Source organism: Perognathus longimembris, chromosome 10 (genome assembly GCF_023159225.1).
Source record: "Perognathus longimembris pacificus isolate PPM17 chromosome 10, ASM2315922v1, whole genome shotgun sequence".
NCBI classification, from domain to species: Eukaryota; Metazoa; Chordata; class Mammalia; order Rodentia; family Heteromyidae; genus Perognathus; species Perognathus longimembris.
In genome coordinates, this window is record NC_063170.1 from 8,336,630 (window position 1) to 8,479,571 (window position 142,942).

The window sequence follows — 142,942 nt, forward strand, 5'->3', positions numbered from 1 at the left end:
GCTAGTGCCCTACCACTTTAAGCCACAGCACCACTTCCAAGTTTTTGAGTGGTTAATTGGAGATAAGAATCTCCTGGGAATTTTTCTGCCTAAGCTGGCTTTGAACCACTATCCTCAGATCTCAGCCCTCCTGAGTAGCTAGGATTATAGGCATGAGCCACTGGCACTTGGCCTACTTTATTGTTATTGTAGAGGTGATACACTGAGAGGTTAACATTTACATGTGTGAGGTAATGAATACATTTCCTTTTGTACAGTGTCACCTGTTCCCTCACTTTTTTTTTTTTTTTTTTTTTTTTGGGCCAGTCCTGGGCCTTGGACTCAGGGCCTGAGCACTGTCCCTGGCTTCTTCCCGCTCAAGGCTAGCACTCTGCCACTTGAGCCACAGCGCCGCTTCTGGCCGTTTTCTGTATATGTGGTGCTGGGGAATCGAACCTAGGGCCTCGTGTATCCGAGGCAGGCACTCTTGCCACTAGGCTATATCCCCAGCCCTGTTCCCTCACTTTTCCCATTCCCTCCCTCCCATCTCCACCCGCAAGTTTTGTATAGTTCACTTTTATCAGTGTCCAATGTGCTTCACTGCTGCACTTTTTCACTTTTTTCTCAGATTCTGTGTCCTCCCCCTGCCCTCCCACAGATATGCACATGAATATACTACATATAAAGAATACAAAATCGACCAAACAATTACTCAACATATAAAGGTCAAAAATTGACCTCTCAGGGGAATACAATAGCTCAAAAGCTATGTATGTACGTTCATATAAGACTACTGTCGACATATTGTCTAATATCGACATTACATTTAAAGCCCTAGGCGAACTTTCTTGGGCGTGGCCACATGGCTACTGTATATGTTCTTGATACATTGTATATTGTACATATGTCTACCTGACCTAGAGAAGGGATAGAAAAACAGGGCGTAAGATATCACAAGAAATGTACACACTGCCCTACTATGTAACTGTACCCTTTTTGCACAACACCTTGTCAAAAAATTTGTGTTCAATTAATAAATTAAATTTAAAAAAATACAAAATCGGGGCTGGGAATATGGCCTAGTGGTAAAGTGCTTGCCTCGTATACATGAAGCCCTGGGTTCGATTCCTCAGCACCACATATATAGAAAAAAACCGGAAGAAGCGCTGTGGCTCAAGAGGTAAAATGCTAGCTAGCATTTAGCAAAAAGAAGCCAGGGACTGTGCTCAGGCTCTGAGTCCAAGCCCCGGCCGGACTGGCAACAAAAACAAAACAAATAAACAAGGAATACAAAATCATCAGAAAAAGAAAAAAACATTTTAAAGTCTTTTGTTTCCATACCTTTGGAGTTTGTTTCAGTGTGTATATTACTTTATATAAACATGAAGAGAGCTTAGACATTGCACCTTTGTGATTCTCTCCTAAGACTATCATCTTTTGGTCACTATAAGAGTATGTAGAGGGCTGGGAATATGGCCTAGTGGCAAAGTGTTTGCCTCATATACATGAAGCCCTGGGTTTGATTCCTCAGCACCACATATATAGAAAAAGCCAGAAGTGGCACTGTGGCTCAAGTGGTAGAGTGCTAGCCTTGAGCAAAAAGAAGCCAGGGACAGTGCTCAGGCCCTGAGTTTAAGCCCCAGGACTGGCAAAAATAAATAAATAAATAAATAAATTCTGTGTAATTTATCATATCCCAGTGTGTTTTAGATCTAACTTCCACATATCAGGGAGAACATGTGCCTTTTGTCTCTCTGATCTTGGCTTTCCTCACTTAACATGACTTGTTCTAGTTCCATCCATTTCCCTGCAAATAACATTATTTTATTTTTTCTAATGGCTGCGTAAAATTCCATTGTATATAGCTACCACAGTTTCTGGATGGGTTGTTTCTGTATCTTGGCTATTATGAATAGTGCACTTAGCCCTTTTCACTATACATATATAAAACTACATGATTTACTTCTTATTGGGATTAACTCAAGGCTCTGTACACACTAGGTAAGTGTTTTACCACTAGGTCTCCAGTGCCTATTTTATTTAGAGGCAGGTTCTCATTCGCCTAAGGTGATCCCTGAGTTTTTTTTCTTTCTTTTGGTGCCAGTCCTGGGGCTTGAGCTCAGGACTTGAGCACTGTCCCTGAGATTTTTTTTTTTTTTTTTTTTTTGCTCAAAACTAGCACTCTACCACTTTGAACCACAACTCCACTTCTGGTTTTTTTTGTTGGTTAATTGGAGATAGGAATCTCATGGACTTTCCTGCTCTGGCTGGCTCGGAACCGTGGTCCTTAGATCTCAGCCTTCCCAGTAGCCAGAGTGGCTTACAGGGGTGAGCCACCAGTGCCCAGAGGCAGCCCCTAACTTGACGGAGCTCCTGCTTTGGCCTCCCCACCACAGCAGACCAAGAGGCCCTCGGATTCCCGAACACACCTGACTGGAATGCATGTGTTCGCACGCACAAAGCTTTTTTCCTCCTGCCCAAGTCACTGAACTGGCTACATATTCCACCGGCCATCTTGGTTGTGGCAACTCCAGTTCCTTTGATTCTTCCGGAACTCTTTCTGTAACAACTCAGGCAATGAGACCACGCTCCTACCCAGGCTTTCAAAGCATTGCCAACTCCATGCGGTGGAACGCCACCTTCCTGCCCGCCAGCCAGCACGGGTCTAAGGGTCCTTTCCAGCGCGGCCTCGGCTCTCGCCCACCCTGCTCTAGGTTCGCGGGTCCACGCCGGCTGGGGAGGGGCTCTCCCGGACCACGCAGGCCACGCCCTCGACCCCGCCCCCTTATTTAAATACGCGGCGCCGGCGGGTGCGTCGAGCTCGCCGCGGATCCAAGATGGCGGCGTGTGGACGTGTACGGAGAATGTTCCGCTTGTCGGCAGCCTGGCATCTACTGCTGCTAGCGGCGGCGGCCGGGGCCCAGAAACTCCCTGGCCAGGGGGGCCACAACCAGGGCCAGGGCCTCGGGGGCAACTTTGCGTCCATCGTCGGGCAGGCTGGAGGTGGCGGCCTGGCAGTTCAGCAGCTGCCCCAGCTACCTCAGTCATCGCAGCTCCAGCTCCAGCAGCAACAGCAGCAACAGCAGCAGCAGCAGCCGCCGCCGCAGCAGCAGCAGCCGCCTCAGCCTCCGCAGCCGCCCTTCCAGGCGGGTGGGCCTCCGGCTCGGCGGGGCGGAGCGGGGCCCGGAGGGGCCGGCGGGGGTTGGAAGCTGGCGGAGGAAGAGTCCTGCAGGGAGGACGTGACCCGCGTGTGCCCCAAGCACACCTGGAGCAACAACCTGGCGGTGCTGGAGTGCTTGCAGGACGTGAGGGAGGTGAGGAGGCGGGACAGGCCCGGGAAGGCCGGGCCTGGTGCGGGGCCCGGGGTGTCGCGGGTCCCGGGGGCCGCGGATGCCGGTCGGCTGCCTGCCTCGCTGCCTCTGTGCGGCGCTCGCTCTCGCCCTCCTTGCTCCTCACACCCCGGTGCATTCGGGGAAGTGAGCCCCATCTCTACCCCTTCCCTGGCCCTGCTTTCCTCTTCCCGGTTGTAGGGGTCTGGGCCGAGATCTCGGCCCCTGGCTGCGGTCCGCCGAGGCCCCGAGAGTCTTTTCCGTTTGCTCCTGTCTTTTGTGTGATGCTCTATATGCAGAGTGTGGCTCCTTCCGGAAAACCAGTGGAGGATTTTTGCCGGCAGTTTCGACCAGAATAATTTGGAGCAAGTCGTCTTAAGCATGAAAATTGGGAGGTGTTTCTCTTTTCCTTTTTTTTTTTTTAATGTTAAAGATCTGTGTGGGTATTAGCAGAAGGTTTTGTTTGGGTCGGAAAGCTGGATTGTGTTGTGATGTAGATTGTAGCCACAGCAGAATTTACTCTTTACCCAGATTCTTTGTATCTAGTAAAATATAATCCTGTTATTTACCTAGCGTTGAAACGAATGCGTCTGTTTTGTTTGTTTTCCTCTCTACTTCCTTTGGTCAGTTGGTACCGACCCTCATTTTTAGGCTATTATTTCAACTGGAGTCCTAAATTTTGAAAGTTAAGGCAGCATTTGAAGCTGTGGTACATAGGCAGTGTTTGTGACTGGATTGAGGGGCACTTCTGAGGTCTGAATATAATTTTAACGATCCCTCTCCCCCATCTTTCTGGGGATGGAAATGTGAGCCTCCCACTTAAGAAGTGCTACAAGCCAGAACTACATCCAGTTTCTTAATGGTATCTTTGTGTGTGTGTGCTGGGCCTGGGTGCTGGGTGCTGTCTCTGAGCTTTTTGCACAAGCCTAGAGCTTTACCACTGGAGCCACAGCTCTACTTCTCTCTTTTTGGTGGTTAATTGTAGTTAAGAGTCTCATTGACTTACTTTGTCTTGGCTGGCTTCAAACCGATCTTAAGGTTTTGGCTGCCTGAGTAGTTAGGATTGATTACAGGAGTGACTCACAAGCGCCTGGTTTATTTAACAATACCTCTTAATGAGGTCTTAGATCTTAGGCTATAATTCCGTTGAGTTGTCCTTCCTTCCTTCCTTCCTTCCTTCCTTCCTTCCTTCCTTCCTTCCTTCCTTCCTTCCTTCCCTCCTTCCCTCCCTCCCTCCCTCCTTCCCTCCCTCCCTCCCTCCCTTCCTTCCTTCTTGCTTTTGGTCAGTTGTGGGCTTGAACTCTGGTGGCCTGGGCATTGTCCCTAAGCTCTTTTGCTCAAGGCTCTACCATTTTGAGCCAAAGTGCCACTTCCAGTTTTTGAGTGGTTAAGTGAAGATAAGAGTCACCAGCTTTACTGTGGAGGCTGGCTTTAATTGCCATCCTCAGATCTCAGCTTCCTGAGTTAGCTAGGATTACAGGCCCGAGCAATCAGTGCCAAGCTTGAGATGTTGATAATTTCTTACCTAATGCTGCAAGCCTAAGTGCACATTTGACAATTTTCAAAGTCTGAAGGTAAATCTAGTATGAATAATTTCTTCAAAAGTCTAGGTAATGGGCGGGGAATGTGGCTTAGCGGTAGAGTGCTCACCTAACATGCCTGAAGCCCTGGATTTGATTCCTCAGCACCACATACACAGAAAAGCCAGAAGTGGCTGCTGTGGCTCAAGTGGTAGAGCAAAAAGAACAAAAAGAAGCCAGGGACTGTGTCCAGGCCCCGAGTCCAAGCTCTAGGACTGACCAAAAAAAAAAAAAAAAAAGGTCTAGGTAAATATAATTAGACCCAAAGGTTAACAAGTACAAAGAATATGATATTTCATTTGAGATATTTTATCTTCCAAATTGTTTATGCTGGAAGCATGGCTAAAGTGGTAGAGCGCCAACCTCATAAATGGCCAGTCTTGAATACAAACCCAAATACTACACAAAAGAAAATGAAGACTTGTTCAAGGCCACAAGTTCACTGGTTTGTAGAAATTTACCACTCTTGGCAATTCCCTTTTCACTCAGTGTAATATTTGCTCTAATATTTTACAAGGTGAGCACTTTACCACTAGGCCATATTCCCAGCCACTGCTCTAATATTTTGTTGTTTGTTTGTTTTTTTTGCCAGTTCTGGGGCTTGTACTCAGGGCCTGAGCACTGTCCCTGGCTTCTTTTTTGCTCAAGGCTAGCACTCTGCTACTTGAGCCACAGCGCCACTTCTGGCCGTTTTCTGTATATGTGGTGCTGGGGAATTGAACCCAGGGCCTCATGTACACGAGGCAAGCACTCTTGCCACTAAGGCCATATCCCCAGCCCACTGCTCTAATATTTTATACAAAAGTAATTCAGAAAAAGAAAAGCCATTCATAATCAGGAGACTGTAAGTTTTCAGAGCCATCAGAAATTTGGGATTTTAGGGGGTGGAGAAAGGATTGAGATTTGAGCTTTGGGCCTGATGCCCTTGGCTTACTTGCCTGGCTGGTGGGCTACCACTTGAGCCACACCGCCAGCCCTGCTTTGTGTCAGTTATATTGGAAATGGAGTCTGTGTGTGTGTGTGTGTGTGTGTGTGTGTGTGTGTGTGTGTGTGTGTATGCTGGTCCTGGGGCTTGAACTCAGGGTCTGGGCGCTGTCCCTGAGCTCTTCAGCTCAAGGATAGCACTCTAGTACTTGGGCCACAGCGCCACTTCCGGTTTCCTAGTGATTAATTGGAGATAAGAGTCTCAAAGACTTTCCTACTTGGGTTGGCTTCAAACTAATCCTCAGATCTCAGCTTTCTGAGTCACTTGCATTACAGGCATGAGCCACTAGCACCCAGCTACTTCTAGCTTTGTGGTGCTTCATTGAAGATCAGATTCGGATGGACTTTCTTGTCTGGACCGGCCTTTAACTGTGGTGTGCATATTCTGGGTAGCTAGGTTTACAGATGAGAACCACAAGCACCCAGAGCTATTATAGGCAGATATAGATAAGATCTTAACTCTGTCAAACATTTTTGATTTTTGTATTTGCATTTTGAGGATCCTTAATAGATGTTTCAAACTAAGATCCTAATAATAGTAACCACACACATTCTTAGTGGATCATGGCAGAAGTAGGACTTTGTTACAGAAAGTTTCAAAATGTGGACAATCTAAGGAGTGAATGTTTCTGTGCTTTACATGACGCTTGGAAACCTTTATTTCCAGGAGCCAGTGGTTCTTTGTGGAGTGCGTAATGGCCATAAATAACATAGATTTGTCTAGTTTGAAGTCTGTTTAATTTAATGGGTACTATTTTTCTTACATTTAGTTAATATAAAGAAAATAATACTGGCTTGAAATTTTAATCTCCAATTCTACTATTGACTCATGATTTCTAAGAATATTTCAGAAACTACATTTTTTTCTTCCTTTGAGGGGATAATAATATGTAAACGCTGAAGATGTTGGGTCTTAGGTTTCTTTTGTAAGGTTCAGATTTAATTTGGGGACTCAGAAAAATAATTGTCATCTAAATGAATTAATGGATGTGGCTTTATGTTCCAGCAGAGGAAAGGGGTCATGTAAATCGGTGGTGGGACTGCCTTGGTTGTGGGAGGAACCAAATTTCCAATTCGATGGATTTTCCTCCAAATTTCTTTACTATATGGTACTGGGATTTGAACTCAAGGCCTTTTGCTTGCTAGGCAGGCATTTTGTCACTTGAACCACACTCCCTATTCCTTTTCACTTTAGTTTCTTCTTACATAGGGTCTCACACAGTTGCCTAGGTGGCCTTAAAGTTTATCCTCTTCCTATGGTCTTCCCCACTTACTGGGATCTTAACTGTGAACTACCATGCCAGCTTCTTTTATAAGACAGGATCTTGCTATTTTTTTTTTTTAACATGGGCTGGCCTTGAACCACAATCCTTCCATTTTTGCCTGGCTTTTCCTTCAATTTTATACATAGAAATATTGAAAGAAGAGTAGGTACCACGTGTACTTGTATATATTCTTTAAGAATTATAGTTACCAAAGAAAGCAAAAATATATTTCATTCCACTTTGAGAATTGATTACATCTGACTTACATGTTTTTTTTTTTAATTATTTTTTTTGCCAGTCCTGGGCCTTGGACTCAGGGCCTGAGCACTGTCCCTGGCTTCTCTGCTCAAGGCTAGCACTCTGCCACTTGAGCCACAGCGCCACTTCTGGCCATTTTCTGTATATGTGGTGCTGGGGAATTGAACCCAGGGCTTCATGTATTCAAGGCAAGCACTCTTGCCACTAGGCCATATCCCCAGCCCTGACTTATGTGTTTTGAAGAACAAATTAAGTAACATTAATTGATACTTTCAGTTGTGTAATGCATTATGTTGCCAGCAAATTCAAAATTTGTGTATAAGGTAGTAAAAATGCATATGAACTACAGATTATTTCACATCTTTTCTTCAGGCATTTTGACCATATTTTGAAGGTAGGTGTTTTATGGGGTAATTCCTTTTTTAACACCATTGGATGAATCATGCTTTTAAAAAGGCCTGTGCCTAAAATGCCCACTCTTGAATAGTAGATGATATAGTGGTGATGGTGGGGGGAGTAGGACTGGTTTCGTGTGTGTGTGTGTGTGTGTGTGTGAGAGAGAGTGTGTGTGTGTGTGTGTGTGTGTATCACTTCAGTTATCCCACCCTTTTATTTTAGGAACATAGTGTTGGAGACTGACATTTAAAAGCCAGTCTCAGACACAGAATTATTCCACTTATAAATACTTCAGTGTATGTCTGTGATAAAAGATGTAAACAAAATAACCAAAACTGAAGTGTAATTTTTGTTTATGTCTGTACCATGAAATATTTCTTCTGAATTTCTAAGTGCCATCATCTCTAGATATATCAGTCTTAAGATTTTAAATTTATGGGCTAAAACAATACAGAGTGAATGCTTTCTAAGATGAACCATTTTATGTATTGAACAGTAACCAATATTTTAACATTACAAACCATAAACCCACTTTCAAACTCATAAGTGAAGGTTTTTATTACTCTGTTCTTAACCTTTGACCAGACTGCATACCTGAGACAGTGGACCATGTCGTCTATTGTCCCTTGTTTTTTTTGCCAGTCCTGTGGCTGGAACTCAGGGCCTAGGCACTGTCCCTGAGCTTCTTTTGCTCAAGGCTGGTACTCTATCACTTGAGCCACTGCATTACTTCTAGCTTTTTCTGCTTATGTGGTATTGAGGAATCAAACCCCAGGCTTCATGCATGCTAGGCAAGCACTCTACCACTAAGCCACCTTCTGAGCCCTGTTATCTCATTTAATACTTTTACTAGTCCCTGTGAGGTAGACAGTGTTATTTTATTATCTTAGTTGATAAATAGGCTCACATATAAAATAACTTATTCTGCATTACAGTGTTAGTGGTAAAGCTTTGTTTAGCACGTCCTTTTTGATGTAGAGACCATATCTTTCCAGTTTCCTCTGGGTAGTTGCAGCCAGGAAAATAAGTATGTGGCTGTTGAGGATGTCACCAGTTGATAAATGGACACAAAATGGGACTAGAATCCTCTTCATTATTAAAAAAAAAAACCAAAAACAAACAAACAAAACAATTGATACTGGGTGCTGATAGCCCATGCCTGTAAACCGAGCTACTCACAAGCTGAGATCTAAGGATTGTTGTTTGAAGTCAGCCTGGACAGACAAAACCACATGTCTCTTAGCTCCAATTAACCAGAAAAACACCTGGAAGTGGAGGTGTGGCACAGCTGGTAGAGTGGCAGCTGTAAGCGAGGAGAGGGGAATAGGGGGAAGCCAAGCAAGCTCAAGGCCTTGAGTTCAAGCCTGAGTGCCAGCACACATGCAGCCATGCCAAAAACAATTGAGTAGTAACAAATAGTAACAGGTTTTTTTTATTATTTTATTTTTTGCCAGTTCTGGGCCTTGGACTCAGGGCCTGAGCACTGTCCCTGGCTTCTTTTTGCTCAAGGCTAGCACTCTGCCACTTGAGCCACAGAGCCACTTCTGGCTTTTTCTGTATATTTGGTGCTGGCGAATTGAACCCAGGACTTCATGTATAGGAGGCAAGCACTCTTGCCACTAGGCCATATTCCCAGCCCCCAGTAACAGTTCTTACGGAACGAACTACGTAGATTTTTCAGGAAGATGCTTGTTTGACAATGCTTAATTGCTAGTCTGGGTCTATCACTCACAGAATTTTTGCCTAATGAAAAGACTTTCAAATCCCAATTCACCTGAAATAAGCTTTATACTAGTGCAGTAAGGAATTATTTTTTCCCCTGAATTGAATCCATGGAACAGACAAAAAATGAACTGGGACTAGAGTTATCACTGCCATTAAGTACTCGTGCGACTGCAAGCAAGCTAACTACTACCCTAACAAGGTTCCTTAGGTGGCAAATGAGAATTCTGGGTAATAGTGCAATTTCTAAGGTCTTCGTTATTTAACCTATGTGAATTGTTTTCTGTAGGAATGGATTTTATGGTTTCTAGATTTATGTGTACTGTCTCTTAATTCCCTATTTTTTCAGAGGGAAATAGTACTTTGAAACAACAGTTAATTCAAATACTATTTGGCTGTAGGACATGATTGTTTTATTTGAGCTGATAAGAAATTTCCTTTTATGCTAACTCAGTGGTTGGAAGCAATCTTAACCACATAATCAAGACATTATTGATCTCCTATTATACACCTATCATTTGTGGAAGAACACTAGTATTTTAAGGTATCATTATTTACAGTTGGTTTGACAAATGAGTGATCAAGAAGTAATTATGTAAGTGTTAATCACTTGTCTGTCATGCAGACAAATTCTTTTAGGGCAGTGAAATAAGCACACGTCAGGGTTTAGATCTGGTGGAATCCAGCACTACTATTCTTATAGTTTTGCTCTAAGTGAAGATGTACACAAATTCAAATTGAACTCAGGGCTTGGATGGTGTCCCTGAGCTTTAGTGCTCAAGGCTAACACTCTACCACTGGAGCCACAATTGTATTTCCAGCTCCCCCCCCCCCCCCGTGGTTAATTGGAGATAACAGTTTCCCAGATGTTCCTGTCTATGAACCTTGATCCTCAAATCTCAGCCACCTGAGAAGCTAGGATTACAGGTGTGAGCCACCTGCACCCAACTAGAATTCAAATTTGATGTGCTAATTTGGGTCAGAGAGAGCTCATGTGGAAGATTGGTTGCCTATCATGTGCAAGGCCCCTGGGTTCAATCCCTAGCACTTCTAAAAAATTTTAAAAAGAGGTCATTATACTTTTGAGTGCATGTTAAATGAAATAAATGTAATATTAAAATATACATCACCAGTGGTTACTGCCTGAAATCTTGCATACCACACATGCACATGTTTTGGTAGACCCCAAAACTTGGACTATCTCTTTAAGATTCTCGCAGCTTTGGTGTTTCATAATTTTGTGATATAAAGAAGACATGTGCAAGAATCATAAGCACAGATGAAACGGGAGATGCTTTGGGGAATTAAAGAACCAGTCTGACTGAAATAGTATTGAGGTGTGTTTTTTTCATTTTCTAGAATGTTAAAGGTTCTATATCCACTAGTTGGTTCTCCAGGTAAAATTTAAAAATAAGAGGGAGTGGGAGAGAGAGTGTGTTTATGTTTGTGTGCTAATACTAAGGCTTGAACTCATGACCTGCGAGCTTTCCCTTAACTTTTACACTTAATGCCTCCATGCTAGTATATTGCCACTTGAGCTACACCTCTATTCCTGGCTTTTTTGGTAGTTAATTTGAGATAAGAATCACATGGATTTTCTACTCTGAGCTGGCAGCCTCTTGAGTAGCTAGGAATAGCTACCATGTCCTGCTTGATTTTTTTTTTTTTTAAAGACAGGATCTGGCTTTGGACTAGAGATTAGAGATCCTCCAGAGTGCTGGAATTTTAGGCATTCACTACTACGCCCTACTGGGATAAGTTTTTTATCCATCTGAGAGTAAAATATTCATAGAGATAATTGAGAGTTACCTATAAAACAGTATTGTCATTTATGGCAAATGCTTTTTTAAAAAGTCTCTTGATGAGAGTGCTGCTTTATAACATATAATTGCTTAATAATTCATTCTTCGGTAGAAATACAGTATTTGAACAGTTCAAAAGAGGAAATGCTGTGTTAATTCTAATGAGTTCAAAATAAATTTAGTCAGCAATAATCCAAAAAATAACCTCCTGTTTATGTGATAGGTTATTTATTGTGTATGTATGTGTGTTCGTGTTCTGGGCCTTAAACTCAGGGCCTTGATGCTGCCCCTGAGCTTTTTTTTGCTCAAGGCTAGCTCTGTACCATTGGAGAAAAGAATCTTAATGATTCAGGGGCCATCCCTAGGCCCTGAGTTCAAGCCTCAGGACTGGCACATGCACAGAATAAGTGATGCTGGAGTTCTGTGATGTAGGGTTGTCAATCCACAGCACTGAAAAAAAGTAGTACGTATTTCAAAGTCATAAGCAACATAAAGAGTAAAATAAAATGTAAGAAAAATAAAATATAATGTAAGAAAATTTTATCGTGAGAATGAATATAGTTTCTTATTTTCTCCCCTTTTCCTTTTTTGGGGTGGAGGTGGTGGTGGTGCTGGGGCTAGGATTTGAACTCAGGGCTGGACACTGCCCTTCTGCATTTTCACTGTCACTGTACCACTTGAGCTGTACCTCCACAACTTTCATAGTTAGTTCGAGATAATTGTCTCATGAACTTTTCTGCCTGGGCTGGTTCTGAACTGGGATCCTCAGATCTGAGTCTCCTAAGTAGCTAGGATTTCAGGAATGAGCCACTGGCACTTGTGTACTGGGATTATTAGCACACACTCCCATGCTTGACTCCCAGACCTTTCATAGATGTTTCTTTCTTTTTTTTTTTTTTTTTTTTTTTTGCCAGTCCTGGGGCTTGGACTCAGGGCCTGAGCACTGTCCCTGGCTTCTTTTTGCTCAAGGCTAGCATTCTGCCACTTGAGCCACAGCACCACTTCGGGCCATTTTCTGTATACGTGGTGCTGGGGAATTGAACCTAGGGCTTCATGTATGGGAGGCAAGCTCTCTTGCCACTAGGCCATATCCCCAGCCCCCATAGATGTTTCTTGTATAAACTTTGGAGTCATCTATAGAACATTCCCAGAAGGGTGATGGTGGAGGCTGAGACAGGAGGATCTAGAGTTCTAGGCTTAAGTTGTATGATACTGTCTCAACTTCCTCCTCCTACCACATGCCCCGAAAAAGAACATTTTAGGGTCTTTACCAGATATTTAAATATACATACTTTGAGATTATGGGATACAAAAGATGATACTCCATCCTGCCAAACGTTCTTTAGTTCTTTTGGTCTAATATACTGCATTGCAAAGGAAAATTAGAGGGAAAAATAGTTCTTATCTTCTGAAGATGGTATTACCTATAGCGAATCACGCTAGACTAAAATCATAGTTTTATCATCCGGAAGTGGAAAGTATTGATTATATCTTTTTACCTGTATAAAACCAGAAAAATATAATAATCACTGAAGACTTTCTGAAAGTTGACAACATTTCAGAAGGAAAGTAATCCATAAGAACTGTTGCTTTGGTCTGGGAATGTGGCTTAGGGAAGCTCTGGGTTTGATTCCTCAGTACCACATAAACAAAAGAATCTGGAAGTGGCGCAGTGGCTTAAGTGGTACTAGCCACCAAAGCAAGCTCAGGGACGGTGCCCAGGCCTTGAGTTCAGGCCCAAGGCCTGGCCAAAAATAAATAAATAAATAAATAAATTTCCATTTGATAAGTTTAGTAGGACTTGCTCATTTAGTGTATAGATAAAATCTTTTAGTATATTGGTAGGATTTTTTTCTTTTCTTTTTTTTTTTTTGCCAGTCCTGGGGCTTGAACTCAGGGCCTGAGCACTGTTCCTGGCTTCTTTATGCTCAAGGCTAGCATGGCACTCTACCTCTTGAATCACAGTGCCACTTCCAGCTTTTTCTGTTTATGTGGTGCTGAGGAATGGAACCTAGGGCTTCCTGCATGCTTGGCAAGCACTCTACCACTAAGCCACATTCCCAGCCCTGTTTTACTTTTTAATGGAGGAAAGGGGAAGAATCTTACTGTGTCCCAGGCTGCCCTTAATTCCTGGGCTCAAGAAATCCTTCTGCCTCAGCCTTCATTGCTTACTCATTGCTTAGTAGCTTGGTGTTTTGTTGTGTGTTTTTTTTTTTTTTGTCAGTTTTGGGACTTGAACTTGGGTGTCTTGAACTCTTGCTCAGCTATTGTACTCACATCAGCCACTCCACTACTTGAGCCATGTTTCCAGTCCAACATTTTTCCTGGTTAATTGATGGAGTCTTGCAGACTTTTTCCCCCAGGTTCCAAACTGCAGTCCTCCAGATCTCAGCCTCCTAGTAGCTCGGACTTACAGGGACGAGCCACTGGTGCCTGGCCTAGGTGTAGTATTTCTTTGCATTAATCACTGTTAATGATAAATAATAAATAATTAGGAATAATCTATCACCAAAGGGATGATTAAATTATGGTATGTCTACACAATAAATTTGTATTGTTGTGAAAAAGAAAGTCTTTGTGTCTGGCATGGAAAAAATCTCCAAGATTATGAAATGAAAAGTTGTAACTCAGTATAATGTCTCACTTTTATTTGTAATCAGGGAGTAAGAATAAGAAAATAAAACAGGGACTGGGGATGTAGCTTAGTATTAGAATAATTGCCAGCATGTGTGAAGTCATAGGTTTAATCCCTAGGATGATAACAGAAATTAAGTATTTGCTTGAATATGTCTCATAATGCTGTTAGTGCTCTGGAATGAGAAAAAACCAGGGGGGTGAATGTGAAACTTTTCACACTGTGTGTGTGTTTGTGTGTGTGTGTGTGTGTACACTATATTTATTTATTTTGGGGCAATACTGGGGTTTAAACTTAGACAGGCCAGGTGCTCTACTGCTTGAATCATTCCACCCAGCTGCTGTTTACTTTTTTTTTTTCTCACAATAGTGTTTCGTATTTTTTGCAAGCCTGGACTGAAATCCTCTTAATACCTTTCTAATAGATGGGATTATGAGTATACACTAAAACACCAAAGGTCAACTTGTTCTTGGAACTTTTAGCTAATAATAAGTCATTTATTTAACAGCATACAAGTTAAAGATTTCCACTCAGTTTATGAGTTATTTAGGGTAAAACTTAACTGCTGTATCAGACCACATAGCATCAGTGGTTTAACACAGGAGACATTGTGGGAGATTGTCTGCCACCTGATAGTCCCAGTCCCTGGTTCCTCCCATCTTGTGGTTTGTTCATTTCCTTGGACTTTGGAGCTTCTCCCGTCTCCTCTCCCTTGGTTTCAATTCAACATGTTAGGTTTATGAGTGTGATACATTCGTCCCCATCTCTCCCAACGCCACCCATCCCCTCAGTTTTCCTAGTTGCATTTTCATGTGTGTACATTACTACATTCTCCTACCTTTTACTGTCTTCATTTGCCCACTTCTGTCCCTTTGACCTTACCCCTCAGAACTTTTATGTTTGGAAATTAAGCATTATTTTATAAAGACTAGTTGTTTTCTGGAGCATGTGTGTGTGTCAGTGTGTGTCAGCCAGTCCTTGGACTTGAACTCAGGGCCTGGGCACTGTCCCTGAGTTTTTGTATTCAAAGCTACTGTTCTACCCACTTCAGTGTCATTTCTAGCTTTTTTTTTTTTTTTTTTTTAATTTTTTTTTTGGCCAGTCCTGGGCCTTGAACTCAGGGCCTGAGCACTGTCCCTGGCTTCTTCCCGCTCAAGGCTAGCACTCTGCCACTTGAGCCACAGCGCCGCTTCTGGCCGTTTTCTGTATATGTGGTGCTGGGGAATCGAACCTAGGGCCTCGTGTATCCGAGGCAGGCACTCTTGCCACTAGGCTATATCCCCAGCCCACATTTCTAGCTTTTTGATAGTTAATTGGAGATAAGAGTTTCATGGACTTTCCTGTTCAGGCTGGCTTTGAACCTGGATCTTCAAATCTCAGCCTCCTAAGTAAACTAGGACCAAGACCAGGTTTTAAAATGAAATTATTTGAAATTCTAATTGAAAAGAGTGTTACAAATAATACTAAACATGCCTTGTTAAACAACACACCTTGAGAGAGTTTAAAAATACATTTCTAACAAAACTTGGTTGGTTATTGTGGCATTGGTGAGGCAACTTATAGTAACATTTCCAAGGTGATGCTATTGTAAACAGAAGACCCAAGGAGATTAATCAGTATTTTTCAGAGGGAAGAGCATTGGAAAGGCTTACCCTGCACTGACATTGTTCTTCAAAAAAAAAAAAAAAAGCCATTTAGTGAAAAGTCAGTATTAGCTCAGATTTGTTTTGGGGAAAGTAGGAAGCCCCTAAAAAGTTTTGAATAGGAGGCTGTTATGACAGATAGTTAAGGAAAGTGTTCTTTTTTTTTTTTTTGCCAGTCCTGGGCCTTGGACTCAGGGCCTGAGCACTGTCCCTGGCTTCTTTTTGCTCAAGGCTAGCACTCTGCCACTTGAGCCACAGTGTTACTTCTGGCCATTTTCTATATATGTGGTGCTGGGGAATCGAACCCAGGGCCTCATGTATATGAGGCAAGCACTCTTGCCACTAGGCCATATTCCCAGCCCAAGGAAAATGTTCTTGATAATATGGATTAATGGCAGAGACCAGTGGCTCACACATGTGATCTTAGCTGCTCAGGAGGCTGTGACCGGATGGTCCCAGTTCAAAGACAGCCTAGCCTAGGTAGAAAAAGCTGACAGATTCTTATCTCCAGTAAATTAGCAAAATGCCAGAAATGGACGTGTGACTCTGTGATAGAGTTCCAATGCATGTGTGCGTATGCACACACGTGCGCACACACAGACTATGAATTCAAATGAAGAAACCATGGAGCAGATAATTTGGTGAATTGTTGTTGAAATGAAACCTTGCACGATGAAAGACAGGTGGCAGTGGACTCCTAGCAATGAAGATGGAGACAAAACTGACTGACTGTTTATCCAGGAATGGCTTAGAATGCTTTGGCGTATTTCCTTGACAATATGGATAAATATTGTTTACTTATGTCAGAAACTTTATGGTAGGTGCTCAGGATGTGGTTATCATGCCCCTAACCTCCTGTTCCCAAAGGACTTGGTCCCTGCTCTCTTAGAGCTTACCATCCAGGGGAGGAGGTGGCCATTAAGAAATCACAAAGTAAACAGGTCATAGCTATGGTTAGTACTGTGAAATAGAGGTGCTTGGACATCTGACTAATCAGAACCAGGAAGTTCTTTCCTGAGAAAATGCCGATGGAGTTGAAGGAGCAGGGTAGAATTTAACCAGGCAAAGAAAGAAGCTTAACTGTTAGACAGCTTCTCCCAAGAATATGTCATTCTTAGCTTCTCTTGAGTTTGAAATGACAACCAGGCACTTCAAGCAATTTCCAGAAAGAGGATGTAAATTTGGAACCAAGTCTTGAACTGAATCTAAATTTTACAGTGTTACAGCCTAACAGGCTGTGGTTGGAGCTATGAAAATAGTCAAGCCCTCTTAAAGAATGTGTAAGTAGAGAGTATGATTGCAAGATCTGAGCCCTGGGGAGCGCTCCTAATTAAGGGTTGGAAAGAAACTTGTTGAGGGAATTGCAGGGAAGAGGAGGAGTGGTTGGGAGTAAAAGAAGATTTACTAGATTTCAGTTGTGGAAGCCAAGGGGAAATCTAAAAGGAGGTAGTAATCACTAGAGTAAATAGAATCAACACAGTTAAGGCTAATGGTAAGTAAAGGGCATACTTTTTAGACAAATCGGACAGTTCCTATTGAATTTGACTTTTAGTTACTTGAAATTAGAAATGTCCTTGGGAAATTTGATAATTAAAAGGAAGGGATTTATCTCAGGTAGCTGAAGATTTTTTCAGGATTAAGAAAATTGGGATTAGAGCTATACCTCAGTTTATCTTAACATCAGCACCATTTGAGTGTAAAGATAAGAAAGAATCAGTCAGAGGGTGAGAGAAAGAAAGTAAACTGGGAGGGCTGGGAATATGGCTAGTGGTAGAGTGCTTGCCTTGCATGCATGAAGCCCTGGGTTTGATTCCTCAGCACCACATAAACAGAAAAGGGTGGAGTGGCTCTGTAGCTCAAGTGGTAAAAGAAGCTCAAGGACAGTGCCCAGGTCCTGAGTTCAAGCCTCAGCATTGGCAAAAAGAAAAAAGACTGGGAACATCTCTCTGTCTGTCTATACCTTTTTTGGTGTGTATGCTGGTATTGGGGCCTGGGTACTGTCCCTGAGCTATTTTGCTCAAGTCTAGTGTTCTACCACTTGAGCCACAGCTCCACTTCCAGCTATTTGGTGATTAATTGGAGCTAAGAGTTGCTTCACAGACTTTTTCTACTTGGGCCGGCTTTGAACCACAGTCCTCAGATCTCAGCCTTCAAGTAGCTGGGATTACAGGCACCCAACTCCCATTTTTTTCTTCATTGTAAAATATATACATAAAATTTACTCTTAAATCTTTAGGTATGTAGTTCAGGGGCATTTAAGCACATTCACATTGGCGTGAAACTTACCACTACCATCTACAGAATGTTTAGCGTTCCCAAATTCAAATATCACCCCCATTAAATAGTAATCCCCACTCCCTCTTCTCCCGCCAGGAATCACTGTTTTGCTTTTAGTCTCTGGCTTATTTTATTCAGCATAAAAGCTCCTAAGGACCGGTGTCTTGCAACTCGTGGCAGAGTTTGGTTTTTGTTGTTATTTTTGTTTTGTTGCCAGTCCTGGGGCTTGAAATTCTAGAGCTGAGGCACTGTTCCCTGAGCTTTTTTTGTTCAAAGCTAGTGCTCTACCACTTGAGCCACAGCTCTACCTCTAGCTTTTCTTTTAGTCCTTAGTTGGAGATAAGAGTCTTATTATGCCTTTGAACTGTGATCCTCAGAGCTCAGATTCCTGAGTAGCTAGGATCACAAGTGTAAGGCTCTAGGGCCCACATGCAGCTCTTTTTAAATGAGCTACAATTCCTCCAAATTGTTGTGATCTTCAGTTAGGAAAACATTTTTCTGAATTCATTATTTCTTATTGTTGAACCTTTATTCACTAGGGCCAAACCTGTATATATGACACCACAGACTTTAAGGTAGCTTGGACTTTGAAGAGTGTATGCCTATAAATGTGTGCATTTGGTTGAATACATTTTCATGGTGCTGTCTTAGTAGGGTATTGATGGGTTTGAATATTATTAATTCTCTCTAGAATCAGCATAGAGAAAAATTACATCTTTGGGACTGTATTTTGGTGTCAAATGGATTATGTGGTTGGTTGGTTGAGAATAATTTTTTTTTTTTTGTGTGTGCCAGTCCTGGGCCTTGGACTCAGGGCCTGAGCACTGTCCCTGCCTTCTTTTTGCTCAAGGCTAGCACTCTGCCACTTGAGCCACAGCGCCACTTCTGGCTGTTTTCTATATATGTGGTGCTGAGGAATTGAACCCAGGGCTTCATGAATACGAGTCAAGTACTCTTGCCACTAGGCCATGTTCCCAGCCCCTAGTTGAGGATTTTAAAAATTTCTTTATTGAGAGGAAGTTTGATGGAACTACCAGGGTGAGCTGCTGATTCGGCGTGTTTGAGAGTTTTAATAGTGGTAGGTTGCTTCTACAAAAACCTGGCTGCCAGTTATAATGCCTTGTCACTTATCACATTTTATTGATTCTAAAACAAACTTTTTATATTTCACTTTACCAATTTTAAAAACAAAATGCATCGAAAACTTTATAACATAATTGGCAGGGTTTTTTTCCTAACAGTACTACCTCATATAATGGTGCATCTTAAATTCAATAAAGTATGTTTTAAATATTCTCTTCATTTGTATTGCAATGTTCATTGTCACATTAGTTATATTGATTCTATTCCTTACCTTTTTTTTTTGCCCTTGAACTCAACCTGGGCATTGTCCTAGAGCTCTTTTTGCTAAAGCCACAACTCCACTTCCCATTTTCTGGTAGTTAATTGGAGATAAGAGGTTCACCCTGGTAGTGGTTCACTGCTGTAATCCTAGCTACTCTGGAGGCTGAGATCTGAAGATCGTGGTTCAGTCAACCCAGGCAGGAAAGTCCCTGTGACTCTTATCTCCAGTTAACCACTAGAAAACCGGAAGTGACACTATGACTCTGGTAGTAGAGTGCTAGCCTTGCGCTATAGAGCTCTGGGACAATGCCGAAGCCCAGAGTTCAAAGTTCAAGCCCCTTTGCTGACCAAAAAAAAAAAGAAAAAGTTTCACAGACTTTCCTGCCCAGGATGGCTTCAAACTACAATCCTCAGCTCTCAGCTTCCTGAATAGGATTATCTTGATGGTGATTATTATCAATATTAATTGGTAGTATTGGAGCTTGAACTCAGGGTTTTTCCTTGCTAGGCTTTAACACGAGCCACACCTCCATTCCTTTTAGTTTTGCTGTTTGTTTTTTTCTTGTTTGTTTGTTTTGAGATAGGTCTAACTTTTGCCTATGCTGGCCTGGACCTCGATCTTCCTGTTTGTACTTCCTGCCATAGGTCATATGACAGATGTACACCATCATGTCCAGCTTCGCTGAGATGAGATTTCTTGAACTTTTTGTCAAGGATGTCCTTCCTCAACCTACAGTCTTCCCAGTATCTACCTCCCAAGTAGCTACGGGTGGTGGCTCTTATTTTTATTTTTGTGACCCAAAGTTATCATTTTGGAAATCTTTAACCATTTAAAGGTGTTTGAGGGGTTATTTTAGTTTGAGGTTTGTGCTTCAAGTTTAATTTTAAGAACTGTTCTCCATATCTAGCCCGCAGGGCATTTTAGGAAAATGAACAGTTGACATAGAGTGTTCTGTTTAGCACAGACCTTGATGTCACTATTAGTTAACAGATGGTCCACAGCCTGGTCTTTAAAATTAGTTACTATTTTGGTGAGTATAATGTAGAAGAGCATTAACTAGGAAATATGATTTGTTTTCATCACAGCTAAGATTTTCCTGGGTGTCTACAACTGAGAATACCCTGTGGATTTAAATAGTAATAGCTAGTTGATAAATAACTAGAAACTACATAGTAGTAGTTTGTTGTTGTTGTTTTTTTAAGACTTTTCACATCTGCACTGAAGCACTTAATGTTAGACAGTAAAGTAAGCCTTTTTGTTCCTCTAAGTTTATTTCAGTGGAGAATCATGATTCGAAACTTAAAAAGAGGCCTGCTACTACTTGGGAGGCTCAGGACGATAGCCTGTCTAGAAAAAAGGTCACAAAACCATTTCCTAACCTGTACCTGTACATGGTGACGAGTGGCTGTCATCTTACCTATGTAGGAAGCTGATTGGGAGGATCACATTCCAGGCTGGTTCAGGCTGGAAGTCTGACTCTATCTCACCAGAAAAATAATGGGCGTCTTGGCTTGAGCCTGTTATCCTAGCTACAGCAGGAAGTCTAAAGTAGGCAGATTGTGAGCAAGAGCCTATCTCAAATACAGTCTGTGCAAAAGAGTGCTGCAGGAATGGTTCAGAGGTGGAATGCCTTCCTAGTGAGTGTAAAGCCCTGAGTTCAAACCCCAGTACCAAGCCAGGCACCAGTGGCTCACGCCTGTCATCCTAAGCTACTCACGAGGCTGCCATCTGAGGATTGCTGTTCGAAGCCAGCCTCGGCAGGAAAGCTGGTGAGACTCTTATCTCTAATAAACTACTCAGAAAAAGCCATTATTGGCATTGTGGCTCAAGTGGTAGGGTGCTAGCTTTGAGCAAAAAGAGGCTCAGGGACAGTACTGAGGCCCTGAGTTTAAGCACTAGGGACAGAAAAAAAAAACAAAAACAAAACAACCCAAAAACCCTAGTACCAAAAAAGAAAAGAAAAGAAATAAAATGAGACAAACCAGTGAAGAGGGAATGAAGATGGTTACTAATGTCTGAAGTGTTTGGTTAAGTCAGTGCTTCTAAACCTTAGTTGTACCTAGGCTGTTTGTTTTGTTTTGTTTTGCCAGTCCTAGGGCTTGGGCTCTAGGGCTTGAGCACTGTCCATGGCTTCTTTTTGCTCAAGGCTAGCACTCTACCACTTGAGCCACAGCGCCCACTTCTGGCTTTTTCTTTTTATGTGGTACGGAGAACTCGAACCCAGGGCTTCATGCATGCTAGGCAAGCACTGTACCACTAGGCCAAATTCCCAGCCCTAGGCTGATTTTTAAAACACCCACATTTCTGGCAAATTAACTCAGAACATCTGGGAAAATAACCATAGGTGTTGATATTTTTTTTAAATCCTTTAAGACACTTGCTTTTTTCCTTTTTTAAAATTATCTTTAGGTAGTTGCCATTTAACAAAGCAGTTTATAAGTACAATATGTATTGATCAGTATCACCCCTTTCAACATTCTCTCTCACCCTTCCTCTACTCTTCTTCTTCTTATATTTATTACTCCCATCACTTCTTACATCTCATCTATTTACATTCATTAGAATACTTTTTTTCTTTGTTGAAAATTGAACCTAAGGCTTCACAGGTGCCAGTCAAACACTGTACCAAGGAGTCACACTCCCAGCCCTGGGATTTGTTTTATTGAATGTCTTGGGGGGAACTTGCAGGGGAAGTGTGTAGAAAGGTCTTTATTCTACCTAATTTTTTTTTGTGACATCACACTTTGCTCACTCTGCCATTCGTGTGTGTGTGTGTGTGTGTGTGTGTGTGTGTGTGTGTGTGTGTGTGTGTGTTGGTCTTGGGGCTTGAACTCAGGGCCTGGCTTTTGTGTTCAAGGCTAGCACCCTACCATTTTGAGCCACACCTATCCTGATTTTCTGGTAAGTTGGAGATAAGAGTCTCATGGGCTTGCCTGCCCAGGCTGGCTTTGAACCTCAATCTTTAGATCTCAGCCTCCTGAGGAGCTAGGATTACAAGCATGAGCCACTGGTACCCAGCTTATTTGTATTGGTTATTTTTAAGATAATAACTCAATTTATGCCACTGCAAGCCTGGACTACAATCTCCACATTTGTGCTTCCCCTTTGTAGCTGGTACAACAGATGTGAACCACTGTGCCCAGCTTTTTTACTTTTTGGTTGAGATGAGGTCTCACTAACTTTCTGCTCAGTTTGGCCTGATTTATCCTCCTGATCTTCACCTTCTGTGTAGCTAGAATGACAAGTAAGGAGTCAGTGCTTTTGTTTTCTTGGTACTGTTTCTTAGTGTTACATATCATCCATTATTTAACCTTACTCATGAATAAGTAATACATTTTGGTAACCAGTTCAAAGAATAGTAATATTTTGCTAAATGAAATCATTTTGCAAAGCAAAATATAAACATGAGTTTATATACTAAATCAAGTTCCTTAGTTAGCATAAATAAGGCTAGCACTGTACCACTTAAGCCACAGCACTATGTTTGGCTTTTTCTGTGTATGTGGTACTGAGAAATTGAACCCAGGGCTTCATGCGTGCTAGACAAGCACTCTACCACTAAGCCACATTCCCAGCCTATTTCAGATTTTGAAGACAAGATCTTACTGTGTTGTCCAGCCTGGTCTTGAACTTTTTTTTTTCCCCCCAGTCCTGGGGCTTGAACTCAGGGCCTGAGCATTGTCCATGAGCTTCTTTTGTTCAAGGCTGGCACCATAGTACCTGACCCACAGCACCATTTCCGGCTTTTTCTGTTTATGTGGTACTGAGGAGTCGAACCCAGGGCTTCATGCATGCTACCACTGAGCCACATTCCCAGCCCCCCAAAAGACTCTTATTTTCAGTTAACTACCAAAAAAGCCAGAACTTGAAGCTGTGGCTCAAAGTGGTAAAGCACTTGAGCAAAAAGCTCACAATGCCCAGGCCCTTAGTTTAAGCCACAGGATGGGCACCAAAAAAACAAAGAATTCCAAGAGTGCAATCATGGCTTAATGATAAAGCACCAGCTTACAAATTGTGAGGAAATTGAATTTAATTAATATTGAGGTTTTGGGCTTTGGATTTTTTTTTTCTGGTCATGGGGCTTGAACTCGGGACCTGGTCACTGTCCCTGAGCTCTTTTTTGCTCAAAGCTAGCACTCTACCACTTTGAGCCATGGCTCCATTTCCGGTTTTCTGGTAGTTAATTGGAGATAAGAGTCTCATGGGCTCTTCTGCCCTGGCTGGCTTGGAACTTTTTTTTTGCCAGTCCTGGGGCTTGGACTCAGGGCCTGAGCACTGTCCCTGGCTTCTTTTTGCTCAAGGCTAGCACTCTGCCACTTGAGCCACAGTGCCACTTCTGGCCATTTTCTGTATATGTGGTGCTGGGGAATTGAACCCAGGGCCTCATGTATACGAGGCAAGCACTCTTGCCACTAGGCCATATCCCCAGCCCCTGGCTTGGAACTTTGATCCTCAGATCTCAGCCTCCTGAGTAGCTAGGATTACAGGCATGAGCCACCAGCAAGCACCCTGCTTTAAATAATACTCTTAAGCATAAATTTGTCTTTGAAGAAAGAAGGCAAGCAAGATCCCAGGACTCACCTTTGGATTTAAAATGTTTCCAAAACTGGTGGAGAATATCTGAGTGAAAGCACAGGTTAAACACTGACTTCAGTAAAAACAAACTATATGTAATTTATCATAGTTCCTATTTCCTAAGTCTGACACGTAAAGGAAAAGATGACAATCCATTCCATAAAACGAATGCTGTATCTCAACTAGATGTAAGATGCTGTTGAGTGCTCAGGAGAAAAAAAGTTTTTTTTTTTGCCAGTCATGGAGTTTGAACTTAGGCCTGAGTGCTGTCTGAGCTTTTTCACTCAAGGCTAGTGCTCTGCCACTTTGAGCCACAGCGCCACTTAATTGGAGATCCTCAGATCTTAGCCTCCCCAGTAGCCAGGATTACAGGCATGAGTCACCAGCTTGAGGTTTCAAGGAAGATTTTTTTGTTTTGTTTCCATTATCAAGTTTATTCGTAAGTGAATTTGATATTAATAAATACAAAAAAGCATCATTCACAACAAACAAACAAAAAATACCACAAAACCCCTGCAATGAAACCTTCTTTTTCAACAAGTATCATGAAAAACCAGGAAGATGATTTGGTAGAGGTTTCTGAAGGGATCACAGAAGGACATGGTTTTAAATAATGATAGCAAGATCAATAACCAACAAACAATAGCACTTTTACAGAACTGGCTGGTCCTGTAACATTTCTCTTCAAAGAAGATTTTTTTTTTCTTGGCCAGTCCTGGGCTTGAACTCAGGGCCTGAGCACTGTCTCTGGCTTCTTTCTGCTCAAGGCTAGCACTCTGCCACCTGAGCCACAGCGCCACTTCTGGCCGTTTTCCATATATGTGGTGCTGGGGAGTCGAACCCAGGGCTTCATGTATAAGAAGCAAGCACTCTTGCCACTAGGCCATATTCCCAGCCCCAGAGAAGAAGATTTTTTTAAGTAACCTGTTTTCCATATTCCTCAATCTAGGTCATAGCAGTAGCTTAAACTGTGTAAACTTTAAACTTCTTTGGGTAAAATTTAACAGTAGGGAAGATGGACTGGTAGGAAAAACAAGCCTAAAAGATGTTTGCCAGTTTCTTCTAATTATAATTCACTTCCTCTTCTAGACTACTTTTTGTTGTATTTACTTGGTTTAATTGGTAAGATTCTTATGAACCTGCAGGTGAAAATTTTTTTTTTTTTTTTTTTTTTTTTTTGGCCAGTCGTGGGCCTTGGACTCAGGGCCTGAGCACTGTCCCTGGCTTCTTCCCGCTCAAGGCTAGCACTCTGCCACTTGAGCCACAGCGCCGCTTCTGGCCGTTTTCTGTATATGTGGTGCTGGGGAATTGAACCTAGGGCCTCGTGTATTCGAGGCAGGCACTCTTGCCACTAGGCTATATCCCCAGCCCAAATTTTTTGTTTTTGAAAAAAGTATTTTTAAAAACAATAGCATCCCCATTTCTCTTTTTCCTCCCCCATTTATTTCCTGCTACATTGAGATGGGCTGCACAGCATCATTAGCCTTTGGCCATGACACCTTAAAGCTCTCCACACATAGCCACACCTGTACACAAGTCAGCCACCCACCCTTACCCACCTTTCTATATGTGTGGTATTGGGGAAAGAGCTTTATGCATGCTATACAAAGCACAAATCAGTGAGCTATACCCCTACCCCAACTGATACTTTAAAGCTGTAATTTCTTTTATTTAAAACAAAAATAGAAGCCAGGCACTGATGGCTCATGCCTGTAATTCTAGTTACTTAGGAGCCTGAGATATGGTGATCATGATTCAAGGCCAGCCAGACTGGACAGTCCACAAGACTCTTATTTCCAGTTAAATACCAAAGAGTCAGAAGTGGAGCTATGGCTCAAGTGGTAGAGCACTAGCCTTGAGAAAAAAAACTCAAGAGACAGCCCCCAGGCCCTGAGTTCAAGCCCCAGGTCCGGCACCCCCCCCCAAAAAAAAAAACCACTTGAAAGGATGGCATAATTAGTTTCTATAAAACAACAACAACAAAAAAGCATTTTTCATTTCCTCCTGTCATGACATGTTTAATTTATAACTGCTAGCTAGCTATCAGTATTTCAGAAAATGACAACAGAATGTATGACAGAAGTTGAATACTTTTCTGCAATATCACACCCTCAACACACACACTTCCTTACATCAGAAATCTTAAGTACTCTTACCTCAGTAGTTCCTAAACTTGAGCATGTTTTCATTCACCTTGAAATACCTATTTCTGGACCTTACCTCCAGATTTTATTCATTGGATGAGTGGTTGGGGAGGGGACCAAAAATTTATATTTCTGACATGTGATGCTGTTATTGATGCTTTCTGAGAACCACTGCGGCCTGTATGAATATTTTACATACTTGGTTTGCCCAGTCCAAAAGTTTCTTCATATGGATGTTAAATACTGTTTTACAGGTCACCTTGCTTTGGGTGATCTGTGTCTTGTGGGGCATTGGAGAGAAGAAAAACAGGAATTTTCACTTGGAATTTTAGGTTCAAACTGGTCTTGTCTTAAAAACATATTGCTTTATATAAAACCCATTTTGCCAGCCCAGGGAGAATGAAAAGCTATTTTAATTTCCCTTAAGCTAATTCTGGAAAAAGGATCAGGAAAAGCTAGTGTTGAAGCAAGTGAGGAAGTTCAGAAATTGCTTTCCTCAAACTAATATTGTTATGGCAGCACAGACCAGTGGTGATCAAGACTCAGGACTGCTTTTTTTTTTTTTTTTTTTTTGCCAGTCCTGGGGCTTGGACTCAGGGCCTAAGCACTGTCCCTGGCTTCTTTTTGCTCAAGGCTAGCACTATGCCACTTGAGCCATAGCTCTACTTCTGGCCATTTTCTGTATATGTGGTGCTGGGGATTGAACCCAGGGCTTCATGTGTAAGACACAAGCACTCTTGCCACTAGGCCATATCCCCAGCCCCTCAGGGCTGCTTTTTAAAGAGGATAAATAGAAGTTTATTGTCAGTGACCTGAACCAGGCTACTGCCAGAAAAAAGCTTGGATCTGAGGAAGGTGAAACCCTGTTGTTTTTTTATGCATGAGGTTTGTTTTGTTTTGTTTTTTGGCCAGTCCTGGGCCTAGGACTCAGGGCCTGAGCATTGTCCCTGGCTTCTTTTTTTTTTTTGGCCAGTCCTGGGGCTTGGACTCAGGGCCTGAGCACTGTCCCTGGCTTCTTTTTGCTCAAGGCTAGCACTCTGCCACTTGAGCCACAGTGCCACTTCTGGCCGTTTTCTGTATATGTGGTGCTGGGGAATCGAACCCAGGGCCTCATGTATATGAGGCAGGCACTCTTGCCACTAGGCCATATCCCCAGCCCCCCTGGCTTCTTTTTGCTCAAGATTAGCACTCTGCCACTTGAGCCACAGCGCCATGTCTGGCCATTTTCGAGCACTCTTACCCCTAGGCCATATTCCCAGCCCCTTTTGTTTTGTTTTGATTGGTTATCGGGCTTGAACTCTGGGCCTGGGCATGGGCACTGTCCCTGAGCTAGGTAGGCTGGCGCTCTACCTCTTGAATCACAGCGCCTCTTCCAGTTTTCTGGTGGTTTATTGGAGATAAGTGTCTCATGGACTTTCCTGTCCAGGCTGGCTTTGAACCACGATCCTCCGATCTTGGCCTCCTGAATAGCTAGGATTACAGGTGTGAGCCACCAGCACCTGGCTGAAACACTGGGTTTTATACAAGCTGGTTACACACAAAATACGCATTAATTAGACATACAAAAGGTAAGGTGGGCTGATGTCAACTTCTGGCTGTTACGCCAAGTCACGAAACGACCACCAAGAAGGCCACCGAGACTCAGACATTCCGAAATGCAAAAGCAAGGCTTTATTCAGGCGGGCTACAATTCGGGCCTCGTCCTACCCACCGACACAGCGGAGGTTAGGAGGAAGCCCCGAGCTGCGATTGCACAGAGCTTATAAAGGCAAAAAACAAAGTTACAGCAATCAGGTGTTCAAGCAAGCAAGATTAGGACGAGGGTACAAATCTGATAGGCTCAGGGCTCGAGGCATTCTGGGAACGATTAGAGTTAAGCATTCCCAGGCGGTTAGAGTTTTTGACCGGCTGGGCCCTAATAAGCTTGCCCTGGGTTTGCTCATAGTTTAAACAGACAACAAAACGGGGGCTGCCTGAAAATGGGGTTTACTTCAATTCTTTATTCCCCCCTTCACTGGCCAGGTGGGCAATTCCTTTCTAGTTGTGCAGAAAATATGGCATCCTGTTACTACCCCTCCTATATTGTTGTTTCAGAAATGCTTTATGACTTTTCCTATATCCATTCAGAATATTCCTACCCAGTCTGCCCCCACCCCACATTCGGGCAACTACCTCACTGTGTCACTTTCCACAACTGTGAGTGAATGTCACATTCTGGCATCTGGATGAAGGTTCCCTCACCAGGAGGGCTAACTTTGTCTACTTCAGTATCACCAACCCCAACTTGAAGCTGTTTTTAGAATTATGAACCTGGTTGCTCAAATCTAGGCTGTTTGTAGGGATTAAATAATTTGCCTGCTATATCAGCATGAGTCTCTTCAAAGTTAATCTAACTTCCGGGGCTGGGGATATAGCCTAGTGGCAAGAGTGCCTGCCTCGGATACACGAGGCCCTAGGTTCAATTCCCCAGCACCACATATACAGAAAACGGCCAGAAGCGGCGCTTTGGCTCAAGTGGCAGAGTGCTAGCCTTGAGCTGGAAGAAGCCAGGGACAGTGCTCAGGCCCTGAGTCCAAGGCCCAAGACTGGCCAAAAAAAAAAAAAAAAAAAAAAAGTTAATCTAACTTCCAACATTGGAATGGTTTGAGTGACTGGGAGACATTATTGAGCAAAACTGGAGAAGTGCATGCCCACACATGCAGGTACTAGGGTTTGGGTAGCTTTTTTCTTTTTGCTGGTCCTGAGCACTGGCCCTGAGCTCATTTGCTCAAGGCTAGCACTCTACTACTTGAGCCACAGACTCTACTTCCAGGTTTTTCCGAGTAGTTTATTGGAGATAAGAGTCCACGGACTTTGGGCTTGGGCGCTTTTGAACTTCGATCCTCAGATCTTAACCTCCTAAGTAGCTAGGATTATAGGCATAAACCACCTGGTGTCTGACTTAGGTTAGCGCCCCCCCCCCCCAAGTCTTGGGGCTTGAACTCAGGACCTAAGCACTGTCCCTGGCTTCTTTTTGCTCAAGGCTAGCACTTATATGTGGTGCTGAGGAATTGAACCCAGGGCTTCATGTATACGAGGCAATCACTCTACCACTAGGCCATACTCTCAGCCCAGTTTAGCTTTTTTGATCATAGTTAATACTCCACTATTTGGACAACATCTTCACCTTTATGTTTTTGCTGCTTAATTGGCGATAAGAGTCTCTTGGATTAGTCTGCCTGCGTTGGCTTTAAACCACAGAAGAGGCAACTTAAAGATGCTTTTGCTGGACTCTGTGAATTAACAAAAAATCCCTCAGTTTTGTATTAGTGCTCTTTCAACTGAGCTATTCTCTGCTGCTGTCAGCTTTGCAATCTCAGGAAATACCAGATTCACAGATAAGCATCTTGGGTGGAAGGCCAACTACTCCCCTAACTGGCTATGCCTTCTTGTAAAAAGAAAGCCCAAAACCCAGACCACCTTGTTCCCGTCGGGTCCAGTAACAGTGATAACAACCCCTCCCTCAACTCCTCTAAGGAAACAGTCTGAGCTACTTGTCAGCCAGGCCACTCACCTGTGACTTAAGTCTGTACACCTTTCTCATCTCACTCTACCTTCCCTCCCCTATTTAACATGCATCCAATGTTTGTTTATTTTTTTTTGTTGCCAATCCTGGGGCATGGACTCGGCGTGGACTCGGCCTGAGCACTATGCCTGGCTTCTTTTTGCTCAAGGCTAGCACTCTACCACTTGAGTCACAGTGCCACTTCTGGCTTTTATCTATATATGTGGTGCTGAGGAATCAAACCCAGGGCTTCATGTATACGAGGCGAGCACTCTACCACTAGGCCATATTCCCAGTCCTGTATCCAATGTTTGTTGTACCTTTAAGGCAGCTGAAGATGTACTGAATTTCTGTCTTCCCAGAGTTGCCATGTAATAAATCTCCTTTTTCTGCCCTTCAGCATGTCAGTTTAGCATTTGGGGGCAGGTAGCCAGACCTAACTTGGGACTCCTGGACTTTGAGTCTGGGCTCCAAAAACTCAGGTTTACCATGCTCCTCAAATCTTAGCCTCCTGATTAGGATTACAAGTGTTGAGCCACTGATTCCCGACACATTTACTGTCTTTTGGTATTATTAAACCATAGTGTTCCAGTGTTTGTTTGTTTTTTTTTTTTTTTTTGGCCAGTCCTGGGGCTTGGACTCAGGGCCTGAGCACTGTCCCTGGCTTCTTTTTGCTCAAGGATAGCACCCTGCCGCTTGAGCCACAGCGCCACTTCTGGCCGTTTTTTGTATATGTGTGGTGCTGGGGAATCGAACCCAGGGCCTCATGTATATGAGGCAGGCACTCTTGCCACTAGGCCATATCCCCAGCCCATCCAAAAACTTTTTTATACATCGTACCTTTACAGATAAACAGAGGCTTTGTTTTCATTCTTAGATTTTCTTCTCAGTAATTGTTATACGCTTGCTTTTTCCCATCTCTCGATTTTTGTTTGAGTCTTTGTCTTGTCAAAGACTGAGAGTTACTACCTAGTTGAGTTTTAAATGACAAAAAGTCGAATTATTTTTTTATTTTAAGATTAAAAAGGGTCTGGGGCTGGGAATATGGCCTAATGGCAAGAGTGCTCGCCTCGTATACATGAAGCCCTGGGTTCATTTCCTCAGCACCACATATGTAGAAAATGGCCAGAAGTGGCTCTGTGGCTCAAGGGCAGAGTGCTAGCCTTGAGCAAAAAGAAGCCAGGGACAGTGCTCAAGCCCTGAGTTCAAGGCCCAGGACTGCCCCCCCCCAAAAAAAAAGATTAAAAAGGGTCTTATAAATTATTCTAAATCATGTTTTAAATTTTGAAGTTATTATATTTCATGGGCCAAAATAACACATTGAGTTTTTGGCATTTTCTATCAACTGTCTATGCCAACAGAAACCTCACCATATGGTAGGACTGCTGCTGTATGAGGAAACCCACACAGTGTGGAGACATTGCCTGGCATGAAGCAGAGTACTGGTCCCATATGCTTATCTTGCTAAAACTGACATATTGACCAGGTTGCATTAGGATTCCAGTACATCACGGTATCCTATCAGTTCAATTCCGTTTTCTCCTACCAGCTTCATTATAAAAACTCCGAATTTCATAAAATCTCTTACCCAACTGCAGAGAGAAACTTTTGAATGACTACTATAGGGCAGAGTATGTCAGTAGACATTCTGGCACCCTGTTAAGCGCTCTTCTACCACTGTGCACTTTCTTTTCTTTTTTTTTTGGCCAGTCCTGGGCCTTGGACTCAGGGCCTGAGCACTGTCCCTGGCTTCTTCCCGCTCAAGGCTAGCACTCTGCCACTTGAGCCACAGCGCCGCTTCTGGCCGTTTTCTGTATATGTGGTGCTGGGGAATCGAACCTAGGGCCTCGTGTATCCGAGGCAGGCACTCTTGCCACTAGGCTATATCCCCAGCCCCTACTGTGCACTTTCTTGATAATCTCTTTCATGCTTGCCCTTCAAACCTAGCCAAATATCTACAAGGTAAAGAGATTGTAAAACATTAATCTTGAATAGTGGTATAAGTTGTGATTTAGTTTGCTTATTTTATTAGGATTTTGATAGTTTCAGGAAGAATTTCAAGATGAGTATAGTTTAGAACCAGGTTTATTACAGCAAGTTAGTTTGTACAGTTGTCAGAAAAACATAAATGACAATCTCTCTATCTCTCTCTCTCTCTCTCTCTCTCTCTCTCTCTCTCTCTCTCTCTTTCTTTGCCAGTCCTGGGCCTTGGACTCAGGGCCTGAGCACTGTCCCTGGCTTCTTTTTGCTCAAGGCTAGCACTCTACCATTTGAGCCACAGTGCCACTTCTGGCTTTTTTCTATATATGTGGTTCCAAGGAATTGAACCCAGGGCTTCATGTATACAAGGCGAGCACTCTACCACTAGGCCATTTTCCCACTCTCGACAATCTCTTTCTTACTGTTTTGATGTGATGTAAGTGGCTCATGTTTTGTTTTGTGTTTTTTTTTGTCGGTTGTGGGACTTGAACTCAGGGCTTGGGTACTGTCTCTAAGCTCTTCAGCTCAAGGCTAGTGTTCTACCACTTTGAGCCACAGTGCCACTTCTGGTTTTCTGATGGTTAATTGGAGCTAAGAATCTCACAAACTTTCCTGCTCAGGCTGGCTTGGAACCATGATCCTCAGATCTCAGCCTCCTGAGTAGCTAGGATTATAGGTGTGAGCCACTGTTGCCCTGTGGTGGCTCGTGTTTTTTTAGAGATGAAACAGCTAAAAGATTTACCAGGTTTTCATTCAGAAACTGGTTATGAATGGTGATTTTTAAATTTCAGATTTTTCTTTCTAAATTATTCTTCTGTTCTGAAAATTTAGGTTTAAGCCATTACCAGTGGGTTAAATGGATGTGTGATATAACAGAATATAGCTTTTGGTTAGAGACAATTGAAGTAATTTCTGTATTAGAAGTGGAGACTTTTCTTTTCATGAACTGTCATTAGTTTGCTTTTTTTCCCATCCATTTGAAACTATGAAAAACAATCATTAGCTCAAAGACGATCTAAAACCAGGTTGTAAGTGGTTCAGAGGCCATACTTTGCCAACACTATATTAACTCACTTAATTCTTTATATCACTCATAGAGTTAGGGCTCTGATTTCTCCAGGTTAACAAGTACAGCTTTACAGTCTGATCACTGAGAAAAGTTCAGGAAATGAGGGCTGAAGTGCTGCTGTGTGGAGCTTGATCAAGGAGCTGGGTACACCCATGGGAAGCACCCACTGGGTTCCTAATTATCTTCACTGTAGAGTGGATCACTAGTAAATAAATGAAGAAGTGTTCACACCCAGTCTACAAATTGTCTCTGCAAGGCCACATCACCTGAGGAAATCAGGAGCCTACAGGGTTATGTTTTAGAAGTCCTCTGTGGACAGCTGCCTTTGTGGTTTCTGCTGACCCTATCCAGCCTCACATGCTCCCAGTCAGCTCAGCCACCTTCAACCGTGTTCCATATCTCTCTCACATGTAGTCATCATTAAAGTAAAATTTGAAAGCATAGGAGGCCATGGGGTCACATGTAGCTCATGATTGTGAACATGCCCAGGGAGTTGTTCAACACCACGTGGCCACTGCCACCCACCTAGATAAACTGGGCAGTCCTCTAGAGAAAGTTCCCATCCTTTCCCTCTAAGCTTCCTGGACAGCAAGCTGGTCAAGCAAGCTCACTGCCTGCCTGAGCTTGCAATCTGGACCTAGAGGTATAGAATTTTTTTTAACTCTCATATGTATTTAAAGTCGCTGATTATTCAAGTTGCTAGTGATTCTGTCAGTGTTTCAGAAAGATACTGCTGTAATTTTTATAGGAGAAAGGTTTGAAAAGATATGTTTTTCTCTTTTTACCATAGCCCAGATTCAAGGAATTTTTTATGGTAGAGGATAGTATCAATGATTGATTTCTCCTAAATTTTAGCATAAGTTAACTAGTAAAGTAGTATTTTAAGTTAGCAATTTCATAGTCCTACCCAGTAAGTTGCTTTCCTCACTATCCAAAAAAATGAAAAGTTGAATATAAAAAAATGAATTTGTTTTAAGTGTAAACTATAGCTGTAAGCCAACACACAGATGTAAGACACTGTTGTGTCTGATCTATTTTGGTGGCAATTACTTATGCAAGCTAAATATGCATAATCTTATATTCTAGAGCAAGTGGATTAGTCATCTTTGGAAAACAGTCTGCACTTTTTCTTTTTTTGTCAGTAGTAGGGTTTGAACTCAGGCTCATTGTCTCACTTTGCTTTTTTGCTCAAAGCGGATGCTTTACCACTTGACCCATTCCTCCACTTTGAGCATTGTGCTGGTTAATTGGACTTAAAAGCTCATGAGCTTTCTTGCCCAGTCTGTCTTTGAACCAAGATTCTCTTATCTTAGCTTCCTGAATGCTAGGATTACAAGCATGAGCCACCAGTGCCCAGCTAAGAAAAAAAAAAAATCTGATTGAGCCAGAATAAAGCCCTACAAAGTAGTTATGAGTTTGATTTTCCTTACTCTGGGAAAAATTTCCAAGTCTAAAAAATTGGATTTATCTGATTAGATAGCAATTGCATTATCTTAATTTTTTCTTTGGAAGCAGGCTTTTTGGACCAGGTTAGTAAATGAATTGTTCACATGACTAGTTTATCAGGTTCTTGAATTCCCAGAAGAATTTACTCAGTTCAGGAGGTCTGCAGCTCAAGACTAGCTCAAGACTGCAGCCCAATTTATTCCTTTTCAGAATATTCCTAATCAGGAGGAAGGTTCAAGTTGTTGCTACCTTCAAAGTTTTATGAGGACATAACAACATACACAATGTTGGCTTTTTTTTTTTTTAATCTTGAGCTCAGAGCCTCCTGCTTTGCTAGGCTGATGCCCTCTACCACTTGAGACAAGCTTCTATCCCCGATTTTTGCTTTTGTTTTTGAGATGGTCTCACTTCCTGCCCGAGCATGTGCCTGAGCCCCAGTTTGCTTACCGGAGTTAAGTTCCCATCATTGCTGGGAGCACAGACCTATGCCTTAACGTCTGCTTCCCCCTCAGCATTTCTGCCTGGACTGGCCTGAATCCATCATCTTACCCTACCTTTGTATTTAAGGCAGTGTTAGCATTTTTTTTTCTCCCAGGAGATTCATAAACATATCTGTTGTCATTTAATTTAGTATTGGGCGCTTAGAGGAAGAACTTGCTCCTTTGTGTACTTCTCTATTGAGTTTTTCAGCTTCAGTTGATGGTCCATGCTTTCATTTTTTTTTTTTAAGTTTTTTTTTTTTGGGCCAGTCCTGGGCCTTGGACTCAGGGCCTGAGCACTGTCCCTGGCTTCTTCCCGCTCAAGGCTAGCACTCTGCCACTTGAGCCACAGCGCCGCTTCTGGCCGTTTTTTTCTGTATATGTGGTGCTGGGGAATCGAACCTAGGGCCTCGTGTATCCGAGGCAGGCACTCTTGCCACTAGGCTATATCCCCAGCCCCCATACTTTCATTTTTGATTAGCATACATTACCTGTATAAGAAAAGTTTCATTGTATTTCCAGACATGTAAACAAAATATCCCAATCAAGCGTTCTCCAACCCCCCCCCCCCACACTTATCATTCTCTCCCCATTATCATCATCCTTAAAACTTTTTTTGCTGGTCCTAGGGCTTGAATTCAGGGGCTGGGCTATGTCCCTGAGCTCTTTTGCTCAAGGCTACTAGCACTCTACCACTTTGAGCCTCACCAACTTTCCTGCCCAGGCTGGCTTTGAACCATGATTCTCAGATCTCAGCCTCCTGAGTAGTTGGGATTACAGGCGTGAGCCACCAGTTCCTGGCTTCTCAAAACAATGTTAATAGGTTCCATTGTTCTACTTTCATACATACAAAGAAACTACAGTTGAATGTGATCTTCATCATTCACCCTCTTTGTTAGCCCTCGTTCCTCTCGCTGTTCGCATTTATTTATTTATTTATTTATTTATTTATTTATTTATTTATTTATTTATTTATTTATTTATTTATTGCCAGTCCTGAGGCTTGGATTCAGGCCTGAGCACTGTCCCTGGCTTCTTTTTGCTCAAGGCTAGCACTCTGCCACTTGAGCCACAGAGCCACTTGTGGCCGTTTTCCATATATGTGGTGCTGGGGAATCGAACCCAGGGCTTCATGTATACGAGGTAAGCACTCTTGCCACTAGGCCATATTCCCAGTCCCCATTTCTCAGATTTTATAAACTCATGGAAAGAACCTCAATCAGTATTCAGCCATTGGGATTGTGGGAGCAGAAAAAATACACTGAGATACAGAAGTTTGCATCAATTTCAAGTCAGTCTTAGGCTCTTTAAGCCTATTCATAAATCCTGTGTGAAGAAATCTGTTCTAGTCCACAGCCTGTTTTAGGAGTATGGAGAGGTTGCATGATGAATGTAAAGTTCTATAACTTCTATAGCTGAGTAGTTGTCTCTTAGTCAAGTATATTTGGGGATGGGATGGGGGGATAGGGTCTCCTCTCCCTATGTTACCCAGGCTATCCTGGGACTTATGATTCTCCTGTTTCAGCCTCCTAAGTGCTGCTAGGCCATATTCATTTTTATGAAAATCTGTCTCCTTACAATCAACTCTGAATTTATAAAACTTAGAAGAAGGATTTAAAGCTTAAAATCAGTGATTCCAGTTTGGGTAGTACCAGAGTAGAAAAGTAGTAACGTACAAAAATATCCACAACATTTGAGTCCTTAATTTAAAAAAGCCAAGTGAAGTAAACAAAGTCACTTATTATTTAAGGAAGTGTCTGCCCAAATTTATCTAATTATCGTTATCTTATCTGGACTGCCTCCGTTTATCTTGTAACTGCCAGACAACATACCAAGTTTCTCTGTAGTTGAATGCCTCCATCTGTAAAATTGGAGAGTCCCATTTATCTTATTGTCTTGTAAGAAATAAATTTACTGTCTAGCTCAGTAAGTGGCAGTTTATCCATTACATCCATCACACCCTTCATTGGGCTCAGGCAAGTACTACTTTTGCTACTTCATTCAGCATTAACTGAGTTTCTTCTCTGTGTAGTCACTAATGCATTGGAGGACAGTCATTTTCTTTTCAGTGAGTAAACACTTGATGTAACTCCAGAGTGATAAAGAGCTAGGGGTTACTTGGTGGGGCTCAGCTTAGAATAGCCATGAGCCTGCATTGTGCTCTGATTTGAAGGGTAGAGCTGTTGAGTTAGGATTCAGAAACTGATTTTACTTTTAATCCTCTGTCTTTATGTGTTGTTATTTGAAAAATATGCATATCCCCAGCAGATATATATATATATATGCTAATATTACATCTATTTAAAAGTACATTAAGGGAGACTTGGAATGTGGCTTAGTGGTAGAGTGCTTGCCTAGCTTGCATGAAGCCGTAAACAGAAGAAGGCGGAAGTGGTGCTGTGGCTCAAGTGGTAGAGCGCAAGCCTTGAGCACAGAGAGGTTCAGGGACAGTGCCCAGACCCTGAGTTCAAGCCCCAGCACCGGCATAAACAAAACAAAACATAAATACATTAAGGGCTGGGCATGTGGCTTAGTGGTAGAGTACTTGCCTAGCATGCATGAAGTCCTGGGTTTGATTCCCTCAGTGCCACATAAAGAGAAAAAGCCAGGAGTGGCACTGTGGCTCAATTAGTAGAGCAAAAGCATTGAGTAAAAGAAGCTCAGTAACAGTGCCCAGGCCCTGAGTTCAAGCCCCACAACTGGCCAAAAACAAACATTAAAATATAAAATTAAAGGCTCAGCTTTTTTTTTTTAAATTAGAAAAAAGGTTAGAAGCTTCCTATGAATAGCCCAGGCTGGCCTCATCTAAGAGTGCACATCTGTTTGTCCTTAGAGCTCACTCTTCGAAGTGAATCTTTAAGCCTACTACAAGCTCCTACACTGGATTAGTTGACTTCACTATTGTATCTATGCTACTTAGATTGTAAAGTAGCTGAGATTAAACACTAGATAAAAAGTCTTTGGTTTCTACCCTGAGTCTGTAGCTCGTGCCTGTAATCCTAGCTTCTCTGGTGGCTGAGATCTGAGTATTGTGGTTTGAGAATCTTACTTCCAGCTAACCAGAAAAAAGCTAGAAGTAGAGCCATGGCTCAAGTAGTAGAGCGCGAGCCTTGAGCACAAAAGCTTAGGGACAGCACCCAGGCACTGAGTTCAAGCCCCAGAACCAACCCAACACACACACACACACACACACGTATCTTGTGAAGCCACACAATAACAGGTAAAACCTAGTCCCTTTTCTTTCACCATTGAATTGAAAGTTCATTTGTGTGTGTGTGTGTGTGTGTGTGTGTGTGTGTGTGTGTGTGTGTGTGTTTTCAGGTGATGGTGATGGTAATACTACTGAAAATCGAACTTAAGTATCTGGGACTACAGACATGCAACACCATGCCCAGCTGGGTTTTTTGTTTGCCTTTTGTTTGTTTGTGTATTTGTATAGTATTTTTGCTAGTACTGGGGCTTGAACTTAGGGTCTCACACTCTTGCTCAGCTTGTTTGTTAATGGCTTATACTCTACTCCTTGAGCTATGCCTCCAGTCTCTCATTTTGTTTACTAATTGGAGCTAAAGTCTTTTTTTAATTAAATTTTATTGACAAGGTGATGTACAGAGGGGGTACAGTTACATAATAAGGTAGTGAGTACATTTCTTGTCTTACTTGTTACACCTTCCCTCATTTTTCTTTCCCTTCCCTTGTTCAGCTAAGCATATACAATATCCAGTGTATCAAAATCATATACAGTGACCACAGTGGGTCTGCCAAAGGAAAGAGCTAAAGTCTTTTGAAGACTTTACTGCCAAGGCTGGTTTTTGAACCATGATTCCCCCAGGTGTTTGCCTTCTGAGTAGCATTACAGTTGTGAGACACCAGTGAATGGCCTAGCTTGTTTTTTAGATGGTCTCACTGAGTTTTGCCTGGGTTGTACTTGAACCATGACTTTCCTATATGTGCCTACCAGAGTTGCTGAAATTATAGGTTTTTACCATCGTGCTCAGCTTCCATAAATCTGTTTAGTTTTTTTAAGGTGTTTCATTCTCTTTCAAAAAGGATACTTGTGTTGTGCCTGAGCATCTTAACTTTCATGTCCGAATTACACTATCCATTGGAGAGGAAACTCTCTAACTTGTACTTTTCTGGTACATTTCTTTGCAGCAGTCTAACAGATCTATAGTTCCATCTTCCTCTTCTCCTTGGAGAAACATATTTGGTTGAATATTCAGATCTAGTTTTGAGTTTATTTTGGTAGTGTTTGAAAACTTGAGAAGTTGGTTTTTTTGCTTTTTGTTTTGGTTTAAACATCATCTCTTCTTTTTTTTCCCCCTTCTAGCCTGAAAATGAAATTTCTTCAGACTGTAATCATGTAAGTAAGGATTTTCTGCAACTCACCATATGTGCTTCATAAATATGATGACAGATTTTAGTATGCTTTTCCTGTTGTTCCAGGAAGCTTTATGATTTTTTGCATTCTCTTTAATCTTAAAATGATTAACCTTGTTTAAAGACCATGGTAAACTCCACAAATACCCCTTTGTTGGAGAAACTATTGGGTCTGCCAAATATTTATGAATTTAAGTTTTTGTTCAATAGTACTACCATATGAAAATAATTGCTTATCAAGTTAACAGTTTTAAAATGCACTTTAGATGCCAATCATGAGCCATAAGTTGTTTTGTTCTTTTTCATTCAGTGTTTTATTTTGGGGGTATATATGCTTATACCGGGGCTTGAACTCTAGGCCTCACATTCTCACTTTGCTTTTTCCCTGAAGTCCGGCACACTACCACTTGAGGCATGGCTCCACCTCTGGCTTTTTGCTTCTTAATTGGAGATAGGAATCTCATGGATTTCTGTGCCTGTGCTGGTTTTGAATCCTGATCCGCAGATCTCAGCTTCCTGAGTAGTTAGGATTTTAGGCATGAGCCACACTGCACTCAGTTCTCAAATAATTTTTAACCTGAGCAACGGACTAACTATGAATTGGAGATCATCCAATAGTTCTTTCTTTGGGTTTAATTTGCCTAGGCAGCTCACAGAACTTGGAAACACATTTGTCAGTTTAGTATAAAAGGACATTACAAAAAATACAGATAAAGAGTTGCAAGGTATGGAAGAAAGGATTTTGTGTCCTCTCTGCCTGTGCTTTCAGGACCTTCCTCATATTTAGCTCTCTAGAATCTGTCTGTTTGTTCTTTTTAATGAGGACCTTATTGTACATGCGTGACTGATGATAGATAATGGGATGGCTAGAGAAATTCAGCAAGGCCTGACTGTTCAGATTCTTTGTGCAGCATCTGGTCCTCAAGATGTCTCTGAAAGGTCAGAGAATTCCTTTATGTCTAGGTCCAAAACAGAAAGGTGATGGAAGGTTAGTATCTATGACCTGCCTTGGGGAAGAGAAATTTTAGTTTCTATGGCCTAATTTCAGCAGGAAGTTATGAGTTCCAAAGATTATAGTTTTAAACCAAATATGTGTAATAATATCACAGTATTGTGAATGTTGAAAGCATGCTCATATAAAAATGTATACACATTTTATTGATAATAGCTTTAAAGTGGAAACAACTCACAGGTGTGCCAACCAAGAATGAGTAAGTAATGATGTATCCATACAATGGATTTCACAAGAAAAAAAGTGTGCTACAACATGGAAGACCTCAAGGACTAGACATTGTTACATGATTTATATGAAATGTCTAGGATAGGCAAATCCATGAAGAAAGATTAGTGGTTGCAGGCGCTGAATTAGGGAATCGGAAATGACTAACAGGTGAATTTCTTTAGGGGATGATGAAAATGTTCTATAATTAATGGTGAGAAGTGCACAAGTCCTATAAATATACTAATAGTCACCAAGTTATACTTTAGAAAGATAATCTCTGTTTTTGAAGTACTGAGATTTGAACTCAGAACTACAGTGCTTGCAAGGCAGACACTTTGTCACTTGAGCCATGCTCCCAAACCTGGAAGAATGACTGTTACGATATGAATTATCTCAATGGAGTATAGTCAGCCCCCTTGATATAGTCACTAGTTTCACTTACTAATTCAGAGGGACCTTGTGTCTTCTACCTATTTTCCTTCCTTTTTTATTTTGAAAAGAAACCTAAACATTTCATGACAGGTGCTCTACTGCTGGAGCCAGACGTCAGCCCTTCTTTCTTTGGTTATTTTTCTAGATGGGGGTCTCACTTTTTATGCAGGCCATGATGAATAAAGAAAGGAAACTAGAGCTCAAGTAACTGTCCTTCATAATAAAACTGATGTTCATAAAACATAAAAGCACTGCTGTTTATGAGAGCTAAAACAAAACATATCTGAGCTTCTAGGTTAGACTTTTACTTTGGCAGAATTTAGCTTATTCAACCTATTTTTATTTTCTTGGGAAAATTTTGTCAGGGATCTTTATGCATTTTTTGACACTAAATTATTTTTTGTTGTTGTTGTTTTTTTTTTTTTTGGCCAGTCCTGGGCCTTGGACTCAGGGCCTGAGCACTGTCCCTGGCTTCTTTTTGCTCAAGGCTAGCACTCTGCCACTTGAGCCACAGCGCCGCTTCTGGCCATTTTCTGTATATGTGGTGCTGGGGAATCGAACCTAGGGCCTCGTGTATCCGAGGCAGGCACTCTTGCCACTAGGCTATATCCCCAGCCCCTAAATTATTTTTAATTCAGTTAAAAAAATTGTTCTTTATGGGCTGGGGATATGGCCTAGTGGCAAGAGTGCTTGCCTTGTATACATGAGGCCCTGGGTTCAATTCCCCAGCACCACATATACAGAAAACGGCCAGAAGTGCTGCTGTGGCTCAAGTGGCAGAGTGCTAGCCTTGAGCAAAAAAAAAGAAGCCGGGACAGTGCTCAGGCCCTGAGTCCAAGCCCCAGGACTGACCCAAAAAAAAAAAAAAAATTGTCCTTTAGTGAAAAGTATGTATGACTCTGCTTTAATTTTTGCCTGTATTTTTTTCTTTTATCTATGAATATGATAGCATTTAGTCTTCTGTTATTGGGCATGTTAATGTATTTTATGCAACTTTAATAATTGGCTTTTGTCATTTATAGTAACCACTGATAATAAATTTCTTTTTCTAACTGGAAAGTTTTTATTTCTGCTTTTCAATTTTTTTTCCTGCCTGAATCTAGCTGTTGTGGAATTACAAACTGAATCTGACTACTGATCCCAAATTTGAATCTGTGGCCAGAGAAGTTTGCAAGTCAACCATATCAGAGGTAAGTTATAAACAGATATTTAGTTATTTAGAAGAGAAAATTATATCTGTTGGCCATCCCCCTTATTAAGATACATTTGTCTCTGAGTCATTTAACTCAGTTACTTTTCTTGGAATTTGCATCTTTCTTGGTTGAGAGATAGGAAGTGGGTGTAATTAGACTTCTTTTTGTTAGCACCCACCTACACTTGTTTGTAAGAGGATATTGTTGACTGATACAGTTGGAAATCGGGTCCTGTTTGGTTATTTATCTTGTCTTAGGGTAAATAACATGATTTTATTGAAAATTGTGGTATTTGCCATTGCTTTTTTGTTTTGAAGACTTTTTAAAGTAGTAATAGAAAACCCAGAAAGAACATATACTTTTACTTGGTGAATATGAGAAACAGAAAAAATAGTTACTGTTTTTCCAACCTTAAGTTATAGTCATAGGTCTTGTAATATAGTTATCTTTCTGCAGTTGATGCTTGTTAATTATGTAAGTCAGGGCCAGTTTCTCTACTTTTTTTTTTTTTGGCCAGTCCTGGGGCTTGAACTCAGGGCCTGAGCACTGTCCCTGGCTTCTTTTTGCTCAAGACTAGCACTCCACCACATGAGCCACAGTGCCACCTCTGGCTTTTTCTCTATATGTGGTGCTGAGGCGAACCCAGGGCTTCATGCATGTGAGGCAAGCACTTTACCACTAGGCCATATTCCCAGCCCCTCTACATTTCTTTTTTTTTTAAATTTATTTATTAATTGAACACAAATTTTTTTGACAAGGTGTTGTGCAAAAAGGGTACAGTTACATAGTAGGGCAGTGTGTACATTTCTTGTGATATCTTACGCCCTGTTTTTCTATCCCTTCTCTAGGTCAGGTAGACATATATACAATATACAATTTATCAAGAACATATACAGTAGCCACGTGGCCAAGCCCAAGAAAAGTCACCTAGGGCTTTAAATGTAATGTCGGTATTAGACAATATGTCGCCTCTACATTTCTTTTTTTTTTTTTTTTTTTTTTGGCCAGTCCTGGGCCTTGGACTCATGGCCTGAGCACTGTCCCTGGCTTCTTCCCACTCAAGGCTAGCACTCTGCCACTTGAGCCACAGCGCCACTTCTGGCCGTTTTCTGTATATGTGGTGCTGGGGAATCGAACCTAGGGCCTCGTGTATCCGAGGCAGGCACTCTTGCCACTAGGCTATATCCCCAGCCCCGCCTCTACATTTCTTAAGGAAGATCCTGACCTGTGTATATCCTTGGTCCCTTCTCCAAGCACCTCATCCTTTGATAACTTCTATGTGTTTAGCTATATACTAGCTTCTCAACCCTGTAGGTTGTAGGCTTTTATGAAGACTTCATTCTATATCTAATGTTAGGACTGAGAATGTGGCTGAAGTGATAGAGTGCTTGCCTAGCATGCATGAAGCCCCTGGGTTCAATTCCTCAGTACCACATAAACAGAAAAGGCAGGAAGTTGCTCTGTGGCTCAAGTGGAAGAGTTCTAGCCTTGAGCAAAAGAAGATCAGGGACAGTGCCCAGACCCTGAGTGGAAGCCCCAGGATTGACAAAAAACAACAACACACATATCCAGTGCTAAACTGGATAGGGAAACACTGCAAGGTCTGTCTGCATCAGTTTTCTTCCCATCAGGTATGGGTTAGGACCACTGTGGAAATAGAAGGGCCTACGACCTTGTATTAGAGAAGGGTAGGTCAGAGAATTTAATGGCCAGCTCCAGTATACAAAAACAGTATTCATTCAAGACTCTTTGGCCCGCCCTAGGGAAGAGAAATGCTGGTTTCTATAGACTTCCTTGTGGAGAAAGTTAGAAGTCAGGAACCATGAATAAAATCTAGAATATAATATGTTTTCATCCTATCACCAGATAGCCCCCTTTTTTTAAGCCACCACTGGTGTTTGAACTCAGGCTCTTGTGCTCCTTCAGCTTGCTTGTTCTGTTGATGCTCTATCACTTGAGCCACACTTTCAGCCCAGCTCTTGCTGGTTATTTTGGGAGATGTAATATCATGGACTTTTCTGCCTGAGCTGACTCTGAACTATGATCCTCTAGATCTCCATCTCCTGAGCAATTAGGTTATAGGTGTGAGCCACAAGCACCTGTCTTCTTTTTTTTTTTTAAATGAATGCAGTTCTAAATATTTTCCGTTTTGTCCCCCAAGAAAATACATAGGTAATCAACAGAAAAACATAAAACTTTTGTTTCTTAACAGTGGTTTAGGGGCTGGGAATATGGCCTAGTAGTAAAGTGCTCACCTCGTATACATGAAGCCCTCCCTGGGTTTGATTCCCTAGCACCACATATATAGAAAAAAAGCCGGAAGTGGTGCTGTGGCTCAAGAGGTAGAGTGCTAGCCTTGAGCAAAAAGAAGCCACGGACAGTGCTCAGGCCGAGTCCACGCCCCAGGATTGGCAACAAAAACAAAACAAATAAACAGTGGTTTAGTATGAACACAGAATATTTGTGTATAAAGTAGTCACTTTCTTTTGGACAGATTAAAGAATGTGCTGATGAGCCAGTTGGAAAAGGTTACATGGTTTCCTGCTTGGTAGATCACCGGGGCAACATCACTGAGTATCAGTGCCATCAATACATTACCAAGATGACAGCCATCATTTTCAGTGATTACCGTTTAATCTGTGGCTTCATGGATGACTGCAAAAATGACATCAACATTCTGAAATGTGGCAGTATTCGGCTTGGGGAAAAGGTATCTACTACATTGCCTTCACCAAAGAGGTTCTATGAACTTGGTAAATGAAAACCATTGTCTAATTAACATGGAATAATTTGGTACTAGAGGTGAAATTACATGAAACTTGCCAAAACATCCCTAAGACTAGTTGATCTATGAGTACATTTCAAGCACTTGTAACAATTTTTCTCTAATGTAGGGGAAAGTAGAGCAACTCATATCAGCTAAGAGAAGTGTTATCCTGAACATATTACCTGTCATTATATTATATATATATATTATTATTGCCAAAGAAGAGATCTGAGTTCTCTAATCTTCATATATCTTAATTATAACTGTAAAAAATGACTTAGCAAGCACACTTTATTTGAAGGAACATGATAAAAGTGACTTAACATCAAACGTGTAAAAATGATGTGTAACATCAAATGTGTAAAAATGGTAGTATATGACCGGGCAATGGTGATTCATGTCTGTTATCCTAGCTACTCAACAGAAAAATAGTAGTATACTCTTCAGTTTCTTAGCAAATGAAAAAGTTCAAGGCTAGACAGGGCAGAAAGCTAACAAGACCCCCCTTCTCAACAGTAATTGTGGCATGATAGCTTTTGCCTGAGATCCCAGTTATGAAGGAGACATGGGTAGGTGGCTCATGGTCTACACCTTGCCTGAGCAAAAACTCTACCTGAAAAATAACTAAAACTGAAATGGTGGAGCATCTGCCTAGCAAGTATGAGGCCTTGAGTCCCAGTCCTGCAGAGGAGTGGGGGGAGGGGGGAAGAAGCTGCCTAAGATAATTTACTGATATAGAGGGCTTCTTATCAATTTGGAGTCTTCAAAACTTTAAGGGGGAAAAAAAACTTTAGGAAAACAGAATTCTCCTTAAAAAAAATATATATATATACAGGGCTGGGGATATGGCCTAGTGGCAAGAGTGCCTGCCTCGGATACACGAGGCCCTAGGTTCGATTCCCCAGCACCACATATACGGAAAACGGCCAGAAGCGGCGCTGTGGCTCAGGTGGCAGAGTGCTAGCCTTGAGCGGGAAGAAGCCAGGGACAGAGCTCAGGCCCTGAGTCCAAGGCCCAGGACTGGCGCAAAAAAAAAAAAAAAAAAAAAAATACAAAACCCACATGCAGTTTCATAGACCGCCCACCCATTCATACTTTATGTAGGTCTAGAAAAAATAAATGATGCATCTGAGTGCAGGTGACTTAGGCTTGTATCCTCATTACTCAGAAGGCTGAGATCCGAGGATTGAGGTTAGAAGCCAGCCTGGACAGATGAATCCAAAAAACTCTTACCTCCAATTAGCCAGCAGTGTTAGAAGTGGGGTGTGTGGCTCAAGTGGTAGAACACACCTTGAGCAAGCCCCCAGTACCAATGAATGAATGAATCATTGTCCATTAGCTAACTACCTTATATCTTGCAACCCAGATGAATTATGTAACTCACCCTCTGTCAGTATGGTAGATATCACAGTTCTTCCCTTCCTATAGGGTTGTTAGGAGAGATTATAAGCATTTTCATGAAGGAAATTAATTGGAAATTAATGTTTAATAGAATAAATTGTATTTTAGTAAAATAGAAAAAATGTATATGTCTTCTGTCATTGAAATTTTGCCTACCTAACTTGAGGGATCTTTTTCATTATATACTAATGATTTCAGAGATTTGTATTATACTGTGACAGTATTTATGTCTATATAAGTAAATATATATACCATCATATATTTTCAGCTTTACTTTATCTAATGGTTATACCTGTCATGGTATTTTGTTTTAAATATAACACTTTTGTATGTATGTGTGTGTGAATGAATGTATGTATGAATGATTGAACTGCCAGTCCTGGGACTTGAACTCAGTGCCTGGGCACTGTCCCTGAGCTTCTTTTGCTGAAGGCTAGCACTCTACCACTTGAACCACAGTGCTACTTCCAGCTTTTTTGAGCAGGTTATTGTAGATAAGAGTCTCACAGGGATTTTTCTGTCCAGGCCTGGCTTCAAACCATGTTACTCAGATCTCAGCCTCCTGAGTAGCTATGATTATAATAGGTGTGAGCCTCTCTGTTGCCCAGGCACTTGTCTTTCTTCGTAGAGTGTTAACAAGGATTATCTCAGTGGCTTGCTAAGTTTTGGAGTTTGTTGTTTGTTTAACCAAATAGTATTTATTTGAAACTCAAGAGGTGAATGTTTAAAAATACTAATATCCTTGTTGTTTTAGGATGCACACTCACAAGGTGAGGTGGTATCGTGCTTGGAGAAAGGCCTGGTGAAGGAAGCAGAAGAAAAAGAACCCAAGATTCAAGTGTCTGAACTCTGCAAGAAAGCCATTCTTCGGGTTGCTGAGCTATCCTCGGATGACTTTCATTTAGATAGGCATTTATATTTTTCTTGCCGAGATGATAGGGAGCGCTTTTGTGAAAATGTGAGTCAGCTAAGAAGCTGTTTCTCTTTTCTTCCTTTTCTTTTGAAATGTCTTTAATATTGTAATCCAAAATTAACCATCACAAACCCCCACATGTAGAAAAGCCAGTCTAATGGAAAGTAAATTTGGTTCCAAGATAATAAAAATAGTGTTTGATGCTCAGATTTAACATCTAGTTAATAGTTGGACTGAACCCTTTTCACATGTTTGGGTTTTTTTTTTCAACTTTATCTCACTTCTCCCTTGGTTTTTGGAACTCTGTTTTATCTATCTTACTTTACCAGGGTGTAATGATCAGTATACAATACCTGAGTATACTCATGTGTTAGGAGAGCATTTCACCACTGAGCTGCGCCCTCAACCACCACAGACAGTTTTAGCTGACATGAGTAAAGTACACTGAGGGTTACTTGTGTGTGCTTCCTGTGTCTGTGTCTGGTGTTTTTAATTTACACTAATATCAGAACCATGGATTATAAGCGCTTTATTGATTCTAACAAAGTTGTTTGTTTTGTTTTGTTTTTGTTGCCACTCCTGGGGCTTGGACTCAGGGCCTGAGCACTGTCCCTGGCTTCTTTTTGCTCAAGACTAGCACTCTACCACTTGAGCCACAGTGCCACTTCTGGCCATTTTCTGTATATGTGGTGCTGAGGAATTGAACTCAGGGCTTCATGTATACGAGGCGAGCACTTTACCACTAGGCCATATTCCCAGCCCTGATTTCTAACAAAGTTGTAAGAAAGGAAGCTCACTAAATATTTCCGTTGGTTCTATAACAATATGAGGTGATGACTTGTGACCAAAGTACACTGTATAAATGTATGGAAATGTCATAATGAAGCTCATTTTTCTATAGTTAACTCACACTAATAAAAATTAAATGCAGGGGCTGGGGATATGGCCTAGTGGCAAGAGTGCCTGCCTCGTATACATGAGGCCCTGGGTTCGATTCCCCAGCACCACATATACAGAAAATGGCCAGAAGTGGCTCTGTGGCTCAAGTGGCAGAGTGCTAGCCTTGAGCAAAAAGAAGCCAGGGACAGTGCTCAGGCTCTGAGTCCAAGCCCCAGGACTGGCCAAAAACAAACAAACAAACAAACAAACAAACAAACAAATAAATAAATAAATGCATAGCATAATTACTTAGCTAATTGTAATAATAATGTGTGTGTGTTCTATATTACAGACACAAGCTGGTGAAGGCCGAGTGTATAAGTGCCTCTTTAACCATAAATTTGAAGAATCGATGAGTGAAAAGGTATTACTTTGAAACAATTGAATATTAGTTTGTTAAAGTTCCACAGCCCATTTCCTGTATAGATATTCTATAATATCTATAGAGGCTAATGGATGCCAAAATCTAAAAATCTTCAAATCCCTTCAGTTAAAAGGCATAATAGGGGCTGGGAATGTGGTCTAGTGATAGAGTGCTTGCCTAGCATACATGAAGCCCTGGGTTCTATTCCTCAGCACCACATATATAGAAAAAGCCAGAAGTGGTGCTGTGGCTCAAGTGGCAGAGTGCTAGCCTTGAGCAAAAAGAAGCCAGGGGCAGAGCTCAGGCCTTGAGTTCAAGCCCCAGGACTGACCAAAAAATAAAAAAAAAAGGCCTAATATTTGCATAAAACCTGTGTACGATCTCCTGTGTACAATCTCCTGTGTGTGTGTGTGTGTGTGTGTGTGTGTGTGTGTGTGTGCATGCGCACGTGTGCTTGCATGATGTATGTGTATAATGTGCTGGTACTGGGGCTTGAACTCAGAGTCTTGTCCTTGCTCAGCTTTCATGCTCACTGTTGGCACCCTACCACTTAAGGCACTGCAGCATTTTGCTGGTTAATTGGAGATGGAGTCTCTTGGACTTTTCTGCCCTGCCTAGCTTCTAAGTGATCCTCAGTTCTCAACCTCCTGAGTTACTTAGTTTACAAGCTTTCCTGAGGAAGTTATCCCTGGATTGCTTCGATTCCCTAAATAAATATAAATAGCTTTATAGATAGTAACTCTACTATTTTGCATAGGCATAATGACAAGAAAAACTTCTATTCATTTTTAGTGTAGACACAATTTTCCTTCCCCCTGATAGTTCCATTTTGAGGATTTATAGAGCTGACTATATGAAAATATGAATTACTTATAAAGCATACCCTTTTAAGTAGATAAAGCAATTTTGGGTGTGGGTTATGGTGATAGACATCTGTAGTCACAGCACTCAGGAATGTGAGGCATAAGTCTCTAAAATTCAAGGCTAGCATGGGCTAGGCTGTATGAATAGCGAAACTACCTCAAAAGAAACAAACAGCCAAAGGCTTATACCAAGAAAATGAGTCAGGCTCTAGTGGCTCACGTCTATAATCCTAGCTACTCAAGAGGCTGAGACCTGGAAAATTACAGTTTAAAGCCAGCTAGGGCAGAAAAATCCATGAGATTCCATTTCCAACTAAGCAGCAAAATGCCAGAATGGCTTAGGTGGGAGAGCACTAGCTATGAGCAATTTTGAAAGCTGAGCACGAATGCAAAGCCCTGTACCAGAAGACAACAAAAAAGAATGAAGCTCTAGTTGTGTTAACTACACAGTGTTGGGGATTAAAATTGGAAGTTTACTTCAGAATTGTACTGAAGCCAGAACTACATTTAATTTCACCTAACCAACCAGTGTGCTTCACAGGTAGCTAACCAGCTGTTTTAACTTTTCAGTAGCTGCCTTACTAAATGTTCTCATTATTGTAGGTTCTATTCCTGAGTGAATACAAGAATCTTATCAGTTTAAAAAGCAATTTAAGATATGAAAGAGTGTGTGTGTGTGTGCACATGCGCATACTTGCATGTTTGCCACTCCTAAGGTTTGAACTCAGAGCCTGGGCTCTGTCCCATACTTTTTTTTTCTTTGCTCAAGGCTGACACTCTACCACTTGAGCCACAGCTCTACTTCTGGTTTTTTGTTTTTTTTGTTTTTTTGTTTTTTTTGTGTGTGTGTGTGTGTTTAGTTGGAGCTAAGAATCTCATGGACTTTGTTGTCCCCAGCTGGCTTTGAAACAGGATCCTTAGATCTCAGCCTCCTGAGTACCTAGGATTACCAGCCTGAGCATCTGGTGTCTAGCAAAAGTAATTAATTTTGTAATCCTGTCATTTTCTTACCTGTGCAACTGAAGGAATGTTTCTCATTTAGTTTCCCTTATATAATTTACTATTTTCTAGTTTCTAATGCAAGGACATTCACATTTTAAATGTCATTTTGATTCTGGGATAGTTTATGCTAGGATTAAGGTTGAAGAGAAGAAGAATACTTAGCTGGGCACCAGTGGTTTTCACCTATAATCCTAGCTACTGAGGAGGCTGAGATCTGAGGATTGCAGTTCAAAACCAGCCTAGGCAGGGAAGTCTCTGTAAGACTCTTATCTCCAGTTAACTGTTCAAAGCCAGCTGGAAGTGGCATTGTGGCTCAAGTGGTAGAGTGCCAACCTTGAGCACAGAGAGGCTCGGGGACAGCACCCAGACCCTGAGTTCAAGCCCCACAACTGACAAAAGGCATTTTTTTAAAAAGAATACTTTGTTGTCAATCTACCAAATGTGTTTAAAACAGCTGCTATTGTGGCAGCAATTTCAGGGAATTTCAGGGTTCTTTCTCTATTCACAACTTTTGCCACACTAGCTTAGCATACCTGTGCTATTTTTTTTCTTGTGGGTGTGTGCTGGTATTGGGGCTTGAGCTCAGGACCTTCACTCTCACTTGGTCTTTTCACTTAAGTCTGGTGTTCTGCCTCTTGAGCCACACCTCCATTTCCAGCTTTTTACTGGTTAATTAGAGATAGGAGTCTCTCAGATTTGTCTGTCTAGGCTGGCTTTGAACCACAATCTCAGATCTCAGCATTTTGAGTAGCTAGGATTACAGGTGTGAGCCACCAGCACCTGATTCTATACTAAATTTTTTTTTAACTAAGTCCTGTTAGTGATGACTGAAGCTATCAGGTGCTTGACTGTGAGCTTCTACTTGTCTCAGAGACCCATGTAAACTGCTGAGCCATCTGAGTATTCTTGTTTTGTTTTGTTTTTGGCCAGTCCTGGGCTGTCAACTCAGGGCCTGAGCACTGTCCCTGGCTTTTTTTTTGCTCAAGGCTAGCACTCTGCCACTTGAGCCACAGCGCCACTTCTGGCCATTTTCTGTATATGTGGTGCTGAGGAATTGAACCCAGGGCCTCATGTATACGAGGCAAGCACTCTTGCCACTAGGCCATATTCCCAGCCCCCATCTGAGTATTCTTATTCTTGCATTTTTATTTTTTTTTTGTCCAGTCTTGGGGCTTGGACTCAGGGCCTGAGCACTGTCCCTGGCTTCTTTTTGCTCAAAGCTAGCACTCTGCCACTTGAGCCACAGCGCCACTTCTGGCCGTTTTCTGTATATGTGATGCTGGGGAATTGAACCCAGGGCCTCATGTATACGAGGCAGGCACTCTTGCCACTAGGCCATATCCCCAGCCCTTCTTGCATTCTGAGTATTCTTATTCTTTTTCCTCAGTGTCGAGAAGCACTAACAACCCGCCAAAAGCTCATTGCACAGGATTATAAAGTCAGTTATTCATTGGCCAAATCCTGTAAGAGTGACTTGAAGAAGTATCGGTGCAATGTGGAAAACCTTCCTCGCTCCCGGGAAGCGAGGCTCTCCTACCTTCTAATGTGCCTTGAGTCAGCGGTACACAGAGGTGAGAGTTGTTTTTGTCTTTCCCTTTTCTTCCCCTTGGCTATTCTGTTTAGATTCACACTCTGAAGCATTTTGTACCACAAATGTCAGTTTCCTCTTGTATTTGCTATTCTGAGCATTTTTAATTTTTAAAATATATATTGTGTAGCATTTTTAGAATAGTGAAGTAAATTATTTAGCATATGAACTTTTGGATGGCTTTATCACTAACTGACTAGATGACCACTTTTTATGTTTTTGTGTGTTTGGTTTTAGTTTTATTATTTTTTTAATTCTTTAAAGTTTTCCCTATTGGTATTTACAGTCGAACATGGGGGTGTTACACTGTCCAGATAAGCCTGAATCTCCAGAGTCTAAACCTGCTTCACGCCACTGAGGCTTTTCCTAATTTCTAAGCTTTTCAGTCTAGATATGAGCATGAATGGCATATTCTACACGAAACAAAAACATTATTTTAATATATAATGATTTCTGATACTCAGGATCACCCTTCATAACATACATGTTACGTCCTAACTTAGGGCGACAAGTGAGCAGTGAGTGCCAGGGGGAGATGTTAGATTACCGGCGCATGCTGATGGAAGACTTCTCTCTGAGCCCCGAGATCATCCTGAGCTGTCGTGGGGAGATTGAGCACCACTGTTCTGGATTACATCGGAAAGGCCGAACCCTGCACTGTCTGATGAAAGTAGTTCGGGGGGAAAAGGGAAACCTTGGAATGAACTGCCAGCAGGCGGTAAGGAAAAATTTCTACTGTCTCTTGACCATCACATGGTTTCAGTTAAGGAGTCTCTTCCCAACACTTCCTTGATTTCTCTGAATTACTTCTGACATTTCAATGAGCATTGGGTACTAAAGATGAGGCAAGAATATTGTTTCTTTGGTCATATCTTAATATAACTGTGGAATTAGCTATAGAACAAAGATTTGCATTCATAAAAAGATCTATATAGAGAAATGTATTCCTTTACTCAACTATATTTGCATTTGCTGGAGAATCTGAAGAATTGTCAACTTGCTAAATTGGTTTTACTAAACTCAGAACCAAGTCAAAACACTATTAAGTCAGTAAAGATCCTTCACCAAAAGAGAATTTGCCTTTCTTAATAGATTGATTTGGTTGAGGCTGAGAGTTAGACTGAACTGAAATTTCTAAGTTTCTTATTACTAATGTGTACTACAGAATAAAGATGAGAATGATAGCCTGTCATTTTCAGTATTGTGTCATCTTTTCTTAGTTCAAGCAGGGTACCTACATGGAAGGGTCTTTTCTTCACACCCAGACTTTGTGGTTAGTGCTATAAAATAGAAGAATTAGCACACTTTGTTTGTGGAAGCAGTTATTCTTGCTCTAGCATTCATAAGCAGTAGAATAATTGCAGGTCAAAATAAGTGACATAGGGGCTGGGAATATGGCCTAGTGGCAAGAGTGCTTGTATACATGAAGCCCTAGGTTCGATTCCCCAACACCACAGATATAGAAAATGGCCAGAAGTGGCGCTGTGGCTCAAGTGACTGAGTGCTAGCCTTGAGCAAAAAGGAAGCCAGGGACAGTGCTCAGACCCTGAGTTCAAGGCCCAGGACTGGCAAAAAAAAAAAAAAAAAAGTGACATGACGTTACAAAATACGCACATCATGCATCTGTTTCATTATCAGTGTCCATGACACTGGATCCTTTGACATTGTAAAATATCAAGTGGAGCTGATCACCCTGTACTAGGGACTTTCTTTGGGAAACATTGTTTAGCTTTATATCCTGAAGTCAAAGGTTGAGGTTTACCTATAAGTACAATTTTAGAAAACCACCCTTAGTCCTTTCTTTTGTCATTGGCATTTTCCTAAAATCTGAGCATTACATGAATTTTATTTTCCTCCCATTATCTAATATCAGAATTTTACAGTCTGAAACCCAGACTTTAGATATGGAGTAAAATTTCATCTGGGCCTCTATTGCTCACCCTGTCGCAGAGTTATTATTATGCATAGTTAATATGTATTTGTCCCTGGATAGGAGAATGTAGCCTCTTCTCCAAGACAGCAAGCCTGACTAGAAAGAAAACTGTGGTCCCTACTGTGATTTGACTTTGTTGCCGTGTACTTCTTAAGGAGCAGTCTGCTTGCCATTGTCCTAACAAACCTCTGTGCCAATGAAAGCCTAAGACTAAGACTCAGGAGCCAGCCTAGGCCAAAGTATGCTTGTTTCTAATTATTTCTGCAAGTTAAATGAAATCTCTCACATCTGATTTTAATAAAGCATCATATAATTATTGTATACCAGTATCATTAGATTTCTCTTAGCTCTCCTCCACTCACCTCTGGCTTGGCCCTGAGTGTCAGGTTTAGGGTTTGTTTTTTGCCAGTCCTGGGGCTTAAACTCAGGGCCTGTCCCTGGCTTCTTTATGCTCAAGGCTAGCACTCTACTAGACACTTGAGCCTCAACGCCACTTCTGGCTTTTTCTATATATGTGGTGCTAAGGAATTGAACCTAGGGCTTCATGTATATGAGGCAAGCATTCTTGCCACTAGGCCATATTCCCAGCCTGAGTGTCAGGTTTAATAATCTGATTTAGGAGTAGGCAGAAAAAAGGCAGTCTTCTTAGTCACACTATTTTGCAACTATCCAGGGATATTTTAGAAGTGTAAATAAGCGCCTTAACTCCACAGTGACAAAAACAGAAAACTTTGAAACTGAGTGGAGAAACCAATTGAAAAGTTCTTGAGTTTGGCCAGTGGCAGTTGTTCTACCTTGTTACAAAGTTCATTATGCTGTGCCAGTCTGAGCAACAGATCTATGTGATGAGATTACATTACTCTTTTCTGGAGTCTAAGTGTCTTCTTTCTTAATTTTATCAACTCTAGCTTCAAACATTGATACAGGAAACTGATCCTGGTGCAGATTACCGCATTGATCGAGCTTTGAATGAAGCTTGTGAATCTGTAATACAGACAGCCTGCAAACATATACGCTCTGGAGACCCAATGTAAGTTCTCTCTATTTGTAGCAGCATTATTTATATTGTACCATTTATTTATTTATTTACTTGTTTGTTTGTTTGTTTAGCCAGTCCTGGGCCTTGGACTCAGGGCCTGGGCACTGTCCCTGGCTTCCTTTTGCTCAAGGCTAGCACTCTGCCACTTGAGCCACAGTGCCACTTCTGGCCGTTTTCTGTATACGTGGTGCTGGGGAATTGAACCCAGGGCCTCATCTATACGAGGCAAGCTCTCTTGCCACTAGGCCATATCCCCAGCCCCTATATTGTACCTTTTAAAAGATTTTTTTTTATCAACATATTAGTTGTACAAGGTGAGGATTTGTGACAACTCCATTCATGTGATATACCAATATCCACTTCATCTCTCCTTTCCTTCCTTCTTCCCTCCCCCTCCATTCTTTCCCTCCCCTCCAATCTTTTTTTTTCTGCCAGTCCTGGGGCTTGAACTCAGGGCCTGAGCACTGTCCCTGGCTTCTTTTTGCTCCAGGCTAGCACTCTGCCAGCTTATGCCACAGCGCCACTTCTGGCTTTTTCTATATATGTGATGCTGAGGAATTGAACAAGGCAAGTACTCTTGCCACTACGCCATATTCCCAGCCCAGCCCCTCCATCTTGTGCTTGCTTTTCTTGCTTGCTTGGCTGGCACTGTACCACTTGAGTGCCGGCCCATCTTCTTGCTGATCATTTTGGAGATGAAGTCTGTGGACTGCTCTATCTGGGGTGATCCTCTGGATCTCAGCCTCCTAAGCGGCTAGGGTTACTCCTCCCTTAAAACAATTTCAGCAGGTTTCATTGCTCTATTTTTCTGCATGCATACCAAAAACTTCCACTTGTTCACCCTCATTCACCTTCCCTTCTTCTGCTTAGCACCCCAACCCATATTGTATTTTAGCTTGCAGCCCAGGGAGCAGTCCATTGAGTGGCTTTGCATGGCTTAACATCTTGGCTATAAAGTATTGTTTGTTTGTCCCTTATGGGGCTTGCACTCAAGTGCGGAGTTCAAGCCCCATGACCGATAAATAAATAAATAAATAAATAAATAAATAACGTTTTCTTGACTAGGAACACTCTACCAATTGGAATTTGGACTTCTGGTCAGCCTCCTCCATGAGCTAGAGGCATCTAGACACAGCTTTGCAGTGACATTTGCTGACAGTGACTACGCATGTATGGGTCTATCAGTAGATCACAGAATAACTTCTGTAACGCAAATGACATAAGACAGACTCAGGATAAAGTGACATATCCTGTGTATTGCATTGTGTACATTGACAAATGTACATTGTACATGATAATCGTTAGAAAATAATTGTAATTGAAATCAAAAACAAATTTTGTAGAGGGTGCTATTATGGACCAATTAAATATTGCAGTTGCATTTATTTAAGATCTAGGAAAGCTGAATAAATGACATGATAACCTATTTGATTCTTCTTTATTAGTTTTATTCCATATGATGTGAAAACAGTTTTCAAACCAAATTGCAAGTAAGAACAGGTTTTCCAGGCTGCAAAAATTTTTGCATCTGGCATTCCCCAACAATAAAATGAACACAGTCCAAGTTTATCACCATCCTGCTATATGAGGTCTACTGCTACTCATGGTGTAAAAGAGAATTAAAAGTAGCATTCTTGATGGGTGGTAGTATAAGTCTCTCATCTCAGCTGCTCAGGAAGTAAAGATCCAGAAGCTCTTGATTGGAGGTTGCCCCCGGTAAAAGTTTATGAGACTCCCTCATTTCAACAAACAAGGATTAGTAATCCCAGCTGTAATCTCAGCTGTGTGTATAAGACCTTTGTCTGAGATGGGTGAAAAGTATAAGACCATATCTAAAACATAGCTAACACAAGGAAAAATTAAAAGCAAAAACATTGGGATATGGCTAAAGTGGGAAATGGCCAAAATACTTCCCTAGTAAGCCCAATGCCCTAACCTCAAAACCTCAGTGCCACCAAAAGGGTTATTCTTCCTTAAATCTTTGTGTTCGTGAAAAGATAAACTCACTTAGACATAATTGCATTAGCTGAAAAGAGGGAAGAAAGGATGTGCCACTATAGATTCTTGACATTTGTGGGCAATATATGCACATTTGCTGGCTCCTGATTCAAATAAACATGTAAAAAGACATGAGCTAATTGAACAAATCTGAAAATGAAAAGGATATTACTTGATAATAAGGACTCTTTTATTTCTTGGTAAGATAATAGTATTATGTTCTTCTAGTTTGGAGAAAAATATGCCAAATTATTCACTAATAGAAAGTTGAGTCTTGAGATTTGCTTCAAAATATCAAGAAGGAGCATAGATTATAAACAAACCCTGACACAGGCCGATAAAGCTATGAAGCAGGAACTTAGCCAGTATATCATTATCTATTTTTGTGTGTTGGAATTTTCTTTTAACTCGTAAGTAGTTTAAGGCAGCTGTACACAAATCTGAACACTAAGTTCTAAGTACAGAGTGGCTCTAAAGTTGATAGCACATATAATCACTGTCAGGTCCAGTTAATTTGAATGAGTCTCAGAAAAATATATCCTGTTGCCTCAGGAAAATAGCTGAAAGGAAATGATACCACTCTGTTTTCTTGTTTTCTTTTATGCCTAGGATTCTCTCGTGTCTGATGGAACATTTATACACAGAGAAGATGGTGGAGGATTGTGAACGTCGTCTCCTAGAGCTGCAGTATTTCATCTCCCGGGATTGGAAGTGAGTATGTGAAGCAAGCATAAGGCATTGCCAAAGCCAATTCTGTTTAATCAGTATTAGTGGGGGGTGGAGGGAGTGTTCTTTGTCTGTTTTATGCTGGAAATTAAACCCAAGGTTTCACACTCTGTTACAGAACTATACCACCATTACCACCATTTGAGCAATTTGTAATAATTATTAGATAATTATTTTCGAATCGTAGCTAACATGACCCAATACCCTGAAAACATCTTTTCTGTGTCCAGAGCAATATCTGAAAGCAGAATCAGTCCACTCCCTGTTTACTACTTGTTTGGGTTGGGGCACAATGATTCTAATACCACAAACATATCTAGAAAGAACCCTTGCACCGGGAGGAGCAACAAAAACATCTTCAGATATGACTAAGAAGATAACAGTGCATTTGTATCTTTGTTGATTTGTACTGGTGATAGAGATTTGCTTTTATTTCTTTAACTATTCAAAGCTATTGAATTTATTCTGTCTTGGGAGTTAGAGGACTCTACAGTTTATTGACTCTTCCTCCCATCCTATCCCCTTTCCCTGTCTTTCTTCTCTTTTGTTCTACCCAGAGCCATCAGTGCTCAGTGTTTCTGCATCCTAAATTCAGCTGCTTCCTAACCCAGTTATTTAAGCCACTATATATGGTTATTAATCTTTTCTGGTGATTATGTTTTATTATTGTGTTTTAGTAGAAATGTTTACTTTTGTTCCTTTTAATTAGCTCTGGAAGTGGGGTATGGTGGCGTATACCTATAAATCTAGCACTTGGGAGACTGAAGCAGGAGGATCAAGAGTTTGAAACCAGCCTGGGCAATATGGAGAGGTTCTTTCTCAAAACCCCAAAACTCTGAAAAGACCACTGAAAGCTGGGCAGCATCTTCTCTGCCTACTTAGGTCACATGAACTGAAATAAGAGTTCATTGTACATGTCACCCTAGTCCAAACCATGGTTATTCCTCTTACTAGTCATAATAAAAATGCTTCATAGAAGCCAGGTGCCAGTGGCTCACACCTGTAATCCTATCTACTCAGAAGGCTAAGATCTGAGGATCACAATTCAGAGCCAGCCTGGGCAGGAAAGCCCATGAGATTTCAGATAACCAGCCAAAAGCTCAAAGTAGAGCTATGGCTCAAGTAGCAAAGCATTAATTAGCCTTGAACAAAAAAGCTCAGGGACACTGCTCAGGCCCTGAGTTCAAGCTCTAGGACTTGCACTCAGAATAGTAAACAACAATAATAATGCTTCATAGTCATAAAAACTATTCATTAAATATTGACCCATCTCTTCCTATCAAATAATCCTCCCTAAATTCTCCCTGGTCTGGTCTGGATAACAGAAGTAGATTCATTGACTAATCTGGGTAGTGTGGACTACTCAGTCACAGTCCTCCTGTCTCTGCCTCCTAAGTGCTGGAGTTACAGAAATTCCTGGTCCATGATGACATCTTTGAGGTAAAAGCCTGCTGTTTTAAAGACTGACTAACTTTTATAGATTGACCATGTTTATCCATTTAAGAATGATATTCAAGCTGGGCATGGTAGCACATGCCCATAATCCTAACTACTCAGGAGGTGTGGAGATCAAGAGGATTCTGTTTCAAGGCTAGCCTGGGCAAAAAATTACTGAGACTTCATCTCAACAAACTAGGCATGATGGTGCACATCTGTAACTCAAGCTATTTGGGAGGTGTCTCTATAAGGATCAATCAGAGGTAGGCCTGGGCAAAAAAAATAGGCCCTTAAAACTAAGTTAAAAAGGGCTGAGGTATGACTCAAATGCTAAAGCACTTGTTTAGTAAGTACCAGATCCTGATTTCAAATTCCAGTACTACAAAATAAACAAACACGGCAAAAAGAAGTAATGTTCAGGAGTATACTATTGCATATCTGCTCTCTCCAATACCGTACGTAGAGGTGATTATCAATGAGTATACAAACAATCACCTGGCAAACCCTTACTTAATGAGTATAAGAAGGAAAGGTAGGGTAAATAGCGGTTCTTTTACTGTTTTAGGCTGGATCCTGTCTTATACCGCAAGTGCCAGGGAGATGCTTCTCGCCTCTGCCACACCCATGGTTGGAATGAGACCAGTGAACTTATGCCTCCTGGAGCTGTCTTCTCCTGTTTGTATAGACATGCCTACCGCACGGAGGAACAAGGAAGGAGGGTAGGAGTCTCCATTGGCTTCTTCTTACTGCTCTTAAATAGTTTGACATGTATTGTCTGGCTTCTCTCACCCTAGGGAAGCTTTCCTGTGTTTAGTGAGGAGGGGTTTGTGTACTAGTGGAAACTTACTCAGCAAGTGTCCCTTGCTGGTGCTATTTGCTCCACCAGCTTCTTCCTGCCCCAGAATGGGGTTGGTTATTTTTTTTTTCTTGAGTTGCTGTTTTGTTTTTTCAGGGATTTTTTTGTTGGTTTGCATTTTTTGTTGTTGTTGTTTTTCCCACCAGTCCTGGGCCTTGAACTCAGAGCCTGAGCATGCCCCTGGCTTCTTTTTTGCTCAAGGCTAGCACTCTGCCATTTGAGCCACAGTGCCACTTCTGGCCATTTTCTATATATGTGGTGCTGAGGAATCAAACCCAGGGCTTCATGTATACAAGGCACGCACTCTTGCCACTAGGCCATATTCCCAGTCCCTGTTTGTGTGCTTTTTGTTGGCCGTGGGGCTTGAACTATGGGCCTGGGCACTGTTCTTGAGCTCAAGGTTACTACTCTACCGCTTGAGCCATAACGCCACTTCCAGTTTTCTGGTAGTTGATTGGAGGTAACAGTCTCACGGGTTTTCCTGCCTGGGCTAGCTTTGAATCATGATCCACAGATCTCAGCCTCCTGATTAGGATTGCAGAAAGGTGTGAGCCACTGGCGCCTGGTGTCCAAAATGGTTTTTTTTAACCAAGTGAGAGGAGGAACATTTCCAGGTCTTTTCTTTAAATTATTGAGATCTGAATTACAAATGGACAATTAAATTCTGCTGTCCTAACTTTAATTTAGCTTTAAAGATCCATTAGAAGCTTTTAGTCAGCATAGAAATGGTTCTTTAGCTCTGCCCTTGGCAGCTGAACACAAATGCCTGTATTAATGAGGCCACTCTGACATTGCACTAGTTGGAGCAGAAGCTTCCATGGTGTTTGTCTGCCCCAATTGCTGTCTGTCAGTGAGATGTCTTTGTGAGCTTGGTTCTCCTGGTGCCACTCTGGCATATTGCTTGCTCCCTAGAATGGCTTTTGTACACCTTAGGAGAAGCCATATTGGATGTTTGTTCTACCTTGTTACAGTGTTTACTGAGCTCCATGTAAGAATCTGTTTAGAATTCAGAATGAGGAGACTTAATGATTGAAATGTCCTCCTTCACTTGTGAAAGCTTAGTTTTCTTAGGGCTATAAGCAAGAGAACATGGATCCGTCATGATCCTTGTTAGCCACAGGGACTTTCCGATTCTGGCATCTGGCAAGTCACTGTTGCAGGAATTTCATTCTCTTATATGTGAAGAAAGAATGGAATCCAGCTGGGCTCCAGTGGCTCACACCTGTAATCCTTTCTAGTCAGGAAGATTTGACTCATGAAGCAGTGGAACCCCTACTGCAAGCATAAAACTGAAAAAGAGAAAGACATGATGGTATTTGGTACAGCCACCCCTTTGACCTTTTGTTAGGACAGGAAACTGATAATACCTGTTAATGATTGCTTTCCCATGGCCTTTCCAAAAATAGTCATTTTCATCTTCATTGCACATAATTCATCTAGAAAAGTCTAGTCCTGACCTGTGTAACTATTGCTTTTGCAATTGCCTGTTCATTCTGTTTTAGGTCAGTTTGAACTCAGTTCTCCTGAACAAAAGTATATTCTTTCCCCAATTGTATCTCACATTCTATTTGTCTGTGTAGAGTGTGGTTTTGCGAAGTAGAAACTCTTAATTTGAATGAATGTCTTCCTTCAGGTTTATCTCAGAAAAGGATGTCTTGCCCCCTCCCCCCCCCCCCCCCCCCCCCCCCCGCTAGTCCTGGGCCTTCAACTCAAGGCCTGAGTACTGCCCCTGGCTTCTTTCTGTTTAAGGCTAGCACTATGCCACTTGAGCAACAGCACCACTTCTGGCCATTTTCTATATGGGTGCTAGGGAATTGAGGCAAGCACTCTTGCCACTAGGCCATACTCCCAGCCCAGGGTGCTAGGGAATTGAACCCAGGGCTTAGTGTATACGAGGCAAGCACTCTTGCCACTAGGCCATATTCCCAGCCCAAGGATGTCTTTTTTTTTTTTTTTTTTTGGCCAGTCCTGGGCCTTGGACTCAGGGCCTGAGCACTGTCCCTGGCTTCTTTTTTTTTTTGCTCAAGGCTAGCACTCTGCCACTTGAGCCACAGCGCCACTTCTGGCTGTTTTCTGTATATGTGGTGCTGGGGAATTGAACCCAGGGCCTCATGTATACGAGGCAGGCACTCTTGCCACTAGGCCATATCCCCAGCCCCTCCAAGGATGTCATTTTTATATTAGAAAATACTGAATGTAGCTAGTGCCTCAAGCCTGTAATCCTTGCTACCGAGGAGACTGAGATCTGAGGATCACAGTTCAAAGCCAACCTGGGCAGGAAAGTCCATGACACTCTTATCTTCAATAAACTAATCAGAAAAAAGAAAAACAAAAACAGAAGTAGTACTGTGGCTCTAGTGGCACAGTGCTAGCCTTAAGCACAGAGAAGCTCAGGGACAGCATTCAAGCTCAGAGACGAGCACAAAAACAAACAACCCTGAATATATAATTACACTTCCAGAGGGAAGAGCTTCTAGAGAGTGAGGTGTAACATTTGGGAGATTAACAGAATTATCTGTTAGCTTCCTGACACATTTGCTGTGTTTGGGCTCTCCCATTATTTGTTTTGTTACCTTTTTGCCTTACTCTATTCTCTTGTAGCTCTCACGGGAGTGCCGAGCTGAAGTCCAAAGGATCCTACACCAACGTGCCATGGATGTTAAGCTAGATCCCGCCCTCCAGGATAAGTGCCTGATAGATCTGGGGAAGTGGTGTAGTGAGAAAACAGAAACTGGCCAGGTAAGTGACAGGGCTTCCTGTTCATCTTTTACTAATAATATTGACTCATGCTTTGAGTAGGGTACTGGGTACCCCATGAAGACCAAGTTGGTGTTTTCATCCCAATTTATGTGGCTCAATGTTCTCTGTAGAAGAAATGCTCAAGGGATATTGTATTCTTCCTAAGCAGCTACTTTGTTTTTTAGGTTATTAATGCTCTGTGATGTAATTGGTCATTTTCTTTCTCTCTCTCTCTCTCCCCCTTTTATTTTTTTTTGTCTTTTTTGTTACTGGGAATCGAACCCAGGACTTTGTACTTCCTAGGCCAAGTGCTTTGCCACTGAGCTACATCCTACCCTGTCATTTTCCTACTCTAACAAATACATAGGCATTGTCTGGCTCCATCCTACTGCTGGCTCCATCCTACTTCCCCTTAATGTACTTTTCTTTCCTTAACTATTTTAATTTATTTTAGATTTTCCTTCCTTAGCTTTTAAGCCACATTGAATTCTTTTGAGATAAGCAACGTATGTAAATACTGATATGCCCAAATGATGGCACTACAAGACATGTGGGAAATAATTTTCCCTACATAGCTGTCCAAAGTAAAGCTCAGAGAAGTAAAATATATTGGTTTTCTTACCTAACTCAAGTCCAGAACTGAGACTAAGGCTTAAATAGGAGAGTGTCTGCCTAGCAAGCACAAGGTCCTGAGTTCAAACCTCAGTACTGTTCAAAAAGGAAAAGACTCAACTTGCATTCTCATCAGGCATTTATTCCATTATGTTATAATCTCTCCATAGGAAAGTACAGGGAAGAAATAGCTCCCAAGAATTAAGTGTATGCCAAGAAAGGCAGCCGTCTTTTATCAAAAAGCAGGATACCCAGTGTGGAAGGAGTGATCTTAGGCTCCCAGGCTTTATTTTTGTACTACTGCAAAAACCCTGCTTGAGTTAAAGTGAAAAAAAATACATGGATAAGAATTTGACCTTTTAGGGCTGGGGATATGGCCTAGTGTCAAGAGTACTTGCCTCGCATACATGAAGCCCTGGGTTCGATTCCCCAGCACCACATATACAGAAAATGGCCAGAAGTGGCGCTGTGGCTCAAGTGGCAGAGTGCTAGCCTTGAGCAAGAAGCAGCCAGGGACAGTGCTCAGGCCCTGAGTCCAAGCCAGGACTGGCCAAAAAAAAAAGAATTTGACCTTTTAAAGGAGCAATGTGGCTACTTACTATTTCTACTTTCAGCTGTCTGCTTTCTGAGCCTGGTATAATTCTGTTGAGTTTATTGTTTGAAAATGCCTGTTGTTGAGCTTTCTGCTGCCTCTAGGACAAAGGATGTGTTGATGCAGAATCCTAGCACATAAACATTTAAAAAGCTGCACTACTTTGCAGATAATCACTGAGAAGCTAAATATAAAGAATAGTTTCATAACTAAGATTTTTCCTTAGCCATTTTTTTTAATCTTAGTTTTATTCTTTAAGTGTTTGATGTATTTATTTCCCTTTAGGCTCCTCCCCCCCTTCCATTCTGGCTATTGTATAATTCCTCCAACCTTTCAGGTCTAAAACAGAATGGTCAGTGCATTAGGCCTAATCGTTTAACAGACCACTCTGCTGAGAAATAGCTATGAATCTGCTTGAGAAAGTAAGCTGATGCTATACCTAAACCTCTCATAAGTGTATTAGTAGTTATGACTCCAGGCAGTTCCAGTTCAGTTTCCAAAGCTCAAAGTAATTTTAAGTTGCCAAACCTATCATGGAATTTCCTTCAGAGGATCCTTTGATTGGGTTTAGAATGTGATCAGTCAGACTTGTATGAGTTTGAACTCTGATAAGATCCAGGCCGGGGATTCCACCTGCTTTGGCCAGGAGGAATCTTTTTTTTTTTTTTTTTAACCAGTACTGGAGCTTGAACTCAGGGCTTTTTCCCTCAAGGTTGGCACTCCACCACTTGAGCCATACCTCTCTACTCTTGGCTTTTTGCTGGTTAATTGAAGACTCTCATAGACTTTTCTACCCAGGCTGGCTTCAAGCTTTGATCCTCAGATGTCAGACTCCTGAGTTGCTAGGGTTACAGGCATGGTCTTCCACTAAGCACCGGCTAGCTATGAAGAATCGCAATGTAATCCATTTCTTCTATGACTTGGTTGTCCAGTGATCATTATCAAAGTGCACATCTAAAATGAGAAATAAGAGTAGATACAGAGGCCTACTCCTGTAATCCTAGCTAATCAGGAGGCAGGGATGGAAGAGACTTACTTCAGTTAAAGACTAGCCTAAGCAAAAAGGTTGTAAGACCTCATTTAGCTAGACATAGTGGTGTGTGGTAAAACGGGCTGGGGGATAAGCTGGAATATTTACCCTTAAGTGCTACATTGTCTAGAAAGCATTCTTTACCCGATTTACATAACTAACTGCTCTGTACATCACCTTTAATTAATTAATTAATTTATGCATGCATGCCAGTCCTGAGTCTTGATCTCAGGGCCTAGGCACTATCCCTGAGCTTTTGCTCAAGGCTAGTGCTCTATTATAGTGCCACTTCCTGCCTTTTTCTGTTCATGTGGTACTGAGGAATCGAACTCAGGGCTTCGTGCATGTTAGGCAAGCACTCTACCACTAAGCCACATTCCCAGCCCTGTACATCACCTTTACAACAACAATTTTTTTAAAGGACTAGGGGCATGGCGTATGAGGCCCAGAGTTCACACCATCGTACACCAAGGCGCTGTTGGCTCCTATAATACTAGCTGCTATAGGAAGTTGAGATCTGAGGGGTTGCAGTTTGAAGCCAGCCTGGGCTGACATAACTAAGAGACTCTTATCTTCAGTTAACCAGCAAAAAGCTGGAGCTGGAGGAACAGTTCAAATGACAGAGCACCAATCTTGAGCAAAAAAGTTGAGTGAGCATATATAAGTGAAAGTACCAGAGATCAAGCCCCAGTAACACACACACACACACACACACACACACACACACACACACACACACTACCTAGATAGACAGATAAAATCAAAACACGGATTGAAAGCTTAAAAGTGGAGTAGCAGGATACTTATAGAGTATAATAAAAGCTTGATGAAGATGGTTAGAGTTTGAGAGCAGCTGAATCAGTCTCCGTTGGGCTTGTGGATTTGGCCTTCTTATATCCCTTTGCCCTCTTAAGCACTCTGCTATATCAAGTAATTGCCTTTCTAACAGCCTTAGTCTGGGGAATCACAGACACTTCTGTGCTGTGTTCCGTGAGGTAGTGCCTTCTCAGGAAGAAGAGGGGAGGACCAGTGCAGAAGGGGCAGGCTGGTGCTCACTGCCGTGGCTGATGAACACACTATGACTTGCCTTTTCGTGTGCAGGAGCTTGAGTGCCTCCAGGACCATCTGGATGACTTGGCGGTGGAGTGCAGAGACATAGTGGGCAACCTCACCGAGTTAGAGTCAGAGGTAAGCAGCTTGTCCCTCCCTGGAGCAGAAGGGCTGGCAGCCACCTGGCCTTTCTTGTTCAGCTCTGCTCTTCCTCCACTCTTGAGAGCATAGAGCCTCTGGCAATCAAAAGAAGCTCAGTCAGACACTCCCCCTTTGTTTTCTAAAGAACATTTTGGTGTGTCCTGACCCTTTCCCTTACTTCTCTAGAAAAGCCTTCTCTGTATAGTTAACACATAGGTTTTCTTCACCACATGGCTTCACATCAGTCGGTTATCACAGTGATGAGACCTTCTCCCTTGAGGAAAGATTGCTGCTGTATGTCTGAGTCACAGTCAAGAGTAACCCAAGTATCCACTCTCTTTTCCTTATAGCTTTTTAGTTACATAATTGGGAATGGGGGTTGAACAAAAGCTTGGGACTTCTAGTTATGTGAAAGATGAAATGACATCCTCATTAGAATAAAAACACAGGTAAATATAAGAATATTATGAAATACAGAGAAATACGGAGGAAATACCAGGGCAGGGAGATAGCTAAAAATGTTCAAGTTATATTGTGGAAGCAGGAATCAGAGAAACAGAAAAACACTTTTTTCATTGTAAGCATTTTACGTTCTAATTTTCAAATTTTGTTCTTTCTCACCTTCCATCATTTCCTCTCCCATTTTCATTGTCTTTATGGGTTGGTGAGGACCTTCTTGGAGGTCTCACTCTTTTTTTTTTTTTTTTTTTGTTAGTCCTGGGGCTTGAACATGGGGCCTGAGCACTGTCGCTGGCTTTTTTTTGCTCAAGGCTAGCACTCTACCACTTGAGCCACACCACTACTCCCAGCTTTTTCTATATATGTGGTGCTGAGGAATCAAACCCAGGGCTTCATGTATACAAGGCGAGCGAGCACTTTTGCCACTTGGCCACATTCCCAGCCTCTGGGGTCTCACTCTTTAATGGAAGAAGCTGAGCAGCTAGGGGCCTTCCAGGAACAACCAGGATTGTTCTGCTGGAAAGCATTTACCAGTGGCTTGTTGCTTGGTTAAAGTCTGTAATCTGGCTTATGAGCTTATAAACAAAAGGTAGATGTCAGTTAAATGTGTTTTCATTTTAAACTGCTTGATATTTTGGGAAAGCTTCACAAGGTTTTGCATGTTCTAATGTTTCTGCAGTTTCTTCATCCCACTTTTTTTTTTTTGGTGGTGGTGCTGGGATTTGAACTCGGCCTTCTACTTGGGAAGCATGCAGTCTGCCACTTGAGCCACATCACTTATGTCTTTTAGGATGTGTGACTCAAGTGGCAAAACAACTACCTAGCAAGTCCAGGGTCTTGGGTCCAAACCTTAGTTTTACCAATAGTGGGGGGGGGGGTGCTTTTTTAGAGTATAAGGGAATATTAGTTGTTTATATCCTGAGGTGATCTAACTTAACCACTAGAATTGTTAGTAAATATTCACGTTATACTGTCTATCTGTGCTATTGATTCAGGGGAAATTGCTCCTCCTCCTAGCTCTTAAGAATCTATTTAATGTTTTACAGGACATTCAGATAGAAGCCTTGTTGATGAGAGCCTGTGAGCCCATAATTCAGAACTTTTGCCACGTAAGTAATATCTAGAGGAACAAGGATCAGAAACCAAACAAAACTCATTAGGATGCTGGTCTCCCAAAGGTGTGGTACTCATCTGACCTCAGAGATGAGGTGATTTCTCCTGAATGATAGTCAGTTTTAACAAGTAAATCTTGGAAATGTAAACAAGTCAGAGAGAGAAAGGCCACTGTCTTGGAAACCCCGTGAGGTTGGCCTTTCCAGATGACTGGGCTTCTGGGCAGCAATGGCAGAGATGCCTTTTATAAGGTGCAGAAGGGAGGACTCCAGAAACGAGCATGGCAGCTTGCTTCCCAGGACTTGCTGGCTGTCGTAGTCGTTTCCCCCTCCCCTCCTGAAGTCCTGTTACTTTATTTAATCCACTTACTGATCTACCTAAATTGTAAAAGTGAAACACAAAGGGAACCCATAGGATCTGACAATCAGATCACTATGTTAGAGATGATCACAAAGCGCTTGCCATAATTACGTAATGAAAGCAAGTAAAGGCCTCCTAGAACACGTTCCTGCCTTGTGCAAAGCAATTGACTGTATACATTTTGTTCCCCTGAATGCTTCTCATGTGTGATTTCTCAGGCCTGTTTTGAATAATTTATGATGTGTCTCATTTGTGAATGCTTCTATAATCAGCCCTGTTCCTATGTCCACAGACTGAGCAGATTGTATTCATTAATTCAAACAAATGAAATGTGAGTGTAAACTGTCTTCCTCAGGATGTTGCAGACAACCAGATAGACTCTGGGGACCTGATGGAGTGCCTGATACAGAACAAACACCAGAAGGATATGAATGAGAAGTGTGCCATTGGAGTCACCCACTTCCAACTGGTCAGTCAGTTTCCTATTTTAGCTGTTTGGATGATTACTGATTACCTTCCTCTTTTGGAACATCATAGCACCTCTGCTGGTCTTGACAGTGTGTTTATTTCTACTTTGAATTTGTTAGTAAATGTGGTTTTACTCCACTGTACCAAGTACTTTCTTTGCTGGGTACATGCAATGCCCAATGAGACATAGTCCCTGCCGCTAGGGAACAATCAGTGTGCTGGGGCCAGAGACAAGCAAGCAGGCATTTTCTCTCTGATGTTTTGTGTGACTAACAGTACCGTGGCCCAGGTATGCATGAAAACCCTGAATTTTAAGCCTTTTTTTCTTGTAAATCTTAAAACCAAGATCCAACATACAAATTGGCCTATACTCATCATTCCTTGGTTACTTGTGGTAACCAAGGAAGTGTTGGGTATAACAGGCATTTCCTGCAAGGAAGATGATTCATCACCTAAGGTGACTACTTGTTAGGGCAGGTAGCCCACCTGCCTGTGTTCTGCTGTGTTAGTGAACTCCTGTTCCCTGATGGTAAGACTAGTAGGAGAAAGATGCAGAAGCTTGTGTACAGAGGTTACACTATGGGTGTTTTGAGGAAGAAAAACAAAGCCAAAGCTGTGGTTAGAAGGTAACAGAAAGAGCTTCAAGAGGAGGGACTACTACAGAAACTTGAAGTAACAAATCAGACAATTCAAAGAACTTAGACAAGGTTCCCTGTGTGAACATAGTGACTTCGACATCAGAGTTCTGTTGCAGGGAATCATGAGAGATCAGCCAGCCATGAGGTCTGAGACGCAGGCCACTCATGCAGGGTCTTATGAGCAGGCCTCTGAAAATTGTATGTCTAAAATGGCACCTGTCATTGCTGACTACTGCTTGCTACAGAGCGTCTGATATTCTTTCTCATTATCTTTCAGGTACAGATGAAGGATTTTCGCTTCTCGTACAAGTTTAAAATGGCCTGCAAGGAGGATGTATTGAAACTTTGCCCAAACATAAAAAAGAAGTATGTAGCTTTTAATTGATCTGTTCTGTGTCCCCAAGTCCTCAGCTGTCTGGAAGAATAGCCCAGAGACCTATGTCTCTTCCTTGGGAATGTGGCCAAACACAAGCTGCTCAGAGCCACAACTGTTGGTTGGATTTCTTATAAGCAGAGCCCATAGGTATGCTGCAGGAACATTAGTATTGACTTTACAAGTTTGGGCTACCTAACCAATAGAGCAGATAGAGATTGTGTACTTTAGACAAGTAAGTTGCAGTGTGAGAAGTGGACTGACTGCTGACATTATCTGCTACTTCGACTTCACAGAAAAGCAGCCAAGCTTTCACCAAGTTAGAGCCCTAGTAAGGAAGAGAACTTGACTTCTCAAAATTACGTCTTCATGAGGAGACTGATAAGCTTTGACAGCAGGACTACCAATTCTTCTGCATTGCTCTTTGAGCAAGAACTGGTCTGGAACTTATCTCCTTTCCTATAAATCAAGTTCCCATTTTGCACAGGTTTTGTTCCCTTTGAGGAATAAAGCACAGTCACACAGCTAACAGCAGCTTTCCTCTGCGGTCACTTGTTTTTAATCAAGTGTTGAGGTGTCCTTGCATGCATGTCCCCTGTCTGGCTTCCCTTCTAATCAGGAATGTATTAGCATCCTGACTTCTGTACCATCGCTTTCCCTTACTGCTGCCTACCACTAATGGCAGGAATACGTTCTAGGACCCTAGTAGATGCCTGAAACTACAGAGTCCCAAACCCCATATCTACTTTTTTTCTTTATCTACATTACTATAATAAAGGTCATTATCAATTAGATACAGCAAGAGATTAGTGAGAATAACTAGTAATAAAACTATAATAAAAGTTGGGCATTGGTAGCTCATACCTTTAATCCTAGCTACTTAGGAAGCTGAGATCTGAACATTGAAGTTTTGAAGCTAGCCTGGACAGGAAATTATATGAGACTGTTTATCCCCAGTTAACTACCAAAAAAGCTGGAAGTGAAGCTGTGGCTCAAGTATTGGAATGCTAGCCTTGAGCAGAAAAGCACAAGGACAGTGCCCAAGCCCTGAGTTCAAATCTCAGGGCCAGCATAAAACAACAAAAACTATAATAAAGCTTCCAGGAATGTCTGCATCTTATAGTACCATAGATCTTAGCAATCACAGCATAATTTTTTTCCATGTTGCCTCCAGAACATCCACCTTTTCACTTACAAGGAATGTTATATGGCTTTTCTTTGACCTATCCGAGTTTTCAAAGTACAGCTTTTACACACTGAACAAATAGTGATGCTTAAGGGATAGGCATTCAGAAGCCTAGAAGAAAAGCTCATGAATTCTGTGTGAATGGGATGGCCCTGCCCTGCCCCCACCCAGCTCTCAGGCCATCTGCCTACTGTAACTCTAGCCAGTCTTCTACCTTCTCTTTTCTTGGCAGGGTGGACGTAGTGATTTGCCTGAGTACCACAGTGCGCAATGACACTCTGCAGGAAGCCAAGGAGCACAGGGTGTCTCTGAAGTGCCGCAAGCAGCTCCGTGTGGAGGAGCTGGAGATGGTAATGCCTCCCAGAAGCCACTGGGGTTGGCACTACACTGCTGGGGACAGTGGGGCATGTTGTGATGATCAAGACATAGATAGGGTCATATGTTAAAATTTTACCATATGAAAATACTTTTTTTAACTATGTGATTTCAAATGATAACTTTTTTTTTTATTACACCTAACTGGATGTCAAGCTGTAAGACAAAATAAGCATGTGACAGGATCATTGGATCAGTAACATCCTCGAGGATTAAGGGTCATTTCCCTTCACTCTATTCTCCATGGCATCAGGATAGCTACCTGTGGCAGCTGGACCACTTGCCCACTAGCCACATCCAGCGAAATAAGGAGAAAGGAGAGAAACCTCCATCGGCCATTAACAAAACTCCTTTCACTTTGATTGTACCAGCTTGGAGTCTGTGCCCAATTCCTGATGTACAGCAGTATCTGGGGAGTGCCACACATTCCTGAGGGGAAATGGATTTGGGGAAGTCATCTACAATGTGTCCTGTAGGGGGGAACTTCTTGCTTTCCTTTTGGGACCAAGCTAAAAATATGGTGTGTCACTTCCATCTCAAACAAAATTAACAATATCCCGGAAGTTACTTAGTAGATTTTTTACACACTGGTAGTGATTCCACAAGTCCATGTGTGTGGACCTGATGTCCTACAATAGTAGAGATTTGATTGGAAGCTTCAGCTCCCTCTGGTTGAGCCTAACTCTTTCAGTAAATAACAGAGGCAGAATTTTATGTTTGCATAATATTATTTCATCTCAGCGCTCTCTCCTGAAGGTTTAGATGTGGTATTTCATGGTAGATCTGAACCTTCATTTTGCCAAGAGGGTTCAAGGCTATATGGCTAACCTGTCATAGAACTGATCGCAGTTCTGCCTCATGGCCACACTGCTGCCACTTACAGATGTCACAGTCCCTGGACAAGATGCAGCTAACATTTCTGTAGAGCTTTTGCCCTCTTCAGCTTAAAACCAGCTCACTGTTCCATGCTGACTCCCTCTCATGCAGACAGAGGACATCCGTTTAGAACCAGATCTGTACGAAGCCTGCAAGAGTGACATCAAGAACTACTGCTCTACTGTGCAATATGGAAATGCTCAGGTTATTTATTTATTCATTTGTTTATTTATAAGCTCCTGGGGTTTTGACCAGGTACGGGCAGCTCACACCTGTACTCCTAGCTACTTAGGAGGCTGAGATCTTGCTAGCCCAGGCAAGAAAACCCAGGAGACTCTTATCTCCAGTAAACTATTGAGATAAAGCTGGAAGTGGCTCTGTGGCTCAAGTGGTAAAAGTACAAGCCTTGAGCAAAAAAAAAAGCTCAGGAACAAAGCTCAGGCCATAAGTTCAAACTACAGGACTGACACAGAAGAAAAGATATGGGGGGGCCAGGAATATGGCCTAGTGGCAAGAGTGCTTACGTCCTACATATGAAGCTCCCGGTTCAATTCCCCAGCACCACATATATGGAAAACGGCCAGAAGGGGCGCTGTGGCTCAGGTGGCAGAGTGCTAACCTTGAGCCTGAAGAAGCCAGGGACGGTGCTCAGGCCCTGAGTCCAAGGCCCAGGACTGGCAAAAAAAAAAAAAAAAGATACTGGGGTTTTGAACCAGGGGGCAGGGAGGCTGAGTTTGCTAGGCAGATGCTCTGTGGTTTGAGCCATGTCTCCTTTTTCAATTGTAGAAGTCATGTGAAGGTAACATTGTAATAACTCTTTACTGGTGGGAAAAGACCATGGCCTTCTTCTATTCGCCCCATCATCTGTATGTCCCCCACACTGGTTTTCTGAGTTCCTTCCTGGCACTTCTCTTTGTCCCCCTTCATTTTCTTCTTATTCCATTTACCTCCCCCTCCCCCACCTTGTCTTCCTAGTGATCTCTCTGCTGCCTCCTCTCTGTGGCTTGCTCAGCACTGCACCTCCAGAATCGTTTTATTTCCTCATTCTGTTCCTGTTGTACTTGTTTCCACTTTTTTAAAGTTAACATTTGTTAATTGTACAAAGTAATGGATTTTATTGTGACATTTTCATATGTGCATATTATGTACCTTAATATCGTATTTTCCTTCCTTCCCTTGCTCTCTTCTTTACCACTTCCTTATCATGTTCCAAAATGATCCCCTTTGCAAAAAAGATCTTATTTAGAGATCATATAAAAATCACCAAGGTGGGGCTGGGGATATGGCCTAGTGGTAGAGTGCTCGCCTTGTATACATGAAGCCCTGGGTTCTATTCTTCAGCACCACATATATAGAAAAAGCCGGAAGTGGCGCTGTGGCTCAAGTGGCAGAGTGCTGGCTAGCCTTGAGTGAAAAAGAAGCCAGGGACAGTGCTCAGGCCCTGAGTTCAAGCCCCAGGACTGGCAAAAAAAAAAAAAAACAAGCAAAAAAAAAAAATCACCAAGGGCCAGGTGCTGATGGCTCGCACCTGTAATCCTAGCTGTTCAGGAGTCTGAAATCTGAGGATCCTGGGTCAAAGCCAGCCCAGGCAGGAAAGTCCATGAGACTCTTATCTCCAGTTAACCACTAGAAAACTGGAAGTGGTGCCGTAACTCAAGTGGTAGCTGAAGAGCTCAGACAGCGCCCAGGCCCAGAGTTCAAGCCCCGTGACCTACCAAAAAAAAAAAAGTAGTCATCACCTAGGGAACTTCATTGAATACACAGAAAAAAAAATCCTACCTAAAATTGCTCGTAAAGAATTACAAAGGAACAGGGTGTAAGATATCACAAGAAATGTACACACTGCCCTACTATGTAACTGTACCCTTTTTGCACAACACCTTGTCAAAAAAATTTGTGTTCAATTAATAAATTTAAAAAAAAGAATTACAAAGGAGATTTTAAGTGTTCTCTGGCTACTCATTTACCAAGGGCACTGTCATGGTGCTTTAGCTCTACAGTAATTTCTTCACTATCTTTTACTACTATTGCCAATGCAAAGTCTGGCTCAGTTTGATTTTAATTTCTTTATACTTAATCCATTTCTGTAGACTAGTTTTTCTGTTTAATTGGCTCTTTCAGTCTTAAAATTCATGTTTTCTTCAGTTCTGGGAAATTCTCCCACTGTTCTTTGAAATATTGCTTTCCTTTTTCTTCTTGATCTTCCAAGTCCTCTATGCCTCTTAACTTTTTCTTTCATCTGTTTCACATTTTGTTACTTTGTACTACAGTTGAGGTAATTGTACAATTCTGATACCCAGCTTAATCATGCATTCTTCAGTACTGTCCATTCTTTAAAGAATTCATCCACGGGGCTTTGTATTTTTCATTTCCTAGGCCCCTAGGTGGTTCCTTTCATAACTACCTATTCTTGATTCTTGTTTACTATTTCCTTCTGTATTGTTCTGGAGATAATATATTTTTAAATTGTTTTGTCAGTCGTAGGGTTTGAACTCAGGGCCCAAGTGCTTGAGCTTTTCTGCTTTAGGCTATTGCTCTCCCAGTTTGAGCCACAGCGCCACATCTGGTTTTCAGGTGGTTAATTGGAGATAAGAGTTTCACAGACTTTCCTGTCCAGCCAGGCTGGCTTTGAACCATGATCCTCAGATCTCAGCCTCCAGAGTAGACAGACACGAGCCTCCAGCACCCGCCTCAATTTTTGTTTTGATTTATGCTTTTCTCCACTGTTTTGAGTCCTTATTTATCATCTTTCTTAAGGTATTAGTGTGCTGTGACTAGTTGGTGGTTCCAAGTTGTTCCTTGAGAACTTTCATCAGTCTCATGACTTCATGCCACAGCTTTCCAACTGCTTCTTTATGTTTTCTATAACATCTGAGTGTTCAGTGTAGGGAAGAAAAGGTTTCAGCATATACTTAATTGGCTATCTTAAAACCGGACTTGTGACATTTTATGCTTTTCATATTACCACTCATTTTTTCTATCAGTTACTTGTCATTTTCCCTGTGACAGAGTATTTGTCCAGGCTAACGATTGGGTCTGACTCATACCTCACATCTAGTCTATTCTCTTGTGGCATATGGTGAGTTGAACTGAATCTTCTGACTTATGCCTCCTGTCAAATCCGGGTTACTGCTCTAGGCAAATACAGAGCCTAATGTATGCTTTCAGTGAAATCCTAATAAGGAATGGATTAAGAAGGCAGAAGAAATAAACCTGTATGGGTTCCCTTCCCATTAGGCTCCAGGTACAGCCTGCTAGTCAGCCTGAATTTTTAATACTACATGGGTTGCTATTGACCCTAAGCTTGTGACTCAAGTATAATTCTTCCTGGTGGGGAAGTTCCTGTTGCCTTGGAATTAAAAATAAAAGATAGTTGGGTAGAAAAAAAGACGGGGGGCTGGGGATATGGCCTAGTGGCGAGAGAGCTCGCCTCGTATACATGAGGCCCTGGGTTCAATTCCCCAGCACCACATATACAGAAAACGGCCAGAAATGGCGCTGTGGCTCAAATGGCAGAGTGCTAGCCTTGAGCAAAAAGGAAGCCAGGGACAGTGCTCAGACCCTGAGTCCAAGGCCCAGGACTGGCCAAAAAAAAAAAGAAAAAGAAAAAAAGACGGTCATGGACTCAGAACCAAGTGCCTCAATCAAAATAGATGTACTGTCGGGGCTGGGAATATGGCCTAGTGGCAAGAGTGCTTGCCTCGTATACATGAAGCCCTAGGTTTGATTCCTCAGCACCACATATATAGAAAAGGCCAGAAGTGGCACTGTGACTCAAGTGGTAGAGTGCTAGCCTTGAGCAAAAAGAAGCCAGGAATAGTGCTCAGGCCCTGAGTCCAAGACCCAGGACTGGCAAAAAATAAAAAATAAAAAAATAAATGTACTGTCAATCCCTGACACATACTCATACGTGGCCATAACTTTACATCCTAGATTATTGAATGTCTGAAAGAGAACAAGAAGCAGCTAAGTCCTCGTTGCCACCAGAAAGTATTTAAGCTGCAGGAAACAGAAATGATGGACCCAGAGCTAGACTACACTCTCATGCGAGTCTGCAAGCAGATGATAAAGGTAAGGAGTGAGTACCACTTAAGTGAAAACAACAGAATGAACCTCAGTGAAACACTGTCAGATCTGTTGTTCTCCAAGTATTGCTCCAAGGCCAACAGCATCAGCGGGCAACTTAGATTCCTGCGCTGTACCTGGTGTGCTGAGTCAGGAACTCTGGGGTTGGAGCCACAGACTGTTTACAAGCAATGCTAATGCCGACTTTGGTTAGAAAACCTCAGAGCTGAGATGATTGATCTCACTTGTTTACAAGCAATGCTAATGCCGACTTTGGTTAGAAAACCTCAGAGCTGAGATGATTGATCTCACTTGGACCTGAGGCACAATAAATAGATGTCCATTGTGTACAGGAATGGTTTTGAAGGTGCCGAGAAAGACATCAGCTGGTCCCAGTCAGATCCTCTCCAGCACTCAAGATTTTTCTGTTCTACAAGTTCTTTTGCTTCATTTAGTCTTCCAGTAAATGTTCTCAGGAGTTCCTTGATCTGCCCACATACACAAAGAAATCCAATATAAAGTTCCAACTCCTTATTTCAGCCTTCTTTTAAAATAAAATGTTGTTCGCACCCTTTCAAATAAATCCTAAAGGGGCTGGGAATATGGCCTAGTGGTAGAGTGCTTGCCTCGTATACATGAAGCCCTGGGTTTGATTCCCCAGCACCACATATATAGAAAATGGCCAGAAGTGGTGCTGTGGCTCAATTGCTAGCCTTGAGCAAAAAGAAGCCAGGGACAGTGCTCAGGCCCTGAGTCCAAGGCCCAGGACTGGCCAAAATAATAATAATAATAAAAATTAAAAATAAATAAATCCTAAAGAGAATGTTCAGTGTTAAAAGTTAATAATTAGCAAGGTAGCTGGGTACTGGTGGCTCGTGCTATAATCCTACTGCTCAGAAGGCTGAGATCTGAGGATTGTGGTTCAAAGCCAGCCCAGGCAGGAAAGACCATGAAACTCTGATCTCCCATTAACTACCAGAAAACTGGGGGCTGGGGATATGGCCTAGTGGCAAGAGTGCTTGCCTCGTATACACGAGGCCCTGGGTTCAATTCCCCAGCACCACATATACAGAAAATGGCCAGAAGTGGCGCTGTGGCTCAAGTGGCAGAGTGCTAGCCTTGAGCAAGAAGAAGCCAGGGACAGTGTTCAGGCCCTGAGTCCAAGCCCCAGGACTGGCCAAAAAAAAAAAAAAAAAAAAAAACTGCCAGAAAACTGGAAATGGTGCTGTGACTCAAAGTGGTAGAGTGCTAGCCTTGAGCTGAAGAGCTCAGGGACAGTACGCAGGCCTCATGACAACCGACAAAAATATAACTAGCCAGATACCGGTGGCTCATAATTATAATCCTTAGCTACTCTGAAGATCACAGTTCAAATATCCACGAGACTCTTCTCTCCAATTACCACCCAGAACAGCGAGAGGTAAAGCTGCATTTCAAGTGATAGAGCATTAGACTTGAGGGTGGGGTTGGGGGGAAACCTCAGAGACAACACCCAGCCCCTAAGTTCAGGCTTCAGAACCAGCAGTGGAAAAAATAAAAAGTAAATCTCTAGGGGGGTCTGGTACAATGGATTCATATGAAAAAGTCAGGTTCTTACTCGAGAACAAATCAGCATTCTCATCCTCACGTTAACATGCTGATACATCCTGCAGTCACGTGTGCTTCAGAGAGTTGGGAAGGAGGCTTAGTGTTGAAATGTCTTAACTTGAATTAAATAGAGGTGGAGTTAATTACTCATCTCAAACTGAGCCTCTAAAAGGCAGCAGTAAGTATAGAGTGTTTAATATTACAGCTCCCTGAGATTAAGATGAGCCAGATGGAACCAGCATGGTGGTACATAGCTATAATCCCAGCACTAGAGAGGCTGAGGCAGGAGGAGCAGAGTTAGAGGCCAGCTTGGGATACATAATGAGTTTAAGGCAGCCTGAAGTATATAGTGAAACTCCATCTCAATAAAAGATGAACCAGGCCAGGTGCCAGTGACTCGGGCCTATAATCCTAGCTGCTCAGGAGGCTGAGATGTGAAAATTGAAAGCCCATGAGACTCTAACCTTCAGTTAACCACCAGAAATCCAGAAGTGGAGCTGTAAGCTTAAGTGGTAGTGCCTTGGTTACTACTTTAGGAAAAAAAGTTGAGGGACAGTGCCCAGGCCCTGAGTTCAAGCCTCAGTCCCAGCACAAAAAAAAACAACACAGATGAGCCAAATAAATCATTACCCTGCATTCCTGTTCCCATCGATGGAGAGTAAGTCCCAGGTTTTCCCACTGGGCTGAGGTAGATGAGGCTTGACCTTGGTAGGTGAGCATTCTACCACTAAGACACCTTGCCAGCCCGGGGCTTGACCTCAGATGGTCACCTGGTACAGTGTTCTATTCAAGTAGTAATTATGCTCATGAGATGACATGTAATTCAGCATTGCCTTACCAGCAGGAATCAGTCTAATAAAAAAATTAGATCCCAAAGAAGTAGTGAAAGAAATGTGAGATTACAGTATAGAATGAATAAAGCAAGGGAACTTGGGGCTGGACAGTTCCTCAGGCTTATAGCTATTCCAAATGATGCTGCCTTCATGTTACTTCATTCATGAGCTCTCTGATAGAAGAGTGGTCACAGATGGGTTGCCAAATTGGGGGGCTGTTTTCCTAAAACCTTGATGTTTTGCAGAGGTTCTGTCCAGAAGCAGATTCTAAAACCATGTTGCAGTGCTTGAAGCAAAACAAAAACAGTGAACTGATGGATCCCAAGTGCAAACAGATGATTACCAAACGCCAGATCACTCAGAACACAGGTACCGTCCTGCACAGCTGTCCGCTCTCTCCTGGTCCACTGAATATAGCCTAAGTGACATTGAGTGCACATGCAATTATTTACCCAATTAAAAGTACTGGTGCGGGGCTGGGAATATGGCCTAGTGGCAAGAGTGTTTGCCTCGTATACATGAAGTCCTGGGTTCGATTCCTCAGCACCACATATATAGAAAAGGCCAGAAGTGGCCCCGTGGCTCAAGAGGCAGAGTACTAGCCTTGAGCAAAAGGAAGCCAGGGACAGAGCTCAGGCCCTGAGTCCAAAGCCCAGGACTGGCAAAAAAAAAAAAAAAAAAAAAGTACTGGTGCTTTGCCAACCATGGATTTTTTTTTTTTTTTTTTTTTGGTACCAGTCCTGGGGCTTGAAACCAGGGCCTGGGTGTTGTCCCTGAACTTTTTGGCTCAAGGTTAGTCTTCTACCACTTGAGCAATAAACTCTCTTCCAGGTTTGTGTTGGTTAACTAGAAGTAAATGTCTCACGACTTTCCTACCCAATCTGGCTTCAAACAACAATCCTAAGATTTCAGCCTCTTGAGTAGCTAGGATTATATGTGTGAGGCACCAGTGCCTGGGTTTTGGGGGTTTTGTTGTTGTTTTTGTTTTGTCAGTTGGCTTGAACTCAGCTTTTTCACTCAAGTCCAGCACTCTACCACTTTGAGCCACAGTGCCACTTCTGGTTTACTGGTGGTTAATTGGAGATAATAGTCTCATAGACTTTCCTGCCTGGGCTGGCTTTGAACTGTGATCCTCAGATCTCAGCCTTCTGAGTAGCTTAGAATATAGGTGTGAGCCACTGGTGTCCAGCTACCAGTGCCTGATTTTTAGGAGAAGAGTCTGGATATAAGCGGAGTTTTTTCCTCCTCCTTTGAAAAGTATGCAGGAAAAAATGACATGAAAGTCAGGGAAAAGAAGAGCCCGAGCAACTGGACAACTGTTGAAAAACACAAAAAGAATCAGGGCTAGAGCTTCTTGGAAAGAGAAGTCTGGAGATTTAATAGAACTTTGTGAGTACGGCAGAATGAAGAGGTAATTTTTTTTAGAACATAGAAACTAGCTCTCAGTTGGTAGACCTTTTAGCTTAATGGGTAAACAGTGTGTGGCATTATTTCTTTGTTGATGTTTTCAGAAATGTTTATTATTATGGACAGAATTGCTGGTATCTACTTGTTTGTTTTTTTTTTAATATTTAGCTATAAATCCATACATAGCTACTAAAGAGTAAAAGGATGTCCTAGCCCTGCATAGGGGCTCAAACACCAGCACACATTACTGACTAACAACAGCGGAGAGCCAAGTGTGGTGGTACTTGTCTGTGATTCCATCATTTGGGAGGCTGAGGCAGGAGAATCAAAATTTCAGGGCCATTTTGGGCTACTGGGTAAGATCCTGTCTTCAAACAAGAATAAAAAGAGCTGGCACAGTAGAAACTCAGTAGCTACCTACCTGGGGGAATAAAGCAATGGTACCAGTCATGGTTGTCACGGCCATTGACCTAACATTCACCTTTTAGAGATGGACTCCTCAAAATGTGTGACAGTTTCCAAGTGGGATATCTCATCGTGTGTTGACTGTTTCTGTTTCAGATTACCGCTTAAACCCTGTGCTAAGGAAAGCCTGTAAAGCTGACATTCCTAAATTCTGTCACGGTATCCTGTCCAAGGCCAAGGATGACTCAGAGCTGGAGGGCCAAGTCATCTCATGCCTCAAGTTGAGATACGCTGACCAGGTAAGCTGGTGGCTTCTCTGAGGAGATGTTTTCCTGGAGTTACTTTTTCCCCTGGGCATTTTCCTCTGTGGAGTCCCTACCTTACTCCTGTTCTTCCAAGACCTTTGTCATGCCTTCCCAAACCTGAGACTAGGGGGACAAATAGAATCTGATGTTTTCTGGTGAGCTCATTGTTCTCCCTTTGCTACATATAGCGCCTGTCTTCTGACTGTGAGGACCAGATTCGCATCATCATCCAGGAGTCGGCTCTGGATTACCGCCTGGACCCTCAGCTGCAGTTACACTGCTCAGATGAGGTAGGGTGCGGGGCAGACCCGGGGGTGGACGGAGCTGCTCAGAGAATGCGGGATTGGAGAACCATTCTTTTTTTTTTTTTTGCCGGTCCTGAGGCTTTACTCTGGTCCTGAATGCTGTCTGTGAGCTTGTTTTACTCAAGGCTAGTGCTCTACCACTTGATCTACAGTGCCACTTCCAGCCTTTTCTAAGTAGTTTATTAAAAATAAAGCCTCATGGACTTTCCTGCCCAGGCTGGCTTTGAGCCTAAGTCCTTGGATCTCAGCCTCCTGAGTAGCTAGGATTATGGGCATGAGCCACCAGTGCCCAGCAAGAGAGAAAGGTTCCTTACTGTACTTTTCTGCCTGTTAGCCTTGAACTGGTGGTGAGTTGCCGGCCCATAGTTGCAGGTCAGTTGTCTGAGACCCAGATTCTCTGTGTCAGTGAACTGAACTCTGTGTTAGTCTCTCACTTTGCAGTGTTGGTTCTACATGTTTCTCTGTTGAACAGTTTTAGAATGAATTCCACATTGGTTCTTTCCTTCTTATTCTGTGATAAGAGAAGAAGAAGGAGAGCTGACGCTTGCCAGAAAAATGCAAATGCTCTCAAAATAGCTCTTAGAAAGTGCTTCTCTTTAGAAATTATTTGGTGTCATAGAAAAGTCCATGTGAAGAACCTTGTTCAACGTATCTCAATTTTAGGAAATGAGCTAACGATGTTGCAGAGCTTACTCATAAAGTTGTCCAGAGGTTGTTATCTTCACTTACAGGCTTTTGTGAATGAATGTGAGTGTGTGTGTCCATGTGTCACATGCAGCCAATTTGTGAGCCTGAATTCTGTAAATACCAAGCATTTGCTTTTAGTATTTTATTTGGCCGTATAACCTTCCGCCTGTGGAGATGGAGTAGCCGTCTTCGTGACAATCTCGCTCCAGTCTCCTAGTTGACAGCATAGAGATACATGTATGTCCTAACCTTCTACTCCGCCAGGAGAAGCACACATCCCTCCAGGAAGCTGCTGAGTTAAGCGCTGGGCACTCCTGTGGGAGGATCATGAACATGTTTAGAGCCCAGGTGTCTGGTGATAGGTGAATAGTCAGGCAGCAGTAGGCCAGAGCTGGGACTGCGCCAACCTGCCTAGTCAGGACTGATTAACCGGAATACCAGAATCATCTTTTCTGGACTTGCTATTGTTATTGATTCTTATTTTTTGGTTTGGTTTTGTTTTTTAACAGTCTTACAGGCTTACCTCACATCCGCAATCCTCCTCTTTGATAGTATCAGCCACCCTGTTTACTCTCTTTGTCTTGGTTTTCTTGTGTCTTCTGGACAGATTGCCAGTCTGTGTGCTGAAGAAGCAGCAGCCCAGGAGCAGACAGGTCAAGTAGAGGAGTGCCTCAAGGTCAACCTGCTCAAGATCAAAACAGAAATGTGTAAAAAGGTAACCATCTTATCCCTCCCTTTTGCACTTCCTTTTCTCTCCTTTTTCTTTTCTTTTTCTCACCTACTCCGTTCCCCAGCAAAACAGTGTCCTTGCCGGGTGCTGGTGGCTCCTCAGGAGGTTGAGATGTGAGGATCATAGTTCAAAACCAGTCCAGGCAGGAGAGTCCATGAGACTCTCATCGCCAATTGACCACCCAAAAAAGCCAGAAATGGAGCTGTGGCTCAAGTGATAGAGCACTAGCCTTGAGCAAAAAGCTCAGGGACAGCACCCAGGCCCTGTGTTCAAGCCCCATGACTGGCAAAAATAAAGTACTAACAGGTACTTTAAATAATGTGGCACATCAGAATTCTAGATGTCTGACCACGTATATACTTTGCTTATACAGTGAACCCCTAGAGGCCGTTAGATTGGATTTGAGAAGCCGCCTTGCAGGCACTGTGGCCCTGTCACCTATCCCTGAGTAGCAGTGAACCCTCAACCTTCCCCCATTGACCTGTTTGCTTGTTGTAAAGTATTTATGGACAGTATGACTGCTACATTTTCTCTGTAAGAGTTCTCTCCACAATGACCTTCCCTTTCCAGGAAGTCCTAAACATGCTGAAGGAAAGCAAAGCCGACATCTTTGTGGACCCAGTTCTCCACACAGCCTGTGCCCTGGACATTAAGCACCACTGTGCCGCCATCACCCCTGGCCGTGGGCGTCGTAAGTCACTTGTGTTGGTTCACTCTGAGCCCGTGTGAACTTCCCAGGAGAGTTAAGACTCGATCCCAGACATGAGTTGCTGCTACTCTCTCTGTTCTGTGAATATAGGCTAGCCATAGACAACATCCCCTGGAAGCCTGATTGATGCTGTGGAGATTAGTCCTTTGTGGCGTAATCGGTTTAGGAATAATCTTGCAAGATTTGAACTGACTTAGCTATTTGTCATGGAAGTAAAGGTCCACGCCCAGTTACACTTCCCCAGGGGCCGAATGAGCATGTTCTTAAATAACATGGCCCATAGTACTGCCAAATAAGAAGTTAATAAAGTCACTATGGAGAAGAAAAGCTTTGTGTGTACCCACAAACCTATTGGTTCTGTGTCTGACACTGCAAGCTACCAGGAGTTCTACTCCTGGAACCCAGGAGGATGAAGAGGCTTATTGTGAGCCAGGCTTGCCCATTGAACATAAGAGCCGTACTGGACAGCCAACACTGACATCCGTCTTCACCATGGTGGGTCTTGAGTGGTGTTTACTAGACTATATTTAACTCAGAAGTCTGAGTTCTCCAGTATATTCTTGGATACCCTCCCCAGCTTTACCAAAATTGTCAAGTAAGTCCAAATGTAAAGTCTGTTCTGTATGGTTACAGACCTTTCTTCTCTGTTTACTGCCACAGAAATGTCCTGCCTAATGGAGGCCCTGGAGGATAAGCGGGTGAGGTTACAGCCCGAGTGTAAAAAGCGCCTCAATGACCGGATTGAAATGTGGAGTTACGCAGCAAAGGTAAATGCCAAGAGGCTCTGGCCATCTCCTGTCAGTTTCTAGTCTCTGTGATATACTTCATTGGTCTTGCCCTTGCTAGAAGTCTAGGAAGAACAGCCAGTGCGTCTTAAAATTCCTTGGCTAGGGCTGGGAATGTGACCTAGGGGGTAGAGTGCTTGCCTTGCATACATGAAGCCCTGGGGTGGATTCCTCAGTACCACATAAACAGAAAAAGCCAGAAGTGGCGCTGTGGCTCAAGAGGTAGAGTGCTAGCCTTGAGTAAAAAGAAGCCAGGGACAGTGCTCAGGCCCTGAGTCCAAGGCCCAGGACTGGCAAAAAAAGAAAAAAAAAATCCCTTGGCTAGCTATGAACCTGGAGCTGCCTTGCTCCCTTGCACCAGACCGTCTCTGTGAGGCATGGCCAGGACTGACCTCCCCACTGCCGAAAGGGGATCTCAGCTCTCACGACCTCACGCTCTTTCCTGCTCCTCCTTCCGCGGAAACAGTTGGCCAGTGGAGCTCTGCGTTCACAGACACCCCAGCAGGTCTACAGAGGCCTTCTCCCTGCTGCTTTCCTCTCTGAGCTGCTGCAGGCTGCCGCAGCATGACTCAGAATGACTCACGGGTTGTTCTGTGTTGGCAGGTGTGGGTCTCAGATCTCATTGTCATATTTCCTAGGTCTCTTCTGATGACAGGGTGGCTAGGAGCAGCCAAGCTGCCTCTGGGTCAGATTCCACCCGGGCTCCCAGCTTTGTTACTGGCTTGTGTCTGTAATCCTAGCTACCTAGAAGGGTGAGATCTGAGGATCATGGTTAGTAGCCAGCCTGACCAGAAATATTCATGGGCCTATTGCCAATTACCTGGCAAAAGAAAACCTGGACTGGAGCTGTAGCTCAGGTGGTAAAGTGCCAGCCATGATAAGAAGCTAAGTAAGAGTATGAGGCCCAGAGTTCAAGGCCTGGTACCAGCACAAAAACAAAAAAGAAAAACCTTGTCATTTAAAAGCATGTCTCCAGATAGAGATAGACCTATCCAGCAAGTGCAAGGCCTTGAGTTCAAAACATAGTATTGCCAAATAAATAAGTAAATAAAGTAGCTATGGAGCAGAAAAGCTACACCTGTTGGTGCTGTGTGACACTGCCAGCTACCATAGAGTTCTACTAATTACATCTTGGTGTTTTGTTTGTCCTGGGGCTTGAACTCATGGTCTGGTTGCTGTTCCTGAGCTCTTGAGCTCAAGGCTAGCACTCTACCACTTGAGCCACAGCAACACTTGCAGTTTTCTGGAGATTAGAGATAAGAGTCTCATGGACTTTTCTGCCCAGGCTGGCTTTGAACAGCAATCCTCAGATCTCAGCTTCCTGAGTAGCTAAGTTTATAGGTGTGAGCCACCGGTACCCAGCTGCTTCTTGTTTTTGATCTAAGGAATTCTCTCACCATAGTGGTGTGTATATAATATCAAGATAAGGATACATGCAATAGCCTTTTCTTTCTTTCTTTCTTTCTTTTTTTTTTTTGGTCAGACCTGGGGCTTGAACTCAAGGCCTGGGCACTGTTCCTGATTTCTTTTGCTCAAAGTTAGCACTCTACCACTGAAACCACAGTGCTACTTCTGGCGTTTTCTGTTTATGTGGTATTGAGGAATCAAACCCCATGCTTAGGCAAGCACTCTACCACTAAGTTACATTCCCAGCCTAGCCTTTACTTTTGTATTTTAAGAAAGTATATAAGCTGGGCACCAGTGGCTCGCGCTTCTAATCCTAGCTGCTCAAGAGGCTGAGATCTAAGGATCATGGTGGGAAGCCAGCCCAGGCAGAAAAATCTGAGACTTTTTTTTTTTTCTTTTTACAGTCATAGGCTTGAACTCTGGGCCTGGGCTCTGTCCCTGATCTCTTCAGCTCAAGGCTAGAGCTCTACCACTTGAGCCACAGTGCCACTTCACAGTGCCACAGTGCCCTAGTATTCTTGTGGTTAATTGGAGATAGTCTCACAGACTTTCCTGCCTGAACTGGCTTTGAACTGTGAACCTCCAATCTCAGCCTCCTAAGTAGCTAAGATTACAGGCGTGAGCCTCCAGCACCCCCAGCTAAGTCTGTGAGATGCTTACCTCCAATAAACTATTCAGAAAAGCTGGATGTGACACTGTGGCCCAAGTGGTAGGGCACTAGCCTTAAACACAAAAAGGTTCAGGGACAGCCCCCAAGCCTGCCAAAAATATAAATGATTTTACAACATAGCAAGGTATATGAGAACCGCTGGCCTCGTGTAAGTTGTATACCTGCTGCATGGCGCCCTGCCACAGGGTCTTCGTTGCTACTGTGGAGTAACAAGGTGTTCCCACTGAACTGGTTTGCCCAGGAAGTGGGGGTGATCACTTGCCTTCGTAGTTTTCTGTTCATAATTTTGTTCAGCAGACACAATACAGTTCTGTGATCAGGAAAGGAGTTGTAGCCTGTTGACTTTCTTGTTTCATCCCCCAAAAGAAATCCCATAAACTAATCATTGAGGGGACAGGTTAGACCAAGCAATCCCGCTGCCCAGCTCTCTGAAGGGTCACAACGCTGTCTTCTTCCAGGTGGCCCCTGCAGATGGCTTCTCTGACCTGGCCATGCAAGTGATGACATCCCCATCTAAGAACTACATCCTCTCTGTGATCAGTGGGAGCATCTGCATATTGTTTCTGATCGGCCTGATGTGTGGACGGATCACCAAGCGTGTGACACGAGAGCTCAAGGACAGGTAGAGCCACCGTGACCACCAAAGGAACTACCTATCCAGTGCCCGGTCTGTATAGCCTTCCTGTATAGCATACCCTCACCTTGCCCTCCTAAGAGGTGGCACCAACACCCACAATAGAGCAGCAGCAGGTGCCCACTGCATTGTCCCGTCCAGACTTGGCCACGCCCACGGTGTCCTCCTCCCAGCCGTCTGTGCAGTGTCAGCTGGTCACTTTGGTGGTGGCCTTTGTCGGCGAACTTGGGTTTACCTGCCGGTAGAACATCTCTCTCATACCAACAGAACTACAGTACTTCCAGAACCAACACCTGACCTGCAACTCAAAATGCTTTTAAAAAAATCAAAAACAAGGGAAAAAAACACCAAAAACAAAAATTTTTAAAGGAAGGAAAAAATGTATATAGTAGCACATCTCCTCCGGGCTTGACTTGGGCAGCGGAGTTCTTTCTTCCACGTGACTGTGTCAAATGAAGGCAGGAATCGGAGGGAATGCATATGCCCAGAACGTGATCACTGGGCGTCCAGACCATCTTCCAGAAGCTCCTGTGGACCGCGTCGGGGCAGGGACTTCACCAAGCAATGGGAAACACTAATCAAACTGCTTTGAGTCCTTTTGGCTTCTGCCGAAGCAGCGATGCCTTCCAGCTGCCGCCCTAAAGGAGCCAGTGCTGGTCGAAGCCCGCGGCTGGAGGTATTGCTGTGACCTCGCCACAGTGCAGTGGGGCAGGAGCCTTCCCGCGCCGGGGGCAAGTGGGCGCTGGAGCAGCGGCGTCTGTGAAGCAGGGCAGTCTTCCTGTCGCCCTCCAGGACTGGCCGGGTCACTCTCGAAGTTCTCCGCCTCGCGGGAGCGCTGGCAGGGTCACTCTCGAAGCTCTCCGCCTCGCGGGAGCGCTGGCAGGGTCACTCTCGAAGCTCTCCGCCTCGTGGGAGCGCTGGCCGGGTCACTCTCAAAGCTCTCCGCCTCGCGGGAACGCTGGCAGGGTCACTCTCGAAGCTCTCCGCCTCGCGGGAACGCTGGCAGGGTCACTCTCGAAGCTCTCCGCCTCGCAGGAACGCTGGCAGGGTCACTCTCGAAGCTCTCCGCCTCGCGGGAACGCTGGCAGGGTCACTCTCGAAGCTCTCCGCCTCGCGGGAACGCTGGCAGGGTCACTCTCGAAGCTCTCCGCCTCGCGGGAACGCTGGCAGGGTCACTCTCGAAGCTCTCCGCCTCGCGGGAACGCTGGCAGGGTCACTCTCGAAGCTCTCCGCCTCGAGGGAGCGCAGCCAGGGCAGGGGCCTGTGAGCCTGGGGGTGGCAGTGGGGAGGAAGGAGCCACAGTCCGTTCCCTTTGCTTTATTCCTCAGACTACAGTAGCAAGCTAGAGACAAGAGCCTGTAAGGACTTAGGTGGACGCGGGGTGTGACCGCAGCGCAGCCCAGCCTGTCTGCACGCTCCAGCACTTTCCAGCATTTTCCACACACGCTCCTTTGTGCCTCTGTGTGGAGGGAGGTAGAAAGTAACAGCAGGCAAAGACGAAGGGTTTCCCCACTCTTTTTGTCTGTCTATTGGCTACGTGCACGCTCCAGTAGGCCCTGGCTAAATGTGTGCTGGAGATTTGTTAGCCTTGTCGGGATGGAAGGGTGACGGGAGGAACATTCCTGGCCATCTCCCGCACCGCCCAGTGTGGAGTTGACAGAGTTGAGGCCCCAGAGGAAGGAGTCCAGGCACGGAGGTTCAGCTAGCTCACCTTTGCTTACGTTTGGGCATGGCGTCACAGTGGCTGTACAGGAGGGCAGCATGTACAGTAGGAGATATATTTATATAATATATATTTTATTAACCTGTTAGATGTCCAGAAAGTATTATAAATCATGTGCCTAAAACTGTCCGTGTAGATGAGGCCCCTTGTGGTGCCCTTTCTTCTCCCGCCTCCCATTTGCACTGTCCACGCGTGCGCAGTAACCGAGCGGTGTTTGTCTTCCCTGGAGTGTGCTCCACGGAGCTGTGTTGCTTGTGGATCGGCTGGTCTAGAGAACTCCTTGTCTAACCTGACTGACGTACATTTGAATACTGTGGTTTTCTTCTTTTCTTCCTTTTGCTACCTTTCCCGGTAGCAGTGGGTTCCAGAAGCCAGCTGTGTGTCCCCGCTCAGTGATGAGGGTACAGTCCTCCGGAGAAGCGGCTAACCTGCCCCTCCACCCAGCTCATAGGGTCTTCCTGATTCTCAGCAGTTGGCCTACTGTTCCTCGGTCCCTTGAGACTTGAACCGCTGGCCTTGCGGCCTGCTGGCCGCACCCTCCCCCTGCTGGCCCTGCTGCTCCCTCCCCCCAGGGCTTCTCAGGGGGACACTGGGCTTGATGCTCTGGAAGAGAGCGGATGGGATCCAGGCCCCCAGGAAGTGGGTGTGGCTTGCAGGATTGATTGGGGTGGGAACTGCTGTTCCTGTTGTCTCTGCAGCCTTCCTCCTTGCAGTTCTGTGGTTCCCTTCTTTCTAAACTGATAGAAAATCACATGTTGGTGGCAGATCTTAAGGTTTAAACAGCTTGGTTGATTGTTGGAACGTTTGTCATATTTAGAAATAGTCATGTTTGGTCAATGCACTGACTTAAGGCCCTGAGTGCAAACCCTAGTACCACCTCTCCCCCCCCAAAAAATAAAGCATACAAGTAGTGAGTGGGTTTGGGCAAGGCCGAGGCTCCCGGCACGCCCTGGAAATGCCCATAGCAAGGTCATTTGCATCTGGCTTTGCCAGCTGATGCCATTTTCGTGGAGTGGACTCTTAGACACCGTGCTCTGTCACCCTCCACAGGTTCCTTGAGCCAGGCGCCCACCCGGGGGCATTTGGGATGGGAAGTTAGCAGTCTGGACAGGAACCACGAACAAGACTCCTTCTTCCTTCAGCAGGGTTTCTCCCACAGAAGGAAAGCCCCGTAAGCAAAAACATCTCTTTCCCTCGATCTCTAGATTTCTCTGCTCTTGTTCTTGGCCTAGGTGTGCTGGCAAGATACACGACAGGGAGGCCATGCTAAAAGCTTGCTTCTGCTCCCGGGAGCGCCCTTGTTCTCTGCGTCCCCAGTAGCCCTCCGGCTCTGGGGCTCCAGGGGCTCAGAGCCGCTCAGAAGCGGTGCTGGGAGAGCTTGCAGCTACCCCGGCGCTCATCATCCTGCGCTGAGCCGCTGGGCTGACCGGGTTGAGCAGGGCGCAGGGACCTGACTTCTGCAAGGTGTGGCAGATACTGTCCAACTTCATGTCTTCCTGTTTCCTGAGGTTAACTGCTAGAAAACAAATCCAATGGAAAGGACGTCTACGTTTACATTTTATCAGACAAACAGGGAAGGGAGTTCTGAGGGTTGTGAATGGTGACATTCAAGTTCCCCAAGAAGGTTCTCCCTTCTTTGTGTGATTTGTGGAACTCTTGTCCTCCATACCTCCAGCTTTATGATGCCACTTCTGTCCTCAAAATGCCCCTTACTGCGAGTCCTCTGAGAGGAGCCCCTCCCGCCCGGTCCTTCCCCGCCCCTGGGAGCGTCCCGTCCCCTAGGAGACCGCTAGGAGGCAGCAGGTGGCCCGCACACCTGGTCTCCGCAGCCTGGATCCTGGCCGTAGCACCAGTGGGAGAGGAGGCTTTTTGACTCCTGCGCAATTTTGTATGTTTACTCGAACATTGGCTTCTTGCAAGTTCGAAGCTCAGGGCTTCGAGCATTCTCAAAACATTCTCTCTGGCCTCCAGCTGCTTGGGCACATCTAAGTACATCTAAGTGGTTTAACAGAATGAGAGGTGAGTTCCAATCTTAGGCCCCCGGGGCCCCTTCTCTCGAGTCACCTCACAGTCACGTGGCTCTGGCTCCCACAGGGCCGGGGCTCGAGCTGATGTTCTGGCCTCTCCCTCCTTCATTTGTCTCTGGTTTGCCACCATCTGTCTGATGACACTTTCAACTTGCCCACCCCAAGCGACCAGGGCACATGTTACTAAGGCCCTTGGATTAGAAGCCAGATTCCCCTTCCTCCCCAGAGTGAACTTGGGGGCAACTCTTCCCCCCCCCCCCCAGCCATCCAGCAAGACTGCAGTGGGGACCCGGGGATCCAGGCAGGCGGCGACAGGCCCTGGTGAAGTCTCCTTTCCCCTCCTCACCCCTCAGCTCCGGAGAGGGCCGCCTCCCAGGCGAGGAGCAAGTGCACACCATGCCTCTGCGTCATGTGTTGTCTTCCCCTGTCCCGGAAGTGACGGCTGGAGCCCAGAGGCCCTCTGCCAGGCCGCTGGATGGCTCAACAGGTCCCACGATGTTTCGATGTTTCGCAGCCTTGCGTGCGGCCAGAGGCTTCCCAGCCGCTGCTCCCGGCCCGCCCGGCCCAAGGCAGACTGCATGGCGTGCAGTGATCTTAGGCCTCTTTCACTTTTTTTTTAAAAGAAAGAAAGAAAAGTACAATTAACAAGCCTCTTTTGTAAATGGGTTTCCTTTCTATGTATAAAATCCCAGCAGTTCTTTGTTTTTACATGTTCATGCTGTGTAATTTTGAGATGTTACTGAGATTCTGAACATAATGTGCATTTTTTTCTGTACAGATGAAATGGGAGAATTTAATAAAGAGTTTGCAGGTTTGTACTTGTTACACCTTCTCTCTGGTGACTGGGAGCCATCTCCAATCATCTGTCCTGCCCTGGGTGTTTGGGGCGCTGTCCATGGTAGTGAGATGAGCGGATGGGCCCGCGGGGCTGGAGGAAAGGGAGCCTCCTTCCTGTGTTGTGTGCCAGTGGTAGAGGTGGGGCGGCCAGAATTGCCCCCCACCACGTGATTAAGGTTCCATCCTGGGGAAGGTACAAACCTGCGTCATCTCAGGATCCCTGAGCACCTTTCCTCCAATGCTCAGCAATGCTACTTGGCCTCTGGGTATTGTTAGAATGACTTGAGGAACCTGTCTGCTAATGGTTCTGCCATGGCAGAGGTGGTGATTGTAGGGCGCTAAGGGGCAGGAGCCTGTACCCCAGGGGCTCCTTCGGCTTCCCCCAGTCCGGGGAGGCAGCTGTCACTCAGGAGATGGTCCTGAACTGGAGGAGAGGCAGAAGGTGAAGGGGCCCAGCCCACAGGCGGCCCTCCTGAAGGCCTGGAGTTGGCTGGGGCTTCAGCCCCTTCCTACCTGGGCTCTGGAACCAGGGACTGCTCTGCTCATTGGTCCCCTCATCCCCACCTCCACCATATTTAGTGAGAGATCTCTGCCATTGAGCTGCACTGATTTCTCCTGAGAGCCACCAGGGTCAGGCCTGAGGAGAAGCAGCACCCAGCACCCCAGGTTCCATAGGGGAAGGCGGCAGCCCAATTCACCCCATCCTGACCACGAGGACACAGGGGAAGGCAGCCTCTCATTACCACCTCCTCCCTGCCTCCTTCCTGGCTGTCATTAATCCCTAAACAATATATCGTAATAACGATTTGCATGGGGTGTTAAGCCACCTTGAGAAGATCAAGTAGACAGATCGATGTGTGAAGTTCATGCAAATATCACCTGCTTTTCTTCTCACTTTCTACAAGAACCAAGCATCCACAAATCTTGGTATCTGAGGAGAGTGAGGCAGGAGTAGATTCCCATCAGGAAGCAAGTGGAAGTCAAAAGGCCTGGCTTCAACCAAAGAGGTCCTGGTCCACATTTGGAGACCCATAGCAAAGGGGGTAATCGCCACTGCGCTCAGGAGTCTCATTCCAGTTCCAGTACTGCCTGCTGCACCTTGTAACAGCATGATGGGCAGCTGTCCCCAACTTTATTACAGCCCCCCCCCCCCCAGTCTGAACAGGTCAAGCATACTTACCCATGCCTAACAGAGCCTAGCTTGACCCTCACATGGTCAGGCCAAGCTGGAAGATTCACAAAGGAAAAAGCAAAAGGGATTTCGGGTGTCCAGGTCTGAGAGGCCGCAGCACAGATCCCACCCACCCTTCCTGCATCCTGTGTCCCTGGATCTGCAGCACAAGCAGCAATGTCTCACGGGAAATCCAACAGGAGATGCCAAGGAGCCAGGGGCTGGGCCTGGGACCACAAAGACTGCTAAGGAGGAAGGGCCTAAAGCTGGGGCAAACACTTCCAGCCCTGGGGATGGGGGGGGGGATGGTTTGTGCCTCTACTGAAGGAGCTTCCGGTATCTTCCATTATCCTTCCTGGTGCTTCTATCCCTTCCTCCTTCCCTGAGCATTTCTCTTCTGCCTTGTGCGCCCCCCCCCCCCCGCTGCCGCCGCCCTTGTCCCAGAATCCACTTTGTCCTCTCTGCTAACCTTCCAGCTCATTCAGAATGTGAGTGAGCTTGTCCTGCCCCATGCACTTTGTCTCTTGACCTCCATAATCTTCCTGCCCCTACCAGACCTCGAAGTGTGAGTCTGTGTTATCTGTCCATGAGCTGCAGAGCTTCGTGTGCCACGCCATGGGAGAGGAGAGCTGTGGGAACTCACAGGCTAAAATGAACTTTCCTTTTTTATCATTCTTCCAATGCACCTACCTGACATTCAGAACTGTCAGGCACTAGAACCAGGCTTAGAGAAGTTCTTCAAGCCGCAGTGCTTGGTATGCAAAGGAAATCCTAGTCTAGATATTTTGAGACAGGTTCTAAAATTATCTTCCCCTCTGGTGGTTTCTTAAAGAAGAAGCCAAGGCAAAAATGTGTTTGCAAAGCATGCTTCATGTATACTTGATTTTTCAAGTAATCCCCAGAATACACAAGTCAGGAACCACTAAAAGAATAGGTTTTATAAGAACAAGAAAAAAATGTAAGATCCTCTCAAATGCATCCAAGAGTGTGCTCATGGTTATGAGAAACCACCACAGAGAAAGCATCATTGACAATGCAAAGAGCTTGAGGGCTTGCATGTCATAGTAGAGAACCAATAAGGGGGGTGGGGGGGAGCAGAAGCAGGAAGAGATTTGTATAGTTTCTGCACAAGTTACTACATGTGGGGAGAATGAGATCAAGTTATGTATCACTTCATTTACTGTCTCCTGTAGACAGGTGTTAGGAAACTGAGTCACGAGTGTTAGAAAAAATCAAAGATGAAGCAGATAAAAGGAAAGAAGACAGAACCTCAGGAGATCTGAACAGGCTTTAATCATGGCTGCAGAGCAACTCCATGTAACTGAGCAAGATGGGAGAAACAAAGAGCAGGGAGTATGGGAGGGTGGGAGGTGTTGGTTTTTTTGTACATTCTACGGTGAGACTCGTCTTTGTCCTGTTGGGGATTTATGATGCAAGCTGTCCCATTTGGGGTTTTATGGTTGGGGAATCATACAGAGCCCAAGGTCCTGCACTTGCAGGTAAGGCCAGGGGTGAAGTTTTCCTGAGATCTAAGAGGGCCCTCTGGAGGATGGCAGTCCATGGACCATGGGAGGGACAAAGAAGATTCCTATCATTAGGTTTCTCCCAAATTCATCTGCCCTGAAATGCTATGAACAGTGCTTGCAGACCTTCCTTCTGAACTTTAGCAGGAGGTTAAGTTTTTCTGATGCTCTACCTGAGCTGCAGAAACTACTTCCTCAAGGATGTCTCTTGTTCGCTAGAAAGCTAGCATTAAATTCTTAGCTATGTCATGCAAAAAGATTTCTTTAGCCCAGATGGCTTGAAATTTTAGGTAGCAAAAAGGCCAGGGTCGGGGGCTGGGGATATAGCCTAGTGGCAAGAGTGCCTGCCTCGGATACACGAGGCCCTAGGTTCGATTCCCCAGCACCACATATACAGAAAACGGCCAGAAGTGGCGCTGTGGCTCAAGTGGCGGAGTGCTAGCCTTGAGCGGAAAGAAGCCAGGGACAGTACTCAGGCCCTGAGTCCAAGCCCCAGGACTGGCCAAAAAAATAAAGGCCAGGGTCGGCCTGGGAATATGGCCTAGTGGTAGAGTGCTCGCCTCATATGCATGCGATTCCTCAGCACCACTTATATAGAAAAAGCCTGAAGTGGCGCTGTGGCTCAAGTGGTAGAGTGCTAGCCTTGAGCAAAAAGAAGCCAGGGACAGTGCTCAGGCCCTGAGTCCAAGCCCCAGGACTGGCAAAAAAAAGGGGGGGGGGCAGTGTAGCTGGTCCCTGGGGACTCACCGCTGTAACCCTACGTTCTTTTTTTTTTTTGCCAGTCCTGGGCCTTGGACTCAGGGCCTGAGCACTGTCCCTGGCTTCTTTTTTCTCAAGGCTAGCACTCTGCCACCTGAGCCACAAAGACACTTCTGGCCATTTTCTGTATATGTGGTGCTTGGGAATTGAACCCGGACTTCATGTATACGAGGTAAGCACTCTTGCCACTAGGCCATATCCCCAGCATAACTAGGTTCTAAGGAGGCGGTTTCTGAGGACTGTTCAAAACCAGCCCAGGCCGTAAAGTCTGTGAGACTCTCACCTCCAATTAACCACCAGGGAAGTGGAGCTGTGGCTCAAACTGGTAGAGCCCTAGCCTTCAGCCAAAAGAGCTCAGGAACAGCGCCCCGGCCCTGACCTGAGCAGTGCTGGAGGAGCTCGCTAGCCAGTAAAGATAGTGTAAAGCATGCAGGCTGTGCAACAGGATGGCTTGGTGACACTGGGCTCCCCGGAGCTTTACTGCCACTTTCTGGGTGTGGAGCCTCGCTTGCCTGTGTGCTTCTGGACGCCATCGCCCAGGACAGTGCCTGGCCTCCGGTGGTCGGCAGTCACGCGAAGGTGGGGTGTAACTGTGCGGCAAGAGGAGCTTTTACGGCAAGAATGGGAACCAGACGGCGCGGCCCGAGGTGTCCGTCGCGCCGGGAACTACGGATGCGAAGGAGGCACTGGGCGTGCCGGCCCCGGTCCAGGTGCAGCGGTGCAGTTGCGGCGGAGACTGAGGCGCGAGGTCCGAGGGCCCGGCTCGCGCCGGTGGGGAGCGCTGGGCGCCGGCGAGGGGCCCGGTGAGGAGGGCTGCGGACGGAGGGCAGAACCCTGGGCGGTGCGCCGCGGGGGCGACGCCTCGGCTGAGCCGGGCGGAGCCCGGGCGGCGGTGGGGGAGGACGGCCCGGGGAGCCGCGTCCGCTAGCTCCGCCCCCTGGCGCGGCCGGCGGGGCCCGCGGCGCCCGAGCCTAGGCCACGAGGCCCGAGCGACATTCGGAGGCCCCCGCAGCGCTGGGCTCCACGGAGTCTGCGCCGCGGACCCCGGGAGACGAGATCTCGCCGTCCTCCCCGTGCCGCCCTCGCCCCCCGGGGCTGGCTGGGCTCGGCTCGGCCTCCCCGGCCGGTGCCCCCCGCGGGCCTCTAACACCTCGGGGGAAAAAGCGCAGCCTCCCGCCCGCTCCCACCAGGGCGGGCCGAGGCCCGGGGGCGGAGCCTCGCGAGACCCAAACAAGCCCACGTGGAGGGGCGGGGCCTCCGCGGTGACGTCGCGGCGCGCTCGTGCGCGGGGGAGGTCGCGCGCCCGCCGTACCCTTGTTGGGGGCCGTAAAGCGCGGAAGGTCGCGGTCCCCGGCGCTCCCGGAACTTTGGGCTCCCCGGTGGCGCCCTGCAGCCCGCGTCCCGTCGCCCTGCTTCCGGCCCGCGGCGCTCCCCGGCGGCCGTTGTTCGGTGCCTCGCTTCGGCCGGGCGGTGCGGAGCGCGGAGCCCGCGGCCCATGAGGTGAGGAGAGCGCCGAGGGGCTTCGCTGGCCTCCGCGCCCGCGCGGCCTTGGCTCCGCGGGACTCGCGGCGTGGCTCCCGCCCTTCCCGCCCCGGTCCCGGGTGACAGGGGTCCACGCCTCTCCGGCTCTCGTTCGGCTCCGCCCGGTCCCCTGAGGAGGTGCGGCCGGGCGCCGGCCCGCGGTCCGGCGGAGCTGGCGGGGCCTGGGTCCGGGTGTGGGCGCGTGGGCCCTTCCGGGCGTCCGCGGCTCGGTCCCGCGGCCGGGGCGGCTGCGCCGCCTCGTTTCCCCCACCCCCCGCCCGCGGCGGCGCTCGCAGCCGCCCTCGGTTGCTGCAGGTGGCGTTGTTTTCCCGTCGTGAAAGGCGGGCGTACCTGTGCCGCGCGCTCTGCAGGGGACGCGGAGCCGGGCACGAGGCTGCGTGGCGGAGCCCAGGCCGGGCGGTGGGCCCTCCCCGCACCGCGAGCCTTCGGAGGTCGTCGTGTGTGGCCCGTGCAGTCAGCAGTTCCCAAGCCCACGTCGCGCGTGCACGTTAGCGCGGGGCGGGAGGCCAAGGGCCGTCCCGCCTTTCCCTGGCAGGTTTTGTTGCGGTGCCTTCAACTGTCTTGGTTTCCTTGTGTCCGTGTTGAAAAATCGGGCACCCTGGGCCAGCCTAGCGGGACAGGAATCCAGAGGTGGACCCCGAAATCTATTGCTTCCAAACAGGTGTTCCCGGGGTGTGTGTGGGGGTGGGGGTGCACTCTGCCTCTCTGGGGACTAGTCTTCCTTGAGCTCACCCCTGGCTAATGCTGTAGCCAGAAGGAAAGCTTGGCTGGTTACAGCTGTCCCCTGCTGGGGTTCGTATAAGATCCGAGTATGGGTGAGAGGCTGTGGCTCACACCTGTAAGCTTAGCTACTTAGGAGGCTGAGATCAGGAGAGTCGAGGTTTGAGGACAGCCTGGGCAGCAAATGCCTCAAGCTTTCATTTACCAGATGGGAGGCTTGGCTCAAGTGATAGAGCAACAGTCGAGAGCTAGTTAGCCAAGTGACTGCTAGCTGTGAGTTCAATCCCGGCTACCTACCACCCCAAACCAACCAACCAAAGAAGGGCCTGGGCACTGCCCCTGAACCTGTCTGTGTTCCAGGCTGGCCATCTACCACTTGAGCCACAGCACCACTTCCTTCTATTTCTGTCTATTTGGTAGTGTGGAATTGAACCCAGGGCTTCATGCATGCTCGGCAAGCACTCTACTAAAGCCACATTCCCAGCCCTCATTTTTTTTTCACAGTGGTTCCTAGGAACCTTACAAGAATCTGGTTTAAGTTTAAACCAGGTGATGTTTATTTTTTTCTGGTCGGTTGTGGGGCTTTAACTCTGTTCCTGGGCTCTGTCGCTGGGCTTTTCAGCTAGCACTCTACCACTTTGAGCCCTAGCACCACTTCCAGTTTTTTGGTGGCTAATTGGAGATGAGTCTTAAGGATTTCCCATGGCTAAGAACTTTCCTCCCCTGGCTGGCTTTGAACCGCAATCCTCAGATCTCAGCCTCCTGAGTACTTAGGATTACAGGTGTGAGCCACCGGCACCCAGTTTGAGACTCTTATTTTCAATTAACAGAAAACTGGAAGTGGTGCTGTGGCTCAAAATGTAGTATTTAAAAAGTTGTTTAAAGACATCCTTGTCTTCAGGTACTGGGGGCTTGAACCCAAGGCATCATGCTCTTGCTTAGCTTTTTCCCTCAAGGCTGACATTTTACCCCTTGAGCCATACCTCTGCTTCTGGCTTTTTGCTAGTTAACTAGAAATAAGTCTCAGATTTATCTGCTCTGGCTAGAATCAAACTGGAATCATCAAGTCTCAGCCTCCTAAGTAGGATAATAGGCATGAGCCACTGGCACCTACCTGGCTTGGGATAAGGTCTTGTGTTTTTGCCTAGGCTTGACCTTGGTCCACCATCCTCTTAACCTAATACTCACCAGAAGCGTTGCACTTGGCTTGTTGATTGGCAGGTTGCACAGGCTGGCCTTGGATAGTCGTCATCTCTCTGCCTCCTAGGTAGCTGTGGTGTGCCACCATGCCTGCCCCACTGGGACCAGTTGTTGGCATCCAGTGGTATGCTAGCTGGCTGGTTTGGCCAATGATCTTTTGGTACAAACCTTCTAACCAAGGGGTAGGAAGCACGTCACTAAATGCCTCCAAGTAGCATGGCTGGTGATGTGTTTAAATCGTCTTAAACTCCCCTTGTTGTTCACTCAGTTAATCCCAACCTCTTTTCCCAAGCAGTGAAAGAGGATCTACCTCCAGCACTGCATCAGGCATGGGACTGAGTCAGTTGAGGCCACTCCCTTCCACAGGTTGAATACACCGAATGCTCACGTTTGCCCCATCCTGTCTTAGGGAGGCCTTGTTGAGCTTATGAGATGCTGTTTCCAGGAACCATGAAGAGACAGCAGGACAGGTGGGGACTCGGGGTCTGCAAGAGTCTCTTTTCTGGAGAGCCCAGGTGTTGAACGAATGGTGGGGTTTTTTTTTTGGTTTTTGTTTTGGCCAGTCCTGGGGCTTGGACTCAGGGCCTGAGCACTGTCCCTGGCTTCTTTTTGCTCAAGGCTAGCACTCTACCACTTGAGCCACAGCGCCACTTCTGGCCTTTTCTATATATGTGGTGCTGAGGAATCGAACCCAGGGCTTCATGTATATGAGGCAAGCAGTATACCACTAGGTCATATTCCCAGCCCTTGTATGTCTTTAATTCATGTGTCATATGAATCTCCTTGAGGAGCATGTGTTGAACTGGTGCTTCTGTGGGGCATAGCTGTGGCTCAGGTCTTATCTGCAGATTATGATGACAGAGCTGTGGGGGTCCCCACCCTTTCCCGGTATCCAGAAAAGGATTTCTGCCTGTTTGGAGGTGGAGACTGTTGAAGTCTGCATGGAGCAGAACAGGTTAGCGGTCTCTATGAACACAATACTTTCCTGTCATTGTGTAGGATCAGTCATTTTAGTACTAGGCATTAGGTGTGATGCGCAAATGGCTGAGAACAGTGATAAGGCTGTAGTAGTCTATTGTACACCATCCTTTGGTTTTTTGTTTTGTTTTGTTTTGGGCCAGTCCTGGGGCTTGGACTCAGGGCTTGAGCACTGTCCCTGGCTTCTTTTTGCTCAAGGCTAGCACTCTGCCACTTGAGCCACAGCGCCACTTCTGGCCATTTTCTGTATATGTGGTGCTGGGGAATCGAACCCAGGGCCTCATGTATATAAGGCACTCTTGCCACTAGGCCATATCCCCAGCCACTACACCACCCTTTGGTGCAAGGTAGTTTTCATTGTTTTGAAATCAGACAAAAATCACTTTTATGGAGTTCCCTTTTTTTTTTGGCCAGTCCTGGGGCTTGGACTCAGGGCCTGAGCACTGTCCCTGGCTTCTTTTTGCTCAAGGCTAGCACTCTACCACTTAAGCCACAGCGCCACTTCTGGCCATTTTCTGTATATGTGGTGCTGGGGAATCGAACCCAGGGCTTCAAGTATACGAGGCAAGCGCTCTTGCCACTAGGCCATATCCCCAGCCCCTGATTGTATTTTTAAAGCTTTCAACCACTTAAAACCAAAATTTTGGAGGGGGAGCTTGGAGGTGTGACTTAGTTGGTAGCACGCTAGCCAATGAGCAAAAGCATCGTGTCCCAGTCTCAGACCAAAAGAAAATCTTGTCTCTGCTAGAAGATATGGGGAGGAAGGAGCCCACTACCTTCAAGCAGTAACATTTCTCTCCAACAACCCGCATCCAAAGTAGTTAGTTCCTTTTTTTCCTTTGTCAGTATTAGGGCTTGAACTCCAGGTGTCTCCCTTGGCATTTTCACTTAGGGCTGGCACTGTTTGAGTCACAGCTCTACTTCTGGCTTTTTTACTGGCTAACTGGGGAGAGTCTCAAGGACTTTTCTACCCAGGGTAGCGTTCAGTTACATGGTCAGATCTCAGCCTCCGGAATAGCTAGAATTACAGGTGTGACCACCATCAGCTTCCATATGGCTTTTGTGATGGACAGGGAGTTGGGACTTGAACTCAGAGCTGTGTGCTTGCTAGGTAAGCACTCTGTCACATGAGCCACACACAGCCCTAGCTTTTTTCTTTTCTTACTCTCCGGAAGTTTATCTGACAAGTTCCCCGTGGCACTGGTTTGTTGGGAATATTTGGAAAGACCTGGATGCATACTGGCTTTAAGGATGTCACAATCCATCTCTGAGGGTCATTATGCACCGACATGATCATACTCACCCTCCTAACTCTGGTTATTTCAAAATGGGCTTTTTTTTTTTTCTTCCTGGCTGGCCTACACTCTCATCTTAGCCACCCATGTAGTTGGGATGACAGCTGGGTGCCACTGCACTCAGCTTCTGGTTGAGATGGGGTCTGGAAGACATTTTGCCTGGGCTGGCCCTGAACTTCCCTCTTGAAAAGCTATGATAGAGGTGTGAGTCAACCAAGCCTGGCTAGCTTTGGAAGGAGGGATGAAGGAGAGTGACAGCAGGTGATTGAGATATACATGGCATGTGAATGTCAAAATGAAACCCTTTATACAACTAATCTATGCCAACAAAATATGTAGGGTAAAAGTAGTTGGGTAAGCTGGGTGCTAGTGGCTCATGCCTATATAATCCTAGCTACTTTAAGAGGTTTAGATCTGAAGTTTACAGTTCGAAACCAGCCCAAGCAGGAAAGCCTGTAAGACTGTTCTCTCCAATTAATCACAGAAAAAGCCTGAAGAGAAACACTAGACTTGAGCAAAAGGAGCTCAGGGAAAGCACCTAGGACTGGCAATAAAAGAAACCCAGTGACTTAAATCTATACCCAAGAGCTCAGTAGAGTGAAAGGGCTGTGGTTCTTCTTTGTCTGGCTTCCATGTGAATATGGGGTCGCACAGATGTGGTTGTGGGTTGTGTCAGTGTTACTCTGAGTCAGAGGCAAGCTGGTGTCAGCAGAGATGCAGCTGGAGGAAGAGAGGCACTCCCTCCCCAGCCAGGCCATCATTTTGGAATCAGGTATAATGATTTTATGTTCTGATACACACTATACATACCAGGTCACTGCAGATAAAGGCAGGACATGTCACAAATGCATGTGGCAAAAGAAAGTAAAATGTCTTTTTATTTACACACTTAATACATGAAAAGAAAATCCCAAATAAATCCAGCTGGCCAGAAATACAGTACACATTCCACATGCAGAGGACAGACATGCTCAGTCACTCTGTACTCTAAGTCACCCAGGCTCTAGAGAAAGGATCCTAAGAATGTCCTCAGGGCCACATGCTAGCTGCGAAGAATACAAAGGAGCTGGCAGAAACTATATACACTTACAAATGCAATCAACCAGTTATAGGACTTTACAATAATTACAGTGGTATTTTTGTACATCCTATGAGTTGACCAGAGAGAGTAAAGTGTGAACTGGAAAACCCTTCAGTGAAATGAAGGAGCTGCAGAACTTTCTGCCCCACACCCATCTTTGCTGAGGAAGGAGAGGCTATGTCGATGGGAAGCCACAGGCTGATAGAGTAAGAAAGGAAAGTTCCTATCTCCATCTACCACTTAACATTCTGGAGTGTAAGGCACTAGAACTGGGCTGAGAGAGGTGCTCCAGCTCCAGTTCCTGGTATGCAAAGGAAAACTTGGCAAATATGCTAAGAATACCATCCCCTCTTACAATTTTTGCCCTTCGTGACAAGAAAACGAGGCAGAGATGTTTGCAAAGGATTGAAAATGGGTGCATCAAAATGAGGAAATAGCCAGTGAAGAAATGTGGAATTCTCCAAGAGATGCAGTTTGCTTAGAGGTCAAGAATCCTATCATACAGGGAACAGTGCTTAAGTGTAATGGACAAAGACATACAAAAGCATCTCATTCTTATGAAAAACAGTGCATTGGTAGTGATAAGGAAATAACTGTAACAGCAAGCCCCATACTGGCATGAATATGAGGACTTCAGCTCAGCACCTTGAAGAGGAGTTCAAAAATGGTGGGAGAGAGAAGTGCTGCAATGTTGCCCAACAGACTCATGGCTTACCACTTCTGACATCCAGAGGCCATAGTGAGAGCTCAGACATAGTATGCCTTTCATACGCACATGCTTCTGAATCTATGTGCCTGAAGATGAGCCTTTCTTATCTGTAAGAAAACGTACCTGTGATGTCTTGATAAAATGCTGCTTATATATCAACACTGGTGTGTTCGAAGTGGGGTTCTGAAACTGTAGTGGTAGAAGGATATAATTCAGTGTATTTTTCAGTTGTGTAGAGCTCTTAGATGCTACAGAGGACCCTTGTTGACTAGCTCTCCAAGACATAAGACGAAAATGAACCTCACCTTCCAACAAGTGATGCCACTGCTGTGCTCTAGGACACAATCTAGAAGGGCTATTTTTTTGTTTCTTTGCCAGTCCTGGGGCTTGGACTCATGGCCTGAGCACTGTCCCTGGCTTTTTGCTCAAGGCTAGCACTCTGCCTCTTGAGCCACAGCACTTCTCCCAGCTTTTCCTGTTTATGAGGTGCTGAGGAATTGAACCCAGGGCTTCATGCTTGCTAGGCAAGCACTCTACCACTAAGCCACACTCCCAGTCCTTAGGGGGGCTATTTTTAAAGATTGCCAGCATAGAACATTCTTTGCTATCTCAGGTCCTCCAAGGATGATACATTCAAATGCCAACAGATGTATCCATAAGCTAGAGGATAAACAGCTAGAAATCACCTCTTCAGTGAAGCAAAGCACATTTAAAAGCTCCTGACATTCATGTCCACACTGCCACTGTTACCCACAGGATGGAAGAGGAAAGAGGCTAATGAAGTATATGCCAAAGCAACGCAGCAGTACTGGAAAATTTTCATGATTTAGTTCCACAGTTGGGAACAGTAAACACTGCAGGAAAACAAGTACAAACTCTTGGTGTGAACAGGTATCAGGGTAGGGTACCACATCATATAAAAGCCCACCTGAAGTGGCTGCACCCCACTGTTGCAGAAATGGTCAAAGCAAAGCTGATATTTAAGCACTAGGCTTAATGATACTTGTGTCCCTTGTTTGGTGATACAGAGGCCCCTGGAAGCTTCTCATAACAGCAACTGTCCCATCATCTGTTACCATTTAAGATGCTTATAACACCAAGTGGACAAAGTAGTTTTGCCAGAGGCATGGAAGTCTATTTAAAGCACTCACGTCAGGACAAAATAAAGTCAGATTTATACTATGTTTAAATGGGCCATGAGATGTATTTAAAAGGCATTTAATAAACAAGTGAAGGCCAAGAAGATTAATACCTTCCTTGCCAGAGTCCAACGAATATTACCCTAACTTGCGGAAGAGGTGTTTCAAAGCCCAGTCCTACATGCTCACACCCAGCAAGCAACACAAGCACTGTTGGCTCACAGGGGAAGACAGCAACAGGAGGCCAGGGCTTCTAGCTCTACTTCAACAGAAAGTTACTGTGTGATTCTGGACATAGATTTCTCTCCTACTTAGATAATTAGTAAAATGGTGATTAGAGATTAACAAGTGCAAAAATAAGAGAATCCAAATCCATATTGAACATTATCTCTTGGGGGGAGGAGGGCAGTACCAGGGTTTAAATCCAGGGCTTTGGGCTTGCTAGACTGGTACTACACCCCAGCCCTTCAAGATTGAAGACACTTCTGTAATGACACTGTGGGAATGGTATGCTCCAAGTTTAAACAGGTAGCTTTCGTTCAAGAATTTCTAATTGAATTCCAAATCAATTTTCATTTACAGAGAGGACTTGGAATGGTGCAAACACAATTCAAAGAACATGAATACCTTGAGCTCTGTTACCTGCTTCCATCTTCACAGGTCAGTCAACACCCTGCTCTCCTAAGTCTATAGCTGCTGTTTTCCTTGCTTGGCTTTCTAGGGAGATAGCATCTCTCTTCTCTTTGGCTAGAAGCAGCACCTTCAGCTAGTTAAAAAACACATTTGCTCCAAAATAAAAAGGCACCCTGAACAGAATTCTAATCACATGTTCCTTTAAATCAACTAGACGTTCACTGACTCAACCCTCCAAAAAATGTAGACAGTAATCAGGTGGCCGTGGTCTAGCTGGAAAAACAAAGAGATGTAGGAGCTAGTCTGAGTGGGTTACAGATCCCACAGAAATATCAGAAGGCAACACCTCAGAATCTTAAGCTGCTCTACTGAAAGGATCTTCTTTAATATACTTACAAACATAACTAATGCTTCCTAGATACCAAGACAACAAAGGTAACAACTGAGTTAAATTTCCCAATAGCATCTTGGTTATACTTTGAAAAATCTGGATTAGGAGAGTTTGTACACAAGAGAAAGCTAAGTGTTGGAGTTGGACAGCACAGTCTGTGTGTGACATCTAAGTTTTTCTTTCAGAAAATATACTTCTTGAAAGTGCAGGGTACCTTTGGGGTACCCCAAATCATTTTCCATTCCAAAGGATATAGAGAGATGACTGGGTAGAAATCAAAAGAGCATAGAATATCCATCAGTCTCTAGCCTTGTCACTTAGATGCATCGACTCAAGAGCTCTCACTGGACCAACTCTGAGTGGTCATCTCTATATGTTTTGTTCCTGGCTGGGAGATGATTAAATCTCAGAATTCAAAGTTGGCATGAACAATAAGGTTTACTCACCCACCTGACTTTCACCTCATTCCTCTAAAGAGAGAGAAAAATGTATGCCGAGCCTGTGGGCTGGCCGCCACAGGGCCAGCTGGGGCTAAGAGTCATTTGAAGAGGGAACTCAGGATGAGCTGCTAACATTTGAGTATTTAGAAGGAAAGCAGCACTGTTGTAGTAGTAGGAAACTTGGCATTAGTTGGTGGCATACTTTCTGAGGTCAGACCATTTCTGTTGGATAAAGCAACACAAAAGGCAACATGTTTAAATGTTCAAATGCTGGCCTACTTGTTTACTCAGCTAGGAAACAAAACATAACTCCATTCTAGAGATTAGCAAGACATGAAGAAAATTTTAGGCAGATTGTCCTGGCCCAAATGTATTAGAGGGAAGGCAAGGGTGTTGTCAGGTTAATAATAATTGCTTGTCTCTGCTGCAGACAACATCTCTGTGATGCCTCTCATCAGTGAGGTAGGTGATCATCCTTTACTAGAGGTATCAAGAGCCAACCTCTAAGGTACAGTGGAACAGAATGATCTGCCTATAAAAGGCACAAGCTATTCCAGTGACTTCCTTAAACATAGTAGTTCCACCACAATTAACAGGTTACTAGAAGTCTTAGCCTAAGGAAATGACTTCTTACCCTGAGGCCTGTGTAATAGCAACCTGTCTTGCTTTGTGATACTGCATTTAAATCAGGCTTGACACAATCCCACAAGTAGAGCTTGCCTCTGTCCTGTCTGTCAGATACATTTCCTGCCACCCTGGAAATCTGAGCACAATAGAGGAACAGAAGAGCCCAGATGGCATTACTAGGGACAACTGCAAATGAGAGAAGAAAAGTTTAAAAGCAGGCCAGGTTCAAAATTAAATCAAGAAGCTAAGAGAAGTGAGGTGAAGGTTCCTTCAGTAAGCATGGACAGGGACAGTGGGGAGAAAGTGAAACTCCAAAGGCAGGAGAATGCCCTGTCATTACTTCCCATGTAAGTCACTCCGTTCCATGTCATCCTTTCGTCGCTTGTGGGAGAAGAGGGAGGGGACAGGGTAGAGCTTGGCCTTAGCCTGGAACCGGTTTCCTGCTATGTCAATTTCATATTCTCCCCGGTTAATGAAGTCTGCTGTCACCACCTGCTCTTCCCCACTGTCTTCAGAAAAATTGTGCACAAAGCCCAGGCACACGTGGCGCTCCAGGGTGTAGCTATAGGCACTGCTGGTGGTCTTGCCAACATACTGCCCATTCCGGTAAATAGGCTCTCCCCACCATGGCCAGAGGTCCAGGTCTGTGTCATGGTCATCCAGGATGAACATTGTAAGCCGTTTATACACCCCATTCTGCTTCTGGTGCAGAAGGGCATCCCGGCCAATGAAATCCATGTCCTAGGAAAGAAAGGGAACACTGTCTACACTCCTTGATGATTAGAATGTGAAGCATTCTCAGAGGGTAGAAATCCTGATGGTGATACCACAGTGGAATATAACACTCCTGCAAAAGTTTTCCCCAGCTTATAGATGAGTATTCCTAAGATTGAAAAAGGTATTTTGCTGTTGTTCTGGTCCTGGGGCTTGAACTCAGGGCTTGGGTGCTGTCTCTTGAGTTTTTGTGCACAAGGCTAGTGGTCTACCACTTTGTGCCCCAGGGTCATTAGTTGGAGATACATCTGCCTGGGCTGGCTTTGAACTGCAATCCTCAGATCTCAGCCCTCCTGGGTAGCTAGGATTACAGGCATGAGCAACCAGTGGAGGCAAGAAAAATGATTAAGTGTAACCCCAACATGTATATAGTAATACATAGATTTTACACGTGCATATGTACAAAATCAAGACTAGAATAACCTTAATAGTATCTCTAAAGGGTTTAAGAATAGATCCCTTCATATTTTTTCCCATAGTTAGTTACTACTATCAGAAAAAGTAATTCTGGGCTGGGAATATGGCCTAGTGGTAGAGTGCTTGCCTTGCATACATGAAGCCCTGAGTTTGATTCCCTAGCACCACATATACAGAAAAAGCCAGAAGCGGCGCTGTGGCTCAAGTGGCAGAGTGCTAGCTAGCCTTGAGCAAAAAGAAGTCAGGGACAGTGCTCAGGCCCCGAGTTCAAGCCCCAGGACTGACAAAAAAAAAAAAAAAATGTAGCCAGAAAGTGATTGGATAATTGGATCTCGAAAAAAAATAATTGGATAATTGGATCATAGTCTAAGCTTGCCTGGTTATGAGGTTATGATGTGAGACCCTATTTTAAAACACTTGCACTATGCTGGGTGCTGGTGGCTCACACCTGTAGTTGTACCTACTCAGTAGGCTGAGATCTGAGGGTCTGGGCTTGAAACCAGCCCAGGCCGAAAAGTCTGTGAGACTTTTTTTTTTTTTTTTTTTTTTAATACCAGTCCTGGGGTTTGAACTCAGGGTCTGGGCCCTGTCCCTGAGCCTCTTTGTGCTCAAGGCTAGCACTCTACCTCTTGAGGCACAGCACCACTTCCAGCTTTTTCTGTTTATGTGGTACAGAGGAATTGAACCCATGGCTTCATGCATGCTAGGCAAGCTTTCTACCACTGGGCCACATTCCCAGGTCTCTGTGAGACTCTTAACTCCCACTTACCTATCAGGAAGCCAGAGGCAGAGGTATGGTTCAAGGGAAGCATTAGCACTGAACGGAGAAATAGTTCAGGGTCAGTACTCAGGTTCCAAGTTCAAAACTGAACATGATGCTGCTGACAAAAGGGACAGCAACTGGGTAGACTTCAAAAATTAGGAAGAGACCTCACAGAACATTCTTCTGAACCAGAATTATCTAAAAATAATGCTCATCTAGTACTTTTAAAAAAATTAGCTTACACAACTAATTTGTGTAAGGGTGGGGCATTTTAAAGTAAGCAATCAGTCTTTAAAGGGGCAAATCACACAAATGTTTGCATATTCTATTTTCATATGGAGATGTTCATTCCATACATAAATATTTCTTTTGCAGAATTCTATTCCTCCTGACTTACCTTCTGCTGCTATTCATTTCCGTCATGTCAGCAATTCTTCCCTAAGATCTCACAATATCACAGAATTGAGTGGGGTCTGGATAAACACTGTACCTTGTCTAACTTCACCCGAGACTCTCCTCCACATTCCAGAGGCGTTGTGAGGGTATTTAAATCCTGTCCCCAGAATGCAAAAAACTTCTCAATTCGGAGACTTCGAAGAGCATAATACCCAGCGTTCCGGATTCCATATTTTTGCCCAACACTCATCACTTCATTGTACACATGAAGAGCATACTGTTAAAGGACAGGGGAAAAAGTTAGTAGCCAGAAGAATCAGAGCTAACATGGAACACTAATGTATACAAGGGAGAGGTTGTACACAACTCCTGGGATGTCTCATGTTTTTGTCATGGAGCTTGAACACAGAGCTTTTTCACTCAAGGCTGGCATTCTACCACTTTGAGCCACAGGATAACTTCCAGTTTTCTAGTGATTAATTGGAGATTGGAGTCTCATGGACTTTCCTGCCCCAGCTGGCTTTCAACCACAATCCTTATTCGTTGGCCTCCTGAGAAGCTAGGATTATTACAGCTCATTAAGAATGAGCCATAGGGGGCTGGGAATATGGCCTAGTGGTAGAGTGCTTGTCTCGATTACATGAAGCCCTGGGTTCAATTCCTCAGCACCACATATATAGAAAAAGCCAGAGGGGCCCTATAGCTCAAGTGGTAGAGTGCGCTAGCCTTGAGCAAAAAGAAACCAGGGACAGTGTTCAGTCCCTGAGTTCAAGCTCTTGGACTGGCAAAAAATGAGCCATAGAGCTACAGCTGAGCAGTAATTATACTTATTACTGTCATCTCAACCTAGACTGTGGGCTCCATGAAAGTAGTGTCCCCTACCTTTACATCTCTAAAATGTCTAGCACACTGGTTTCAGTATATAGCAGCAACTCAAAAGTACTTTCAACATTGGAGAAAATGACCAATCTTGTAAGTGTTCTTAAAACAATTATAGTGGTGAACCCCACCATTTTATAGTTCTGCTGTGTTCTATTGTTCCAAACTCAACTTTTGCTCTTCTCTCATCTACTCGCCCAAGGTGTAAAAACACAGCTTGTTACATATATATGCACGTTTACTATTTCACATAGATTATATGCATTTTTTTTTTTTGCCAGTCCTGGGGCTTCAACTCAGGATCTGAGCACTGTCCCTGAGTTTCTTTTTGCTCAAGGCTAGCGCTTTGCCACTTGAGCCACAGCGCCACTTCTGGATTTTTCTGTTTATGTGGTGTTGAGGAATCAAACCCAGGGCTTCATGCATGCTAGGCAAGCACTCTACCACTAAGCCACATTCACAGCTCCATTATGTAGTAGTTTTTAAGAACCCAGAATCAGTGGAGCCAGGAAAGTACAGCTCAACTATCTGTGTCTCATATATGAGGCTGTACACATCAGATAAGTGGTTACCCAAATTCAATTTCTATTGACCAAAAGGAAGAAGCTATTCTGGGAACTTGAAAGCAGAATAATCACAAGTCGGGGAGCCTGGGGACACTGCCACAGTGCCTGAATGGGAGACAGCCAGGAAAGAAGATTGTGGAAATGGGGAAGATCAGATATGGACCTGCAGGAGGCCTGGACTAACATGGGTATGGTAGGCCTACTCACTGTGGTGAGTAAGCCCAATCACCTGAGGATCACTTTGGAGATTTGAGGGGCCAGAGTCTGTTTACCAGCTGATTGCCCAGTATGACTTGCTGGGAGGCAGGATTGAGAGCTCTGAGCCTCACATCTAGCAGATTGCTACACTTCTCCTGCCTTCCTGCCACAGGGTGTTTACTGTGGGATAAGTGCTGGAATCACTAAGGCCAGTAGGCAAGCATGCTGGATCCCCTTGACTAGGTACACTAATCAGTGTTGTTTATTCTTATTCTTTTCTTATAGTTATTTGTGGGATAGTTGACTTTAATTTTATTTATCTGATTTGTTTTAGTGTTACTGCAGTGACAACAGAGTTGTCCCCCTCTGCGGTACTGATGATTAAGTCCTTGAGAGAGGCTACTTACAGACATTCAAATGAAACTGGAAGAAAGTCTTCCCAACAGGTGTGAATAACCAAGGTAACGTGACGAAACCTTCCTAACGTTTCAATAACTGAATCTAGATACATTGAACAGGATGAATTCACAAAGAATTCAATTCTTTTTTTGAAAATGATCAGTGACCTCAAGGTAATTCTAATAGACAATATGAATTAACCTAAGACCTGGACATAAGCAACAAGCACTTAGATAAAAATTTCAACTTGGAAGAAAAATTCAACAAAAGACTCTGGGGGAAACATAATACAAAAACATCCAAAGCTCAATAAATCAAAATACTCCAAGGAGGGGCTGGGAATATGGCCTAGTGGCAAGAGTGCTTGCCTCCTACACATGAAGCTCTCGGTTCGATTCCCCAGCACCACATATATGGAAAACAGCCAGAAGGGGCGCTGTGGCTCAGGTGGCAGAGTTGCTAGCCCCTTGAGCAGGAAGAAGCCAGGGACAGTGCTCAGGCCCTGAGTCCAAGGCCCAGGACTGGCAAAAAAAAAAAAAATCCTCCAAGGAAAACATCAAGTAGACCAGGTTACCACAAAGACTATAAAGTGCTAACAGGAGAGAAGAGCTGCTACACTCAGATGACAAGAAAAAAAAAAGATGGTGGCTCTTGCCTATAAGCCTAGCTATTTGGGAGGCTAAAAGCAAGATTATATAGCTCAAGGCCAAATAAGGCAAAAAAGTTGACAAGATTCCATTTTTGACACAGAGATGTGATTGGAGGCATACATAGGAGGCTCAAAGTTCAGGCTGGCCCAGGCAAAAAGTGAGACCCTATCTCAAAAACAACCAGAGTAAAAAAGGGCCAGAGGCATGGTTGAAGTGAGTTCAAATCCCAGGACTGCCTCCCCCCTAAAATGTAACATGATCAGACTGTAAGAAAATACAACTCGAGGGGCTGGGGATATGGCCTAGTGGCAAGAGTGCTTGCCCTGTATACATGAGGCCCTGGGTTCAATTCCCCAGCACCACATATATAAAAAATGGCCAGAAGTGGCGCTGTGACTCAAGTGGCAGAGTGCTAGCCTTGAGCAAAAAGAAGCCAGGGACAGTGCTCAGTTCCTGAGTCTGAGTCCCAGGACTGGCCAAAAAAAAAATACAACTCGAAAATATATGAGGGACTAAATATTTTAAGCACATTGGGCTGGGAATGTGGCTTAGTAGTACAGTGCTTGTCTAGCATGTATGAAGCCCTGGGTTCAATTCCTCTGCACCACATATTATAGAAAAAGCCAGAAGTGGCACTGTGGCTCAAGTGGTAGAGTGCTAGCCTTGAGCAAAAGGAAGCCAGGGACAGTGATCAGGCCCTGAGTTCAAGCCTCATGACAGAAAACAAAAACAAAAACATACACAGTTAAAGATGGTAAATTTTTTTCAGGTAGCCTATCTTAATTCCCAAGGCCCAGTCAGACCTAACTCTGCAAATGTGCAGGTGCTCATGAGCGTTGAGTAGCCACCCCACACCCCCATCCCTGTGGTCCTAGAAAGGAAGATGGAGTTCTTACCTCTATGGGAATATAAAGCATGAATCCTGGCTCTCCTGTGTGAGTCATGCTCATTACCCGGATCCCATTTGCATAGCCAACACTCATCTCCTGTAGACATACACAAAGCAGTCACAGATAGTGGTCAAGGGAATAAGTGCTTAAGAAACTTCTCATTAGCTTTGCACTCTTTGCTTAACTGTAAGGGAGGTATATAAGCACTTCATCATGATATTTGTATCTCATGAGTATCACTATTTCCAATATTTGACCAAAACAAGTGGTAGAAAATAGTGGCAGTTATTAGTTGGGGCTATCTGGAGCGACAAAGGCAAGTTTCTTTGAGGGATACTGCAGACAATCTGGGTGCCTGTTACCCCTGAGATCAGAGATCCAGCTTCTGATTTTCAAAACATAGCAGTTCCAGCTGAGGACACCATTTCAGTTACTGCTGAGCAAGTAGTAAGCTTCAGACAACACTGAAACCACTTTGACAGGAAGTGGTGATGGCTAATGTGGACCTTCCTGTTTCTTTCTCTGCTTTAGAGAGAAAACAATTTATAGATGGATCCCAACTTTGGTTTATACTTCAACAGAGCATCCATCAGTAATTATTTGGAAATGCCATTATTCCGGGATGCCACACATCTTCTGTTTAGGCCTCTCTAATCAGCTACTTCCTGAAGAGTATTCCATAATCATAAGTCGTTTAGGGGTACAACCATGTCATTTCTCCCCTCAAGACAGCATATACACAGAAGTTACTCTGTGCAAGAGAAAGCAAAAGCTGAGGGAATAAATAGGTCTTATTCCTTTAAGTATGCTATTAGAAAATCAATAGATGCACAGATCTGACATTCAGAGAAGATATCCTAATGCTTTTGTTTTGCTCAAGGCTAGCACTCTACCACTTGAGCCACAGCGCCACTTCTGGCTTTTTCTATATGTGGTGCTGAGGAATGGAACCCAGGGCTTCATGTATGTGAGGCAAGTACTCTACCACTAGTCCATATTCTCAACCCTAATGCTTATTAAATAAAGTTTGAAAGGTGAAAAATAATCTGCCCTGTCATTTTGCTTGCTTAATAAAAAGTCAGGGGCTGTGAATGTGGCCTAGTGGTAGAGGGCTTGCCTAGCATGCATGAAGCCCTGGGTTTGATTCCTCAGCACCACATATACAGAAATAGCCGGAAGTGGTGCTGTAGTTCAAGAGGTAGAGTGCTAGCCTTGCACAAAAAAGAAGCCAGGGACAGTGAGTGCTCAGGCCCTAAGTTTAAGCCCCAAGACTAGCAAAATAAATAAATCTGAACACTAAGATCTTAGTGCTTCCACTATGGAAGAAACATTCTCTGCCAATTAAAAAAATTAAATTACTAATACTCACCTTGCAGAAGAGAGTTGGAAAGTGGTCTGGAGTCATAGGTGCATAGGACAACTCAGATAATACATCCACGGCTCGAGGGCCAATCAGATTGAGGGCTACAGGGAAAAGCACAAAGAGATGTCTAGTCTGCCCAGGTGAACAACTAAGCCAGTGAGTAGTCTGTCCTGGAGTTGCCCACCGATTGCCAGCTGTGAGTAAGACCACAATTATTCCTTTGATTAGCCTATCTAATTACGTAAGCCAGACACTCTGTGATACATACACCTCTGCTGACAGGCCTGCCAAATCCAACTTCTGACTGTGCTGGTGTGAAAACCTGAGTAGTATGTTTCTTCTCCCTGGTCCATTAGAAAGCAACGTGTTTTTTTTTTCTTCTAGAGTGCGATTAGAGTGACAAGACTAAGTCCTGGCCAACCAGACACTTCCAAGGCTAGCCAGTGGACAGTTTCCATTCTCTTTCTCTTCCCAGTGTGAGCACTTGGTGGAAATGGCACCTTAGGATAGCAGCTTATAATTATACATCAGGTACCTTAGTTTAGGCAGAACCCAACTTTTCTTCAATAAGATTCTATGGTTTTCTGGACACTGGTGGCTTACATTTGTAATCCTAGTAACTCAGCAGGCTAAGATCTGAGGATCTTGGAAGTCAGTCTGGACAGAAGAGTCTATGAGACTTTTTTTCCCCCAGTCATAGGGCTTGAACTCAGGGCCTGGGCACCATCTCTTAGCTTTTTTGGGCAAAGCTAGTGTTCTGCCACTTTGAGCCACAGCTCCTTTGCCTGCTTTTCGGTCATTCACTGGAGAAAAGAATCTCACATCCTTTCCTGCCCAGGTTGACTTTGAATCACGATTCTTAGATTTCAGCCTCCTGAGTAGCTAAGACTACAGACACCCAGTTCCACGAGACTCTTATCTCCAATTAACCAGAAAACCAGAAGTGGTGCTGTGGCTCAAAGTAGCAGAGTGCTATTGAGCTGAAGAGCTCAAGGACAGCACCCGGGCCCAGAGTTCAAGCTCCACAACCAACAATAATAAAAAAAAAGTTTACTGATTCATTGAACTATATTTGCACCCTCCCATACTAGCTAAAGGTATATAGCAATGAATAGAAACTGAAGCACTAATTTCACAATTAAAAGTAACCAGAAAGACTCTTTACCATTGACATTCATTTTTTTAAGCCAAATAAAAAGGCAAATGTTTTTAAGTGTTTATCTGCTTTTCTAACGTGGCTGACCATAGACAACCCAATGCATTACCAGTGTATTTCCAGGTGACATCCTCTAACAGTAGGTTGCTGTCTTTTGGCATGTATTTCTTAAGCCAGGCCCAACAGTGGACTTGCTGATCAGTAGGAGAGATCATAAAGAAACTGGAAGAGAGATCCCAAGATAATCAAAATCAGGTAATAGGAAATTAGGAAGCAATCAACTAATTTCAAAGCTCACTGAAAATACTGATACTATCTCTTTCTGGAGGGTCAATACCACTATCTAGGATATACCACAAAACACAATCCTGGCTTCCTAATAGTGCCAAGAAATTATACAGACCTATAAAATAGGGGATTCTCTCCCAATAGAAAACTAACTTTTAAATTTTTGCTAGTCCTGGGGCTTGAACTCAGGGCCTGAGCACTGTCCCTGGCTTCTTTTTGCTCAAGGCTAGCACTCTACCACTTGAACCACAGCGCCACTTCTGGCTTTTTCTATATATGTGGTGCTGAGGAATGGAACCCAGGGCTTCATGTATACAAGGCGAGCACTTTACCACTAGGCCATATTCCCAGCCCTCTAATGGGTTTCTATCACACAAGCTCCACTGACTTCTTTGTTTAGGGACTGCTAATGGGCTGTCCACAAAGTCTAGGAGAGCCATTCAGTAACTCAGTTCTTGGGATAATTAATCTCCTGGAGAAGTACAATAGGTTGGTGCTCTGCTCTGTGAAGGGACCCTTTACAAAAGAATCACTGGGGACACGGTTCAAGCAGCACAATGCTTGGGAAGGCCTGAATTCAACCCCCAGTACCATAAACAAAAGAAAAAAGACACCTTAAGGAATCAATGGCTGATCTCACCTGCGCTTGTTCAGGCGTGCGATGCTGCAGTCGTTTTCATACCCTCCACCCTCATTGAGCATGCCAGTGTGCACAATGTGGCCCACAGGCACATCCAGGTCATTGGAAAACAGGTACTGTAGAATTTCTAATGCCTGATCTCCAGTAGACTACAAGAGATAAAGCAGGGACAATCAACATTGGAGCCTAGCATTGTACCTTGCTAGAAAACCAAATGTGCCCACAACCATGTGACAATATTTGCAGATATACTTTCCCTTAGAAACTCTAGCCAAGTACCAGGTACTTCTAATCCTAGCTACTCAAGAGGGTGAGATCGGAGGATTGGTTGTAAGCCATCCTAGGTAGGAAAAGTGCATGAGACTTATCCCCAATTAACCATTAAAAAGGCAGAAGTAGAGCTGTGTGGCTCAAATGGTAGAGTGCTGCCCTTGAGCAAAAAACTCAGAGACAATGCCTAAGCCCTGAGTTCAAGCCCCAAGATAGCCACCACAGAGAGAAAGAGAAGAAACTAAGGGAAAACTACCAATTCTTAAAACAATAATTAACTTCAAAGAAAGTAAAAAGCTAGACAGAAGCTAAAATTTCAGAAAAATGTGAGAATACAGGTAAAACACTGAACATACCAAAGTTCTTATAGAATACTTTGAAATGACATGTGAAAAACAGGTGGCATTCTATAAATAGAGTTTTTCAATCTATTGGTTCAAAATACATACTGTTATCTCAAACTTTGTGAAAGAAGACATGTCGATGACACACACAGCTTCTTTACAACACTTGACTTCAGACTCCACAATGTCAAACCAATCTGGCTTGTAGAATGTCTTGCTCTGCTCTAAAGCAAGGAGGTCTACAAAAACGGTAGAAAGAAAAGGAAGGGACTTAGACTGAAGACTGTTCATACAGGTTCTAGTTACGTGCACTTACAAGTTTTAGTTCAGTTCAAAATAAATGAAGCTTTCTTACCTTTGTCTGGTGGAACAAAGTATTTTGGCCTCTCAAAGCCATGTTTCTCCATCCATCTGGCTCCTTGTGCATCCAGCCGATCATAGAGCGGAGATGTGCGTAACTGCCTGCCGGTCTGGAAGTCCCAACGGGGAACCTTCAGATCATACATCAGAGCTAGGACAGGAGAAACAGACTACCAATGCCCAGGTTGTGGATTCAAGAACTGTATATCCATATCCATCTACTAGACTCTGAGGCCACTGCTACTCAATAAAACATTTGCAAACTAAAGCAGCTTAAATCTCTCAACTATTACCCAGTGTAACCATCCTGCTCCCATAGAAAGGACAGCAGTAAAAGCTGGCACTCTCTAAAAGCTAACAAGCTACTCACAGTTTCTATTCCCAATTAGTAGGCAAAAACAATGGGAGAAATAGTCCTAGACCTTGTTCAACTCCATAGCAAGAAAGTTATACCTAAATAGGACCCAAGTGATAACAGAATGTTTAAAAAAAACACCAAAAAACCTGGAGTGCTAGTGGTTCACACCTGTAATCCTAGCTACTCAGGAGGCTGAGATCTGAAGATGGAAATTGAAAGCCAGCCCAGGCAGAAAAGTCTCATGAGACTCCTCTCCAATTAATCACTCAAAAACTGCAAGTGGTGCTGTGGCTCAAAGCAGTAGAGCACTAGCCCTTCAGCAAAAGTTGCTCAGGGACAGCATCCAGGCCCTGAGTTCAAGCTCCACAACTGACCAAAAAAAAAAGTACCCAGATACCTGTGGCTCATGCCTATAATCCTAACTTCTCAGAAGCTGAGATCACAAGATCACAGTTCAAAGCCAGCTCAAACAGGAAAGTTCATGTGACTCTTAACTCCAATAAACTACTCAGAAAAATCAAGGACAGTGCCTAGGCTCTGAGTTCAAGCTCCAATGCTGACACAAAGGAAAAAAAGAAAAAGAATTTTAATCTTTTTTGTATGTATTGTTGAAATCTCAGGCCTATTTAGAAGACATTTGTTCTCAATATTTAACCTATTTCTGGGCTAGAAATGTGGCTTAGTGGTGGTAGAGTGCTTGCCTAGCATGTATGAAGCCCTGGGTTCAATTCCCCAGTACCACAAACAGAAAAAGCCAGAAGTGGTGCTGTGACTCAAGTGGTAGAGTGGTGAGCAAAAAGGTCAGGGACAGGGCTGGGGATATAGCCTAGTGGCAAGAGTGCCTGCCTCGGATACACGAGGCCCTAGGTTCGATTCCCCAGCACCACATATACAGAAAACGGCCAGAAGCGGCGCTGTGGCTCAAGTGGTGGAGTGCTAGCCTTGAGCGGGAAGAAGCCAGGGACAGTGCTCAGGCCCTGAGTCCAAGGCCCAGGACTGGCCAAAAAAAAAAAAAAAAAAAAAAGGTCAGGGACAGTACCCAGGTCCTCAGTTCAAGTCCCAGAACTGGCAAAAAACCAAACTCATTTCTGGAATCAAAGGGTACATATGATTGATTTAGTGGCTCCAAAATATTAAAGATTGTCCCAGTGACATTACTCATGTAACAAAGCTAGGGTCAGAATTGATGTTTCATACTGTCTGATTTGCAGCAGCATTAAGTAAAAAACAGCCAGAAGTCTGATCTCTAATCTCCAAAAAGTAGACCTGACCCCACTCTAAAATGACTAGTGAGGAAAGAGGAAGCTGGAAGACTGGGAAGACGGAAACAACAGAGTTTCATGTATTGTGACAACTTTTCAATCTCCTCTTGTACTTATACATTCTCCTTTTCCCTTATCCACTTTATGTTATGCCTACAATTACTATTATAAGAATCACAGAGGGAGCGCTGTGAATGTGGCTGAGTGGTAGAGCGCTTGCCTCGCATACATGAAAGCCCTGGGTTTGATTCCTCAGCACCACATATACAGAAAAAAAGCCAGAAGTGGCACTGTGGCTCAAGTGGCAGAGTGCTAGCCTTGAGCAAAAAGAAGCCAGGGACAGTGCTCAGGCCCTGAGTTCAAGCCCCAGGACTGGAAAAAAAAAAAAAAAAAAGATTACTTAGAAGTGGAACCGTGGGCTGGGGATATAGCCTAGTGGCAAGAGTGCCTGCCTCGGATACACGAGGCCCTAGGTTCGATTCCCCAGCACCACATATACAGAAAACGGCCAGAAGCGGTGCTGTGGCTCAAGTGGCAGAGTGCTAGCCTTGAGCGGGAAGAAGCCAGGGACAGTGCTCAGGCCCTGAGTCCAAGGCCCAGGACTGGCAAAAAAAAAAAAAAAAAAAGTGGAACTGTGGCTCAAGTGGTGGAACACGATCTGAGAGCCAAAGAAGCTCGAGGACAGTGCTCCAGTACCCAGGCCCTGAGTGTGAGCCCCCCCCCCCAAAAAAAAGTTGCTACCACCTGTATTCTGACATTCCTGTTCCTAGAAGTAAACAAGGTATGATATACTAAAAATATTCCCTATGTACCACATGGGCCTCTTACTCAGACCTGAAATAGACATACATCAGAAGCCAAACTCAAAGCAGTATACAAGAACTAAGGAAAAAACCTGTCCCTCTAAATTATAAAATAACCACTGAAAAAATAACCTGCAGCTACACAGAATCAGTTACAAAGCTTGCTCACGCATGACTTCCATGACCCGGTGACGCAGAAAGGTCCTGCTGCTCTGGAGGGCTCCAAAACGTTTCAAGTCCAATTCCCAGACATTTTCTGAGGGATAGCCATCTACCATCCATTCAGCAAGGTACCTGTTTAGATGGGGACAAAAAGCTGTTGGGCTCCAGACTGATAGAGCAATAGATACAGATCAAGTACCACGGCCAATGAAAGATTCCTGTGTTTTAACAGACAGCTGAGCAATCCTGGTCAATTTCCTTAACCTTTCTAGAATAAACAAACACAGATCCAAGTACTGTTCTCATAGAACCACTATAAGGATAGTATTTAAGGTACATAACCCGTATTAATGGAGAAATACTAGTAAAGCACATATAAATATATTCTAAATTATATAGCCAATAGTCTATTTTTCTCTGTAAAAAAGTTACCTGTGGGGCTGGGAATATGGCCTAGTGACAAGAGTGCTTGCCTCGTACACATGAAGCCCTGGGTTTGATTCCTCAGCGCCAGAAGTGGCGCTGTGGCTCAAGTGGTAGAGTGCTAGCCTTGAGCAAAAAGAAGCCAGGGACAGTGGCTCAGGCCCTGGACTGGCCAAAAAAAAAAAATTACGGTCATTTTATACTTATCTAAAATGTTTTTGGTAACTCTTAGGAGCCACTTTACAAGTCAATCAAGAAATCAAGAGAGGTGGCCTTGTAGTTTGAATTTTTTTCTTTCTTTTTTTTTTTTGCCAGTCCTGGGCTTGGACTCAGGACCTGAGCACTGTCCCTGGCTTCTTTTTTGCTCAAGGCTAGCACTCTGCCACTTGAGCCACAGCGCCACTTCTGGCCGTTTTCTATATATGTGGTGCTGGGGAATTGAACCCAGTGCCTCATGTATGGGAGGCAAGCACTCTTGCCACTAGGCCATATCCCCAGCCCCTGAATTTTTTTCATTTATGACAAAATATTGTTGACCCTTGAGCAAGAGGCTTGGACCATGCAGGTCTACATATATGTGGATTTTTTCCCCAAGATTTCAGACAGTTTGAAAAAAAACTAACAGATAAACTATGTAGCACAGAACGTTGAAAACATTAAGGAAAAAGTAATCAGATAATAGTGGTTAATACCTACAATCCTAGCTACTCAGCAGTTTGAGATCTGAAGGTTAAGATGCTAAACCAGCTTGGACAGACAAATTCAAGAGAATCGTATTGCCAATTAGCAAAATGCTGAAAGTAGAGGTGTGGCTCAAGTGCTAAAAAGTGCCAGTCATGAGTATAAAAAACCAAGAGACCTTGAGTCCAAACCCCAAGAGAAAAAGGTATACCAAGAACACATAAACTACATATAGATAATATTCTGTTGTACGTACCATTTACTGATGAATGTGCAAAACCTATTATCAAAATTTAACACAATACATAGACATGACACCATTTTATCGAGAAAAATGTAAATGCAAAGATGCTGTATTAAACCGTAAATGCTTAAAATTAACTGTAATACAAACTGCTCTAGCAACCTCCTGTGGCTATGGGGCTAAGCTCTGAAGTTCTGAGCTCCTGCCATGAGGGGGCGCTGCTCCTCCCTCCAACAGCAGTTCATGTCCTACAGTAAGAAGTGAATCTGCACTTCTCATGTTTTTTTCGCTGAGCAGCATAAATACAACACACAGACTATGTGTCATTAAGTATGCTCTCAATAATGCTGTTCATCAGTGGCTAGCTATTCACAGTCAAGTTCTGGGAAGTCTGAAGTTATACTTGGAGTTCCATCCCAAAAGTAGTAGAAAGCAGAACTCAGAGCCTATACCAAGCTCCACCTAGTAAATGTGATCAGAAGCCCTCAGCTGAGGTGAGGCAGGTAACAGAAAAATGATTCAGCATATAAAGCAGATGTTTACCAGCAGGAATAATACCATGGAAGATGTATTTGTAAGGGTCTCAGTTTCAGGATGGAGTGCTTGCTTTGCATATATAAGGTTCTAAGTTCAATTCCCAGAATGAAAAAAAAAATACAAAGTCCTTTCTTGATGTAGGACATGGATGAGATGTTGAGAGTGGCGTGGAAGGAGAAAGGTTACAAACAGCACATGCACAAGGCCCTACTTTCAAGGCAGAAGATAGACAGCAGACCATACTTGACACATGGTCGTATCATGGAATTAACATAGTTAAGAGTAGGGAACACAATTAGGGATCAGAGAACACTCCAAAGGCAGGCAAAGAGTCCCAACCTTACTACCTGTGAAGGCCTTCAGGGAAACAGTCATGTATTTCACCATCCTGGTCAAGGAGTAGAGATAAGAGGATGCTGATGGCCAGGGAGCAAGTAACAAGGCAGACTGGTAAGAAATAATGCTATAGGATTACAGACCACAATTCTGTAAGGACTCTCCTTACCAAAGACAGTTTAGAAAGGCAATGAAGAACACAAAGGAAAAGAAAACATGAGTTTACAGATTGCAATCCTAGCAACTCAGAAGGTAGAGCTCAGAGGATCATGGTTCAAGGCCAGGCCAGTTCAGGAACTCCATTTTAACCAATGGCTAGGCATAGTGCTGCAGTGTTATTCCAGCTGCAGGGGAAGCACAAGCAGAAGGATCACAGCTCAGGACACCTGGGTATAAAGCAAGATCCTACCTCAAAAACAGGTCATGGCAGTGTGACTCCTGCATAATGATCAAGGGCCCAGTTCAATCCCCATACCAGAAAATAAAAACAAAAAACCCAAGAAGATGCTCTTTTTGCTCATGACAGTAGGGGGTTTTGTTGTTGTTCATAGCTGGTGCTGTACCAGTTGAGCCACAACTCTAGTCCAGTTTCTGTTGGTTAACTGGAGATAAGAGTCTTGCAGACTTTTCTGCCCAGGCTAGCTCCTAACCATGAGCCTCTTACCTATGCCCATTCAGTAGCTAGGATTACATGCATGAGCCACCAGTGCTCAGCTCAATATACATTTTTTTTTTTTTTGCCAGTCCTGGGCCTTGGACTCTGGGCCTGAGCACTGTCCCTGGCTTCTTTTTGCTCAACGCTAGCACTCTGTGGCACTTGAGCCACAGCGCAACCTCCAGCCTTTTCTATATATGCGGTGCTGAGGAATCGAACCCAGGGCTTCATGTATATGAGGCAAGTATTCTTGCCACTAGGCCATATTCCCAGCCCCATCAATACACCTTTAAAGGCTTCTAAATTGTTTTGTGGGGGTTGGAGATCTAGTTCAGTGTGAGAGTTCTTGCCGTGCAAGTACAAGACCCTGAGTTCAGTCCTCAGCACCAAAAATACTTTTAAGAATTTAACATATTAAGAACTTAATTTTTTACGAAATGACAGTGACTTATGCCTATAATCCTAGCTACTCAGGAGACTGAGATCAAGAGGATTTTGATATAAAGCCAGACCAAGCAGAAAAGTCCACAGACTCTATCCATCTCCAGAAAAACAAAACAGAACAGGCCAGGCCAGGCCAAGCAGAAGAATCCACAAGACTCCATCCTCAGAAAAACAACAACAAAAAGAAAAATAGGCTAGAGGTAATGAAGGCTTAGTTGCTTAATTGGTAGAATACCAGCTAAACAAGCAAAGTCCGGTACTAGCAAAAAGAAAAAGGTTAATTTTTATCATCAAAATTTATAGCTTGATTTCCTCTTCCCAAAATCAGCAAATTGGGCTGGGAATATGGCCTAGTGGCAAGAGTGCTTGACTCACACATGAAGCCCTGGGCTCGATTCCCCAGCACAGCATATATAGAAAACGGCCAGAAGGGGTGCTGTGGCTCAAGTGGCAGAGTGCTAGCCTTAAGCAAAAAGAAGCCAGGGACAGTGCTCAGGCCCTGAGTCCAAGGCCCAGGACTGCCCCCCCCCTCCTCACCCCCCCCAAAAAGTCAGCAAATTAGAATAACCTTTTAATAAAGTCTTAATAAAAAATTATAGAAAAAATTATGGCCAGTACTGGTGGCTCAGACCTATAATCCTATCTACTCAGGAAATTGAAATCTTGAGAACCAAAGCCAACCCAGGCAAGAAAGTCCATGGACTCTTCATTAGCCACCAAAAAGCCAGAAGAAGAGCTGTGGCTCCAGTGAAAATGCTAAGGCCAAATTGGAGTCCCAGTACTATCAAACACATCCCCGGGTTCCGTCCGCCACCATTTTGGCGCACATGCGGTCCAAGGCGGGAGGTGGGGCTGGTTAGAGCCACCCTTCCCGGAAGAGGGTAGGAGTGGCTAACAGCCATGCGGCCCCAGGGCGGGAAAAGATGCCAGGCTCTCGGGACCGCTCCTTAAAGCTATAGCCAGAGCCCAACAAAAATGCTAAGGCCAAATTGGAGCCCCAGTACTATCATACACGTCATATTACACACATTCATACACACACACAAATAATGGACAGTTGTTCAACAGCACAGGAGAGGTGGCAACCTAACTCTAAGTTGGTCAAGGGTCAACTGTACAAATAAAAATGACTTTTTACATGTGTGCTTCTGTAGCAATATGTACACTGAACTGTTATATAACCAACATCATTATCCAGCTCCAGAACTCATCATCTAGAAATTTGTATCTGTTCAACCGTAACAACTTCCACACCCCACCCTCAACCCATACAACCATTACTTTGTGTTGCTTTTCTTAGTACAGGTCCTGGGGCTTGAACTCAGGGCCTGGGTATTTCCCTGTGCTTTTTTGCTCAAGGCTAGCATTCTACCACTTGAAACAGTGTGTGTGTGTGTATTGGTGTCTCAGACTTTTTTTTGTGTGTGTGTGTGTGTGTGTGTGTGTGTGTGTGTGTGTGTGTGTATTGGTGTCTCAGACTTTTCTGCCCAGGCTGGCTTCAAACTATGATCTTCATATCTCAGCCACTTGAGTAGCTAGGATTACAGCTGTGAGCCATCAAGCACCCGCCTATGTTTCCTTTTATCTTTTTTTTTTTTAACATCTGGTGCTCTACCACTGAGATATACCTCCAGTTCCATGTGCCTATTTTAGAAATTCACATAAGCAGAATCATAGAGCATTTGTGTCCTTTTGTGACTGATCCATTTGGGGGGCTGATCAATTTTTTATTTATTTATTTATTTATCTTGCCAGTCCTGGGGCTTGAACTCAGGGCCTGAGCACTGTCCCTGGCTTTTTTTTTTTTTTTTTGCTCAAGGCTAGCACTCTGCCACTTGAGCCACAGCGCCACTTCTGGCCATTTTCTATATATGTGGTGCTGGGGAATTGAATCCAGGGCTTCATGTATCGGAGGCAAGCACTCTACCATTAGGCCATATTCCCAGCCCCGGGGGCTGATCAATTTTTATTCCTAATTTTAACTAAAAATATTAGCTAACTTACCACCTAACGTTACTCATCATACTTGACTGCTTACTTCTAAACAAATATCTACTCAAAGTACCAACATTTATTCAACTGAAAATGTGCAAAAGAGTACCTCCATAGGTCTGTAAACTACCTCCACACACCAGGAATTCTCAAAGTGTTTTATACAATGATATTTCTGCTATTTAGATTATTCAAAGAAATTACTCAGAAAGGGACAATTCTCAAGTCACTTGTATCTTAGTATTAACACCCAGTTAATGATACACATATCCCAATATGCTGTTAAAGGTATTAACAGCAAACAATCTGAGAGGGAAAGAAGCCTGGCAAGCTGCCGCATCCACAGCTGACTGTGACAGAAAAACTTACTTTCCAGCTCCTCCACCAAACGACAGGCCAGCAGAGTTCATCCCTGCCAGGACAAAGTAGCCCTGTACCACAGGAGACTCGCCCATGATGCACCTCATGTCTGGTGTGAAGGTCTCAGGACAGTTCACCAACTTCATGATCTCCAGAGTCTCCAATTCTGGCATCCTACGCAGGAGGGAACTCAACAGGGGCTCTGAGCAATCAAAACAAACCCAAACAGAGTCCTCACCTTTGGGAAATAAAAACACCTTCCGAGCCTTTATACTTTAGTCCCTTTCCTTTCAGAAAGGAAAAAGTTTTCTGAAGGCCAACTGGGCCATTTATCACAAGTAGATAGCCTTTTCAGTACACATCTGCAAAATGCTTGGCATAAAAGAGAAAAAAACAAACCATATTCTAGGGACAAGAGCTACAGAGTAACAACATATACACATGGCCTCAGACAGTAATCTGGAAGGGATCAACAAGGGCGGAAAAGCTCTGAAATGGCACTTCATTTCCATGAAAGGCAATGTGTTCTAAATTGGCATAGGTGCAAAAGACAGATCCTCACATTGTGTTATGGAAAACCTTCTGGCCACAATCCTGTGGGACAGTGCTAACATGAAAACAGTCCGGAGCTGAGTGATAGGAGTGGGCATTCCCCCTACTGCTCTAGCTGTTTTGAAATTTCCCATTAGAAATCCTTGTTTAAAAACTCGTCTGTGGGGCTGGGAATATGGCCTAGTGGCAAGAGTGCTTGCCTCGTATACATGAGGCCCTGGGTTCAATTCCCCAGCACCACATACATAGAAAATGGCCAGAAGTGGCACTGTGGCTCAAGTGGTAGAGTGCTAGCCTTGAGCAAAAAGAAGCCAGGGACAGTGCTCAGGCCCTGAGTCCAAGGCCCAGAACTGGCAAATAAATAAATAAATAAAACTCGTCTGTAGTCAGCACTCGAGGCTGAGATAGGAGAACTGTGAGTTCAAGATCAACTTAAGGGCTGTGCAGGGACACCCCGTCTCAGCAAGTCCATCAGAATGGGAGAAAGATTCTCTAGCTATCCTTTCATATCCTTTAAATTTGGAGCCATGAGACTACATTATTCAGTAAATAAAAAATTACTTCAAATTTTAATAAATGACATTAACAAAAACAGTTCTGCTTTCTAAAAATCTAAATTTCAAATGAAGTCTTACCAAAAAAAAAAAGTACTTCTAACCTAAAATTTTAGCAGTGGTTTAGAGTGAATAATAAACTATTATCTGTTAAGACTGTAGTCTCCTCAATGTGCTAACCAATAATATTATATCCCTAGACCAGAAAAATTCTGCAGACTGACTGACCTTTGTAACCGTTATTGTACTTCATAGAGTTGTTAGATTAAATAAGGAACTATTCTGAAAATTTGGAAAAACATAAGATCTGAGACATACAGAGGGCATTATTTACAATGATTTACTTCACATACCAAAGTGATCCCAGTCTTCCTGCAGGTTCTGAATTTCCAGTTGATTCTTGCCCTCGGTGAAAATAGGTTTCGGATTCTTCTCAAAACCCCCAGACAAGATGCCACCCTGCCAGTTCCGAATATAAATTCTTCCATCAGCATCTACAATAGCTAAAGAAGAGAAATGACAAGGGAGTAGGAAATAGAAGAGAAAAACGAGTTCAGAAGCAAGCCAGCTTCCTGAGTAGAAAAAGAATCAAAAGCTCCATTAATGGCTTTACTAATGGAATGACATCCAATTAGCAGAGATATCAGTTAATTTTAAAATATCACTGGAGATCATAGGGGAGAAAGCTTCCATTCCGATTTTCATGAGAGATAGTTTCTTTCTTTTTTTTTTTTTTTGGCTAATCCTGGGCCTTGGGCTCAGGGCCTGAGCACCATCCCTGGCTTCTTCCCACTCAAGGCTAGCGCTCTGCCACCTGAGCCACAGCGCCCCTTCTGGCCGTTTTCCATATATGTGGTGCTGGGGAATCGAACCGAGAGCCTCATGTGTAGGAAGCAAGCACTCTTGCCACTAGGTCATATTCCCAACCCAAGAGATAGTTTCTTTAATTATCCCAATCCTTATCAGGAAGCTTTTGCTTCAAAACTGAACTATATGACAGTGACTGTGCCAAGCCATAATAAAACAGTAAGAGGAACTGCAGAGTCATTCCAGGTATTAAGACCTTTGAAATACCTTTTACAGTACCTCAACAGCTAAACCATTCAAGTTTATGGTTTATCCATGACATTTCTACAACTGATTGCAAGGTTTTTTGTTTGTTTTGTTTGTTGCCAGTCCTGAGGCTTGAACTCAGGGCCTGGGTACTATTGCTGAGCATCTTTTTGCTCAAGGCTAGCACTCTACCCCTTGAGCCACCGTGTCAATTCCGGCTTTTCTGTTTATGTGGTACTGAGGAATTGAACCCAGGGTTTCATGCATGTCAGCCAAGCACTCTTACCAATTAAGCCACATTCCCAGCCCCTTCATTTAAGTTAAAAATTCAAAAATTAACATTTCAAATATTCCCAATGATCTGTATCTGGGACAAAAGATAGCTTGTTAAAAAGATTCTTTGTACATTTTGGCCATCATTTTCCTAAACAGCTATCAAAAAAGTTAGAATTGGTTCCATCTCCCAGAAATATGCTCCAGAAAAACTTTCAGGCACAACTTATACAGGATATTAGACAGGATATTAGAGGACAGGATACCAGCAAAGAAATAAAACTGAAAAGAAGTACAAATCCTCACTTGGTGTGTTGCTCTGTAGCGGGGTCTCCAAGGGGCGAGTCAGAAGGTAGAAGTGTTCACAGGCATGTAACGGGATACTAACCGGCTCCTCGTTGGACAGACCTAGCTCGTATGCCCACTAAAAATGGACAATTTGTGGGTAGGAAAAGGAACAGAAACACAAATGAGCAAATTCAGCCCCTTGAAGAGTTTATTATTTGTATGTTTATGCTGGTCCTGGGGCTTGAATTCAGGGACTGGGTGCTGTCCCTGAGCTTTTTTGCTCAAAGCTAGCACTAGCACCCATCCATTTGAGCCATAACTCCACTTCTGGTTTTTTGGTGTAAGGTTCAGATTTTCTGCCCAGGCTGGCTCTAAACTATGATCCTCAAACCTCAGCCTCCTGGGTAACTAGTATTACTCGTAATTAGTATAAGCCACCAATACTAGACTTAGAAGAGATTAATTTTAAATGGCTTTTGTGTGATCCTGCTACTGGGTGTGACAAGCCAAGATTGGGTTCAAGTACTTGGATTTTATTGAGTTCAAGTACTTGGATGGGAAGAACACTTTTTATGATCTTTTAACTTATTTATTTTTTGGTAATACTGGAGTTTGAATGTGAGGGTTTAATGCTTGCTAGGCAGGCAATCTACCACTTAAGCCATGCTCTAGTCCTAACACTATGCCTTTTTTTTTTTTTTTTTTTTTTGCCGGTCCTGGACTTGACCTCAGAATGGAAAGCAAATGACCAATCTGCCTGAGAAGGAGAAGCAGCTAGTGTCTGGAAACTGAAACCACAGTCAAGAACAATAAAATAGGGTTTTTGGTTTGTTTTTCGGTTGTGGGGCTTGAACTCAGGGCCTAGAAACCGTACCTGAGCTCTCTTGCTCAAGGCAAGCACTCTACCACTTTGAGCCACAGCACCACTTCCAGTTTTCAGAGTGGTTAATTGGAGATAAAAGTCTCACAGGGACTTTTCTGCCAGGGCTGGCTTCAAACCACAATCCTCAGATCTCAGCCTCCTGAGTAGCTAGGATTAAAGATGTAAACCACTGGCACCTGGCACTCATGTTTTACTTGCTAGGTTGTAGAATGAAATACAATACCAGAAAAAGATTCCAGGATTCATGTCAATGCTAACTGTTGACTTTCTGACTAGGAGGGCATCAACTTGCCCAGCATGAAGGGGAAAAAAAGTCACAGATGCTTCTATGTAAGGTGAAGTGCCAGACTTTGAAGTCAGGCCCCACTTTACCACACAAACCCCACTTTACCACGTGAACCTAAAAATAAGCAGGCCCTGTGAGCAAACCCAGGACAAGCTTATTAGGGCCCAGCCGGTCGAGAACTCTAATGACTGGGAATGCTTAACTCTAACCACCCCTAGAATACCTCGAGCCCTGAGCCAATCAGATTTGTACCCATAAACTTGCTTGCTTAAACACCTGATTGCTGTAACTTTGTCTTTTGCCTTTATAAGCTCTGTATAATCGCAGCTCGAGGCTGCCTCCTAACCTCCGCTGTGTCGGTGGGTAGGACAAGGCCCAGGCCGCGGCCCCACTTGAATAAAGTCTTGACTTGCTATTGCATTTCGGAATGTCTGAGTCTCGGTGGTCTTCTTGGTGGTGGTCTTGCGACTTGGCACAACATTTGGGGGCTCGTCTGGGATGGCCCCAGAGACCCCCCAAGACCCCAGACTCCGAAGGTAAGAAAACAGCACTGTTCATTCTGTGTGTCTGTGTGATTTGTAGTTTTGTTTTCTGTTTTGGCCGGCCGCCTGAATCTAAACCTGTAGGTAGTGAAGGACCAGCCAGAGTGGACGCGCTTGTATGAGCAGTTCTGGAGCCTCCACAGGGGGCTCAGGCTTCCCACTACCTCCCTGAACCTGAAGGACTGGACTGGGAGGCCCTTCTAACGGGTGCCCGTCCAGTCCACTCTATATTCGGGGTTGTCTGGTCCGCTCCTACACAGGAACGGGAGAGAGAGCGCCTCAAGACTGTGTGGTCTGCCCCCTCACAGGGGCAGGAGAGACACAGTGAAACTGTGTGGTCTGCCCCTCACAGGGGCAGGAGAGACACAGTGAAACTGTGTGGTCTGCCCCTCACAGGGGCAGGAGAGACACAGTCAAACCTGTAAGCCGCGGCTCCCTAAGTCTTTAAGTGTTGTCTGGTCTTTGTGCCTGTGATTATTTTTGTGTGTTTCTTTCTTGCGCTGTGCCTGATTGACAAACAGAAGATGGGGAACGTTCCTTCCACTCCCCTGGACTTGACTTTAGCTCACTGAAAGATGTACAGGTGACAGCTCATAATCAGAGTGTGAGTGTCCGCAAGAACAACTCTGGGGGACCCCCACCCAGCCTTCTTAAGCAGAAAATTATTTGGGGTGCTAAAATGTTTTACTAAGACTAAATGTTTTACTAAAACTATCAAGCCCTGGAAAATGAGGCTGGAGAATGCTAAAATCATCTGTTTAAAGTTTTTGCCTTAAAATGTATGGCCGATGCTTATTCTGCGCACTTTAAGATCTTTTGAATATGTATGTGTGTGTGCATGTGTGAGTGTGAACATGTTCAAGACTGCAGTATGATGCAAAACTAAGTTTAAGTTTAAATTCAAATGGTCATCAAGTTGGGGCATTACCAAATGCTTTAAAAGATTATTGCATTGTTTTAAGAACAAACTAGAGTTAAAAAAATGATTTCTCAGGGTTCTTTAATTAGCAGTAAAAAAAAAAATCAGAGCTAAGTGTCAAAAATTTGGATTTAAAAGGATATATATTAAACTGATGGGGATAGAAGTAAACTCTCATTAACTTATGTATGTAGGAAGAAAATGGGCCAATATTTCTCACTAATATATTGGAAAGCTGAATGGATAAGTATTTCTAATTGTAATTCTTTTTTTTTTTTTTTTCTTTTTGGCCAGTCCTGGGGCTTGGACTCAGGGCCTGAGCACTGTCCCTGGCTTCTTTTTGCTCAAGGCTAGCACTCTGCCACTTGAGCCACAGCGCCACTTCTGGCCGTTTTCTGTATATGTGGTGCTGGGGAATTGAACCCAGGGCCTTATGTATGGGAGGCAAGCACTCTTGCCACTAGGCCATATCCCCAGCCCCCTAATTGTAATTCTTGTATTAAGGAAAAATTCAAAGGTCTTCATGCCAAGCACTAACTGGGACTGAAGAAAAAAAAAAAAGAGGCTCTTTTGAAACAAGCCGCCCATAGGCAAAGGGCGGCACCTGGTTTCAGAATGCCTGTGAGCTTCAGTTTTTCTGATGCAGATAAAAACTAAAGTGTTGTGTTAGTGTTAAAAAGGCTTTGGAAATCAAGAATACATTTCTAGATAAGAAATTTGGAAGTAAAATTGTCCTAAATAATTATTGCAAAGTGAGAAAAGGAGAATTAATGGCTACCAAAATGTTTAATTGCCATTCCAGCTTCTTTGTAGGTTTTTTGTAAGAGTTTCCAGCAGGCCCACAGAGAAGCACAGGTGATTCCTACAAATTTGTCAAGATCTAATACTGGCCCTTAATAAGTTCCAGGTAAGAGAGCATGCTTAAAAACTACTTCTGTGTGGACCACCTTGTTGCTTCTAATTGGAATAAAGTGGCCTCTTCTAAGACTCACTGATCTGAAATCTGCGGTTCAAAGCCAGCCCGGGCAGAGAAAGGTCCCTGTGAGAGACTTGTCTCTAAGCAGCCAGCAGAGTTCTGGGAACGGAGTTGTGTGGAGCTCAAAGTGGTAGGGTGCTAGTCTTGAGCTGGAGAGCTGGGGGACAGCGCTCATGCCCTGAGTCCAAGTCCAGTGGAAAGTCACTCCTCCTGGGACAAAAGTGATGGAGCATCCAGAGGCAGTAAGCTGCTGCTTGGATGGCAGAAATGGTGTCAGATTCTAGAGTCACTCCTGTTTGGCCTTTCAAAAGTTAATCAAAGCCGGGAAGTCCTAGTTCATAAGAATAGTTCATAAGCATGCCTTTCCAATGCCCATGTCTGTCTACTGGGCAGGAACTTGCCAGTCATCTGTGATAGTGGTTAGTAAGGGTAAGTTTGTCAAATGCGAGGATAGATTAAAATCTCAACCCCCCGCATTTACTCAAAGCTCTGACTGGCAGTGAGAATTTTAAGCTGATACATCTGTTTAGGAAAGAAAGCTTGTAGACCTGAGATTGTGTCCTTACTGAGATCTGTTAAAGGCCTGCAAAGGTAACTTTTTAGGTCATCAGAGATCAGTTCCCCAGCCAGTCAGGAAAAAGCTTTTACAAACTAGAATGTTAAAAGGCTACATTGAGGTAGCCCAAAAAGAAGTTTGTATAGTTGAAAGTTAAAATGTTGAATGTAATTTCCAGTTTGGAGTAAAGCTCCTAATGGATATCTGATCCTGCAGCCCCTTGGTAAAATAAGGTTATAGGTTCCTGGCTAGGTAAGGTCAACGCCCGAGTCAGCCTGAAGAAGTTATAGAAGATGGATGATCTTCGCCCATCAGCCTCCCCTTTTAGGACCAAGGGACCAGGGTTGTTTTTGGAAAGAAGAGGCATGGAAAACAGAGGTAGCAGTATACAGAGACTGCACTTGTGAGAAATGGTTACAGGCCAAGCCGCCTATGTTGGCTTTAAAGAAAAAACAAAAATCCTAGCCTTATTGGAAATATCTGATTTAAACTTATTGCCCTGGCAAAATGACCCAAGGGCCATTGATTGCTTGAAGCTGTCTTGAATTTCAGTAATGTGCCAGCCTGCAAAAGCTAGTGTGCTTAAGAAGGAATCAGGAAAATACTAGGAAATTTGACTAAAGTTAGGCTTTAGGTTAACTTAGGTTAAGCTTCTCTAACCAGTCTATGGAGAAAGTTGCAGGTAACCCAGAAGGTGTGACATTCTACTGAAACCACTGGGAGCCACTGCTGCCTGACACCACGGCCCCTGCCCATTGCATTTGAGTGAGGATCAGGAGAGAGTCAACAGTCATCTGGAAGAATCTACATCTTCAGATGAGACTCTTATCACATGCAGCTGATTTCTGCTGGAAAGTGTTTTGGATCTGCTAAAACTTATTGTAAGAAATTTTCAAGCAGACTGGACTGCTGCTAAATTCAAAGCATGTATGACAGGCTGGAGAGTCACTTCAAGGCAATGCCTGGGGTGGAGGTATGTCCAAGAGTATTAAAATGTGTCCAGATGGATTAGGGTGTGACCTCAGAAGAGAGGGAGGTAACTGCCATCAGGTGTGCCGGGTACCAAGGTAACTGGACAGAGATTTAAACTAGCTGGGGGCATCTTCATGGAGCCCTCCTGGGGGTGGATCTTGCAGATGCCACTGGCCAACCTTAGGCACTTGAAGGAACTGGAAACTGGAGAAATCTACTCTAGAATAGTTGGCTCATGATATAGAATATAGATAGAGAATATAGGTAGAGAATAGATATAGAATATAAAATATAGATATAGAATAGTTGGCTTATGATAGTTGACTCTGGTCTGGCTTCTTAGAAGCAGCCTGTGCGTGGAGTCACAGTAAATTGCCTTGATGTAGTTGAGATAAACTGGAAAATGTAGACAGTTTAAAACTCTAGCAGCAAAGAAGCCCCAGGAAATGTAAAGAGGAAGGTTAGTATAGAAAGCCTTGGAGAAAGGGATAGAGAAAGGGTTTCCTCTGGATAAGAAAGGGATTAAAGGGGCTGGGGATATGGCCTAGTGGCAAGAGCGCTTGCCTCGTATACTTGAAGCCCTGGGTTCGATTCCCCAGCACCACATATGCAGAAAATGGCCAGAAGTGGCGCTGTGACTCAAGTGGCAGAGTGCTAGCCTTGAGCAAAAAGAAGCCAGGGACAGTGCTCAGGCCCTGAGTCCAAGGCCCAGGACTGGCAAAAAAAGAAAAAAAAAGGGATTAAAAAAGTAAATTGTCACAGAATGTTCCAGTAAGTCACTGATGGTGTGAGGAAGTAAAAGATGGTGTGAGTGGGGATATGTTAAATTTTATAAGACAGATTATAAAACTATATAAGGAAAGACTTTATAGAGAAAATAAAAATGTTTCCTTTAGATTAAAAGGCTTTGGCATGCTAAAAGTGAGAAAGACAATCCCTAAAGTGAGTATGTAACAAATGGTAAAGTTGGTATGTAATCAAATTGGCTATAATATAAATAGGGTCAGAATTGGGGCTTCGGTGTAAAACTGTTTTTATCTGTCGCATTTGTTATGAGTTTTTATGGTATTGCGGGCACAATACCAATCTATCCCTACCGATTCTCAGTCAGAATCAGACTAAGTAAGGAGAACCACGATTGGTTCTCGAGTTACCTATCAGAAGGGGGGAAATGAAGTGCCAGACTTTGAAGTCAGGCCCCACTTTACCACGCAAACCCCACTTTACCACGTGAACCTAAAAATAAGCAAGCCCTGTGAGCAAACCCAGGACAAGCTTATTAGGGCCCAGCCAGTCGAGAACTCTAATGACTGGGAATGCTTAACTCTAACCACCCCTAGAATACCTCGAGCCCTGAGCCAATCAGATTTGTACCCGTAATCTTGCTTGCTTAAACACCTGATTGCTGTAACTTTGTCTTTTGCCTTTATAAGCTCTGTATAATCGCAGCTCGAGGCTGCCTCCTAACCTCCGCTGTGTCGGTGGGTAGGACAAGGCCCGCAGCCCCGCTTGAATAAAGTCTTGCCTTGCTATTGCATTTCGGAATGTCTGAGTCTCGGTGGTCTTCTTGGTGGTGGTCTTGCAACTTGGCACAACAAAGGCATAAATATAGGTTTCTAATTTAGAACATAAGAATTCTGAATTTCTACGAGGCATTGGTAGCTCATGCCTGTAATCCTAACTACTCAGCCCAGGCAGGAAAGCCCAGGCAGGACTTTTATCTCCACTAAACAACTCCGAAAAAGCTGGAAGTGGTGCTGTGACTCAAGTGGTAGAGCGCTAGCCTTGAGCACAGAGGCGCAGGGATAGAGCCCAGGCCCTGAATTCAAGTTCTAGGACTGGCAAAAAAAAACCCAAAAACCTGAATTTCCTGGTCCAAACTAAAAGTAAATAGTACCTACTGTCCTTTTTAGTCAGTCACATATTAATCTTGTACCTCTACACCAATTTTTTTTAAAAAAACCTGAATAACAACAAGAACACAGCTCTGAAATCCAAATAAAACCCAGCATTTCTGTTAACCTACCTGACCAGCACAGTTGACAAAATACTGGCATTCAATCTGTCCTTTATCTGTCTCCACACCAGTAACTTGACCTTTTTTGACCATAACATGAAGAATAGTTGTCCGGTCATAAATCTGAACACCTGTGCCAAGGTAAATTATAAACGAATGAATACATCTTCTGATATTCCAGAATTAAGGTTTCTGCAGAAGATTCTCCACCACTAAATATAGTAACTGGAGCCTATAATCCTAGCTAATCCAGAGATAAGACAAAGAAGATGGGGGGCTGGGGCTTTAGCTCAGCGGAACAGGGCCTGCCTGGAGAGTGTAAGGCCTGGAGTTCGATCCTCAGCTCTGGAGAAAAAAAAAAAAAAAAAAGCTATAAAAGACAAAGAGGGGCTGGGAAAAGAGTGCTTGCCTCATATACATGAAGTCCTCGGTTTTATTCCCCAGCACTACATATGTAGAAAACAGCCAGAAGTGGCGCTGTGGCTCAAGTGGCAGAGTGCTAGCCTTGAGCAAAAAGAAGCCAAGGACAGTGCTTAGGCCCTGAGTCCAAGACACAGGACTGGCAAAAAAGACAAAGAAGATCATAGCTAAATGCCATCCAGACAAAAAAAAAGTTCATGAAACTCCATCTCAACAAGAAGCTGGGTGCAGTGGCACACACCTGTCACCTGAGCTAAGGTAGAAAGTCTAAAACAGGAGGGACTGTCATCCAGCTGAAGGCCTAGGCAAAAAATGAGAGCTCATCTCAAGCTACCAATGCAAAACAGAGCTGGATGTATGCTTAATGGGTAGGCACCTGCCCAACAAGTTCAAGGCCCTGAATTCAAACTCCAATACTACAAACAACCCTAAAATCCACATGCTGAGACTGTTACTGGGTCTTGTCCAATACTGAAAATAGCAAGCCAATTTAAAAACAGACTTTACTGCATAATCACTAAGTGCTGGCAGTCAAATATGGGGCAGGAACAGAATTCAAATTTCACTGTGCCCACATCATGAATCATATTATCCACAGTACTTAACACTCTGGGCACTAATAACACGTTCCTGGGGCTGGGGATATGGCCTAGTGGCAAGAGTGCTTGCCTCGTATACATGAAGCCCTGGGTTCGATTCCCCAGCACCACATATACAGAAAACGGCCAGAAGTGGCGCTGTGGCTCAAGTGGTGGAGTGCTAGCCTTGAGCAAAAAGAAGCCAAGGACAGTGCTCAGGCCCTGAGTTCAAGCCCAGGACTGGCAAAAACAAACAAACAAACACGTTCCTGTCATTCATTCTGATTCTGGCTCATGACTTAAAACTATTTAAACACAATTTGAGGATTAAGTCCTCAAGGTGTGTTCTAACTTGGGAGCTTCTCAGGTGGGGGGAGGGGATTTCCTTAAGACTAAAGTATATCAGCACTAAAAGTAGTTGTTTGTAACTTTGACAAACATAGCCTCAAGGAAAAAATACTTAAGATACTATATTTTAAATTTGGGTACTGCTAGGCACCAGTGGCTCATGCATGTAATACTAGCTACCTATCAGGAGGGCTGAGATCTGAGGATCACAGTTCAGGCAAAAAAGTGCATGAGACCAAGTAGCCACCTAGAAGCCATAAATACAAGTGTGGCTGAAGTAGTAGGGCCCTAGCCTTGAACAAAAGAACTGAGGAACAGCACCCAAGCCCCAAGTTCAAGGACCAGTGCACGCACACACACACACACACACACACAGTTGAATACCCCATACTCCACTGAGGAAACTTGCCACAAACTTCAGTTGGTGCTGTTGTCTACCATTACTTAGATAAGCTCTTCCTCCCAAACCCATGTTAAGGAAAACAAAGCTCACCATTCTGGGAAGCAGCACTTGCCAGGGCAAGAGCCACATCAGCAGAGGAAACCACTGCATCCTCAGGAACGTGCATGGCCCCCACCAGGTCGTGCACATTGAGGAGGGGGTGAAGTTCAGCCACTTTCTTGGGAGAGATGATCTCAGAAGGGATGCCTATAACACTGCCACAGAACACAAGGGAACAATGATATTCACATGCACAGAGGTCAGGTTAGTAAGTCAGGATGGGTTTCTAGCCTCTTACATACTTCAGCCTTGAGTTGATACGCTTCAAAGAGATTAGCCGGTCCTGTGTTTGGGCCAGAGAGATTGAGCCTGTCCTTATGTAACCTGTAAGAAATAGCAGCCAAATTAAATGGTCTAATGAGATCCATTAGATTACAGGTTAGCCTTGTCAAGAATCCTACCACTCAATATCCTTAAGTAAATTAGCTTTCTCTGAACTTCTAGTGAAAATTTAAAGTATACCAGAAGCACAAATATTCTCGGCTATTTTTTTTTTTGCCAGTCCTAGGGCTTGGACTCAGGGTCTGAGCACTGTCCCTGGCTTCTTTTTGCCACTTGAGCCACAGCACCATTTCTGGTCATTTTCTATACATGTGGTGCTGGGGAATTGAACCCAGGGCTTCATGTAAATGAGGCAAGAACTCTTTGCCACTAGGCCATATTCCCTGACTGTTGGCTCACTCTTGTGGTGTTTTTTTTGTTTTGTTAGTTTTTTTTCCAGTCCTGGGGCTTGGACTGAGAGCCTGAGTACTGTCCGGGGCTTCTTTTTGCTCAAAGCTAGCACTCTGCCACTTGAGCCACAGTGCTACTTCTGGCCCTTTCTGTATATGTGGTGCTGGGGAACCGAACCCAGGGCTTCATGTATACGAGGCAAGCACTTTACCACGTGGCCATATTCCCAGCCCTTAGCTCACTCTTTTAAGATTCTAGGATATATAAAAATTTTGTTTTGTTTTGTTTTTGTTGCCAGTCCTGGGGCACTGTCCCTGGCTTCTTTTTGCTCAAGGCTAGTACTCTACCTCCAGCCATAGCTCCACTTTCGGCTTTTTCCTATATATGTGGTGCTGAGGAATCAAACCCAGGGCTTCATGTATACGAGGCGAGCACTTTACCACGAGGCCATATTCCTAGCCCCAGGATATATAAAAATCTTAAGTGAAAAATATTATGACTGAAAAATGACTAAGAGTCTCACAGAGCTGGGTGCCAGTGGCTCACACCTCTAATCCTACCTACTCAGGAGGCTGAGATCTGAGAATCATAGTTCAAAGCCAGACACAGCAGGAAAAGTCTATGAGACTCCTATCTCCAATTAACCACCAAAAAAAACGGAAGTGGACCTGTGGCTCCAAGTGGTAGCAGGCTAACCTTGAGTACTTCAAAGCTCAGGGACAGCTCCCAGGCTCTGAGTTCAAACTCCATGACAAAAAAAAACAAAGCCTCAGACTTTCCTGCCTGAGCTGGCTTTGAACTGTGATCTTCATATCACAGCCTCCTGAGTAGGTAGGGTTAGAAGTGTGAGCTGCCAGTGCTCAGCTAAAACTGAAATCTTAATTGCAAGATCTCCAGAAAAACCTGGTATAGAACTAGATACAATAAGCACTAAGGAAAAAAAAAATAAGCACTAAGAGTGTGGGGACAGGTAAACCAGTAAAGGGCAGATTACCTGCTTACCTGTTTGGATCCCTGTTTCTTGCTCTAACTGATGGTAGAGTTTGTTTGAATAGTCTGCCATCTTCTGCTCGATAGTCAAGTGTCTGGCAGTGCTCACAATTCCAGCACAGAACCTAGTAGAACCTGCAGCCAACCTACAGGATAGATATAAAATACTATGGTTCCAGTATTGCTTTTAGTATCAAAAGAGGGAAACAGCTGAGCCTATAATCTTAGCTACTTGGGAAGTGGAGATAGGGACTAGAGGGGGATCACAGCTAAAGGCCAGTTAGGCAAAAAGTACAAGAAACTGGGCTGGGAATGTGGCTTAGCAGTACAGTGCTTGCCTAGCATGCATGAAGCCCTGAGTTTGATTCCTCAGCACCACATAAACAGAAAAAGCCAGAAGTGGCGCTGTGGCTCACAAGGTAGAGTGCTAGCCTTGAGCAAAAGAAGCCAGGGACAGTGCTCAGGCACCGAGTCCAACCCCAGGACTGGCAAAAAAAAGAAAAACTAAAAGAAAAAAAAAATTTCAAGAAACTCCATCTTGCCAGGTGCCAGTGGCTTTACTGTACTAATGAAAATGGCATAGGTCTTCCTCATTCCCTCTTTTCTGTAATAATGTCCTACCAACAGCTAATCTAAATATTGCTCAGTAACATGATAATCAAGGTAAAATCGCCTGCACTTTGTTTTATAATGACTAACAGCACTTCTGTCTTCTGGTCTTTAGAGGGCAGATCATTCTTAGAAGGATGCATGTCTGTGTTCACAGAACATCTTTTCTCACTCTCATTTGTGGTAGACCTAACTCCTAAAGCTGTGAGCTGAATGAAGGTGGCTACTTTCTGCTCATCTGTTGTTGTTTTTTTAACTTTGTTTTAGATTTCCAGAAAAACTGTGAAGACAGAGTTCCAATGCACCTTTGACTCCTTCGCTTGTTACTAACATCTTCACTAAAAATGTTGCACTTAACCAATATTCATACATCAGTATTAACTGTTTTCTCATTTTCCTCTTTGCTGTGACAATCTCTCAGACTTTCCTTGATTTTGGTGAACACCTGGGATTGTTTTTTGTTTTGGCTAGTCCTGGCTTTTGAACTCTGGGCCTAGGTGCTGTCCTGAGCACTCTACCATTTGATCCACAACTCCACTTCTGGCTTTCTGGCAGCTAACTGGAGAGAAGAGTGTCACAAACATTCCTGTATAGGCTGGTTTTAAACTACAATCAGATCTCAGCCTCTTAAGAAGCTAAGATTACAGGTATGAGCCACTGATGCCTCACATTTTTTGGAGTTTTTTTGACCTGACAGTTTTGGTTTTTTGGTAACATTTTAGACTTTGACAAGGTTTTGTGTTTATGAAATAATGTGGACTGTATTTAAGCCAATAACTACCCATCTAGTCTAGTTTAAGCCTTACCTGCCCTGCTCCAAAAGGATAATATCCTTCCATCCCATCTTGGAGAGGTGATAGGCCACAGATGTACCCATGATTCCACCCCCACAGATGACCACCTGGGCCTGGGCAGGCAGGGTAACAGACTGTTCCTTGGCAGCTGTCATGTTGCTCCTTGCTGAGGGCCAATTGTGCCATCCTGGGCTGGTTCTTTGTCTTCGAACGATAGACAGCAACCAGAAAAGCATCACGTCTGTCACCAACCAGAAGATGTGCTCTCATTCAGCTAAGGAAATCTTAACAAGTCAAAGAAAAACATATTTCATTTCAAGAATTCAAACTAGACAGAAAAACAAACATATTTCATTCCCCTTAACTCAGCAGAACTAATGAGAAAAAGACTTCATAAATTATGCTAGGCAGTAATGGCTCATGCCTATACCAGCTATTCAGGAGGCTGAGTGTTGAGGATCACAGTTTAAAGCCAGCATGGGCAGGAAAAAAAAAATTAAATCCAGAAATAGAGCTGTGGCTCAAGTGGTAGAGGGCTAGCCTGGAGCAAAAAAAGCTCTGAGAGTCAGGCACTGGTGGCTCACACTTGTAATCCGAGCCATGAGGCTGAGATCTGAGGACTGTAGTTCAAAGCCACTCCAGGCAGGAAAGTCCATGAGACACGGACCTCACCCCCAGTCCTGGGGCTTGAACTCAGGGCCTGAGCACGTCCCTGGCTTTTTTTTTTTTTTCTCAAGGCTAGCACTCTGCCACTTGAGCCACAGCTCCACTTCTGGCTTTTTCTATATATGTGGTGTTGGGGAATCGAACCCAGGACTTCAGGTATACGAGGCAAGCACTCTTGCCATTAGGCCATATTCCCAGCCCCTCTGGTTTTGTTTTGCCAGTCCTAGGGCTTGAACTCAGGCCTGGGCGCTGACCCTGAGTCTCGCTGTGCTCAAGGCTAGCACTCTTTCACTTGAACCACAACACCACTTCTAGCCTTCGCTGTGTATGTAGTACTGAGGAATCAAACCCAGGGTTTCATGCACACTAGGCAAGCACTCTACCACTAAAACACATTCCCAGCCAGCAATCCACTTTTTTTCATCTCTGGCCTTACTGCTCTGTCTTCTCATACTATGATCAAGCCCAACTAAACTTCTAATAATATGTCAAGCTTAACTTCCTTCATGCCCAGGTCCTGTGCACCCTGTTCCTCTATCTGGCACTGTTTCTGCCATACCTTCCTCAAACAAAGATAAATGCCTCAAGTCACAAAGTATCTAACATCAGATGGACCAGTCCTTGATTAAGCACCTCTTCTATGTCCTGTAACACCCTGCACTTGCCCAACAAAAACTTCCCACACTGCTAAAGTATTTGTATACCAAGCAGAGAGCAACCCAGTGGAAAAACCAGGCTCAGAGGCAGATCTGGGTGTGAAAGATAACTGAGAGGGATCTCTGTCTCTCCCCCTCTCTCTTTCTCTTTCTTTCTCTCTGTCTCTCCTTCTTCTTACCCCCCTCTGTCCCTCCAGCTCCTCATCTGTTTTATGGGCTACAAGTATCTATTCTATATAGGTTACCTACTTCACAGTTGTGGAAAAACTAAACCATACAACCACTGCAGGGAGAATGGGCAACTGGTACTTAAGAAGCATTCAGAAAGTAGTTGCTATTACTCCTTAGTTAAATGGAACTCCGTGGAACCACAGACCAACAATTATTTGTTCATGGTTTCCAGGCACTCTCACTATAGGCACCTAGTAAACAAATGCTGATAACAGGACAGAGAACAAAAGATCTGGGGAAAATATTAATGAACTGCAGATCTAAAGACCAGGCCTTTAATTTCAAGGTTATCAAAATGCCTGAAAGAATTTTTTTTTTAATTTTTGTTGCAACAAGACTGTACCATATAGCTAGGCAAGGCTCAAAGCTCACAATCTACCTGCCTCAGTTTTCCAGATGCTTTAAAGGCATGAATACCAAGCTCTGCTCCTAAAAAAAATTCTAAATGCAAGTTAGGTGCTAGTTGTGGATTACATGCCTGCAATCCTAGGTACTTGAGAGGCTGAAATCTAAGGATGCTGGTTCACAGATCCTTACTCAACTACAGGGGCTCCCACCTCTGTGAGAGGGATGGACTTGGGAGGAGCATCATGTTTCAAGTCCAGATCAAGGAAAAAAGACTCCATCCCAACACAAAGAACCTGAGCATGACGACATGCCTGCCATCACAACTACCACGAAAAGCCTAATACAGGTGAATCGTTTTCCAGGTGTGGATCTAGTCAGTCAAAGAGAATCCCTATCTCAAAAATAATGAAGTCCAGGCAGTACTGGTGGCTCATACCTATAATCCGAATTATTCAGGAGGCTGAGATCTGAAGATCACAGTTCAAAGCAACCTGAGCAGAAAAGCCTGTGAACATTCTGATCTCCAATAACTAGCAAAAAAAAATGTGGCTCAAGTGATAGCACCAGATTTGATTAGAACCAACCCTCCCCCCCCGCCCCCCCACCCCGCCACCAAATGCTCAGCTAAGCTGAGTGCTGGTGGCTAAAGCCTGCAATTCTAGCTACTCAGGAGGCTGATATCTGGTTTGAAGTTGACATGAAAGAAAGTCATCTCCAATTAGCCATCAAAAAGCTCAAAGTGGAACTGTGGGCTCAAGTGGTAGTGTGCTAGCCTTGAACAAAAGAAGCTCAGGGACAGAACTCAGAACCTGAGTTCAAGCCTCCGAACCAGCACTAAAAAAGGGGATGGGGGCACAGCTGTAGGATGTTAAAACTAGTAAGTGCCCAAGGCCCTGGGTTCAAACCCAACCTGACCCAAAAGAAAAAAATTGAAGTCAAATATGTACTTGCAAAATCCAAGACACTCCCTAAGTACTCAATGCATCCAAAATCATGAAGTAGGTAACGTCATCATTTCTAGTCTATAATTTTAAAAACTGAGGTTCAAGCTGGGTGTCGGTGGCTCAAGCCTATAATCCTAGCTACTCAGTAGGCTGAGATCTGAGAATCACAGTTCAACACCAGCCCAGTCAGGAAAGTCTGTGAGACTCTTATCTCCAATGATACCAGAAACCAGGAGTAGCCCGGTGGTTCAAAGTGGTAGAGCCCTAGACTTGAGCTGAAGAGCTCAGAGACCAGCCCCTAGGCCCAGAGTTCAAGACCCACGACTGACCAAAAACCAAAAACCTGAGTTGACTCACTGAAGTGACTCACTATGGTCCTATAATGCTGGTGAGAGAGCCAGTGGTGAGCCCAGCCAGTTTAGCACCAGTCTGCCATTTATCCCTACACTGTGCTACCTTCTCAAAGAAAACCAAACTAAGTAAGGAAAGTCCTGGGAGGACAGAACCTTAAGGCTCATTCCCTAGCAGGAAGAAGGGAACTGCAAAAGTTGAAAACATAAAAAAAAAGTATCAAGATGGAATAAACCATATTAACATCTCAGAGAAACAAGGCCAAGCAAGGACTGTTGACCTGCTCATCATGATTACTTCAAAGGAAGAAAGAGAGGTTTGTTTTGGGTTTTGGGGTTTTTTTTTGCCAGTCCTGGGCCTTGAAATCAGGGCCTGAGCATTGTCCCTGGCTTCTTTTTGCTCAAGGCTAGCACTCTGCCACTTGAGCCACAGCGCCACTTCTGGCCGTTTTCTATATATGTGGTGCTGCGGAATTGAACCCAGGGCTTCATGTATATGAGGCAAGCACTCTTGCCACTAGGCCATATTCCCAGCCCCAAAAGAGGTTTAAAGTAAACAAAAGACAGGAAGGCACCAAGTCCACTCCAGCAACAGGATTGGTAGCAAAACCAGAGAAAAGCCTGATAACAACTCTACCAAGGAACACACTGGAAGATGTCAGCTAGCAATAAACATCACCTGGTTTAGAAGGTTAAACCAACTTGTTACAAAGTTCCCGAAAATCACTGTGGGGAAAAAAAAAAATCACTGAGACATGTTCTGCACTTAAAAGAATACCTTCTACTCAGCAACCTTAAGACCCAGGCTGGCTGTGCTCAGACCTTTTTTGTTTGGCTGGTTTTCGGTGGTAGGTACTGGGGTTTGAAGTCAGGCCTAGCACTCCTTTGGCTCACTTGCTGAGGCTGGAGCTCGGGTCCAATATATGAAATCTTGTTTTGTGGGTTTTTTTCCCTGTTATCTGAGCCTCTGAAAATTTTAATTAGATTTTGTTTTAGTTAAAAGTTTGAGGGCTGGGAATATGGCCTAGTGGCAAGAGTGCTTGCCTCGTATACATGAGGCCCTGGGTTCGATTCCTCAGCACCACATATACAGAAAATGGCCAGAAGTGGCGCTGTGGCTCAAGTGGCAGAGTGCTAGCCTTGAGCAAAAAAAGAAGCCAGGGACAGTGCTCAGGCCCTGAGTTCACAGCCTAGGACTGGCCAAAAAAAAAGTTTGATAGGTTCAAAAACACTGTACCTGCATTGTTTACTAGAAAGTTTCCAGATATAGTTATTCTTTTTTAACAGCTCTTGTATTTTTTCGGAATACATTTATTTACAGTGCTGTTATTTTTACATGTGATAGTACATATTTATGGGTACAGTTACTTGATACATATATACCACATATATTGCATTAAGATGCATAACAAGTAAACGAAAGCTTGAGGCATTTGCTGCCCAGGCTGTCCTCAAACCTCGACTCTCCTGATCTCAGCCTCCTAAGTAGCTAAGCTTACAGGTGTGAGCCACAGC

General features: G+C 43.9%; 2 protein-coding genes and 2 long non-coding RNA genes across 6 annotated transcripts in view; 3 read left to right on the forward strand and 1 right to left on the reverse strand.

Annotated features, from left to right (window-relative positions):
- The first annotated feature begins 2,804 nt into the window (after window positions 1-2,804).
- Glg1 (golgi glycoprotein 1) lies at window positions 2,805-86,875 on the forward strand. The gene is made up of 26 exons (XM_048355128.1): window positions 2,805-3,293; window positions 38,780-38,812; window positions 41,587-41,673; window positions 44,171-44,386; window positions 46,599-46,802; window positions 47,989-48,060; window positions 51,313-51,496; window positions 52,017-52,231; window positions 54,355-54,476; window positions 57,093-57,194; window positions 59,212-59,365; window positions 62,104-62,241; window positions 65,577-65,663; window positions 67,172-67,234; window positions 67,954-68,067; window positions 68,982-69,070; window positions 70,496-70,613; window positions 71,626-71,718; window positions 75,448-75,585; window positions 78,245-78,368; window positions 79,968-80,110; window positions 80,305-80,406; window positions 81,716-81,823; window positions 82,409-82,529; window positions 83,208-83,314; window positions 85,868-86,875. The coding sequence occupies exons 1-26, from the start codon at window positions 2,817-2,819 to the stop codon at window positions 86,033-86,035; spliced, it is 3,579 nt and encodes a 1,192-aa protein (XP_048211085.1). The 5' UTR covers window positions 2,805-2,816; the 3' UTR covers window positions 86,036-86,875.
- Window positions 86,876-103,333: 16,458 nt separating this feature from the next.
- Window positions 103,334-109,279, forward strand: LOC125358190. The gene is made up of 2 exons (XR_007212278.1): window positions 103,334-103,407; window positions 108,667-109,279. It is a non-coding gene; the product is annotated as an uncharacterized LOC125358190 (long non-coding RNA).
- Window positions 104,279-142,942, reverse strand: part of Pdpr (pyruvate dehydrogenase phosphatase regulatory subunit) — a 39,731-nt gene continuing 1,067 nt past the window's right edge. Inside the window, exons 2-18 of one of the 3 annotated variants that reach the window (XM_048355132.1) lie at window positions 138,245-138,506; window positions 136,842-136,975; window positions 135,410-135,491; window positions 135,159-135,322; window positions 133,329-133,450; window positions 126,187-126,304; window positions 124,908-125,057; window positions 123,458-123,650; window positions 117,784-117,908; window positions 115,187-115,342; window positions 114,937-115,070; window positions 114,218-114,366; window positions 113,399-113,511; window positions 112,140-112,234; window positions 110,777-110,866; window positions 107,283-107,465; window positions 104,279-105,579 (exon numbers count right to left, since the gene is read on the reverse strand). In XM_048355132.1, coding sequence (XP_048211089.1) covers window positions 105,175-105,579; window positions 107,283-107,465; window positions 110,777-110,866; window positions 112,140-112,234; window positions 113,399-113,511; window positions 114,218-114,366; window positions 114,937-115,070; window positions 115,187-115,342; window positions 117,784-117,908; window positions 123,458-123,650; window positions 124,908-125,057; window positions 126,187-126,304; window positions 133,329-133,450; window positions 135,159-135,322; window positions 135,410-135,491; window positions 136,842-136,975; window positions 138,245-138,468 — 2,637 coding nt within the window. In that variant the 5' untranslated portion in view covers window positions 138,469-138,506 and the 3' untranslated portion in view covers window positions 104,279-105,174. Of the gene's footprint in view, window positions 105,580-107,282; window positions 107,466-110,776; window positions 110,867-112,139; window positions 112,235-113,398; window positions 113,512-114,217; window positions 114,367-114,936; window positions 115,071-115,186; window positions 115,343-117,783; window positions 117,909-123,457; window positions 123,651-124,907; window positions 125,058-126,186; window positions 126,305-133,328; window positions 133,451-135,158; window positions 135,323-135,409; window positions 135,492-136,841; window positions 136,976-138,244; window positions 138,531-142,942 lie in introns of all 3 variants that reach the window. The other 2 variants (XM_048355131.1, XM_048355130.1) reach the window with 2 other exon arrangements.
- LOC125358191 lies at window positions 141,348-142,782 on the forward strand. Its single transcript, XR_007212279.1, has 3 exons — window positions 141,348-141,744; window positions 141,973-142,429; window positions 142,640-142,782. It is a non-coding gene; the product is annotated as an uncharacterized LOC125358191 (long non-coding RNA).

Coding starts and splice junctions, on each gene's coding strand:
- Glg1 (XM_048355128.1), top strand. CDS start 2,817: ATGGCGGCGTGTGGACGTGTACGGAGAATGTTCCGCTTGTCGGCAGCC. Junction 80,407..81,715: donor AGTTACACTGCTCAGATGAG/GTAGGGTGCGGG, acceptor TCTTCTGGACAG/ATTGCCAGTCTGTGTGCTGA. Junction 82,530..83,207: donor CACCCCTGGCCGTGGGCGTC/GTAAGTCACTTG, acceptor TTACTGCCACAG/AAATGTCCTGCCTAATGGAG.